General features: G+C 34.9%; 3 protein-coding genes and 1 pseudogene across 3 annotated transcripts in view; 2 read left to right on the top strand and 2 right to left on the bottom strand.

Moving 5' to 3' along the window:
• Nucleotides 1–31,152: 31,152 nt before the first annotated feature.
• On the bottom strand, nucleotides 31,153–98,551 carry LOC106130894 (headcase protein). The gene is made up of 5 exons (XM_013329834.2): nucleotides 97,799–98,551; nucleotides 69,828–69,924; nucleotides 34,154–34,342; nucleotides 31,713–31,901; nucleotides 31,153–31,474 (listed from the first exon to the last, which is right to left on the bottom strand). Exons 1-5 carry the CDS (start codon nucleotides 98,386–98,388, stop codon nucleotides 31,304–31,306), a joined length of 1,236 nt encoding a protein of 411 aa, XP_013185288.2. The 5' UTR covers nucleotides 98,389–98,551; the 3' UTR covers nucleotides 31,153–31,303.
• Nucleotides 47,874–49,315, top strand: LOC132902507 (uncharacterized; annotated as a pseudogene).
• On the top strand, nucleotides 86,179–87,199 carry LOC132902526 (uncharacterized). Its single transcript, XM_060947944.1, has one exon. It carries the CDS (start codon nucleotides 86,203–86,205, stop codon nucleotides 87,130–87,132), a length of 930 nt encoding a protein of 309 aa, XP_060803927.1. The 5' UTR covers nucleotides 86,179–86,202; the 3' UTR covers nucleotides 87,133–87,199.
• Nucleotides 98,552–143,014: 44,463 nt separating the features above from the next.
• Nucleotides 143,015–144,179, bottom strand: part of LOC106130863 (phenoloxidase-activating enzyme 1) — an 8,291-nt gene continuing 7,126 nt past the window's right edge. The window contains exons 6-7 of the mRNA XM_013329794.2: nucleotides 144,042–144,131; nucleotides 143,015–143,500 (exon numbers count right to left, since the gene is read on the bottom strand). Coding sequence (XP_013185248.2) covers nucleotides 143,187–143,500; nucleotides 144,042–144,131 — 404 coding nt within the window. The 3' untranslated portion in view covers nucleotides 143,015–143,186. The remainder of the gene's footprint in view (nucleotides 143,501–144,041; nucleotides 144,132–144,179) is intronic.

The raw sequence follows: 144,179 nt of genomic DNA, 5'->3' as shown, positions 1-144,179 counted from the left end.
TATATTATGTCTCTACCCGTCTGGGAAAGAGATGTGTGTATACATGTAAGGTACATTTTTATCAGCTAAACATGATGCTTTAAAATACAAAAATTTTGATTTAAAACTTTCTCCAATCGGGCATACACTTCCAGTTAGTTTTGGTGCTTCGTTGATACAAATATACTAACAGACATGTCTAATTCATAATACCTACCCCTTTTTATCTGTAGACAGAGCTAACAGTCTTGAAAAGACTTATAGGCTACGTTCAGCTGTTGTTTGGTTAAATGAAAGAATTGAGATTCTAATAGTGACAGGTTGATAGCAATAAATATAATAGCAATGAGAAGAATCCCAAGTAAATTAAGCTATCCCTTAGTCACCTTTTAAGATATCAATGGGAAAAAGATGGAGTGGTCCTATTCGTGCACCACACGGCATAATTAATAACACCAAAATTTATAGTAATTCCCCTTTTTGACGGCCTCTGTGGCGCAGCTGTAGTGCGCTTGTCTGTGTCACCGGAGGTCCCGGGTTCGAATCCCGGCCAGGGCATGATGAGAAACGAACTTTCTCTGATTGGCCTGGGTCTTGGATGTTTATCTATATACGTATTTATTATAAAATATAGTATCGTTGAGTTAGTATCTCGTAACACAAGTTTCGAACTTACATCGAGGCTAACTCAATCTGTGTAATTTGTCCCGTATATATATTTTTCATAGTAAGTTAAACGTACAGCGACGCGCTAACCGACCAAATCCAAGAGCGATCATTACCTGAACATTTCCCCATTAGAGTAAGTCCCTTGTCCGAGCTGGGATCAGTTTTATCGCAGTCGTCTAAACGATCAACTATTGTTAGTCGTTATTATGATAGTTGTTCGAGAACTTTGCTAAATCGATTAGGGAAGTTATGTATCACTCGATTATGCGATTTATGACTTAAGTTTCTTGTCCTTAATATTTTTTGGCGAAGTGTGAATGAAGTTGTGTTTTATCTTCGTGTGTATGATAGTCAAAAGTTAGGTACTTATATCATACGATACTTTGTTCACATATCACGTTTTAATCCTGTACGGGGCAGACAGAGCCAAAGGTTTTGAGGAGACTCAAAGATATCGTTCGGTAAGATGGCTTAACCTTAGGTAAAAATTCAAAAGACGAGATACGGACTAATTACCTCTTGCAATAAGATTTTATACAATAATAATGTATGTAGTTTTTAATTGTTATTAAGCTTATTGTTTAATGTTTATTAAAGTAATGTACCTATGTTTAGTTAAATGTATTAAATAAGTTTGGTTATTCACATTTCTGCACACGCCAAACTGCTCAATATTAATTATCAATTCAATATTCATCTCTCCTCTTGCGGGTCTACTGGAAGAGATTTCTATTGAAATAAGTAGCACTTTTGTACTACAATTTCTGTTTTAATGCTCCCGTATGTCTTTGTGTACATAAATAAATAAAAACTAAGTGAATAGTACTAGTTTCTAGTGTTGTTTATTGAACGATAACAAGCAAAGTCTCTAGAAACAACTTTCCAATCATTATCATCATTAATTACTTACAAACTAAAAAATCAAAGGTACCCAGCCAGACAGCCTTTTGAAAATTCAACTCCTATTTTCCTAACATTTTCTTAGATAATATAATTTCCCGCCATACTTTAAGTGCATTAGTGCCAGCAGATGGCGCGACAACCGGCTAATGACGCCGACACAGGCATTAAATTATTTTTACGACCACCCCTAGACGATGTACCCAAGATACACATACATACATACACAATTGTAACCACACTAGCTGTGCCCGCGACTTCGTCCGCGTGGAATAGTTATTGTGGTTATCATTGAAGCCCTCAAGGATGAATAATTTTTCCTGATTTTTTTCACATTACCATTATTTCTTCACTGTTTATAGTTGCAGCGGGATGTTATATAGCTTCCTTCCTTGATAAATGGTCTATTCAACACAATAACAACATTTCAATTCGAACCAGTAGTTCCTGAGATTAGCGCGTTCAAAAAAACAAACTCTTCAGCTTTATAATATCCTACTACTATTATAAAGGCGAAAGTTTGTATAGATGTATGGATGTTTGTTACTCTTTCACGCAAAAACTACTGAACCGATTACCATGAAATGACTTCGTCCGCATGGAAACCCTATCAATCCCGCGGGAACTCTGGGATAAAAAGTAGCCTATGTGTTATTCTGGGTCTTCAGCTACCTACATACCAAATTTCATGGTAATCGGTTCAGTAGTTTTTGCGTGAAAGAGTAACAAACATCCATACAAACTTTCGCCTTTATAATAGTAGTAGGATAACAAAGAACAGGGCACTGGCTGAATGGTTCACTGACATAATTATTGTAACGCACGTCCCATATCTAAGGTTCTGAAATGGAATTTGAGACGAATGATTTTATATTTGGCGCGTTATTCCTGTTTTAGTCTAGGGGTGCACTCAGAGAGGATTTCTCGAAATTCAAACGAGAGCAGGAATTAACGAGCTTCTTTTAAAAGTGAACAAAGCCGCGGGTGTAGTGTAGTCCACACTATAACCACATAACATATGATATTTCATTACAATAGAACGCATACCTTCGAGATGCAATGTTCTGAAAATGGCGAGCGTTAATGCATTTTAGAAATGTAAGGACTTCGGATTATGCTACGTATGAGCGAAATAATCTTCAATGACACTGCGATATTTAATGAAAATTCCTGAAATATTACTTAGAGCGTTTACTTAGCAAACAATTTTATTAAAAAGTTTATGCTTATAATCAATATTAAATATATAAAGTGCCGTGTGGTTTCTGGCATTATATGCAGTAGGACTACTCCATCTCTTTCACATGGATGTCGTAGAAAGGAACTAAGGTAAAAGACAAAAATTTATCTAGTGTCAATAGTTTTGTAGCAAAGAAAAAACAGTGCGTACCAGCTGTTTATCTTCTCTGGAATAAACGTAGGATTCTTCTTTTAGGCGATTGGCAATAAACCTGTCTCTATTTCAATCTCAATTCGATACTATCAGCTCTGCCTACCCCATAAGAGAGTTAAGCGTAATATTTGTATTTACGTATTAGTATATTTGAAGTGTGAATGGGACTGTTGGTGTGGGAAGGCCTAGACGAACGTACCTTGATCAAATCGGAGACGTCCTAGCAAAATGTCTGGTCAAGAGTACCCGAAACCGACGAGCTTGCATGAAGAGAGTTATGAATATGGATGAAGCGAAAGAAGTAGGTAGTCTCTGATTTTGTATGTACGTATGTATGTAATACCTAGTATCAGCAAGTATTAGTAACAGTAGCATACTGTCGCGTTTACGATTTACGCTCATACGACGCTGTTAAGGTGTTTACTGCAGTCTAGACGCGAATGTTTACGACTCCCGACCGCTGGCGAAAGCGGTGCGATTGCGTTTTGTAAGCGCCTTTTTCATAATATTTTGGGTTTTCTGTACAAATAAATCGACATAATTATGTGGGCTTCCTCTTTTGCGTTTACAAACATACACAAAATCACGTTTTTATTCCTTACGGGGAAGACAAAACTAACAGTCCCGCAAAGTCTGAAAGGCTTAATAAAGGTATTACTGGTATTGTTATGGTTTTACTAGTTATGTTTAATTGGCCAAGAGAAATTTGTCTGGACTTTTTCTTTTGAATAAAATTAATAAAGTATGAGTAGGTATATGAGCCCAATTTTCGAGTAAAATGATTATAAAACTACCAAACCTAATTGTAAATCTTCTCCCTTCTTTTGAGCCTAGCTTTTAACCAGATTTAGACCTCCTTCAATTCCCACCACTTTTTCCAATTCTGTTACCAGCTAATCTCTTCTTTACCCATTTCGACCTCAACACAAGGCGCTTTCATTCTCAAAGTCTTAACTCTTTATTGTTAGCACCATGACCATTTGATGACAACTGTGCGTGGGTGTCAGATGTCGTCTGGTATGGGGTATATTATCCTACGCACGATGCGTCTGGTCGCTATCGATAACGCACTAAATTAGTTGCACGATGCGTTTCGATAATATCTTCCAATTAACACATACAATGCGAATGGGGGATGTTCATGCGGTTGTACATAACGCGGTATATTAATTCATTATAGTCCATTATAGTAATAATTTTTCATTATTTACCTTCGTATAGTGAAACATCATGATCGGAACCTGTTCGTTATTACGACGAATTCAATCGAAGTGCTATAATAATCTTTAAAATTTTGTATAATTCATCCTCTTTCCATCTCGTTCTCATGAATGTCGTAAAAGACGACTAAGGGGAAGGCTCATAAACTTGGGATTCTTCATGTAGGCGATGGGCTAGCAACCTGTCACTATTTGAATCTCAATTCTATCATTAAGCCAAACAGCTGAACGGCCTAACAGTATTTTCAAGAATGTTGGCTCTGTCTACCCCGCAAAGGATATAGACGTGATTATATCTATGTATGTGATTTGTATAACTTTCTCAGCGGGTCCACCATTTTGAGAACATTATGGGATCGAAGGCATTTCTCTACTATGCCTTCTGGCTGCAGGGCGCGTCTGTGTTGGGAAACCAGCGTGGAAAGTACCCAATGTCCTTCTTCATATTTCACAACATATATATTCAAATTACATTCTGTTCTGTATTACTCACCACATACTCTTGGATAGGTAGACAGTATTTACATCCCCTAATGTTATTCGCCGATTCTACTGTACAATAAAGTTTAAATAAATAAACCACCACTAATAATAAAGAGAAAGTTTTTTTCTTGTATGTTTGTAACGAATAAACTATAAAACTACTGGACGGATTTTCACGAAATTTTGCACAGAAACACACCTTGGGGAGTAACATTTTTAATGGAATTTCCCACGGGTGCGACGCCCCGCGCAAAAGCTAGTGAATAAATAAACTCAATCCCAACCATTTTCCGGCATCCCGCCAAAACAATGAATAGAATTTAGACTACAACATCTGTAATTAGACGGCGCAAGTTGTTGTTATTGCAATAGTACAGCTGTTATAGCGTATAATGGTCGTCTTATAGCGGCTGTGCGCTTGGCGACACCGCTTATTCCACTAATTGTACTTTTATTGGTACTTGTATGGTCTCTATTGTATTGTTTTTCCATAGATTTGTCCTGTAAGACCCTTATTTTCTTCAGTCCTATACAATATCCTAAGATTATATCAAGTCACAGACGTAAGCTCCAGTTCTTGTCGTAATGGCGATTACTTTTCGAAACTAATAGAATTCTTAGTTAAATTGAGAATGGCAAATTTCTCTAAGTAATTCAAGGAGAAACGTACTAACTCTTCTTGCGATGACAAAAACAGCATGTTACTTTTTGTACTATTTTGGCAAACACATGCGCAAACAGGTATTGGTTTTTGTGGAAAAGTCTCTATATACTTAGGTACATTTCAGGACACATGTGCCCGATACTCTGAATATTTTTTGCTGACACTAAGCCTAGTCCGGCTGGCTGCACCTTTTTGTGTTTCAGTTCCGGGTCATAGCGTGCTGAAAATTCACGACAGCATTGAAAATTCTTTTTGTTTTGGCTTGTTTAGGTTGTTTCAGCTACACAAGATTTGTGACACGAGAGAGATAATGTAATACTCGTAGGTACCAACTAATATTATAAATGTGAAAGTAAGATTATTTGTTTTTGTCTCTTCACAGATAAACCACTGAACCAATCTGCATGAGATTTTGTATACATACGATTAAATGTTAGAGTACAAAGGACGTAGGGAATTTTTCATCCCAGTAAAAACTATAGTTCCCGTTTAATTTGCAAAAAACCTGTATTCTTTTGTAGGTTCGCGCGCGTTTTTATTTTAAATTTAGGTATATTTAAAATTTAAAGTGTTTTGAATGTTTACTAAAAAACAAGGAACATCCGAAGGATTTCAGAATGTAAGATTAACGCGACTATTGGAATCAATAAATATAGCAAACCTTATTAATATGTATGATAAAAAAAATTCAGAGCACACAGAGCAACTAAATTTCAGTAGGTAGTACAGAGAGTGAACAAAAAAGGCGGGAAAATAAACACCAGTGACAGTTGAATGGCAATGATGCCAACAGTGAAAATACAAGTGTTACCAGTTATATTAATTAAATTTGCAAAAACTATTATATTCTATTAACAAATAATACAGGTATTAAACGCTAAGGTACTTTACTATAACTAATATTATGTTCATGTACTGAACAGCGAACATTCCACAAATTCCGAAGATGGACGATGACAGACAGGAAAGAACAAATGTTATTACTTAACTGCGCCTGTGCACATGCACATTATATCATGTCTTTATTCCTTACAAATCCAATAGATAGGTACCTACAAGGCTCAAAGGATGACAGGCTGCCAACCTAACGACTAAAATAAGTGTCCCAAGTTTTTAGATTGACTTTTACAATCTGCGCAGGAAGAGAAGTAACTGATACATTCTATGTTTTTCTACGCCACCAGATCGATCTAGTAATTTTCACATGCCTACTATGAATTTGCACGGGTAGCATTTTTAAATATAAAATTTCCTCAAAAAACCCACTTTCCTGCAGGAATAAATGCCGTCCACATTTTTTCGATATTAGCGCTGACACACGCATAGAAAAAATTGGGGAAATTTATAATACGTAGTGATTATAGTTACTGATATACAGTGTACAAAATGTCAAGAGACAATACATAAGTCTCTTCTCTTTCAATAAAACAAAATCCAGCACATAATTATTAATTGTGCTAACGCTTCTACATAATTTCTTTACAATGGAGGCTCAGAATGGACGCAATAAAACAAAACCCAATCACTCACGAAAACGTTTTACGAGTAATTTAACGTCGAAAACGTGTAGTTATACATAACACGTCAGTTACAAATGACCAAAAAACAATAGTTCATTGTTACTTGATATCTAACCATGTGGATATTACACTAAACTAACAAAAAATATTTCATAAGAGTGATGAAAACCGTCAAAATTACAACAATCCAATTAGTTTTTCCTCTACTCTATTGTTTAAATCTTAATTATCTTAATTTGTAATTGAAAACCATTAATACAGTCCAAAAAGGATTTCAAATCACACAAATTGAGTTAGCCTCGAAGTAAGTTCGAGATTTTTGTTACGAAATAATAACTTAACGATACCATGTATTTTATTTATTATAAATAATATACTTAGTATCGTTAAGTTACATAAAAATATAAACATTTAAGACCCAGGCCAATCAGAAAAAGTTCGTCTCCATCATGCCCTGGCCCTGGTGTGTCACAGACAAGCGCACTACCACTGCGCCACAGAGGCCGTCACTGTCACATTTTTTGTGCAAAAAATAATTTCGGGCGTAACTAAGTTTTCATTTATATGTGAAATAAAAACATTATCTCAGTATCATATTAATTATACTACATAGCTATTCTATTCTATATTCACATTCCTCAAATAGCATAAACGATGTATCATAAATTCAAATTACAAGTGATCATAAAAATAACTATGTAATAAATATTTAAAATATGACATATAAACAACATACTATTTCATGATGTGTATCAGTGGGTTTCGACGTATTCAAATTATAATAATGGCCGCCGTTTTATGGGACCTTGAACCTGTAATACCGAGAACTATACACATATACTCTATTATTATGTTAGTATTGTTTTAGACAGAATAATTCACGCTATGAACTGTATGTAATGTATTAGGGTTAGGTATCTCGATAAATATAAAAATGATTAAATTTAAATACATTGTAGATGTTGGTCTGATATGTGTAAAAAATTTGTCAAGCAATAATTGGTGAGTATGTAAGAAAATCCTACTAAAACTAATAGGTATTATACATTCAAAATGTACCTACTCTGATGTTTAAGTATTTTTCTAATTTCTATTAAACAGAAAATATATAGATTTGTGCCGTGTGGTTCCCGGCACCAATAAGTGCCGTGTGGTTCCCGGCACCAATAAGTGCCGTGTGGTTCCCGGCACCAATAAAAAAAAAGAATAGGACCACTCCATCTCTTTCCCATGGATGTCGTAAAAGGCGACTAAGGGATAGGCTTACAAACTTGGGATTCTTTTTTAGGCGATAGGCTAGCAACCTGTCACTATTTGAATCTCAATTCTATCATTAAGCCAAATAGCTGAACGTGGCCTTTCAGTCTTTTCAAGACTGTTGGCTCTGTCTACCCCGTAAGGGATATAGACGTGATGTTATGTATGTATGTATGTTGTTTTTATATCTATTCATACTGTATTAAAATGAGATAAAGACTCTTTGTCTATGCTATTTAAATGAAATTTCCTTAGAATAAAGCCAACTAAACATAGGCTACTTTTAATGAAAATTTTCACGAGAATGGGAAAAACGGGAATTTCAGTTCCACAATTGATCTGCGAGAAACAAAACTAGTTTGAAATAAATGTACCTGTCTTTTAATAGTTTATTTTGTACGGAACCTTCGCAACAATTAATCAACAACAATATTCATAGTTACAACATCTGTCAGAATTCAGAATAAGTTAAATTAAGGCGGTGCATTATCGCGATTGTAAATTATCGTTTATGATGCGCCGGCGGCGTCTGCCAAGTTTTTATCGGTTCCTCCACACGTGAGGTTAGGTTTAACGTTCAACTTGTTAAATTAAGGAAATCAAAGCTCGAGTTAACGATGGTAACTTTATCACGTCCGACGGACATGACATCGAGAATGTAAAAGGTATCGTGAAAAAAGAAACGCGACAAAATATCTACATGCTTTTTTTATTGCATAGGTGTAGATTTGTTCCAGTTGTTTTAAATGCATGTAGACGTTTCGATTTGTTTTTGTCGTAAAATGATTAGTTTGCATGGTAGTACGGAGTTATGTATTGATACTTTATTTTTCCTCTTTTATTTTCAATATTGCATAATATGTATATTGAAATAAAAAAATATATTGTTATTGGCAATAGGAATAGACAAACTTCCGAAATTCATACTATTCCATATTAATATTATTTATAAACGTGATAGTGTGTTTGTTTGTCCGTGTTTTACATCAAAACTTCAGAACCGATTTCCGTGAAATTTTGCATAAATATAGTGTGGAGTACGAATAAGGACTTAGGTACTTATCAACTTATCACGTGGGTAAAGCCGCAGGTGAAAGCTAGTTTTATTACGAGAATGTACTCGTAAATGTATGTTTTTGGAGACCGTTTATAAGTTGTTGTAAGCGGCTTGTTCAAGGTGTCACATAAAATTATTTTTTCTAATAACAACACGTTTTTTTAAATATTTTTTATTACTAAACATTAAGTTTATCGATATCGACAAAGCATTAAAGGTGTGAGTATATGTGTGTAACTATCCATATAATCGCGTATGTATCCCTTGCGGGGTAGACAGAGCCAGCGGCATTAGCCTTGTTTGGCTGAATAATTGAATTGAGATTCAAAAAGTGACAGATTGCTAGCCCATCGCCAATAAGAAGAATCCCAAGTTTATAAGCATATCCATTAATCGCCTTTTACGATGGGAAAGAGATGGAGTGGTCCTATTCCTTTTTATATTGGTGCCGGGAACCACACGGCGAATATGTATGTTACTGTAGCTACAAATACATTGCATCTACGAATATCTTCTACGGTCACAGTCAAAAATACGAGCAATATTCGTGCAGAAAATAAAAGCATTAAAAAGTGCACTTACTGTAATTGACATGTAAGTTAGCCGGTCTGTCCATTCAGGCCGGGCCTATAAGAACTAATTCGTCTACGGTCCGAAAGCCGCCATTAGAATGATTGCGAACCAGTCTCGGCTAGTACGCTTCGCAGATTGAATTTTATATGAGTCTACATAGGTACTATTGATCTATTCATCTATCTGTATCATAAGTTTTACTTACAAATAATATATATTTGATACATACATACATACATATTGTCACGTCTATATCCCTTGCGGGGTAGACAGAGCCAACAGTCTTGAAAAGACTGAATGGCCACGTTCAGCTATTTGGCTTTATGATAGAATTGAGATTCAAATAGTGACAGGTTGCTAGCCCATCGCCTAAAAAAAAGAATCCCATTTTTGTAAGCCTATCCCTTAGTCGCCTTTTACGACATCCATGGGAAAGAGATGGAGTGGTCCTATTCTTTTTTTCATTGGTGCCGGGAACCACACGGCACATATACATATATATTTGATATGTGTTTTAATCTTTCTTCGGCAATAAAGAGGTATGTATTTAATTTTCTATTCATTTATTATGTCAATCGTTACATTTATGGAGATCAGACGGAACCGTTTTCGGGTAGAACTCTGACACACTCGATTTAGTATCGTAGTAATAAGCGCACCCTGGGTTCTACTCTACAGAGGTTAGAATACATCTGGGAATAACGCCAATTACGAAAATGATGAGCTTCGGTCAATATTCAAACATAAGATGCTCCTAACACAGTATGATTATATCCCAAAGGTATGCGTCTAGGTATGGGTCTTTCCTTACCAAGATGGGCGATGTCCACCAACTACTCAAATCAAATAATCTTTTTCTGAGTATGCCTTAAGAATGGCAAATTATATTTGTATTGGTGTCCTCTTACGTTTTGGCGCAGTCGGATTTTTGCGTATAAATCAAAAGCACATCCTGACAGAAAAATAACTTTTTCTAATTGGTATGTAGATTATCTATTAAAGGATATTTTTTAAATAAAATATAATAACCTTCTTTAGCGATACCAAGAAATATTATGTGATTATTCTAGTATCTTCTCCTATTATCAGCATATCGGGAGTTTTATAATTAATTCCACTTTTATTTATAACAAGCTAAATTGTCTCATACCCACAGCATTTATGATGACATAAAACGAACAGAATAAAATTACATTGCACAACCTTATCTGCATTGAATCTGCAAACATTGAATAATTCATCATGATTATTTGCTATATAAAATGTAATTGATGCATTACGATGTCAATCGCTATTTATAGAATGACTTTGTGTAGGCGTGTGTTGTACATGGTTATGATTTGCATTTTTATCTGTTTACATGTAAATATCTTGTACCGCATCTAAGAAAGCATTCTTAGAAACATTTTTAGGGTTTATGCTGTGCTTTGCAGGTAAGAGGCTTCCGTAGAACAACTGCAACCTATATAAGGACTAGTTTTACAATCTTAAAGAGAGAGTGCCGTGTGGTTCCCGGCACCAATACAAAAAATAACCACTCCATCTCTTTCCCATGGATGTCGTAAAAGGCGACTAAGGGATAGGCTTACAAACTTGGGATTCTTTTTTTAGGCGATGGGCTAGCAACCTGTCACTATTTGAATCTCAATTATATCATTAAGCCAAATAGCTGAACGTGGCCATTCAGTCTTTTTAAGACTGTTGGCTCTGTCTACCCTGCAAGGGATATAGACGTGACCATATGTATGTATGTATGTTGAGAGAGAGTGTGTTTAGATATAGACGCGAGATCCAGCAGGCAGCCGCCTGAGGATAGCGAGCTACTTGGTGAGAGCTGAAGTAGTCCAAAGGCGAAGGGCTCCCGTGCTGTGAAGAGGGACGCAGGGGAGACCGCAGTGGCAAGGCGTCACAACATTACTTCAGTAACTTTTTCTTCTAGGTAAGTATTGTAAGGTATGTACTCGATACCTTATTACCTAGGTCCTTACTTATACTATATTTTTTATCCGTGGCCACGAGGCTCATATCACAAATCCTGGACAGTACTTTTCTCCGGGTAAGATACCCTATGGCTTTATTGATGATAGCTGACAATCTTTTTAAAGCCATCGAGTAAAAAGAAACAGGGCCGTTAGAAAATAATTGACAATACTATAAGTTTTGCCGCGGATTTTTAATTACATATGAGATTTTCGGAAATATAACATAGTTAAGGATCAAGACATTGTTTTCTATCATTTCTCTATTACCAGAACTTAGAGTACTTTGAGGAGCATTTATAACAATAAAAAAGTAAAGTAAGATTATATAAAATTAATTTATCATACAAATTTTATAAGAAAGGAAGTTAAAATTGATGCATGACGGGATATACCTACCTATAGAAGACTTAAATTACTTAGACTAGTTAACAATATTTTCAAATGAAATTTAATAACTAGGTTTTCTCTAAAATTTTATGGTTCGTTCATGTTGCACATTTCAATTTAGCACGAACATTAAATTCGCAGGATTTATGTCTCCCCTAAGGTTACTTTTGAAATTTAAAATTTTATCACAAAACTTTAATTTCTCAACCCTCAAACAGTGGTGTTTAATAGTTAGTTCGATAAGATTTATCTGTTTGTCTGTTAGTTACATGCTTACAACATACATTTATATCTAAACATATAATCACGTCTTTATCTCTTCCAGGATGGACAAAGGCAACAATCTCGATAAGATTGAAAGGTCATAAGATTATATTACAGACAAATTGCTAGCACATCACCTAAAAGTAGGATCCCAAGTTTATTAATCTATACCTTAGTCGCCTTTTAGGCCATCCATAGGCAAGAGATGGAGTGGTCCTATTTTAAAGTGATGGAAACTACACGGCACAGAAATCTAAATAAAAAATATTCTCTCATTGAGTATTTTTTATTTAGATTTTGATAAGTGACACGAATTTGTGAGATATTTTTCTCCACGCAATTCAAGTCGCCCACATTCGTTTCTTGGTTTTCCCTAAAATAGATATTTATATGAATTTTATACTCGGATACTTTACCAAGCCTCTTATATTTGGGTTCTTCAAAACTCTGTTATTTTTTTTCAAGTTCAGTTCTTTTGATAAAATCTTTGTGCCAACTGCTTATCTTACGCGGTAGATTAAAAACTATTTTAAGCCAAATATCTACACATGGTCATGGAGTCCTTGCAGTTTGTCTATTGCTTCTATTTACCTTCTAAGAGTATATGCATGATACTAGTACAATTATAACAAAAAATACTTTCAATTTCTCAAATCGAATTAAACTTTACTTAAGAGTGGGATTCTATTTAAAAAAATACCTTAAGCGTCGGGCGTTAGTGCTTAACCCCATGGTAGACTGTTAGATAATGCTATTAGCATTTAGTCCGCCTATTGTACTTTACAAATTATAATTGTTACAATAAAGAATAAATAAGATTGTTCGGAATATTAATCAATAACATTCTTTATACCTAGGAGATACTATATGTAAAGGTGCGTCAAAATTACTGCGATTTATTACAAAAACTCAGTGCCTTCAAAGCATATATAAAAGAAATCCTTCGCAATAATATTCGATAGCATTCAAATTTAAGTAGAAGTCAGGAGTCGACAACCTTCTCAAAATATTTTATTTCACAGAGTCGTTTTCACTTTACGTGGCTTTAAATGCGAGTGAAAATTGAAAAAGTTTATGTTACTACCGTTTTTAGATTTCACAAAGGAACGACGGTGTAATTGAAAACGCTCGCTGTTGATAAGGTTCCGCGCACAAACCTCCTTGGGTAATTAGTGTTTCAGTTTTTCTTTACCTGCTTGAAATTGATTATGAGAATTTCGCAAAATGTTTTGCTTTAGATCAAAGACTGGAAACATGTTTCACTTTTTAGGTGTGGTTTAGATATATTGGACCCAATTTATTTTGCTGTAATCTTACGTAAAAGTTAGATATTGGTACAAACAAAGTTACATTTATAGTCAACATTTAGTTTTTCTTCAAAACCAACGAAATGACTTGGTTATATACTGCTGATAAAACTAAATGAAATGTTGTCTTACAAAAGTAATTCTGCAAGCCGGGTTTGGTATATAACATCAATGCACGTTACATTAAAAATTAAAGTATTCCACCTCCATAATTAACCACAATAAAAAAATTAAAATACAAATATTTAAAAAAAATATGAGAGCAGGTAGTGACTATAAATTTTCACGGATTTATAACCATTCAGGTCCTACCCTGAATGGTTATAAATCCGTAAATGGTTATAAATAACTTAAAGTACATCCTTAATACCTATATTAAGGATGTACTTTAAGTTATTCTTGTAAAGTTAAAATAATGAAAATTATACAAAGCTATAAATACACACATATTCCAGTGCACGTACACTTAGCGTAAAGATGGTGAAGATAATGCCGCCATTATACGAGTATGATTTTAGTGGCGTTGCCTCAGGCAGAAGAGTGTGAATTTTATGGAGGATATAAGAAAATATATATATTGTGTACGTATCGTTTTGAGTAATAATATAAAAATAGTGATATAAGGAAAAAATAAATTGTATGTTTATCGTGGATAGGAATAGCGTGATAATGAAATGCAGAGAGTGATGAATGTAAACGAAAAAAGAATTATGCAGGAATAGTAGACTGAATGATTTTCTGCATACTCCTCTAAGAATTAGACATCTATGTAATTAGCATTAGGAACATTAATTAATTCTAAAATACCATCGTCATTCCCAGTAGGTAATCACATTTGTTTCTTATTTTTAACCAAGAAGCAGGAAAAAGTGAGGTATTACACCAAGCGATTGCTGCCTCCTACCTGTGCTGGTAGGAAATCCTTAACCAAAGTGCTTATCCTTTTAGGGTAAATAGATCAAACAATCACAATACTCAACGGCCAGCTTAAGCTGATTCAAACTATGTAATTATGACACTAAGATTAAAATTAAAATAAGAATTTAGTGTTCTTTCTTAGTAAATAAATTAAACCTCTTTATATACCATATCTTTCTCACTCTGTCTCTATTTGAATCTCAATTCCATCATTAAGCCATACAGCTGAACGTGGCTCCGTCTATCCCGCAAGGGATATAATGGTGATTATATGTATATATGTACAAAAATGTCTCCTTCATAAGCTTCTGAACTCTAAGTCGCAGACGCAACCAAATCGTAAAAATGAAATATGGCTGCCGCGAACGCTGAATGTAAGAAGCGCATCTTCCGTGCGAGCGATAAATCTTAAAGTTTCCTTTCATTATTGGTATCGACACTTTCAGTAGCGACAGTTATAAAAACTGGCCAAGTTGCCTGTTTAACAAGCTTCTGATGTTACACATCATTGAATGCGGTAGCTACGTATTTCATATGTTGTTTTTTGAGTATTTATTTTACCTTATTGGACAGGCTACCCTGACTAAGGGACTAAGCATTTTTCCGTTACAGCAACCATGATGAGAGGTTCATGGAGGTCAGCCGCCTCGTATTATCTAAACTTGGTTGTGGTTCAGGAAATACCTGGTTATTTACTCTACCATGATGGTAAATCTGAAGACATAATAATGAGATAATGATATTAAAAACAAAATATTTCAAACAATGAAGACAAAAGAACATCTATTTGCTTCACGTAAATATCTCTATTCAGATTGCAAATTCCTTTGCAAAAGCATTTCCTTCTTCGTAAATTAATTAAGCCAAATGCCTGATGAGTAAAATAAACGTAATTAAAACTTTCCGAATCGACTCGCAGCAGATTTCTTTTTTAATTTGTCCCTGACTTGCCTAATTTTACGAACGACGGGGGTCTGACGTGCCCCACGCCTGACCCTTTGTAGGAAAAAATTAAAAGATTTACAAAAGGATATTGTTTGCAGGGTTTACGTTGACTAATTTGTTAGTACACAATCTACTTTTTCTTTAATATTAGATAAAATAGTATATTAAAGTATTAAAATTTTCAATACGTGAAAAAACTGAATGATTATTCAAAGCGCTGCACATTCGCACCTCGGATCGAGTTCATACGGGTAACTTAAACAGTATGTAATAAAATCTCTGTCCAATCCGCAAACATTACGCCAACGCCTAAAGAACTTCTTACCAATAAATCCAGAAGGATTCAACCTCATGTCAACTTCTATTCTACTATAAATATAATATACTATTTGTAGGGATATAATATTAAATAAATAACTCAAACAGGTTATTTTTTCAAAATCTAACGTCGTCGAACTTGATCGAAATGTATATCGTGTAAAACATAACTAAATAGGAACTAAGCTAGAATCTATTTTAAAAATACATTAAGTAAGCATATTTTTTAACTTCAAATAATACTTACGTTTGTTCTTGAAATAAATAAGTTATTTCATTGGCCGTAAAAGATAAGTTCAAATATTGTGTACATATTTCGCGAAATGCGACAAGGCCGGTTTAGACATGTTCAGACATGAAAAGCAATATGTATTTGACTTTCTAAGAGACTTTGAAATTAAAGTAGGTAGGTACTTTAAGAAGTTATTAGATTCCGAGAGTATTTTATTACTAAAGATCGCAAGAAAACTATATTGACAAAATAAAGACGTGATGTTGACACGAAGAAGATGAAAAAAGTAAATTAAAATAAGATTTTGTACGTATTAAGTCTTCGTGAGTAGGTACTTATCACCAGCCCAAAATTAACTGATTTCAAATAAATTTTAATTTTTGAAGCGGTCGGTTTTCTATAAAAACAAACATGTATTTATTAGTTAAATATTTTGGCAAACTTGGGATTCTTCTTATAGGCGATGGGCTAGCAACCTGTCTCTATTTGAATCTCAATTCTATCATCAAGCCAAAAAGCTGAAGGTGGCCTTTCAGTCTTTTCAAGACTGTTGGCCCTGACTACCTCGCAAGAGATATAGACATGACTATATGTATATTTATGTAAAATTTTGGCAGATCATAAAATAATGTATGAATAGTAAGAAGTAAGTAGGTAGTAGTACGTTTATACTCGTACGTATAAAACCATAATTAATCATTTGCGGTCTAGCTCATTACTCATACCTAAAGCATATGACTATGAGTACATCTCAAACCAAGGCAATAATGACTGAGAATATAGTTTCTGTTTTTTGAAATTAGTTCTCAAAAATCTCTTTTCCACGGACGTCGTAAAAGGCGACTAAGGTATAGGTTTATAAACTTGGAATTCTTCTTTTAGGCGACGGAGTTTTCTTCTACCATTAAGCCTAAAAGTTGAAAGTGGTACAGTCTACCCCGCAAGGCATATAGACGTGATTATACCTATATGTATGTGTGTACTGTACATCCAACCATTCTTCAATAAAACCCGCGCATTACCAAGAAAATGGTTATTTACTACTCCTTAGGTACATCTCATACCCCATGCATCCCAAGGTAGATTACCAATTTACGAGGGCACCATTTCCACCGCTCAGTGGCTTTACGATTCATTACATTCGCTGACCAAGACGTGACAATCAAGGAGGCGTGCATAGTGCATAAATTTTTTTATAGGCAAATATAAAGTTCGGGGCAAGATGGGGGTGATTGCAAAACGATGGGACCCATTTTATTGCATGTTACGCGTAATAAACACGCACGATGCGGCTTCTAGATAATTTAACGCGTTTTCATTTTAGATTAATCGTGTTTCGGTGTTTATTATCTTGGTGATAGTAAAATGAGGCTATGGTTGTGAGGTTTTCCTGTTGCCAAATATAATTGGGAGTATGAGATAATGAGGTTTTATAAGAATTAAATAGGAGAACAGATTCATATGATTAATATCGATAATTTGTATTGACATATCGTCATGTTCTACCGTAAGGCAATGGCGTCTATACTTTAAACTTGATATATTCAAATCATTGTGTCGTTCTGTAAGGTAAGACTAAAAATGCTAGCAATTAATATAAAATACCTACTAAAAAAAGTTTTTATTAACATCGCACGTCATCAACAAAAATGTTATACCATTTATTCTTTATAAAGGCTGCCAAAATAATTTTTTGGTTGAGGCTTGGCCCATTTGAGAAATATAAAAAAATTTTTTTCGCTGATTTAGCTAACCTCACGGCATCTGTGTTAAAAATTTCAGATACCTATGATAAAGAAATAACTAACTCCAAAAATATACTAGGTATTACCTATGAGGTACTTTGCCGTGTGGTTCCCTCGACCAATACAAAAAAGAATAGGACCACTCCATCTCTTTTCCATGGATGTCGTAAAAGGCGACTAAGGGATAGGCTTACAAACTTGAAATTCTTTTATAGGCGATAGGCTAGCAACCTGTCACTATTTGAATCTCAATTCTATCATTAAGCCAAATAGCTGAACATGGCCATTCAGTCTTTTCAAGACTGGTGGCTCTGTCTACCCCGCAAGGGATATAGACGTGACCATATGTATGTATGTATGTAGGTACTTTTCAAAAATCGAGTAAATGTACTCGTAAATATTAAGTACAACAATTTTTCTCACACAAAATAGAAACGTGGTTTTATAGCAAATATTTTCGTTTAACGGTTAGTTTGCCAAACGGACATACAATTTATAGACTTCATTTACTGCGTCTACTTAGCGTTCAATTTTCTTAGACACTTAAAATAACAATAGTTTGTGTAAATAAAAAAGGCACGAATCCAATCTAGTTAGCAAACAGTGGGGGAGGCGCGGGGAGAGTGGACAAGTGTAAAACGGACAGAATTACTCACGCATGCGACTTGCAATAAAAAGTTTATGACCCCTGGACTTGGAGATAGCCCCCTGAGTCCACGGTCTGCACTTTACCACCGGCCTCTTTATGCTTTTCAAATTTCTATAAACTCATCTTTATTATTTATACAATGTGTTACAAAATACCCTTTACGACTCACGTGATCCGTGCTAAGAAAGTAAAATACATATATTTTTGCTGAAAATGTGATAGGTATGTTTTATATTTTGGTCAGATGTGTCGTAAACTTGTGTGGAGGTAAATCTATCAGGGTCAAGTACCTAAAGTATAGAAACTTTTATATTTACATACATAACACATGAATAAATTTTTACCCACAATTAGGAAAGTATAATTAACGTATACAGAATGATTTTTTATTCCTCAAGGAAATTTTCATGATATATGTTGGGTACGATGATTTTTTATAACTGCCTCTGCTAAGGCCGATAAACTAATTTATAAGGGAGAGTATTTTTTTACCTCAAATCTCGGTGTAAATTATACTTGAAACGCTGTGTTGTAAATTTGCCAAAGGTTTAGTGCTATTATATGTTTTGTCTTTTAAGGTTTTAATACTATTGTTTTTGTGATTTGAATGTTCAGGATTTTGAACATAACCCTTTAAATACAAACACCTGTTTTTGAGAACAAAACGGCCGGAGCGTTCAACTAAAGTTATTAAGTAGATAAATCTTAGACATAAACCCATTACAAACTCCTAAATACCCAAAACTTACGATCACATCCTAAATGTATTGATAGTTACGCGACTTACCTTTGGAAGTATATCACGGCAGCCATGATGAAGTTAAAACCCAGTGTCCATTAGCATATTAGCGGACCGGCGTTTATCAAGCTGACCAGGCCAGGGGTCGCCAAATTGCATTAACACACACACAGGAACACAAAATTTACGCAACATGGATAGTCAACGGTAAAACCATACTCAACGGCCACAACCAGCATTAACGACATAAATACGCAAACGAATCACGATAATTTTCAACGGCTTAGTTGTAGTTTAAAAGTAATTCGTGTGAGACAGATAGCTGATGCTCTCAATGTGAGGGAAAACATCGTGAAGAAACCTGCACATTCAAGCTGGATGTGGATGCAATACGGGTTAGGTTTACCTGCAAAGGTTGCGTTGGTCAGATGGGAGTCGCTTCGTGTAAAACCCTGACTCACCCAGGATCCATGGCCAAAGGCATACTCCGGGCTCCTCTCCAGAGAGGTGAGAATTCAGCTGGGACTAAAGCCAGGGGGAAGAAGAAGAGGATAGTAGATATTCTTTTAATCTCTAAATAAGTCGTCGTCTCGTCATTTAATCTTGATGGCAATAAGAAGCTTGACTCTCACATCAAATTTACATTATTTAATAAAATATGAAGTAGTATACTTAGTAAATAACACAAAGCGAAGTAAGATGCGTCAATGATATTCACGGCATTCTAATTTGCAAGCCCAAAGTACGACTTTATGTTTAAATTTTAAAAAAAAATTAAGACTGCAATAAGGCTTAGAACAAGTTTTAAAACAAAAGTATTAGGTACTTTCTCATGGGCCAGATGAAGTATTATTCCTTATCGCAAACTACCAAATAGCAAAGCATATTTCACTCAGCCTCTGGGAAAATCCTTTAATTCCGTTTCCTCGAGCGAAAACGCATGTTAGCTTTCAAGAAGGCACTGTTATCTCTAAATTAGTAACGGTGAGGATTAGGTGAATTTGAATCGACTACTTACAGTTGGCAGGAGCTTAATCCTTTTAAGGGTGTGTAAGATATAGCTATTTAGGTTTATTTCCCCTTGTAACTTTTATGTGGTCCCCGTTTTGATGGTATAGTTTGGAACCGGAAGATAGAATTGTATTGTCTCATTGAACGTGGCTCTTCAATCTTTTCAACTAAGTTGGCTCTGTCTACCCCGTACTGTCAAACTATTTTTGCTTTAGTCTTCTTCTATGATTCTTTTGCTAGACCTATACCTGGGTCACCTGTAGGTACAAAAGTAGCAAATACAACGGGAACAAACATAGGGTAGCCATTATTTGCTTTGTCGAAAGGTTGATATTTATTAACCAAGCCCAAGCGAAGGCAGCCATAATACTCACATTAAGAAGACGAAGTAGGTATTTCCGATAATGTGCCGGGTTTCAGTAGATAGAACACTTAAACCACAATTTTGGCGTTACTAATTATAATAAATCAATTAAATAACAGAAAAGCTTGTAATGTGCTTTCGGATTACCTCTAGTAGGTACCTAGTAGGATTGATCATTTTTAAGGGCCTTTTTTCATTTTTAATGGTAAGAAATTTTAAGGGCCAAGAACTTGCCAAATCTACAGGATAACCCGGAAGTGATAAAAGCTTTTGACGAACGCAGTTGTTTGGATTCTCCTCTAAGAAACAAAGGTCCACGGGTCAATCCTGAGTCAGATTAGGATGAGAAAAGAACTTTTTGATTGGGCTTGGTCTTGGATGTTATCTATTTGTGGCGACATCACTAATGTCACACGCGAACTGTCAATCCTAGTGAAGAAAATTACGCGAACAGTTAATAGCAAAGAAAAGTCTAAATCGCGATTGCAAAGATTTCACTGATTGAAGCATAAATACAACCTCCGAATTAACATCGTCGGATTCACAGTTCCCCAGGCATCACACCTAACCTGGCGGAAGATCTTCCTTTTGGTGGCGCTCGAGTTGAATCATTGCTCCCGCTCCATAGTTAAATATCTATTCTAAAATATAGTAATCCAGGATCCATGGTCAAAGGCATACCCGGGCAATACAATAGAGAGGACTCTAGAGTGGTGAGGATGCAACAAGGAAAGCCAGGATAAAGGAGTGGGTCTTTGTGGGTGGTTCGTTTGGTTGAAGACAGCCATGAAGTCACTCTCTTTCTGTCTTATTATGCTCGTCAGTTGTATCGGTTGCATACGTTTCTAGGGTCATTTTTCGAGTGCTTATTAAGTAAAATAAAATATGACCTTAGTAGGTATACCTAATAGTGTAGCATCCAGTCTTCGAGAATGTTGGCACTGTTTATCCCCTAGACGTGATCTTATTTCATATGTATGTACATTGTAAAAGTAGGTTATCTCACCAACTACTTTAGACTTAACCTCTATTTATTTACCTGTATCAAATAGCAGGTACCCATCACCGCTAATCTTCCGACAATTAAATGTAGAAGACTTATCATATCTATTTTTGCCCACATTTGCGTAAAAAAAAATATAAAAACCTCTATGTATTAAAAAAGTTTTAAATTATGACCGTTGCTACTCTCTTATGGTTCTGTACCTTCATTATATTGTCATGTTTACGGTAGTAAGTAGTAATGACAATGGCGTACAATGATTTATGTATCATTGTACTGAACAATAATAATTAAAGTATGGGAGTGCCGTGACGGTTCAGTAGCTCTAAGGGCCATTTCGATGTTACGATTTCGTATCCAGTTTAGTCGATTTAGGTGAGTTATGACAGCAAATCATCCATGTTTTCCATAGGTATAGATATTTAATAAGCTTTTGCCGGAGCTTCGTACATAGGTACATACATATAATTCTTGCAGGGTAGACAGAGCTAACAGATTTCAAAGCCTGATAGGCCACCTTCAGCTGTTAATATTCAAATAGTGACAGGTTGCTAGTTCATAGCCTAAAAGAAAAATCCCAAGTTTGTAAGCCTATCCCTTTTACGACATCCATGGGAAAGAGATGGACGGTCCTATTCGTCGTTCGTTAGTTAGAAACGTGATTATTTTTATGAATGTACTCGTTACTTTTTTTAGAAGTTTAATAAAAGGATTTTTGTAAGTACTTAATATCTAAGTGCAAAACAAAGGGAAAAATAAAAGACGTTGTTAAGTTTTTAATTTATAATGGTTTCATTGTATTTATCGTAGGTATAGTGTCATTTGAAATATTTTCATTGCTAATTTGCATTCCAATTGGATAATGTGTAGTAGGCAATTACTTAGTATAAATAAAAAAACTTAGTGAAAAAAACTTACTGCTCAAAAATGAGCAGTTAAAACACTGAATTTTGAATGAAAATGCAATAATTAGTAAAGAAAATATGGAAATAAAGGTTATTAAATTGTGCATAACTAAAATAAGGTAGATTATTAAAATTATCCTAATTACAAACTTAAGTTACAAGCTGCTAAACATAATTGTAATATTGTGCAAGCACAAATAAAATGGTTATGGAAAAATGTATTTTAACTATTTATTTATGTATAATAAAACACCACTATTCTAGACTTATAGTGGTTGAAAATTTGGTTATTTCATGAAGTGATTCGTAAACTTAAATTAATGATTACTTAAATGAATTTTATTATGCTGAGGCGGTTTGCAAATGTCTAAACACATGTTAAAAGAGGTAATATTTCAAATTCCATTTACGAATACTTCAAGATCACCGTCAAGTCACGCGACACTTTTTGGCCTTTGTGTAGAATAGAATCATTTCCACCGCTGCGCTTGCGCCGAACGAACGTTCGCTAAAATAATTTCCATTCAATAACAGTCAAACAAAATTGGACTAAACAACAAGGAATTTGTACTTTGGGAGATGTGATATAGAGAATCGACTAGGTCCTCATCAAAATGAATATTAAATACTTAATAAACATTGTATCCATAATATATCATATAAGCAATATAAAACGTAACATAATCGGAAATACTAGACAATAATATAATTCTGCTAAATAACTGAAATAATTCAGGACCACCGCTTGTTCTGTAGGGGATCATTATATTTTATGAGTCGATTATAGACGTAGTGAGCCGTCGACACGACTAGAAACCGGCTTTCGATACATCACACATCGAAACAATATCCTGTCAGCTACAGAACCGACGGTATTATCGTCTAACAATATATTATTAATCGAATAAAAACTTCGCTAAGATTTTATACCGAAATGTATCTAGCGTCGTTTCAAAATGATATGCTTGCGAACAGCTACACTTTGGTTTAACAGGACCCGCTGCCCGCTCATCGCCCTTAAAAAAATTCTTCTCAAAACCCACTACACACTCCACTATTGAAAAGTGTTGGCCGCTTGTTCGGTAATTCTGCGATTATCGATATCATATTAATAATAAATGTCACAACATCAAGCCGGTTTAAAAAACACTAAGCCTACTAAATCTACTACCTGCGAAAACTCTTTTAAAGAGTAAACTTACATGCTAGATTCGTAAAATAACACATGCCAGCATGCGCTGGCGCAATATCAGGATCAGTATAAAATATAACATTTTTTTTTTTTTCACTCCTTAGTTTTATTACAATTTTCTGAAACAACCTTATAGCTAGTCATGCTTTACCAACGTACAAAATAGACAATACAACGCTCACTATCGTTACAAATTAATAGCTTTCTCAATAATTTTTAAATCGATACCAAATTGTTTCCTTTTTAACCAGAATATCTTACGTAAGCTATATATTTGTGCCAATTCCTTACGCATCGACAATTAATGTACAAAAATATACGTTCAGACGTATTGTTTACGAATAATATCAATTTTAATGTGGTATTATTAGCTCATCCTTAATTAAAACAACTTATAATTAATTCAAGCACTTAACTCTTACTTAAAATTAATCAATTGGCGTTTTCAATCTGAGCTTCTTCTCATCGTTCCATACTTTAGACATTCCTTATTCCAGAAAAATTGTAAGTAAACAAAAAGAGATCATTATACGAAACAATAAAATCACCAAACATTAGTTTTGCATAGTTAACTTTTACTGCATAACAAACGAGGGATTTACAAAATAGATGAGTCATTCAATCCAAACATACATTTGATTTATCTATATTGAAAAAAAATGCCTTGTGAGATATTCACGTCAGTCTGTTTAAATTTTGATATCCAATTTTTATGGTATTGGATCGAACACTTCTCGTTTCACAAGAAATGATCGTAAACAATGAATTGGCGGAGAAATTTTGTAAATTTTCCGAATGAGAAGGTGATGGTAACATATAAAGCATTTGATCCAGTAGAAAATGCATAGAAGACTTCCTAGCCTAGATATACAATGACCTTGTAGTAAAACGTCTGATGTCAAGAAGGAATCTTGCGCATGACAAGTTTGAAGCTAAGTTCGTATAAATACGACTAATTCAAGATTTCTCCTTAAAACGACGCTTTTGGTCTTAAAAGTATCTATTATCGCTGTGATACACGTAACGAGATTGACTCGTGTCTTACAAAAATACTACATCTAATTTTTCCAGTAAAAAAGTATATTACTTGTCGTTAAATTACGCATTATACATATTAATAGAAAAGTGTTATCACTAAATTATTTTTACGAAAGTACAAAAGTTAATACAAATTATGACACTCATACCCTGATGCACCCCGCGCGTTACGTAGTAGAACGTTAGCCCTAATTGCCACGCAATTACTTAATTATTATCTTTAACCAATTCGTAAGTTTATCACCGATTTGATCCTTACATCTTGTTGGCGTCACGACCGAATGCTTAACGTGTTTTATCGAGTGCAGTATGTACTACGCTTTCACGAATTCTGTTACTAAATATCACTTAACGCAATTCCATCGCATTTTCACTAAATTCTTTGCTTGTAAGGCCAGAGGTGATGCGAATCAGTTTAACCGATCTCAGTCAAAATTGATAGCTTGGAGATTAAATTCTGCTAGCGATATCAGCATTAAGTGTAAATTTTGGCGAAATTGAGTTAAATATTAATCAAGAATCAGCGGAGCGCAAACTCTGGATCAGTGTTTGGCTTAACGTTTGCAAACGAAAGATCACTTGAGAGCTAGGATGAGAAATTTAATTTTGATATCAATACAGTAAATTGTAGACAGCTCTCCTACGAACTGAAAAGAAATAATCAGATAAATATGGTCCGCAAGATCACAATATACAAAATGCGATGGAACACGGCGTTACCCTAACTACGTTATTCAAAAGACAAATATGAACTTACTACATTAGTGTAGAAAACATCGAGTATCAAAATATAATCAACACGTTGATTTGCAACTTTCACTAACCAATTACAGCCGTATACTAGTTCAGCCAATGCGTTTGAAAAATTTTGAGCCGCTTATTGGACGCTGGATCATTTTGGATATTGAATGTCACTTACCTGCTTTTGTAAATCAAGGTAATGAAAGCAATGGAATGTAATTTGGATAGTAGGTTTTGAGTTTTGTATTCAGAGAATCAATTCTGGTAGATCACATTTCTAAGGACCAGAATGATGCCACTGTTAATAAAAGTATTAAGGAGTTAATGAGGTGCATAGAAGAGCAATTATTGGACACAAAAATCCGAATTGAAGCCCTACTTGTACTTGCTTTCGAAATATATGACAATGAATCTAAGTTCAAAAGGAATTATTTTTAAAATTCATACATGAAATACGAAAATTAAGACTTTTTTTCAGCTAAAATCACTTGATTGGCCAAGTTTAGGTCACAGACCCATAGATAATTTTAATTACGATGAAATAACATAACATTGTTTCATTACCTTAATTCGTACCAATGACGTCGATTTTATGCACAAAACAGTTAGAATTTTTTATATTTTCCCTCATAATGGTGGACTAAGCCGGCAGTGATAACGGCAGTCGCCATAAGCGTACTAACTCGTAACTAGACAATATCACTGATTTACATTACATTAATAACGTTGTTCCAAGAACAACAACATGACCAGAATGTACACGTTTCAACAACTCGCTTGGCACGAGGCTACAACTACCAATAAGTATGAAATTAATGCAATGTCTAAATTAATGTTTAATGTGATCACATACACTCATCCCATTCACACGTTATAGTTAAAAGAAAATCCTAACACCTAATTAATAACTACACATGGAAAATGATTTCAATTTTAACCTACATGCGAAACATGATACCTACAGACAAAGGAATATTATGCCGACCGATAGATCTACTTAAACTGTGCTTCTTACTCTAAAGCATTCCATAAAATACTTGTAAATTAATCAAATTCAAAAAAGTAATACAAGATATAGCTTTTATAATTAGTAACAATTTTCCTTTCTAAATTTTTAAATAACAGAAAACAAAATTAATTTACGAAATGAATGGATATCCACGTACAGCGATACAATTGCGGTATGTGAGTAGAGCAACTATTTCGTAAAGATTATCTAGATGTGTGTTATTTTATATGTATTTGATTTACTTTATAAAATTTGCAAAAGTAACAAATCGTTTCTTTGTACTTTTAAGCAATTCACTAAATCACACTTCAAAATTCAACATGGAGAAATTTGCATGTCGATGTCTAAATAAATTGTCATTACTTACAAAATGTAACAAATGTTTGCAAATAAACTAAGAAGTTGGCAACGGTCGTGTAATTATTTTAACTGAACAAGTAACCAAGTGAATAAAATATGAAGGATTAAACATATCCCGATAATAATAGTTTGGATAAAGGCGTTTCCTCCTACATAGCTCCAATGCGCTATTTTTAATAACTGATTGATTTGTCCGATATTCAAGACACATTCCCTTTGAACAACGCCTTGAAATAGGGAAGAACTAAAACCACGTGGTATATTTTCTAGATCTACATACAACCTTGAAGCGTTTGGTACATATTTTATATTGACAAACTCGAAATAATTTAATAGTAAAATCTGAATCAAACAATTAAAAGACGGTAGAATAAATTAAAAAAAAATTATGATTTCGAGATTTACACTAACTAAAATGCAAATATTTCAACTTTGGTTTGTCAAGCAACTAGAGTATAATGCATTTTTTTTCATATTTATATATTATTTTATCGATATAATACATTCTGAAACCATCTATACCATGTAAAGTGTTGTACTCTGCAACGAAAATTTTATTTAAATACGGGATAAAATTTTCAGATCGGCGTTTTCATCTTAATATAATTTGCTACATTTGTTTCTAGAGAGGTAATGTTAAATATTGAAATCTATAGAATAAATAAACGGCCTTACTGTTATAGGAGACTTCCATATATAGTTGATCTGTTATAATTCCCAAACAGTTTTATATTATGATTTTTGTACCGGAAAGTACGACCTGCTAATGATCTCGTAAATGTACTATGATATTACATCTAAGTAGATGCTTTGTATTGACTATTAAAATGTCTTTATAATTTGTGTAGTTTTTACTAGATTCCCGCAATGCAATGGCCCTTCACTTACATTTGTACATGGTCACCATCAGATGATCTGGTTCAATTTAATATTTTTCTAAATATACCAACAACAGCTCGTCTTAATTTTCTTTTTTTTTTTCAAATATTTTCTCGGTACATTAATTGAATGTACATTAAACTTTTTAAATATAATTATTATATATCCGAACGAGCAAACTTCGATAAAATTAAAATTGTATAACATATGAAGGTCCATTGCACTACGGTTTCGCTTTAAAAATAATTAGGGATTCTTTGTGATATTGTTGAAATTATGTACTATCGATTTGTGGCTAATCTAGATATATGCAATCTGATTATAGGTACATATTAAGCATCTGCGTGTAGAATAAAGGGCATATTTACAAATAATTTGACACGCTACATGTCACATTCTTATATTAAAAGCTGAGGAGACTAATTAAAAATATTTTAGAGGTATTACAACCATACAAGCGACTGGTAACTACATTCTACATACATAGTTTCTATGCAAATGGTGGCCTATATATTGTTATGTTAGTATAAACAGTATTAAATCGAGACAACAATGGCTGTAATGTTCCATTATTGTCCTGGTATGGGAATCGCCCTGCGACCCTGAGCCATAACAACAAATATATTGCCGATAACATTCTCAGATTTAAACGAGACTCGCAAAATTGTGCTCTTTGACTTCTTAATGGTATTTTGTTATAGTTGTCTTTATGTAATACAATTCGATAGACGTGTATGTACAGTCGACGGCAGAGAAACATGACCCTCTGTATATACAAATCAACACCATAGGAGGTCATGTTCCTCTGCATATGGCTGTACTGTGAGACAAAGTAAATCGTAGTATTGAAGTTAATTTCTCACACTGAAATTTAAACATGGAAAAATAAATGAGAGCAACATAGAATCTAAATCTGTGCACAGACGAAAAGAGGAATAAAATCAAGATTGCAATAATAAAAAGTTATAGGCTCAAAGTCTGGGCGCAGTTACTAGTAGGAAATAGTTAACTGAAGACGTAGTTACCAAATTCGCTCTCCAATCAAACCGTGCCTTATGAGGAGATGAGACAATGAGGCGAGTGATGCGGATGACAACGATGATGATGATGTTGACAACAAACACTAGACCGATTTCCATGAACTTTGAAATATATTTTTTATTAACAAAATCATATTATGATGTAATTTGTAATCCAGTTTCTGTATATATTCTCTCTTTCTTGGTAAACCTCAAAGTGAGAGACGGAAGACATGCCTTGATACGATCGTGAATAAATTCGAAGTTGTACACATTTTTTTATGGATAACGGACTAAGTGTTTGTAATCGAAGAACTTCACCACAGATAGAAGCTGATAGAAATACAATCTTCTTAATAATGACGATGATAAATGACCATCTACTTACTACGCAACAAATGTGTTATACAAGAAAGATAAGGGATTCGCATCAAGTGTTTAAAATCATTTCTATATGAATCACATAGAAACAAGTGACAACACTATCGTCGAATCCCCGCCTAATTTAGTAAGGTAAATGGCAGTATCGATTTTAAGAAGAATGCAAAAAATTTCATTTATAAAAAGTGTAAGTCTTTATAAGAATTATTGCCTAAAACGTTCAGCGAATCAGTGCCTGATATTAACCGTTAATTTAAAAACGTTCCAATTCGAATTACAAAAAAGGCATTCGATTTTCATAATACGGTCGGATTTGTCAGACCAACTGGATAATATTTTATGATGAGTATGAAATCTGGATTTCGAAATTAAGGAACGTTCATTAGACCTACATTATAATGATGCTGAGTTAGAAAGCTTCAATTCCCTAACTGGTCTACTCTTGTGGATGTTTTCGAATCTGTGGCCTTAGCAAACACGCCCTGTGCAGTGTGCATACATTTCGATGATAGAGCTATTATTCGGATTCAAAGTTCAGTAGATCTGACAAAACGGCCATTTCTAAACATCTTTCGCGTAAACCTATTTCAGGCCATATGTTTCTATCACGTTGTTCCTCATATGTCACAAGTCCTAACGATCCCGTTTTTGATCCGCACCACTTTATTATCACTAAACACGCACTAGAACTAAGATTTATCACTTGTAATCACTTTGCGAGTAATAAGTATCAAATGTATAAAAAACCTTATCTAAAACGTTAACATTAACCAGTTATGAGTAAATGTGCACATCACTTATAGTACGCTTATTTATGTTGAAGCGCTATTCACTTACAAATAAATAGACATTCATGATAATTATAAGAAAACCCTTAACCTAAACTACGAAGTACGCCGAAAGTTCTGAAGAGTTTAACAAAAAACAAAAACAAAAAAGAAATAGCTCTCGTCTTTTTGAAAATGCAATAAACATTGTCTCAATGATTAGAGGTTCATTTAAAGAGATATAATTTTCACTCAAAAATAACTAAATAGCAATATTTTATCTGATATGGCACGATTCCAAAAACAATATAGTTAGAATTTTTTTAATTTATTCAATTTTCTCCACTAATCACTGAGATAAGAATAAAATAAGATAATAATAAAAAAAAACAATTCACGATACACAATCCTACAATAACTATAATAGATATAGACAGGCTAATCATATTATTGGTGACACAGCAATAACTTACGATTAAAATCCTCTACCATCGTTATTGTTTAAATTAAAAGTAGAGTTAAAATGATAAAGAATAAACTAACATGGCGTCTTTCGTTGAATCGCTACCGTCAAAGAGCCATTTGGTGGGAGAAAATAAAATGATCGCAATAAACCTACGAAAATATTGTATAACACTTAAGTTAGCTTTAAAATTTTGCTAAAATAAAACATAACTAATAAACTAAATTGAACTAAACAACACACCGCTCAATAGTCCCTATTAGATAGGGCTACATCATTATCACTGAAATGTAGGTAATAATTTAAACCGCCGTCTCCTAAAGGGTACTACAGAATTCAATCGAAAAAACAAAAATGCAATTTCTGGCGTCACTTTTACTAATCGTTATTTCCGATAAAAACAACATCTAATCAACAAAGTGCAGAATAAAATTAAAATAAAATCAATAGTATGATTTAAACCGACACATAAAATTATTTGCAATAATACCAACTTAATTTAACAGAAATTATTCCTAGCGTCACTGACACAATTGTTCGAGTCCATCACTGATTACGCGATTTGGTTTAAGTAGTCGATGAAGTCGTTCGAGAACAGCTGAAGGGAGGGTTCGGCGAGGGGCGCGCGGCGGAGGCTGCCGCAGCCGCCGAGGGCCGGGCGCTCGAGCGACACGGGCTTGGGCCGAAGAGTGGCTAGGTACCGGTCGGCTAGAGACTCACCGAGGCTCATGGCTAGAGTCTCCGGGCTGAGGCCGAGTAAGGAGAGAGACTCGGTGATGCTGGCGAGGGTCGGAGCGAGGTACTTAGCGGGTTCTTCAGCTGGGGGTTCAGGCGCGCGCGAAGCCATACTCGTATTGACGACTGGCCGGAGGGCCGGCGGGGAGGCGCGGCGCGGGGGGGACGGTGCGGGATTCCACGTATCAGCGGTAGCAGGGGGGGTGCCGGGGGAGGTCCCCGGCACCGCCGACTGTTATGGCCACTGCTGGAAGAGCGGGTAGGCCCGTTTTGTGTAGCAGTAGCCGAGGGGCTTGACGAAGTGGGAGTCCAGCGCGCGGCAGTGCGGGCACGTCAGCGGGTGAGAGTAGTCCGAGTAGTTCAGCCGCTGTTGCGGGTGGAGCAGCGGCTTGTAGCAGCTGTTGCACTGTAGACGAAATTATCAAAATTAGTTTTAGATGACAACTGGAATTTAATATGAACATTCCGGTAATACCTATTTATTTGACCTGTGATTAAACCTCTTGGCGAGCACCACAAAATTCACTAATTAGGATTAGGACGCCAGCACGGGTTATAAATTCCCATTCATAAGAAAGTCGCTAAAATACCCTAATAGATATCCTGATATGATGACTACCTGTAAAGTACAGCTAAACATTTACCTTCAATCGTTCAGCGCAACAGGGCGTGGCCATGAAGATGTCATAGGAGTACATGGTGCCAAGGACCAAGGACGAGCCATCCCACTTCTGGCCACAGAACCGGCAGCGGATGGTGCGTTCTGGGTCGCAGCGCTCCAGGCAGCCCATGCACACGCAGGTTAAATACTGCGTACGCCCTTCTACCTTCACCTATGAAAAGATGAAATAAAATTAAGAATTGTAACGTGGGAAAAATAGGTTTTGTTAATTTTGATTATTTTTAACACTCATTTTTGTATTATCGCCTCTAATTTTGTTTTCATCATCATGTTTAGCTCTATGTTATTTTGAAGGAATTTTTCTACTATCAGTGTCCCAAGTCAGAGATTTTTAAAAGAATTTTATGGCACAAATAAGTCTTTCAAAGGTCTTTTCTTTAAAGTTCATTCCTACCAATGTCCTAAATCACAGCCTTATGTTAGCCAGATCAATATCAATTTTATTTCAAAGAGTTCCAATTGCAAATTGAAAGCCTTTCATATCTCTCGACTATCACGCACCTCACCGAGGTACTATAAAATGCTACTGAATAAAGCTCTATCCCATTCATCACAACCTCGCAACAAAAAAGCAAGTGGCAAAAACTCACTTCACACATAAACCAAACGTGCAACTGAAAAAAGTCAGTTCTCAAACAAGTCATCCTGACCCTTTTAGGCGACACTTCATGCCGTAAAGTGGGAATCCTTTAGGGCGCATGCTAATTCAAACGTTATACAAACATCGTATCCGTCGCCATGTTTCTCTTTAACGTTTTAAACAAACAGTGTCAGAAGTCCCGAGTTATGTGTACACAAACAGAGAGCAAGGAAACGCAAACTTATTCTTAAAGAAAAATACGAGAATATGTTATTCGTTGGAAAGTGAATACATTTAGATGGATAAACTTAATATTTCTGCTTTAAATGTTCTCGTCATTAGTGTTAATGTAAATGCTCGAAGCAAATATTTTTTTACAGTAAACTACTAACTACAATTTACTTAGTGATAAATTTTAGAATTATTTAATCCAATCAGCATTTTTGAAGTTAATAATCTGACTAAGAAGATTATTACATTTTTCATAAGTATTTTTAGTTTCCCTTGTCCTGTCACCTTTTTACCAGTTCATAAAACTAATTGCACCCAATAAATTAACTTGTTCCCCCACCCACGGTCTATACAAACTTTCCACAGAACAACGAACTTCAAGAACATATTCATGAAGCTTCACCTCTTATTGTTTGTACTCACTTAAGGAGCGTTTGTTATTTCGTAGACTTGAACAAACTTGGCGGAATCTTATTTAAGTTTACAGATATAAACTTGTGATTCAGATATTTTAAAACAAAGGAGCTATTGGCAGACTGTCTGGTTGTACATTGAAATAAAGTTTTGTTTAAAGAATATAAACATGTTTGGTAAACGAGAATGGATTTGAATTGTTTTTTACAATACTCAGTTTTGATCTGCGCTATAATTTGATTAAAAATAAAATTTGCCAACGTATCGTATGGTTTCAGGTAGGTATATTAGAAAAAAAATTATTTATTTTCTTTCTCTGAACATAGGCAGGTCAAAAAGTCTTGGGAAGAATTTCTATTAGGAATACTCACAGAATACAGAAATCACTTTTTGTATTCTATGGAAATAAATACTCTATGATACATACATACATATAATTACGTTTATATCCCTTGCGGGGTAGACAGAGCCAACAGTCTTATAAAGACTGAAAGGCCACGGCGACGTTTAATTGTACGGCTTGGTGATGGAATTGAGATTCAAATGATTAAAGGTATATATGACCTAAAGAATTTTTTGTTTTCGATAAAATATTAGTTTGCACTATCGAAACCGGTGGTAGATTTAAACTTAGTTTAAAAGCACTCTGTTTTTAAAACAAAAAAAAAATAGTGTCATGAACAATAACTTTTTTGTTTTAAAAATACATTGATGTTATCGTCTCTAATAATCTTGTAAGATATCGTGATTGCCAAAGTTTAACGAAACACGAACCACTCCAATTCACAGTTTGTGGCAGCCATTATTATCAAACTTTTTTATCAGTTCACCTTTAAGCTAAATTTTCCAAGAATTTCAGTCATGTACTTCAGGTATTCGCAAGTTTCGAAAGTTAATTATATATTTTTTTAACCATTAACTGAAGTAGATGAAACTTTTTGATTGGATCACGCGATTTCATTTTTATTTATTTCTCTAAACTTAAAATTTTATTTGGATTTTGTTATTAACTATAAGGTCAAAAATATCACAATAGGTTTTTAAACTAAATAATAGTTTTTTTTTTATAGCGGCAAAAGAAGAAAGAATTCTCTCAATACAGTAAATGTATTCAAACAGAAGCTCAAGTTTAAAGCTAAGAACTTAACAATCTAGCATATCTCTTTTTTAACACATACCTCAACAGCGCTGCTGGTATGCTGAATGGGGCTCAAGAAAAAGGTGCCATCAACCAAGGGATACCGGTCGAAGACATGGAGCGTCTCCTTGCACAGGGCACAGGAGACCCTGGGCTTGTGCTGGCCGGCGAGCGTTGACAGGATGAACAGCCTCGTCTCGTCGTTGCCATGATTACCCTCGTCTTCGATCTGTTAGAAGAAAATATTTATATTAACGTCGTTATAATCTGGTTTGTTATCCCCACTCTTCTCTTTGTAAGTGATCACCTATTGCGAGAATGCTCGAATACTTCCTTCTTCGAAGGAACTCCTTTCCTACCGAAGGCTACGGGTAACCCGTCAATTTGTAAGTATAAAAAAATATGCACAATATGTTGTTAATTCTGATGAATATAGTAAAGTCTCAGATTGATACGTATTAGCTTCTGTTTGCAATATGTTGGGTAAGTAAAGCAAGGTTTTTTTTTAGTGGTAAATACATATACTTTTGCATATTATTATAACTCAAAGATAGCTAGTATCCACTATCCATGAAAATGAAAAGCAGACCAAGTATAAGCCGTACTTACGACTAACTTTCTAACAAAGACCCTAAATCGTAGTCATTGTAAAACCACTCTCGCAATTTCAATATTTCATATCCCATTTACATATTGCGATTAATGCATCTACCCACACGTACTTTCTCGCAATAACTTCAAAATAATATAATCACAGAAGTTTCACGACATTATTTTGCTTATGAATTAGATTATTTTATGTATATGTTTTTACTGCTTAAAAATTATAATGATTATACTGTAAAGGAGTAACAATAACATCAAAAATAAAAGTTTTTGTCAACGATTATAATTCATATGATATTTTAATATGTAATGATTCTTTGACTAAGAAGTAGATATTGACTTATTAATTAAACATGATTGCAAGGAACATAACACAAATGTAATTAGGTAAGTACATTTTTTTTTGTAAACACCAGCCACTCAAATTGATAATCATCGAACTGTCAAGTACAAATGAATTCGATACATCTAGGATTTCGTTATGTCATGAGGCAAGTAAATGACTGCATAAAGTTGAATAATGAAAGGGAAGGCAATTACTGAGTATAAGGAGACGAAGTCAAACAAAAGGAATCGATTGGGCGAATTTTGTTCACGTCCGCGCAATTTTAGGGTTGATAATGAAAGTTTGATGAGTTCGCGCTGTAGTCAATTAAACGGGTGTTATTTTCAATGTATGTGTATTCAAATGTGATAAGACTTCCATTTAATGGAGAGAATATTACTTTTGACGCAAGACATATACGTGTTTGACAATATGGTAACAAGGAAATAATCCAATCTCAAATATAATTGGAGTACTAAGTAAATAGGCTATTTTGTTCACCACAAAAACACTATGGAATTTGCGGTAAACACGAGAGAAGCTGCGGCCAGAAACTAGTAACATTATTATAGTAATTGGTTCGATTTCTCTCTTACAACCATTTCACTGGCATATATGATTAATGATGTTGAATGTCTTTATGACAAACAATATTCAATGAAGGTATTAAATCCTTCTTTGTTCCTCTTTTGGCAATAGACTCTAGCTATTGTGTTACTCATCGCATTATGAAACGAATTGATGTTGCTTACTAAAATGCGGTCCGCATATGTAAGGAACTTGCATACCGATGTGCATATATTGATGTTAAGCATTCCTATCTATTATTAGAGTGACGTCGTGACACCAGGAACACATAAAACGTAACCGGCGAGAGCGTTGACCTAACAAACTCGGTATGATTTGCAGTTTGCTTGCTGTATAGTGCAGTTTGCCAAGTCGGCGGGAGGGGGCGGGCCATCCGGCATAGCAAACACTATCTTCACAACTAAAACATCTATTCCTTACATACACACATATAATCACGTCTATATCCCTTGCGGGGTCTACAGTCCCCCACAGAGCCAACAGTCTTGAAAAGTATATAAGCCTATCCCTTAGTCGCCTTTTACGAAATCCATAGGAACGAGATGGAGTGGTCCTATCATGTTGGTGCCGAGAACCACATGGCACCTTTTATAACTTACAACCTGAACATTTCGCTCATATAAGTGCCCGTTTTGCGAATAACAATCGCTCTAGACTTGAAAGTGATAAATATGTGGCCGACGGAGCGTCAGCAGCTCACATGATTGATTCTGCTCAACGACAGATGCTGTGCCGCAACCGAATGATTGATAACTATAAATAGTGAAACACTTTGCTGAATCAAGTGAAAAATGACGGCGCACAGCTAATGAAATGACAATGAATTACAGTGTTAATTAAAACAGCGCTAGTCTCCTCGCCTTAGGACTAATGAGTGACAATTAAATTGTTAAGTGTCGCGCTCACGAAAGTTTAGTGAGGTTGCAGGTTGCGGGCGACGAACTCGATAACAAAATATAGAGAGCATAGAAGTGTGTAGATATTGCCAAATACGTCTTGAAAAAAAAACATCTATCTATCTATATATTAGATTGCTTTCGAGTTGTACAACGTTTCATTGTAACGTTCTGTTATATTGGAGGCCGTTCTCAGACTTATCAAACTAAAATGCTACACTTCCAAATTCTCATTACTTTATGTCACCGGCTGCAAACTTGCACAATTTACTTGTACGTTCAGATTGATGAGCACTCCAACTCGGACTATTTATTTACTCAATCCGATCACGCTTTGTCTCGCAATTGTCGCCTTTAACAGTTGTCTGATGACGCTGTGAGGCTGTAAACTGACACATAACTCTTGATACTGCAACGAACCTCTTAAAGTGGATATACGTAGAAAACAATTTTTATGATTCTTCACAAATACCATGATATGCCAATGAACCTTTAAAAATAGGTATATACATTTATTTTGACGTTTCACTATTTACAATAAATAGTTATTTTGCCCGCGTCATTTTAAAGATGCCGTTAGATCCTGTCCCTGTGAGAATTGCGATAAATACCCTAACTGAACATACCCACTTGCTAAGTATTTAGCTCTGACATGTTCGTTGTGAAAATGAAAAAGTCCTATACCTATTAATAAAATAAAAAAAAAATAAGTAATTTTCGTAAATGCCAAAATACGCTCCATTTCACCGCAGTCGCAGATGTAGGAACACACTGAAGCGGATTTCAGTCTGCACTAGAGTCTATTAACAGGCAGACTGGGCTATTTAACTGACTCAGACGATCGCAGTTTCCTCTAATTACGTCGGTTGAATTTACATAGTGCGGGGTAACTTGGCAGCCGGTAAACTCTTGTCTCAATGGTGTCGAACGAAACGTTCGTACCTACAAATCGCTTCCGCTAAAATCTTCGGAGTTAAATGAAGAACTGTAAATGAAACGTTGAAATTGAAGCGGTGATTATAACGTGTGTTTGTTCGTTGCTCAAATAACGAAAGCGAAGAGAGCTCTTTTCGATAACAGTTGTTAAAATAATGAGAGTACAGAAATTATAGTGGAGAAATATTTTAACAATTTTGGTCGAATTTTTATTATTTGTTACTGATCCTGAAAATACAATTCATCTTTGTAACATAACGTGTAGCAACGATTTCGTAATATTTCAATCCTGTTTTTCCTTTTCCCTTTTTATTGTAGAAAATGGCACTTTGTTTCCGAAATTCCAAATGATCTTGTTTTAATCATAAATATTTTATATAAAGATATATATTGTTCCTTCGTAAAAGTATATTTTATTGGCATTTATCATTTGCGAAGAATTTTAGTACATGTTAACTGCATGTAATTAATGATCTAAACAAAAAGCTCGCTATTTTTTTATTAGGGCCATTAATTTAAAAGCGTTATTTCTGTTTCAACTTTTAATTTTCGACCGAGTAGAATAAAGAGTACTTGAAACGAAGTACTGTGCGGCGTCCCGGACGAATGTACACACATTAAAACTTCCCGAGCTGAGGTGACGAGATTCATTATAGAGCTATATGGGGAGCCGCCCCAATCGACAAGTGTGCTTTTGCAGACATTCATTAAAAACACTGAACAAATATCCATTAATAAAGGGAAAAGAACATGTACCGATCAAATCATTTTGGAGAAATGCATACATAGTACATACATATAGTCACGTCTATATCCCTTACGGGGTAGACAGAGCCCCGAGAAGACTGAATGGCCACGAAATGTGGTGAAGAAATTGCTCGAATACGAGTAATAAAGGATAAGAAAGAAAAATAGATAAACATTATGTATCAATATTTTAAAAGCTAGACAATTTTAACAATATAATCATGTTGTAGTAATCTATTGTCCTTTGTTTCTTCAGTACACTGAGCGTTTTGTAAAAAATAACAGACATGGTTGAATAATGAGCATAAATCTGAATTGCGCCCGGGGGTGGCTTATTTTTAATTAGCCAAATGAAACTTTTCCTATTATATTTCCCGTCGTCTGTACTAGCCATGAAGATAAAATAAAAAGGACACAGAATTTATGAATGCTTCAAAGAAGTTATCGAGATATTTTTCGTGAAAAAAAATCTTTCTCAATTCATCAGATTAAAATTCTTTAGCAGGAAAAAAATTACAACTCAGTTTTAATTGTAATTATTAATTGTTTACTACTACAAATTATTGAAAAGGTTTGATTGTAAATTTGTAAAATTTTGTGATTATTCTAATTTCGCTCTTTTTCAACTCATCCGTAATGTTTTATCCCAAAATCCGACATTATGTTTATATTTTATGAATGTTATACTACGAAGTGTACTTCCGCATTCTCATTATTTTATACCGGCACTCGCCACAGACTACTACCAACATTATGCTATAACTAGAGATAAAAATTAAAAGCGAAGCACTTAAGTGGTCTGAAAGGCTAACAGAAATGGAAACCCGGAGCAAATCCAATTAACTTCAACAAGATATTCAATACTAGATCCAATATCCTTTAAATAGTTTATTGAAATATTAATCAGGGTATTGGGTTTAGGTATCCAATTTCTGAAGAGATGTTAGTATACTACAGACTTTACATAAATTGTTAGACTGACATTTTCTTTGTTTTATAACCAAGCTAACTTTAACCAAAGTAACAGGCGGCCTTTGAATTTTTTTAAAGAATTGTAACTGTACCAAATTCTGAAAAAAGAAAATATATTTCGAGAGTCTCGTCTAGAATAAAATCTGTTCAACTTAGCGTACCTACAGGTAAAGTTAAGATCAAAGGATGAAAAACAACTTTACGACATGTTTGCTTGACGTCAATAACTTTGACGACATTATTCCTTCTGGCACCAACGGCAAAGATATCACAGTAAAAAAAATCTTTCCACTAATTTATTTTGTTATTACCGTGCAAGTTACTAACTATTAGATTTACTACTTATACCTATATATCTTACTCTTGCTACAGTTGCACCCTTGAAATATCTCAATTTATTGCAATCGAGCGAAGTAAACTAAGAATATGGACCAAATTACATCAAGAATAAAGGAAACATACCAACTTAAGTACCAATATTTCAGCTTGCCATCTCAAACAATAAGTCTGCGGTGGATGGTATATTTGCAGTGCTCAATACATTTATCCTGACGGTTGCGTGGTTGGGTAGTTCCTGTGTTTACCATTGTCTGGAACTTCCACGCTAATACAGCCCTTTGTATCAGAAAATGCATTCTACAAATGCAATTGAATGGCTCTCCCGCAATCTTATCATATTTTCTGCTCAGCAATTTTCATAGATTTAGAAAGTTTGGAACTAAGAAAAATATCGTTACTTGCGCAGCGAAATTGCGGGTTTATGTCATCACGGCCATTACTCTCGAGTTCTCATCAGTATTCGACTGTCAAAGGACCCGGTGGTTTATGTAAATCTCCAGCATTTATTACTCTCGCAAATGTCGATACAGCTCTCGGGAATTGTAGCGTGCAATTTGTTAATCTTCACAAAGGGATATCTGTAAAAGGATTCAGACGGTATTGAAAATGCCCCGCGTACCTTGAGAATTTGCAAGGGATGCTTGAAATATTCGTATGCATATTCAGAGTGATGGGTGTGAAGACCTCTCAAAAATCCGATGTCTCGCTTGCGCGTGAATTAGTAACGCGTACAGAAAATTCCATATTTCGCGTCGCATACTTTCATACCTATTGAGTTAAGGCATTTCACGCCTTTCAATTTCACGTAAAAATCCAGAATGAATTCTCGAAATATTCTTTTATTTCTACATTCAACTTTATACACATTTGAAACCAAAAATGTAAAAATTTTGACGTGACATGATTCAAGACCTAAATAATAAGCCTAACTTTGTACATATCGCGCTATATCGCAAAACTGAACGTAAAGCTAAAACACGTATTGATTTCACCAGCAGAGTTATTTAAAACACAAATATTTGCTTAAGTTAAGAAATCAAAACAAAAATCAATGAACCTCAACATTGGTTTGTAAAGCAGTTTATGTTTTGTACTGCACTAAAGCATTGAAAGGGGACCATTCAAAAGTTGTAACTAGTAATCATATCTTGAAGCAAGACGTGTAAACTATGCAACAAAGTCGTTACTGGTTTATTGCCGGTTGCACGTCTCTACGGAGAATAAAGCAGAATTTATACAAATGCATCTTAAAAATGGTCGGGTGCAAATGTTCAGGGTTTTTGATGCGTTTTTGATGAGAGTGTTGACGACAGACGTCTTTATTGTAACTGTTTATATTTTTATGTCAAATAAATTGTTTTATTAGCGTGATCGTTTAAAGACTAACTAATAAATAAAATAGTAAATTAATGCTTGAATGGTTAGGTCTTGGATGCTCTGTTCATATTTTTTCAGTGCAGTTTCCATACTCGTGACAATATTTTTCGATTGTTTATTTTTAACCCATTGAATTGAATATAATTTTTATTAAGCTATTTATGTAACGTGGTCATGTTCATATTAAGAAATAATACGTTTTCTTTAGAATGGACATTTTAAAGCTACATCGTCAAGAGAACCTATTTAAAATGTATTCTCTTTTAATTACGTTTGATGTACTGATAAAGAAGTGGTAATGTTAAAGCTTTTTCGCTAGGCGAGACGCTACATGGAAAACTACTTATCCTGACTTGGTATTGTCGTTACTTAGGTAGTTAGTATTGTTATGTCAGGACCATTATATGAGGTTCTTTTAGTTCACGGTTCGGCAATAAAACTCAATGCCATTTTTACTAATTCCCGCATTTGTAAAAAAATTACCTAAGTACTTATCTAGATTGTTTTTTTTTAAGAATGCAAAAATATAATTTATTAAAAAAAATAGATTTCAATACACGAAACATTTAAAATAAAAAATAAAAGTGGCAAGCAATTATTAAATTACTACCAGGTACCTGATACGTACTATCTCAATGCCGACATTGCACCAGGGCCAAATAAATTTAAGTTCACTGGTTCCATTACTTTATGCATACGCTAGTGTGTTCTAATATTTATCTCTCCTCTCGCGGGTCTACTGAAGAAAATGTCTCTTGAAATAAGCAATGCCTTCGTACTTTTTTCTATTTAATTTTTTTATCGTAAATGTACCTACTTAAATTAAACTTTAAGTGCTATAGAAAAAGTGACAAATTATTTTAATTTATATAGTTTGCCAATAGTTGTTAAACGTACCTACCTAAGTACATCATTAATAACAATCTTTAACAATTTGTACATTTATAAACCTAACAGACTTTTTTATTTTGAAGTACAGTGGTAACGAATTACTTTAAATATACTAGGATAATAATAATGAAAAACAATCAAAATCGTTGAACACAATAGTAAGTTAAAAAAATATTTTAAAACATTTCTTAAAAAAAACTTACAAAAAATATTCTTCATTTCGGTGTCGAGGCGACTAAATCTGGTTAGAGCGTCCGTTCTGGACATTAATAATTCTGTGGTATTAGATGAGAAACATAGCCTACATGTGAGTATTACAAACATTTTTAAGACCTAGCATATACGTAATAGAATTATCGACGGTTTCAGAGCATTTCGCGAGTATCCTATACTTACTATAGATGCAATAATTGGCATTAATTAGTAATATGAGAATTTAATTATTGAGCCATCACTAACATATATGTACATACGTATTCCTGGAATGATGTTGTAATTTTGCCGTGTTGTTTTCGGAGAGGAAAGGAATAATAGAACACATTTAAATTTTTTAATAATATTTTTTTATTTTAAATAATAATTTTGCTGACAACTCACCTACTCGTATGGTATTGCACAGATTGCACATGCGCGCATGTCAATTGCAAACTCATTCGGCACTGCAAACATGAACACATTTGGTTTGCACACCCACTATTTATTTAGTATAGCCAGTGAATACACTAGTTCTCGAATAATATATGATGTTTTAAGTGTGCAGTCTGGTCTGGGTACTGTACATTTGAAATATTTTTGCGCCATTTTGGCAATGTTTGCGGGCATTGGATTTGACTGAATAATAGTGGGATAGTCCATTTTCTACGACGGCTTTTTTCTATTTTTAGTATTTTTCTGTTAAAATATATAGTTTTCCATGCTAGTGACTGTAACATTTATTAATTAATAGTAAAATATTGCCACTGAGTACTTACGAATGAATTAAAATGACTTTGAAAAACCGCAAAAAACGTGATATCTTTTTCTAAAGGTTAAATCAAAATGATACTGGCAATAAAGCGCGCATAATAGCATTCTCACTTTAAAATTGATAATATTTAGTCAATACTTATTTTAAATTATAAAAAATTAAATTAAGAACACCGGTTTAACTCGATGCAACTGATTGGTCGAAGAGTCCATAATGAAATCGAGATTATATACTGTCAACAGTGTTGATAACCGGGTGTGTTGGTGACACGTGACTCGACAGCTGAACCAACACCTTGTTGACAAGTTGAGTGGACACAGTCGCGAAGACAGATGATTTTATAAAATTCAGTTTAAAAATATATTTTTTTATCGAAATATAATATACCGACTGTTAAAATAAATAGATTAAAAATGCAAACAATAAATATGTTTTTGTTAACAATTCAAAGAAAAATCTAAAATTAGTCACTCTACACAGACGCCTAACTGAGATAGGTTTTATGACTAAATATTTTTTACTGCGTAAAACAAACAATGCGCTAAAAGCATTATCGAAGTGTGAATATTTTCATTTAAGTTTTATGTATGAAACGTTAAAATTTGAGAAACACTGTAATTAATGAACAAAACTAAAATCAAAGTGTCATAACTTTGTGTGTGCAGGAAAATATTCAAAGACAGGGACGGATTAAGGAATGTGAAGATCCCTAAGCAAATCCTGGGGAGATATTTCAAGTAATAAATAAAACAAACGAGGGACTAATATTTACAATAGCATTACCCTTTTAGGTAATCCGGCTCTGTAACTTGGAAGCACTAATTAAAATGCATCCATTATTTGTACTTTATTTTTCCTACATAGTGCGATAGCCTTTGACCTAAAGAGATTAATTAATCAGTACTTATTTTGTTTCACATGTACTTACAGTAATTTCTTGCATTACTTGTTTTGAAATAACATTTTTGCTTCCTCAAAATAGTAAAATTTTATGAATAAGACTAAAAGTTAATTATTTTTATAACGTGCCTTTTTCCAGTTTATTTGTAGTAGACGTTCTAAACTGTACCTTAAGTAACTTAGTATGTGATACTGATAGGTATTTGTAGTTAATAAATATGATATCATAAATGAATAAATCTATAACAATTGCTCCCTTGGGGCTATCAGACGACTGTATAACACGAGCTCGTAACGATCACACAATAATCGTAAACTCTGCTTTATAACGCATAAATCTATCAGAAAATTGTCTATTTGTAGATAATTTAATTATTGTTATCGACTCTTGGTTCTGTATGCAAATAGGAATTTATTTTAAGTCCTGTAAGAGTGAAGATATTTAAAAAATCGTCGTCAAATGCAAATAACAATCAAATCAGCTGATAAGAATCTTTTGGCTGTAGTCCCGAATGTATCCTCACCACTCTGGAGAGGAGCCCGGAGGAAGCCCTGACCATGGATTCTGGATTGGGTAAGTCAGGAACGAAGCACCTCCCATCTGATCTCCGCAATCTTTGCAGGGGAAAATAACCCATATTATAAGAATAAGCAATGTTAAAAGTAATAGCTCAGCGCAGTGCTGACTTCACGACACAACGTTTTTATTTCATTTAATTAAAAAGGTGAGCGAAATGGTATTTACATTCAAATACATAAAGCTCATTTCTAATACCAATATAAGGTAAATAAATACAATGAAATTTCCAAATTTATCTCGTTGTTGCTATACACACAAATAAATATTTAGTTGAAATTTACTATCGTGCAGGTCGACAAAGTGTCGCTATTCGTATTTCCTTCAATGTACCATATAATTCTATCCGACTTGTTTACTCTCAACAATTAGGTTTAGTGTTCGAACGCACACATCGCGTGCCCCTGGCACTTAGAACGTACATTCAATGATACCGCATTAGTCAATAGACGACTATAGGCAGTGATGACACAGCTCGATGTCTGAATTAACTAGAAGACGCCAATTACATTACAATTTGAATGCAAGTGAAGATTTATTTTTAAATGGTAACCTTACAGTTTAACATGTTCTTGCTGATGATATATTTAAACCAGAGACATCGATCACGCCTCTTGTTCCAGAGAAATAGGCTTATAGGCAGAGACCAATCCATTCACATGCCATGATCATACCATACTTCTTTTGCTTCATTCACGTTCATCATACTTTGCATGCAGGCTTGTCAGAATACCATGAATTCATTCTGAAGTCACATATCACTTTCTGAATTTTGTTAATTTTAATATCTCCACACGCAAGCAAAGCCGAAGCCTATAACTAGTTCTAACGTAATATAATTAAAGTAGTAATGAGAACCATTGAATGGAACACATTAACATTTCAGTCAATGAGTTACAACACTTAATGGCATGGTGTTGGAGTGCTAACGACATGCCGTATTCGATTCCCGAGCTAGCTAATATTTGTTTTGAGTCTGAGTGCTGTCTGTCTATGCTTTTTCACCGGCTTATTGCATGCTTTTAGCTTCGTTTTATATGTCGTTACGTTTTCCATCGCGTTGGTACTTTCCCGTTCAGGGAATTTGAGATATACTTGATATATTTTTTGGTTTTTATCCATAGTGTGCCATAAGTGGTTTTGTGTAGACATTATACATTGCATATTCGCCACAATAAACATTCACAGAGTGACGAGTGGATATTTAAAAAATTAAAAATAAACTGCTTACCCGTCTAGGATTTTATATAACTACATATATGTAGTTGCATGAAATTTAAGATAATTACGAATGTTTTTTTTTTTAATTTATTGTGGCACAAATAGTCAAAAATACAGATAGTATTACAAAAACATTAAGCAATATAGATTTCCTAAGATATCTTTCTAGCAAAAGCGAAATAAATGGCTTAAGAGCTACTAAAGATTGACTGACCTTGCAATTTACTTGATAAGCTAGTATTTTCTATAAAAAACAACGGCGCTATCAGTGACAGGCGTTATCAATATACGTATCATTTGGCATGCACAGATAACCCTGCATTTCATACTCGTACATGATAACATTACTTATATCTTTATTTAGAGTGGTCTTCAACAAGGCCATCGGTTTTATTTTTCTCTTCTGTTCCGAAACATAACAAAATATATAGGTACATACATACATACATAAAATCACGCCTCTTTCCCGGAGGGGTAGGCAGAGACTACCTCTTTCCACTTGCCACGATCTCTGCATATTTCCTTTGCTTCATCCACATTCATAACTCTCTTCATGCAAGCTCGGCGGTTTCGGGTACTTTTGACAATATATAGGTACCTACATAAAATCTCGCTATTTCCCCGGAAGGACTACAGACGTCGACGCGACGTCGTAATCACGTTTATATCCTTTGCGGGGTAGCCAATAGTCTTGAAAAGAATGATAGGTCATGTTCAGCTGTTTGGCTTAATAGATAGAGTTGAATGAAGTTGAGAGAATAAATACTATCTCCCTATATTCTCTCACTTTATTACCCTTATCTATGTTTTACAAAGTTGCAAACATGGGCTTCGCTTTTATCGCGAGGACAATATGACAAAGTGTAATTTAATAAATAAAAACGGTAATGATAAATTAAATATTTAACTTATCACTTGCTGTGTTTATCGTTAGATTTATTTAAAAAAAAAAACATTGTCATGAATCATAAATAATCTGAAGATTATATTTTATCGTTAAAATTTTCACAGGTTTGGTTTGATATATAGAATAACAGTTTTGGTTTAATACAGATTACTTTTAAATATATGTGCGTTGACCATAAAATTGAGTAAAGTAATATAGAGAAGTGGCTAGTACTAGTGAATTTATACTCACAACTCATTGTTATCACCACCATGAGTAAGAGTTTTATATTTCATCTAAATTCTGAGTTATATTTGACAGCTTGACGATTGCGCACGAGTTACAATACGAAAACACACAATTTCTTTAATTTCAATACAGATTACTTTTAACGATATGTCTATTTTATATGTTGTTTAATTTTTATTGTAGACTTGACACACGGTCACAATTTTCGTCTCAAATAAGCTCATTAAAGTTGTTATTCTACCCTCGTTTAACTTTTAAGGTTACTAGTCCAAATCTCCAGAACTCCGGTACCCAAATGTTAAACCAGTGACCGGAGACTATCTTAAAATCAAAACAACGAATTACATTCCGTAGTGAAAGGTCGATGGCGGGTTCATTGGGATCCAGTGTTATTTGCAACATCAAGACAATATTTCGCATTAAAATTAAGACAATATATTTAATCTTTGGGTAGCAGAAATTTATTGCTTCATTCTCTTGTAATTGAACAGTGGAATTCAACCTATTTGCATATTAGGTTAACAACCACAGTCTGGCTATGTCTGGCTTATAAGTTGGCAGATTAGAACTTAACTCAGTGTGAAACATGTCCAAGAGAATACCTATTTTCTAGGCAACTGTATGGAGGTTTTGAATGGCACCAATCTTTGTAGCATTTTGATATTTTTTTTTGTTGGTATGAAATATAGTATTTGTAACTATGGTTTAGTCTCTACTAGTACGTGTTCAATTTAAATTATGTTTCCTTCCACGCCTTTGGTATATTTTTGATCGCATTTGCAATTTGCAATGTAGGCTCCAAAGCCCGGGTGCACATATTATGTTGCTTTTGGCATTTAAGTAGATATGAAAAAGTATATAACATATCTTGATCAAATTAAGGACGTCCTGGTGAAGGGTCAGGTCAAAAGTGCCCGAAACCGCCGAGCTTGCATGAAGAGAGTTATGAATGTGGATGAAGCAAAGGAAGTATGCAGGGATCGTGGCAAGTGGAAAGAGGTAGTCTCTGCCTACCCCTCCGGGAAAGAGGCGTGAGTTTATGTAGGTATGTATGTATGTATGAAAAAGTAATTCCCAATGAGTATTTTTTTTATTTTATAGTCACTTCTCGTTAAAACAAAGAGCTTTCAAATTAAGTGTTTTTTTCTTATAACCAAATATACAATGTTGTAAAAAATTACGTGTTGTTAAACTGGCTGCACTTTTACTTTTGCGACAGACGTAAACAAAAATGTTTGTATTGTACATTATGTTCGTTGTTGTCTCGTCCTCGATGATGAACAGATTACTAATGTAGTATCGGTCTTGTACTCACTAGCGCCACACAATTTTAAAGCTTGATTGAAAAACTGAACGCATCCCTCTGTGTGCTTCCTCTTCCGGTATCTATGGCCTTATGTCATTCGGTTTTTTGTGTCAAAAACGGCGTCACATATTTCCTCATTTTTTATAAGTTTTTCAGTGTATTGTTGAAAAATGTCACAAAAAAGGTCCTCGGAGGAAGAAAGGAACCATCTTTTAAAGAAAATTCGGAAATTAGAAAGAAAAATTATCCGACTCCCCGAATCGGATTGTGAAGGTGAGGTTATAACCAAATTTTTTCTCTTCCACAACACAGAATCTCAGGATATCTGTAAACATACATTGTTTTTTACACTGGGCCTAGGGCATTCTGCGGGAATGTACATGGCTGTCAAGTATAAAACAATGATAAAACCTAAGGGTGTTCTGTGGGAACACATGTGGTTTTCATACGAAAAGCACCTAGGACATTCTGTGGGAATGTACATGGCGCGACTTAATGCAGTATATAAACAAGTTTTTTCGTCATTACAGACGATGTGGAGATAGATGAATGTCAATCTTATAACAAAGAAAACATGCCTACCCCACTACCTGAGGATGAGTTTGTAGAAAATCCATGTGAAGAAAATCTAGACCAGGAAGATTCTAACCTAGATGAGGAGATCCTCAATGTGTTGGGAGTGGCACCTGCTCCATTACCTAAAAAAGAAATCCTACATAAGGAAGTGGCTGACCGTTGGACAAAAATCCTTAGCAGAGGATTAGATAAAGAGGAAAGGGAGCCACTTCACAAGGACAATATTGAGTTCCAGAACGTACCAAAGATGATTAGCACCTAAATTAAATAAAGAAGTGGCTGCCGCCATGAACGAAGGTGCTCGGAAAAGAGACCAGGTCATTGAAAACCGTCAAAAACAAATATCGACGGCATTATCCTGCATTGGCCAGGCCTTGCAGATGGCCCTACAGAACATTCAAGAGAATAAGATCTCCATAATCAAGAAAATGAATGATGCCGGGCGATTGCTGTGTGATTCTCTTTTCCTGGATTCCAGAGGACGTCGGACCTTAGTCTTGTCAACTATTAACAAGGATCTCAAAGATTCTTTGTTAGAAACCGAAGCGGGAGAATTCCTATTTGGAGAAAATTTAACAGAAAAAATAAAGACAGCCAAAGCTGTACAAAAATCAGGAAAGGACCTAAAAAGTGATGACAAGAAGAAACCTTTTGTCAAACAAAATGAAAATAAAGACAAGACAAATAATAATAAAACTTTAAACTGGCGGGGCCCTCCTCGAGCAGGAATACAGCAGAGATCCCAGAGGTCAGGAGGGCAGCCTTACCACCGGTACAACAAACATCAGTCTGCGGTGAAGAAAGAAGATCAAACAACAATGAGGCGAGGGAGGAAATAGATGTTAAGGTAGGAAGAATCTGTTATTATTTACAAAATTGGAAACAAATAACAAGTGACCCCACCATATTGGATTGGGTTAAGGGATATAAAATCCCATTCAGGGAAATACCTCATCAGAGGTCCATTCCCTTGAATAACAACTTTTCTGATTCTGAAAAATCACAACTATATTCAGAAATAAACAAGTTGTTATGTGTGAAAGCCATAGAGGTATGTTCACCTGTAGACAACCAATTTTGTTCATCCATTTTTATTATTAAAAAACCTAATGGATCATACAGATTTATATTAAATCTTAAAAAATTAAATACCTTTGTTAACTGTGATCATTTTAAGTTAGAAGACTACAGAACAGTTTGTAAACTGATACACAAAAATGATTACTTAGTATCCTTAGATCTAAAAGACGCTTATTATATGATTAACATGCATAATAGCAGTAAAAAATATTTAAGATTCTATTTTGAGGGAAAATACTACCAGTTTAATGTATTACCTTTTGGTCTTTGCACAGCCCCACTAACTTTCACAAAAATCATGAAACCAGTGACCTCTTATCTACGTCAAAAGGGCTACCTGTCAGTAGTGTACCTCGATGATTATTTATGCATTGACAGTAACTACACCAAATGTTTTAACAATATGACTTGTACCATAGAACTGCTATCTAAATTAGGTTTTATTATTAACAGAGAAAAATGTGAATTTATTCCAAGACAGACATGTAAATTCTTAGGCTTTATTTTTAACACATTAGATATGTCTATCAGTATCTCCAAAGAAAAGAGACAAAATTGTTTAAAGTTAATAACGGAATTATATTCAAAAAATAGTATTACAATTAGATTCTTAGCTCAAGTTATTGGGAAATTAATATCAGTATGTCCTGCTATCAAGTATGGTTTATTATATACTAAAGAATTAGAGAGAACAAAATTTCTATCTCTTCTTAAAAACAATGATAATTTCGAATCAAAGACCTCATTAACTGAGCGGTGTAAAGATGATTTGAGATGGTGGTCCAGAATAATCATGAAATCAACCAACAATATAAGAAAAAATAATTATCAGTTAGAAATATTTAGCGATGCATCCAGGACTGGATGGGGAGCTTCTTGTGGTGCTAAACAAACTGGAGGAACATGGACTGAACAAGAATTAAAACTTCATATCAATTCCCTGGAATTGTTGGCAGCCTTTTTCGCATTAAAGTGTTTTGCTTCACATGTTACAAACAGTAATCTTCTTCTTAGAATTGATAACATCACTGCGGTTTCATACATCAATAGATATGGTGGTATCCAGTATCCTCATTTACATAAACTCTCAAAACAAATTTGGCAATGGTGTGAATTAAGAAATATACACATTTTTGCAACATACATTAATACAAAAGACAACATAATTGCAGATTTTGAGTCGCGAAAACAATTAGCCAACACTGAATGGGAATTGAATGAAATATATTATAATAAAATAGTCTCTGTATTAAGAAAACCAACTATGGATTTGTTCGCAAGTAGAACGAATGCGAAATGTGAATGTTTCATATCATGGCACCCGGACCCTGAAGCATTTGCTATCGACGCATTCACACTATGTTGGTCTAAATTCCATTTTTATGCATTTCCACCTTTTTCTATGGTTCTTAAAACCTTAGAAAAAATTATCACAGATAAAGCAAAAGGAATCCACATCCTCTGTACAAGAACCTCAGCTTGATGGCAGGTGTCTTATCAGGCAAGCTTTCCTAAAATTAGGAATCAACAATGATGCAGCAGAAATCATGTTGGCTTCTATTTCCACAAATACTTTGAAACAATATCAGTCATGCATACTGGCATGGGCCAGGTACTCAAAAGAAAAAGGTATTTCATTAACAGAACCATCTATTTCTGATATTATTATATACCTTACTAAAAAATTCAATGAAGGCTTGTCATATGGTAGTTTGAATTCACATAGGTCTGCCTTATCATTAATAATGGGCTCACAATTGGGATCTGATGAAAAAATTAAAAGACTTTTTAAAGGTTTCTTTAGGTTGAGACCTAGTGCCCCAAAATATAGTATTACATGGGATGTATCCATAGTTTTAAAATTTATTGAGGAGAAATATATAGAGGATAATAATTTAGAATTAGTAACTAAAAAGACTGCAACATTGTTAATTCTTGCCACAGGCCAAAGAGTTCAAACGATCTCATTAATTGATATAAATAATATAGTAATTAAGGAAGATTGTATAACAATCAAAATTGACAAATTAATCAAAACATCAGCACCTAATAAGTGCCAACCTTTTCTTACTTTACCCTTCTTTAATGATAGGGTAAACATCTGTCCTGCTAGAACTCTAATTAACTACTTGGATATTACTAAGAATTTAAGAACAACAAATATGTTATTTATTTCTTTCAGAAAACCATATAAAAGCGTTTCTACCAGCACAATCAGCCGTTGGATCAAAAAATGTATGGAAGAATGTGGTATAGATATCTCCACATTCTCAACGCACAGTACACGTCATGCCACGACTTCTGCGGCGTTTAAGAGAGGCGTCAACATTGACGAGATTAGGCGAACGGCTGGTTGGTCTGGAGAATCGGCTATTTTTGGAAAATTTTATAATCGTCCTATAATTAATAACTCAGAATTTGCTGAGAGTATATCTTTAAAATAAGTGATTAATTAATAATTAAAATCATGTATCTGTTTTTTGTCAATTATAGAAAGAAAATAATAAATATTTCTTTTCCAGTTACAAAGATTTATTGGTTTAATTTTACAACTTCTGTCTTTGAACATCTACATTAGTAATCTGTTCATCATCGAGGACGAGACAACAACGAACATAATTAATAGTCAAACGAACTTACCTGTACGTGAAGTTCGACTGTAATTATGTGAAGTTGTTGTCTCGTCCGAAGATGATGAGTCCCTCCCAACCCATTAGATCCTAAACAATTAGATTAATTGTATTGCCCTGTTATCAGCTGTAAAATTAATTCTTCGAACTAGAATGACATAAGGCCATAGATACCGGAAGAGGAAGCACACAGAGGGATGCGTTCAGTTTTTCAATCAAGCTTTAAAATTGTGTGGCGCTAGTGAGTACAAGACCGATACTACATTAGTAATCTGTTCATCATCTTCGGACGAGACAACAACTTCACATAATTACAGTCGAACTTCACGTACAGGTAAGTTCGTTTGACTATTAATTATGGCTGTCTTGTTTGACGGGTCGCGACTTCGAACATAAGTTTTCATTTCGATTTTATTGTTTATTTACGAGTCGTTTATTTATCATGTTTCATTTCAGGACGTAGATTTTTGACATCATGTACAGTATTTTAATTTTGTAATTTTGTTAAAGTGATATTTCCATTATTTACTTATACCACTAGCATGGAATCAAAAAGATATTGTGTGATAAAATTTTAATACCTTCACTTAGTGAATTTTTTTTTGTTTGAGCCAATTAACCAACGTTTCACTTTTCAAAAATACTATCTTATCTATGTATTACACAGTATTACGATGTATTCATCACATATTATTACGGTTATTAATGTTTTTAGTATCACTTTTATGAGTATACTTTAGCGTTACAATGATTGTCTACTGACAATATTTTGAAGAACTCGTTTAGATCATTCATCTAAACAAGCCTATGAGATTTAATGTGATTGAACAATTATTTTTAATAAATTGGGTTAAATCACACAGATAGAACAAGCCATTTCAGCTCAACGAAAAACAATATAAAAAATAACACTTTCCATCTTGACCACACCCTTATTCCCATACATCTAAAACGAGTTACACTAAGCCGTGCTAGTTTTGTGCTTTATTGCAAAATATGACTATCACACTGCCTTTAAGTAAGCGTTCTGTCTGTTCTGCGGTTTCTTTAGCCATATTTGATGACTGCACAAACGTTATCATTGTTGTGTTCATTTCACAATAGCCGTAAGTCTATAATATGCGAGACCGCCGCGTGCGATAAGCCACGGCTACTTATTAGGGCTTACAGTAAAAACTTAGACCTTTAGGTTTTTTGTTTTTTTTTTTGCTTAAATTTAACTTCTCAGGCTGTGATGGCGTTCAATGTTTTTATTAGAGTTTTACTTGTGAAAAAGTGGGAGCGAACGTTCGGGCAGAACTGCCACAAAATAAAACCCGCAGCTCTGACGGTGTTGAGTTGATACAACTTGGACAAACGCAACGAAAAATATGAGCTTTCTTACAGGTACTTATATCAAACCATTTCGACAAAATTATTATTTTTTTTTGGTTCTAACTCTACCCCGGAGTACCTATTTGGTATGCCAATACTACACAGCCTACTTTGGCACGGGACAGCGATAGTTTTTTATATACCGTTGCACATGCCACGCAATGCAGATTTCTTTCGCTGCTTCAACTGCATTCATCACTGCCTTCATAAAACTTCGCCAGTCTGGGATAATCTTAACTTCATCATTAACTTTTTCTATTTATTCATTGATGATTGTTGTACTTTTCTAACCAATATTTCGTGCCAGCCCTACATACAGAGGCCACAGAGGATAACGACCGCTCCAAGGCGAACGTATCAGCAATAATAATAAACATGCACTACGCACGGCCCTTACATAACACACTATTGACTAGCCTAGACCGGCCATATGTCAACTGGTGAACAGCCTCAACATAATCATTGTAGCTATTTTCTTTCAGTCCTATTAACATTCGCATAAAAATGTCTAGTAACTTCGCACGTGCAAGTCTCGTGTTTACCTATGAGTTTAAAGCACCGACTTTTTTGACTCCCCGGGATGTATGGAATTATGGATCAGTCAGTATTTTTTTTTATAGAGATACTATCAAAACGCTGCATTCCAAGCAATCGTATTCCAAGCAGTTTCCCCTCAGACTGAACTTAGCCAGAACAAATGTCATGAGTGTGAACTTCTTAAAATTAATTTAAAATGTTGAAAATATTGATGAACGGACATTGCAAAAGTACCTTCGTAAAAACCCGAGGCAAGTATAAAAAGTAAGCAGCAAGAGGCGTAATATATTTAACTTTTCTCTTTTCTCTTCATTCTTCTTTCTTATTCTTCAGTTGGCAAACACAGGCCGCCATTACGTGTTTATGAAACTATGTAATCAATTAAACCACTTTATACGATACAATTTAATTAATAATAGGACACATCAATTCACACTATCAAATACTTTAACTAATCAGCCAGGTGATGCATTGGTTCGGGGAACTCATTGATAACATTGTCTATGTACACGTTTGTTTGTTTATACAGTTATCATGCGGTAATAGATTAATGAAAACCATTGACTAGTTTATCTAATAGATTCGAGTATTAGTTATATAAGTTAGAGCAATGACTGATATAACGCGTCTTACTAACTAAAATATGTCGGTAGGTAGTCAGCGTTATTAAGTTAAACAATAACTCATTTTGACAGCTGAAAAGTATTTTTTCTCACGGAGGAATTAATTAGTTATTGGTCTGAGATTTGTGTTTGTAGTACCTACGATTACTACTCCTATTAGTTTTTTGATCTTTTGTCCTTTTCTTTCTGAACAAAAATGTTCTGTTCCGTTCTGTCAAAAGAGTCGTTTTTATCTCAAAGACTGAGTTATTTTTATTATACGTGTGTTAAAGGCTACAGTCAAGAGTTAATCTGTTTCTACTTTTAATTAAATGGCATCCAATCCAGTTCCAAGCAATATAATATGGATAAACACTAAAATTGTAAATATCTAGACCGGATTTACAACTTGTAAAGCGGTACAATTGAATAGGTCCATTAGAGATTAGTATTCTACAAGCATATGTATAAGGATATCAGGTTTTGTGTTATTATGCATAGGATGCTTACGTAAGTTTCTTCTGTTAATACTGAATTAACAGATAAGTAAGTTCAAGTGTATTTGTCTATTATTTTTATTAATTCGCTTTTTTTTTAATTCAATTTTTTTTTTACTCTAGACAATATACATTTGTCCACGGTTTAGATTGAAAATGTATTATATATATTTGTAAATTGACGTCTTGCTGTAGTGTTACGGTATTTTCACTGATTTTACTCTTGCGCTTTGGAAACGATAGTGGATTTAATTAAACAACAATGCCGCGGGCCACGGGCAACAGCTAGTTTAGTTATAAGTTGTGTTTTCGTCATAAAGCTATGGCTAGTATTATTATTTTGAAATGAAATCTATTTCTATGTTTCCCGTAGGTTTGCCTTCCACGGCAGGGTTACAAGGTAAACGTTTTAAACTAACGTCAAAGGACGCATCCATGCATCACGAAAATTAGCTAAGAATAATTCTCGCCTAGCTTCGGCTAATAAATCGAGGAGGGCCCGGGCGCCCGGTTATCCGGTTAATTCCCCGGATTAGGATCGCAGAACCGGCGTAAACGTGGAAATATATCATTCGGTCTACACTACACCTTTAAAGTAATCTAATACGAGTATATGAAAGGTGAAGGTACCGTAGGTACTTAGTTTTGAATGAACGTACGTACATACACATACATGCATACATATAGTCACATCTACATATATCCCTTGCAAGGTAGGCAGAGCCAACAGTCTTGAAAAGACTGAAATTCGGAATCAAATAGTGACAGGTTGCAATCCCATAGCCTACAAGTAGAAGTTTATAAGCCTATCCCTTAGTCGTCTTACGACATCCATGGGAAGATAAAGAGTGGTCCCATTCTAAAGTGCCATGAACCACACGTACCGTACGTAAATCTGACAAAACTGACTCTGCTCAAGTTGGTTAAAATGATGTATGCATGCATTTTTGTTAAAACCTGGCTTACCCAATCCAAAACATGATCAACGGCGTACATTGGACTCTTCTGTAAAGAAGTGCTTATGTAACTGGGATTATCTTCATGTGGGAGAAAATAAATTTAGATTTCTCAAATCTTTTCACAGCATGCAAAGTATCTTGATATTATTCTCTTCAGCAGCTTTGAATCAGACAGAGAATGCAATGAAGAATTCGCTCCAATGAGAGATTTATCAGCACCCGCTACAAATAATACAAATCAACCTGTTCAATATTGAAATCAGGACCTAATTAAATTATGCAACCATTAAAATAACGATTGCATGATTCGATACATGAATCTCAATTAAAATCCGAAACTGGATCCTAAATCCTTTGGCGTGCATTCAAACCAATTCATTTGCATATCAATGTAATAAAGATTTGTTATAAGACCAATTATCTCTCAAATTTGAAGGTAAACCGCTTTTAATTTTTTTGGATAATGTTTAAAATATATGTGTTAAAGCTGAATTGCGTATTATTATATGCCTTATTTGAAGTTTTTACGTAAATATCTTCACATAGATTCTTCTACTTCAAACTGTGTCAGCTAAAATTTGTACATCGAAAAAGTGGTGTTATTTCAAATGTAATTTAATGCAATAAAGCATAAAACACAAAGTTACTGTGAAATATCATGAGTCTATTCTAAAGTAACATTAAAGTTCTTGATAAGATTAAGTAAATTTGAATTTTTTCCGTCCGTGCTTGCACAGTCGTCGAGAGCACTTTCAGTGTTTAAGTCAGTCCCGTTTTATCCCGCCTCCTTCGGGATGTTGGAGGATTTGGCGCATTTACAGAAGGGGCAAAAACGCGGGAAAATGAACTAAAACTTGTGGATCCCTTTAACCCTAGTGCGAGATTTCCGGCCCGGATAACGTCTCAGTTTTGTCTGACAAGCTTTTAAAGTACGTGTTCGATAGAATTGATAATGGAATCTTGTTTTTACGCTTACACGAAATGTTTTTAAAATCTTTTGTTAAAGATGATTTTTCAGAAACGCATTTGACTAGGACTGACTAGACTACTAACCTAACAACATTGTTTAATTTAACCTTAGAAAGCAAATAATAATCAATTTTACGAGGACAAGTATAATAAAAGGTCTATGACCTATAAGTAATTCATAGAATGGGCGAGTGAACGTGAGCTACGGTCCTCGGCCCGATAAGGCAGGTGCGTTACATAAGTAGGCGACTGCAACTGCACTTTAGAACTTGCCAAATAACCCAAACAATTGCACAGACGTCCAATCCCGACTTGCGAAAGTCAATCATTGATAGAAAACAAATCCCTAAAGGTCAGAGCAAAGGGCGAGCGTTACGCCATTACAGGTGCAGCAATCCAGACAAATTCATAATGATATTGCCCATTACAGTAACGATAACACTAGATATAGCCATTACACGTCCCTAGGGATTGGGAAAGCGCGCAATTTAAAACATAAATTAGATAGTGTCTAAATACGAGAGGACTCTGGGAGGCAACCGACTACCGGGTGGTTAGGGACGATGAATAACTAAGCGATAAGGATGGTGGAGTCGCGATATCGGGAGGTGGAAAGAGACAAAATGATGCACGGGTGCAACCAGGCAGTGTGCACACAGACATCGATCGATTAGCGGGACTCGCCGCCCGCTGCGCCACAGCCAATCTATCGACCTTTACGTTCCTATTTTAAATTTATAACTGTCCAATTGTTACCCATAACCAGCCAAATACATTAATTACTTCAATTGGGCTCGCAATTTGCAGCGGCAAATTCATTGCTTCTACGTATGCCGTGTTAAGCGCGTTAATCGAAATTAGCAACGACATCTTTATCATCATTATTAAACTTCGTATACTCCGAAAACAGAACCAACCGGGAGTCGCTACTGATTATGTGTCAGATTTCAATACCCCGTACTGTAGTGTAAAAACGAACAACTAAATAATGACTAATATTTAGTTTCATTGAAATTTTTCAAAAGAAAACGTACGTGAGCCAGTAGCACTCAGTCCCAGGTGTTGAATCACTTGACTCCCAGATCACGTGCCGGCGACCGGTGATCACTTATTTAACTTGGTGCTGTGATTCTATAGAAATGCATTGGAGCAGAGCAGACATCGCCATTTTTTATTTATGAATTTTTCTAGTGCCCGTAATGGAATAATTTCCGTCTGATCAGTATTCAACGGAACATCTCGGTGTGTCCTCAGCTTGCTGCTTCGTCGGTTTTCCCTTCCCACAGATTAGGAATTGATTGAATTTGAAATTATTTCATCGGGATCAATTGCTTTGAGCAGATTAAAGATTCTAATAAAAGATAGATAAGAATTGTTTCTAAATAAAAGAAATGAAAAATAATCTACGTCAATATGGTATGTTCGTTCCTTATCCGCGCCCGGCGCGTAATCCTATCCTTTCTTAGCGAGCTTTTAAAGAAATTGGCTGTGATACTGTGACTTACGAGTTTCTACAATTTGTAACAGACCATTGAATTTTCTGAATGACGGTGCAGTAATGTTTAATACATTTAACTCACAAAAACACGTCTAGGGTACCGACTTGAGCAATAAAGGAAGTTCATGTCAGAAAATAAACAAAGAGAAAGAAAATATTCATTAAAACAATTCACATAAAATATGTTCTAAATTAGCAAAAGCCGCAATCTCGTGTGCCATGTTCGCTTTCCAAAAGTTATTACTCGTGCCTTATCAAAAAAGAAAGCTATCAGCACTGCACGGACAAGATAATATACCACAGGAAGTGCAGTAAGTAGCAGAACTTGTACGCCCAGGAAATGAGTGCACGTCTATAGTAAAAGGGACAATTGATAAGAAAGCAGAAATAACGCTACATAATACTTCCATGTTCGTTCAATATACTCAAGTTCGTATATAACACAACATTTCAGCGATAAAAATAACAACTGATAGCTGGAATTGTAAATAAAATAAATGTTATCGCATTGTTTGCTAAATTGTAGAAATTCTATAGTTACAAGTCTGGACAAGTGATTGTAGCTACGGCTCCTAGAACAAAGCTTTGGCTAACTCAACAATGTGTTTAGTTTTGAGATTAGAGCAATCCTGCCCGACACCTAACACGGATTTTAGATAACATTCAAACTCGGAGCGCTTTGAATATAAATGGGATTTTAGAATGCGTCTTGTGGCTCTCGTGCATAATTACTAGTTGAGCAAAGATAAATCGATTCTCAGATCGAGTTGTCGTGGAAGGGTAGATGGATTGCGTGAGGGCCCGGCCGGCACCCTCACTTCCAGCTGTTTGCGTCTATTACGATTTCAATGTCAAGTCCGATCAATACGGCCGGGGAAGTAAAATTTCGGGCGTTTTCGGCCCATTCCGGGTACGATCGCGGGCATACTAACCTACCGTAATAAGGGGTGCGTGCTCTCTAGACGATCAATAGACGCCGAGTAAGGTCTTGGCTCGTTTTATAAATAGTCTTGAACTTCACCTCGGCGCGGGTTTTGCCGGAGAAAGCATGTTCGTGTCGCGTTCCTTCCGAGCCCAAAGTTTATTAAATATGAATGGACAAAGTTCAAAGGCGGATAAAAATGAATACGAGAAGTGAAATTATGTAAGCTAGGTTCATATATCTAGTACGTATAAGTATAAAAAAATACTGAACATAAAACAATTCACAAGTAGGTACTAAGAAATGTGCTTTCTTCAATTTATTCTCAAGACAGAGAATATGCACAGATACAATGGTCCACATCAAAGATGATAAGCCGAGCTGGGATGAAGCGAGGTGTCTCGTTATTTAAATGAGATGCACCAACCCCGACGGGAGAAAGTTTGAATATCTCAATATAACGTGACAATCGGCAGCTGATGTTGATATTTCACTAACTTTCCATGTAAATAGCCCTTCGCCGGGACGTTGGAGGCAATGGCTTGGAAACTCCAGGCAAAATGTCAATTGGAAAAACAACTGCGGTGGATTTCTTTACCTAGACTTTAGCACTCGAGCCAATATCCAGCTTTATAGCTCATCAGCATGCATACTTGCAATTGGAACTAGGAATATGCAGGGATTTAAAATTCAAATTGACGGTGGGATTTAAAAATGATGCGAACGCATAATAAAGGAATTAATTAAGAGAGCACTAACTGAAACCGAGACAGAGTATTATGGTATGAGCAAACTTGCTACTTTTTGCAAATAAATATACCTACGTAATATGTTGAAATATACAAATGTCAAAAACTGTGCGAAAAAAATAGTTAGAACATATTCAATCTACTGAAGAAAAAAAAACTAATTGCTTTGAATCTTTTTGAAAACAACAACAAATAGAAGCCAGGAGTAGTTATTGTACATAATATTTGTCTTACTTCTATCACTATAAATTTATAATATGAAACGATAGTTATAAAAGTAGAATGTTTGCTTCGACTCATAAAGGGAGGGAAAACGGTTAATATTAAAGGACGAAAACGACCGCTTCATTACAGAGAATACTGGCAATAACAATATGGCTAATGGCTCTCGTGCGATTTGCTCGACTGAAAAATTTCAACTAACAAATCCCTTACTAGAATGAATATTGGAGTTAATTTGTATATCTGGCTTGGGTATTTACATAATTTATTCTATTTTCAATAGTTTATAATGGGATCGAGTCAATTATGTGGCATTGTTGAGTAATGCTAGAGATAATGACAGGTACATAAGTGTGTTAATTGCCTACTGTTTGTGGCGTCTTAGTCGCCTGTTATACCTACGGTTGTGTGATACGTGTGGGTTGGGCACGTACGCAGTTTGTTTCTTTTATATCAGCTTGGCTAAGGTTAGGATAATGTTGATAAAATGCCGCCCTGCGTTACTTGTGTGCTCCGATCTTACGTGTTCTTTATTCTTTTTCCCAAACTTCAGGGTTTGTTATCCCCTTCTTTTGTTTGTGTAAGTTTTGTGGAATGATTACAATCCCTAAATTTTGTACTTATCCTCCATAGTATTTTTACGGGTATATTGAAAAAAATTGTTTTCGTTTTATTGAGCCATCCTTTATCCTCATCTAAAGATATAATTTTCAAATGTAATGAAAATAGCGATCGTTTTACATGAATACACTATAAATTGTGTTCAGCTAATCTAGTAACTACAATAATTAGAGGTCCATTTAATAAGAGAACCGAATGCGTGACCAGTTCTAAGGCAGTCTGTACATGGATACTGCCTACAATTTCTTACTATATCTAAAGATGAAATTTTGTAGTTACCACAATAACAAAATTATTTCTATTTTAATTTTATTAATATGCCAAAATGTTATTATACCTAATTGTTAAATATTGTTGACAGCAACAGTTGTAAGCAAAAGACATTGATCATACTTATTAGTAAGTACTAGTCATTCAGTTCTAGCTTATCAAAATCATAAATTTCTAAATTTTTAAGATTACAACTGTAGCGCAGCTTGTAAATAGAAGTTCCTTCTAATGCCACAGCAACAAGATACAAAAATACTACATAAAGAAAATGCTATACCCAATGAAACTACTTACTAATGTTCGCTCGGCCTAAACTGAAACTGGCTTATCTCTGTTATAATTTGTAGAAGTAATGCGTGGACCACACCTAGCAATTACCGAGTGTGATTACGAGTATCGCTTATTATAGGAGGTCGGATAAGGAAACTGATGGGTCTTCTTATGAATTGTATAAGTATTAATAATAATATTGGAGTATTTGGAGTTAAAGGAGAATTAATAAAGAATATACTTAGTTTTTTGTGCTCTCTACGTGAAACGGTCTCTTTCTTTTATATATTTCTGAAATATAATATCAACTATAACATGTACAATTCGAAAGATTACCCAAACAAATTTCATTCATAACATTATTAACACTACAAATCACAATGCACGACGCCTGCGCCCGCGCCACGGATTTGCAACTATGTACGTGCACTGTATGAGTGTATGTAGGGCGTGCGCGTGCGTCGACCCCGCGTTCGACTTCAGGGTTGCATTGAGTATATTCTAAATAGATTTGTTTGTTGCTTTAAAACATGGGATTTTTTTTAGACTATGGGCCAGCAACGTGTCACTATTTCAATCTTCATTCCATCAAATAGTTATTTTACAGGTATATCGAGGGCTGAGGTCAAAATTTGTCGAATTACGTAAAACAGTTGAAATACCATGGTCAAAATCTGATACGCCAAGAGTTATATTTATTTACTAATAACTATAGAATAATTTTCCACTTCATTCGATAATTTTAAATATTATTGCATCCAATATTTTCTTGCTAGATTTTAACAAACAGGTCGACAAAATCATGAAAGAATAACAATCAATATTCATAAAAAAAAATTTAACTTACAAAAAGGTGGTTAAAATGTACTAAAGCAGTCAAATTGAGTGCTATGTTGCATCTAACGGCTTTGTGATCTATGTGCTAGTCACCGTACTATGCACGTTAACATTATATAACATTATGATTGTTAAACGACTGAAGGTTTCATTCAGTTAGGTATACATAATATTGAAATATATGTCATAGATATATAATAAATAGCTTGTGCGTAGGGCTTTGATGCCGTAGGCATTTCTAGATAAAGTTAACCTTTGTAGGTAACACAAGGTTTTTTCTGTCTCTATGCAAAATATTATTAAAATCGGCCCGATAGTTTTGTGTGAAAATATTACCAAAATATATACAACACAAATGTTTCCTTTCATCTTTGTAAGTATACATTAATAAAATCATAAAATATAGAAAGTTTGTTTTATCTGCAAGAAACCTACTTTAATTCCGATATATGGATAATAAGCAAACACATGTTTTCAAAACATCATTCGTTATCAAGATAATAATAGCCGAGATCAACGCCCGGCCTGTTTTTGTATCCAATAATAATGAACAACTAGGTAGATTTAAAGATATAACCAGATTTTGGCAAATAATATACTTATCACTTCTCTATATCTATAATATACGAAAGAAAAGGTGTCTAGCATCACTATCAACGATCAACCGAAAGTACTGTAATCATTTTGCTAAAGTTAGACATACACATGAGGTTTGGCAAGTAATACTGACCAAAATGTGTTAAAATTATAGTAATCATGCTTTTAAAAAAGAAAAAGGAATTTGTTTAATAACTTTAAGCTGTAAAACCTAATAACAGATGATGAGAAAAACTTAAAAATTTCCCCAAAATTCAGACTTTCTCAGAATTCTTAAACAACACGGGGGGTTGTTGCCATGTTTAGTTAGAAAATATGGGAGGTGAACAACTAATAGGCGTGTGTCGAGAGAGTCATTCATCTATCAACGCAACGACGTTGATTTGAGAGCCCATGAGCCAAGTCGGTGCGTGGGCGCATCGGCGGCGCCGCGCTCTGCGCCGGAGTGTAGGCAGTTATTATGCACCGCGATAGGTTAACTTTCGACGGCACTCATCCTGTTTACTACTTCTATTGTTACCTCGAGTATGCATTTTATTTCTAATTGCCTTACCCAATTAGGAAGAACAAAACATAACAAAACCATTATACAATGTGCGTAACAATTTATCGGTTCTTATTATAAAAAAAGAACAACAGGCGTAGCAGTATGTCCATATCGACAAGGATATAGACCATTTTTCAATATAAAATGAACAAATTCTCCAATTATATTCCCCAAATATACGCAAACGAGGCATTAACTTATCAAGATCGAATGCAACGCATATAGTACGACACAAAAACTGGATGCCAAACCCGCGCCTTGTAAGGCTTTAGTCCTGCAAATGGCGACTTGCGTTATCTCCGTAAAAACTTGATCAGAAGTACACGAAACGCATTGGCTAGTGGTCGCAGGTTGCTGGCCAAAGTTCGCACGCTTGTTTTCCATTTATGGGCCGCAGTAGCCATTCGGACAGTGTCGAAAGCCGAAACCAAAGAAAACACGATAGATCTTGCTTCATACGTAGCAGCTTCGCGAATTCTGAACGATTAAAGGGCTTCATTATACTTAAATAGCAATTATCAATTCGAGACATCTATGTAATGGAGTAATTACGCTAGAATTCTTACGAAACGACTGGTATCTGCTCTGGCTAGAAGCACTGTGTACGTCGTGTCGCCCTATCATTCTACAACTTTTTGCTGCGAAGGAAAGTTGTACCGCAAGACCTATCCAGCCCTATTGTATCTATTAACCGGCTACTTTCTCATTTCTTGCCATTTACGGTCCGCTGAGAAAATCGAGATGCATTTGTAGCAACAGAGGATTATGAAGAAGCGGAATGACAGCGTAACTTTATAGTGATCACGATCCAACTAAATTAAAGCTAGTATTAATAATATTGCAGAAGAATTTCAAACAATTTTAATAACGTTAAAGTCGCAAAACTTTTATTAATATCAGATACTATCAGCAAACCCATCTCTATAGAAATACCTGTCTATAAGGAAACACGAGCTAGAATCGTGTCTGACATTTTCTCACAAAGAATTCTAAAGTTTCAACTGCATGTAACGATCGAAGAGGGTTTTATTTTGTCAAAGAACTGAGGATGGGAGGTAGGAAGGCGATAACATTTACGGGAGCCGTGCTCGAACAAGACGATTCAAAAGAAAAACACTGTGCTAATCCACATGGGAAGCCTTGGGCGCTGTATCGGGTTGCGCACTCGGGTTTTGTTACACGGGCGACCGCGGTCATCTCCGCACTTGGAATGACGCAGTTCAATTCCATGTAAATATTGACCAACTGCCATTTAGCATCTAAAAATAGATGTTTAAGGAGTCCACAGACGTATAAAACAAATCTCTTTATGAAGTTGTTAAGCTCGTTAGCCGCTGTCTGGTTCGTGATCGCAACATGTGTGCTATGTGCAAATCGCCACGAATTCATAAACCCGCCTTGATAGATTGGCCACTAAAAACACGAATATGTTTCGTTTAGTATTTTCATAGTAATAATTTGTTTAACAAATGTTATGCTTAAAACAACCAAGATGTAAAAAGTCATACGTTTACAGTTTCACCTAGTAACAATTCAGGACGAATTTTTTTTGTAGGTACCAAATTTTCAGCAACAATGATCAGTCACTCTTTTGTTCTACAAATTGACTGCCGCTGTTATATTTAAATAATATCAATTAACAAACTACTCTCTAAAAGAAAAAAAAAACAAAGCTCATTCATAAATTTTCATGGCCCACCGATTAGGCCTTCCACACGAGTCGACCAGTTCATGCAATCAATACGACGGTAGATATCTGCCACCATAAATAGAAGAAGTGGCCGATATAATGAGCCAACTTCGCGAAACGTGCTCGCTTGAAACTATCAATCATGCTTACAACACTAGGTTTCACCTCTAGATATTATAGATACATATAATCACGTCTTTATCTCTTACGAGGTAGTCGGAGCCAAAAGTCAGTCAGCAGGCTTAATGATTGAATCGAAATACGAATATCAACAGGTTGCTAGCTCATCGCCTAAATTTTTATTAGCCTTTCCCTTGATTGACTTTTACAATCTGCACGAGGGGAGAAGCAGCCCCTACACATAATGTTTTCCCCTACCAAGCCAACACGGAAGCTTCCACTAGATGATGTGCGGCTATTCCTTTTGTCGTCTCTTATGTCATCAATAGAGAAGAAAAAGGAGTGGTCCTATTTTTAAGTGCCGGAAACCACACAGCACTCCACCTCTAGTTACCTATTAGATTGTAAAAGGAGGTCCAACGATATTTATTTCATACAGCAGCGATTGAATTTTATAGCCTTGTTTCAGAACGCTCGTAATTTATAGAAATCTACGAGTACGATCTTGTTTACACCGTTATAGATAGTGGTTCATGTGACACACGATTCTTGAAACTTATCCTGAGACCATATTTATATATTTTTACTGTATAGTTAGACTATTTATTTTCAGATTCTAAATTTGAAATTATCATTCATTTAACAATTTAGGGAGCAATGATATGAATCATTGCTTTGCTTACTCTATCTAGTTTTATATCTTTATGACTTTCAGCTACATAGATTAAGTTTTGATTTAACGATCACTAATACTTTTACTTATAATGAGAATAATGGATATTTTATAATATCGGCGTATGTTATTGGTACCTACATACATACATAAAATCACGCATTTTTCCAGGAGTGGTAGGCAGAGACTACACCTTCCCACTTGCCACGATCCCTGCATACTTCCTTCGCTTCATCTACATTCATAACTCTCTTCATGCAAGCTCGGCGGTTTCGGATACTCTTGACCTGACCCTTCGCTAGGACATCCCTAATTTGATCAAGACGTTGCGTATTATTGTGTCTTCAAACATGAGACAATGAATAAAATACATACATACATACATATCATCACGACTATATCCCTTACGGGGTAGACAGAGCCAACAGTCTTGAAAAGACTGAAAGGCCACGTTCAGCTATTTAGCTTAATGATAGAATTGAGATTCAAATAGTGACAGGTTGCTAGCCTGTCGCCTAAAAAAGAATCCCAAATTTGTAAGCCTATCCCTTAGTCGCCTTTTACGACATCAATGGGAAAGAGATGGAGTGGTCCTATTCTTTTTTTTTTTTATTGGTGCCGGGAACCACACGGGACCGGATAAAATGAATAAAATGTAACGATGATAACAAACTACATGTTGTTTTCACGTAAACTGATATTTTTTTCCTCACGACAACAGTTTCAATTCACGTAATACATTTCACGGAAGTCTTTCTAAGCCCTTTTTAACAAACAGTTCTCTCAAGTTACAAATGATCTTGCAATACATTGATATTAATGCAATACAGCACAAACGTAAGTAAAAAAATACAACTGACAACTTAACAGATGACTTCTAGTACCTACCTAACAAAGTATTAAATCAATATAATATTAACACATACCACGCATCATTGACAAAGTTCAAATTTTCATTATGAAGGTCAAGGATAAATTACCTTTTTAATATACAGTTTATAAGTATCAATATCTATCTACATGCTTGCGTAGGTATTTCAGCAAAATGTTAAAACACGAAGTATCTGGGCGCCAAACACATACATATAGTAAGCAGCTGAGAAAATAAAAAACAGTTTAAGTATCTTAAAACATTTGTTTTAGGTACAGTACATTACATGATATTCATTATGAAGCCAACTTTATTAGGACATTAAATAATCTCTATTCCATCATTAAGCCATACAGCTGGACATGGCCTTTTCATCTTTTCAATAATGTTGGCTCTGTCTACTGCGCAAGGGATATAGACGTGATTATATGTATGTAAAAGAAGCGGTGTACGGCAACATACCGAAGCACATAGCAACCGATAAAAATGGTAGAAAACAATTATTCAATCGTCGAGATCGCAACTCGACAACCTAGTCTCGTTACGAGGTGCCACAGTAAATCAATCAGTAGGTCACGTTTGTCAGCCTTTTAAACTAGGTATGGTTAGGTGTTTAAAGTATTAAAGGTGCTTTAAATAACAAACATTAAAAATATATGTGCATAATAAAAAATGTCCTTTTTAAATACCAATTTGTAAAATTATTTTATAGGCCTATTTTCGCATATCTGGTAGATTATATTTTGTATTTTATACACTACGGATACGAAATGTGTAAAAAAAATTGACACGGTTAAAATAAGAATAACTCCTAAAACAAATTACATGAAGTTTTCATTTTTTTTTGTGCTAATACTATGAATACGAAAAAGAAACTAAAATTGTTCACTCACAAAGTTTTCCTATTGTCTGTAATGTATTGCGAAGCTGCAGTACCTACTAATAAATAACAAACAAACTTAGGGTAAAAATAGATGTCGGCACGGCAGGGCAGGGGAATGACCGTTGCTTGACACACAACTGGCTCAAGGACTGCGGAGATTAGATACTGGCAACGCATAACAAACAACGACAAATTGCAAAATAATTCATGTGTGAGTGAGTGTGGCTAGCGTTCTGGGATTGATGGAAACTGCAAAGTTGTACTTTTTATTCTCTTTGTGTTGCATTGACGGACAGGACGCGAAATACGTGACTAACAGGCATAGACAAATCAACGCGCGTACCATAGACGCAAATGGACATAAAATAATACAAAAATTCAGGCAGGTTGTAGGTTCAAATTAAGTTTATCACTAATATTGCTTGAATAACTAAAAATGCATCTTGTTATCTTGCTACCATTTTCAAGCGAACTAGAAGACAAATCGTTTAATATCTCAGATTTAAAGCGTCATATCGATGTTATGAAACATTACAGATCTTTATTTGACATCTGTGGAAACAGTTTCAAATTTGTGTATTTGTTTTTCGTGACTACCGAACGGAACATGTAGTTCAAAATATTCTGTACGTCATGTAATTAGTACAACAAATTATATATTGTCAATCCCTTCATGACCATCAATATATCGGGATTCTACTATAGGTAGTTATTCCACACACGCTTTTGTCTCACGATGATTTAAAAAATTGAGGAGCATCCATTTAAATACACAAGCTCCACAATGAAGGATAAACTGTGTAAATATTGAATAATGCAATACAAATAGTCTGACAATATTCCAAACATGTGGTGCAATGTTCACTGTTTTAATTTTACAGATAAGTTAAGCTTCTACTTATTCATCTGTTGTTTTTCCTAAGATTTCATTTTTATGTTGTATCTTTGAGTGTTCGCTTTCTTTCTGGGATATGCAGTTCCAGTAGTAACGATTTTCAGAGTACCGATTAACGATACTCTTTCGGTGAGAACATTTAATCACACTACTCACCTTTTTTTATTTTAGACGGTGTAGTTTGAAACTAAAATCAAGTTGTTCAGTACTGTTTGATTCGAATAAAGAATAAAAATTACTGATAAAATCATTACTCTTCCTTTCTGATTTATCGGTAAGAAGGTCAAATAACACAATTGTCAATATTATTTTCCGACTGAATTTACACAGAATGGCATTGCCGTTCCATGTTATACGTGAAGATTGAATAAATACTCAAATAACGTGTATTCAAAGATTTAACAAAGACGTCAGATTTTAAAAAAAATCGTACTTGAAAATTTGCTACATAAATATCTGTAAGTTAAGAATACAATGTTTAAATGTAATTTTGGTAGTAAACCCTTCTGTTGCGTGCTAAGTCTCATAATAAAGTATATCTGTTATACTTACTTGAATAACGAAAAAGTTGCAAAATAAAAACTTTGTACGTATAAAATCACAGCAGCAAGTACAGACGATATTGATCAAAGGTTGTCTCAGAAAGCACCCTCGCGCGATTAAATTACGAAAAAAGTTACGTTTAGTGGAAATACGTAGCCGGCGCCGACCGTGACAGGGTTTTATCGCGAGAAGTGTCGGCCATGTTTTTACGGTGGCGACAACAAAAGCAAACTTTCACCTTTGCAAACGCTTGGCAATAAAAATATTTTACTGCTACCCTCTCGCTGTCCTGTGTCGTCACGCTGGCGAGTTTCAGGACAGACGGGAGTGTCCTTTTTAGGTTGTTTTTATTTTACGGGAAATTATGAGTGCGTCGCAACATGCGCTGTTTTTTTTTCGGAGTTATTATTTCTACTCACATTCCGCTAACTCACAGCCATAGATAGGATAGTTCGATTGAATCTTATATGAAACTCTGAACGTTTTCCAAATCACTTACCTTTATCTGATACGAGTTGACTTTATGCTTTGGCAGAAGATTGAAGGTAGAAAAGTCCAGTCTTCTCGAAAATATTCCATTGGCACCGGCTCCAGCCCTGTAACAATGAAAATATTGAAAAATTATTTACTTTCCATAAATTATACAATGTGATTATGACGCTTAATATTGATAAATAAAATAAATAAATGATTAAAAAGAAAGAAAATTTCTGGGCATTATAAAATAGAAAAAAGGCAAAAGAAAACAGGGGTAGATTTAGCCAAGCATTTGCATTTGCTTATCTGGTAAAAAACGAACTGGCTACACCTATAGCCTATAAGTCTGCGTGATCGTGACAAAGCCGCATAATGTGATTACGACCTGTTCCAATACCAGCATTACAAGCACGAAATGTCAGTCCGTTCGCAAATTGAAATACGTAAATTGGATTTTGATTCATTACTCTACCCTTGACGAGAACGCCAGACTGGCCGCGCGGGCGGCGTCGAACGGGTTAACTGTCAAATAGTGAATTTGAAAAAAGAATGGAAGATTTAAATGTTCCGATTCCCAGCCGAGTTTAATCGCTTTTTCTCTCTCGACTGATCGCTCATCGGATTGATATTATGAGCTTTTTCTATTTTTTGTCTTGCTTACTTTATTCTACCTTGAAGCTCCTTTAAATAAAAGTCTGACATTCTGTGGCGGCAGCCATTTTGGAATTACAATAACGAAGTACTGTATAGTCATTAGAACTAGAAGTGCGTACCAAAATTTGGGTCAATTGTAAACAGGAAACGGGTCAAACAAAGATCCAAACATAAATGAACAGGGCAGCATAAATAGCACCATTAAAAAAGATTATCGAGTTACTCCTCTAATAATCACGTAGCAAAATTTGGTATCTAATCTATGCATTTAATTAATATTAACTCTAGCGATGTTATCAAATTTTGCAATGATACTCGTATTTGCCAGCGAGATATTTTCAAGGTTGAGTACGAGTTCATTATGTAACACGAAAACAAATGACGCATCGCTATTACGAATTAGCACAAAATACAAACGAAAGATCGAATGCAAAATATTTTTTGCCTATCGACGGCGCCACAGTCGAATGCAAAATAACCTGACGACATAGACTTTAAAACAAAAGCACTGGATAGAATATTTCAACTCTTGAAGCCGGTTCTAGTGTACGAAATTTTATTAAAATATACCTAGACTTCATCGCCTTTCCGGGGATTTCGTAATCGAATAAGGGATTACTCACTTTTACTTAGTGCAACGACCATGATTATTTTATACCTAAAAATCCTCTACTGACATGTTCACAAAGCTTAGGTGTGTGTCCGTTCATGCATTTAATAACTTGAATTAGCAAATCCTGATAGTTTTAATTTTTCTGTGCTCGTTTAATTCGGATAATATGTACGAACGAAAAGGGTAAAGGTAAAGGGTCAGGTCAAGAGTACCCGAAACCGCAGAGCTTACATGAAGAGAGTTATGAATGTGAATGAAGCGAAGGAGGTGTGCAGAGATCGTGGCAAGTGGAAAGAGCTCTGCCTACCCCTCCAGGAAAGAGGCGTAATTTTATGTATGTATGTATGTACGAACGAAAACCAAAACTCTTTATTGCACCACAAAACATGTGCCAACGTGTGTGTTTATGCTAGTCGAATCGATGAGTCAATAGAAGTCTGTGTCGGAAGGTGTGGCGAAAAAACTTGTTATTCATTGCCAAGGCCAACCGAATTAGATACCGGCTATATCGCGGTGGGATTGTGTCAACAGCGCAGGCGGCGTGTTTACTTTGACATTGCGAGATAACCGCCATTCTTGCCCGCGGATTCATCCGCGTTATTATTTACTAGCTGCGCTCCCGTGTGAATTCGAGATAGATATTACTTATTTTGTTAATTCAGGTTATATTCTACTCATGTACCCAATTTAATCAAAATCCGTCTAGTAGATTTTGCGTGAACGAGTGACAAACACACAACCACATATACTTTCGCGCTTAAAATATAAATAGGATTATTTCTCCTTCCTAACCTTGCAGGATGCAGGCAATGATGTTGATCCGCCATTTTCAAGCATTTGCCATGTTAAATTCAGTATGACAAATTGAGCTTTATAAAGTAGTCTTAGCTTATGGAAGACCTAATTTCGTTTTGATCAGTCGTGTAAAAAAACAGAAACTTAAATTCATACTCAGTGTAAATACCGTTTTATGAGACAAGTTTGACTATATGTAGTCAACAAACCAAACATGTTTAAGACTTTTTATAAATGCAATAAAAAGGCAATATGAAATACTTGAAAATATGAAGTAAAACAAGTTTACGAAATGTTTAATCAAATAAATTACAATCTGTGATTAAATTTGCATGCTTAACTTGATTTTTCTTCGCATACCTACTCGTTAAAAACTACGATTTCCTGATCACAAAATGTAATTTAGTGTTTTTGTATTTCATCAAAATAAAATAAATTTGTACTTTTTCTATAGCCATTTTCGACCGCTAGTTTGTAGGCCTCTTTCAGTTTCTTCCATCTCTTTCTATCCACTTTATACATTTTCGCTTAATTCAGTATGAATTATATCGTGGTACCTAAACAAATAACAAGGTGATACTGGTTAACCTCACAAAAAAGAATAGAGCGTGTGAGCATGAATAAATTTGAAAGAATACTTATCCCTTTTTAAAAAGTTTGTGGAAAAGCAGCGCACGCGCATATAGTTCGAATTATTCAAGCAACGGAAGTGCGCTCGACTTATATAGGTAACCTTGAGCACACAATGGGTTATTTTAATTTCATCAACAAAAACTTAACACTGGCCCAATGAGTGACATAAGCGGTTGCGCGTCTGCGCGTGTAATTTAAGGCCCTGCATTTTGTGTTTTTTTTTTTTTTATTTTGATAATCTTTCTCTCTTATCGTGACTCCAGTCACATTCTAAGCTGCTAAGTATACTGAGATCTTTGCTTAACCTCTCTCTGACAAAGAATTCACGAAAAGATAGAAAAAAGGGGGAGATAAAAAATATGCCTTATCAACATTGCAGAATAGCCAAACTCATCTTTTCAATATACATTTTTCCCTGTACATGTTCCTTATAATGGTCAAGACATTTAAACTTTTTTTTTATTTAATTTGTTAATGACATGCAAGTTCGAGGAGATCTCCCTGGTTTGCATAACTGGTATAACATACATAATAATATGAACTGAATATTGTAATTGCTTAAGCAAGGTCATTATATATGTCAGCAATGAGACACAAGAAATTAGAAATGTTATTCAAATGTACTCAAACTGTAAAGCCTTATGATACGAAAATAACGTGAAATTGACTCAACACATTTGCAAAAACAAATCATATAATTTTTTTCAGGTGTTTATCTAACCTTATTCAAGTATCTTCTTTATTTTTATTTAATACTCAACGCGTTCTCATAAGTTTACAAGCCGTATTATCTTGTCTCGTACAGAGCTTGTTTACAATACAAACATTGTTCGTTTTAAATAGCGAATGCAATATGGCGGACTTGGCCTTGGCACTTGAATAAAAATAACATGTTTTTGTCGAGTTGATTTTATATCAGAGCCGGCGGACGTGCGTTTGAGTGCATCCGTACGTAACCGTATTAATTTTTTTTTCAACTGATATTGATTGCTCAAGTTTAGTGGCCAGTGATGGCATTTAGCCGTAATTTTTTTAATTTCCATTGCTTAAATACATTCCAGTAGAGGTTGAAATTACCGATTAATTTCTTTATTCAAATAGCTACTAGTAAATAAGTTGACAGGTAACAATATTTTTTATAAAAAGTCATATTATTTGTTTAACAATAGCATAGATGACACATACATACATATGGTCACGTCTATATCCCTTGCGTGGTAGACAGAGCCAACAGTCTTGAAAAGACTGAATGGCCACGTTCAGCTATTTGGCTTAATGATAGAATTGAGATTCAACTAGTGACAGGTTGCTAGCCCATCGCCTAAAAAAGAATCCCAAGTTTGTAAGCCTATCCCTTAGTCGCCTTTTACGACATCCATGGTAAAGAGATGGAGTGGTCCTATTCTTTTTTGTATTAGTACCGGGAACCACACGGTAGATGACACATATGTATTTAAAAGAATATTTTTCGTACTCATACTCTGTATGTTCATGTCATTACATGTTATAGTAATCATAATCGAGACTTATAACCTTTTGCCTCTGACTGGTCAATTTGCGATAAGTAGGGAGATAATATTTTTTGTGCAGTAAAACTTGTTTTTGTTATTATAGTTGCATAATTATTATATCAATAAAAACAATATCGATTACCCATATTTCTAATTATATCTAACCAATGATAAACTTTAGCTTAGGTTCTCCTGTTAACAAGAGGTCAGACGGAAGTCACTATCCGCAGCGGTGGGTATTTAGACATGTCTTATATCCTCTCTTTTTCTCTATATTTAAACATAGAGTTTTAGAGGGAGAACATGGTCACAGGTGGACTCTTAGGCTCATCTCAAGCAGGACCCTGCCGGTACATCAATAGAACGATAATAATGGAAAGCAATCACAAAAATCCATTTAATAAAATTGTAACTGACCAATGTCTGTACTTGAAAGTTATTGGCAAAAAAACTATATCTATATTAGATCATCAAAAGCCAAAATTGTATTTTTTTAACTTTTCTGCCTGTCTGTATGTTTGTACCCCCAAAACGCAAAATAATTACTCCGATTTGAGTGCGGTTTTTTTAGATATCTTACGCTTGGTCCAACTGAGAGAAAAATCGTATATTTACTGGTATGTTTAAAAAAAAATCCCCACACCGCTCTTAGTAGCAATACTCGTATAGGGAGTCACGAGATTTCATTTAAACTTTTACGGCGAAGGAAGTCGCGGCCAAAAGCTTGCACTTACTAAACAATATAAGGGTAACATTACACCTACAGAAGCTATTGATTCAGTTGAACTGAACATCTATTGTAATTTGAAAGTAGACACCGTATGCCCTAGACCGGTTTCAGACTTTCTCATGGATGGGCTTTCGGACCACGCTGCCAGACCGGCTCGACTCTTGGAACTAGAACCACTGAATATATTTCCAAATGGTTTTTTTTTGTTTAAAGATTATAAACTAATATAAAGAAAGAGATTGATAGTTTCTTGTAATATTTTTTAGTCGCCGTTCTTCATCAAGTAAGTAGGTCCAGTTATTTGTATGAGTTTTACATCGCTTTTCGCATCGCCAGAACTTTCTGGAACACAAACCCTAAATCACTAAACAGGTATTGTAACCCCTTCACAGTGATTCTTATATCTACAATTCTACATACTCTCAATAATATATCCATAAATAGCACTGAAGCTAAATCAAAAACTAATTTAAGAAAAAAATATTATAACAAAAATTATTTCCCGCCAAAAACTCCATAAAAAAATCACAAATTGGCGGGAACAGCATCTCTTTTTTTTAGTTCTTTTCTGTGGCCGGTAGGTATCCCGAACAGTACCATAATTATCGTATTTTTGTCAGTAAAATAAAATTTAAAAATAAATAATAAGACTTTTAAACGTACCTAATATTTTCGAAGGAAAACAAACCATTCTTATTAACATAAATTTGAATAAAAATTAAACAAGATTTCAACGTGCTATTCGTCATTGTTATTGCCAAATATTTAAAAACTATTAGCTCTTTATAAAAATCGTTTGAATGTCCGCTACGTTTAGAGTGTATGAACTCTATGGACTAATTAATAAACAAAATATTTGCTTGCACAGAATAAAGCTTATTAAAAAGTTTATTATATTATTAAAACTACTCCATATAAATCACAGAAAAGGAAGTCAGGTCTATTTGCAGTCGCGTCATTGAAACAGCGTTAATTAACCAAATACTAATTTGAATTTATAGATGAGCAAATGTATATCAAAGTCAGCACTAAAATGTAAATCAGCTGTAAATGAGTTATGGTAATCTTTTTTATTGTGTTGTGATTGTGTCTCTAACTAACTTATGTACACTTATGTTCGTCATATTTATTTTCCATTAACAGGACTTATTGGTACCTAAAAAAAGTCTACAATCACTGAAATATAACACTAAAATTTAGCACTATCTAGGAGCTTTTTAAACCCAGCAGAGCTGTAAAAATACACGTGAAATTCAAAAACAAAATTCAAAAACAATTCCTACTTTACAATTTCAAGTGAATTAAAATTCAAAGTCGAATGTAGACTTCTAGGTCAAACCTTGGATATGCGGAAACCGAAATAAAACAAAAATACAGTGCGAGCGAGACAAACTAAGTCTACTGCATCGTGGATGTAAACAACCAAAGACCTTGGCCTCGAAGAATGGGCCCCTCCAAATTGGATTACCTAATCGAGCCGCCGCCGGCGACTGCGCACGATTTTTGCTGTAAATAAATGCGAGTGGATAGCGGAACAAAATGCGCACAGAAGTACAATCATACATACATATATACATACATATGGCCACGTCTATATCCCTTGCGGGGTAGACAGAGCCAACAGTATTGAAAAGACTGAATGGCCACGTTCAGCTATTTGGCTTAATGATAGAATTGAGATCATCAAATAGTGACACGTGAGCCCATCGCCTAAAAAAGAATCCCAAGTTTGTAAGCCTATAACTTGGTCGCCTTTTACGACATCCATGGGAAAGAGATGGAGTGGTATGGTGGTGGGAGTGGATTCAGCAACTAATGAGATCTCTCTCTCTTGAATCAATCGCAAGTAGCTCAAAGTGTCTCATCTGTTCACATTTTAACGTGTTCACTGACACATAATCTCATAAAAGGAATTCGTTGTAAAAACATGCATGCTGTAAAAACGGGCCGTATTATATCAATTTCATAATATTAGAACTTGATGAGTTATTATGTATGTGTTTTTAGTTTAGGTAGTTCATTCTTTTTTTTTTTTTTTTGATGATTAGTAGGAATTTATGTAAGGTCTTTTTATACATTCAAATCGTTTTATGGACTGCGGTAACCACTTACCAAAAGGTTGGCAATATACCTGATAGACTTATTTGATTTGTAAAAGTGATGAAACTTTTTAATGCACACTAAAATAATACTACAGCGCCGTGTGGTTCCCGGTATCAATAAAAACAAAGAATAGGACCACTTCATCTTGTTTCCATAGATGAACTAAGGGATAGGCTTTTAAACTTGGGATTCTTCTTTTAGGCAATGGGCTAGCAGCCTGTCACTATTTGAATCTCAATTCTATCATTTATATAAAATAATACTGTAGTAGGTACGGAATAAAATTAGTGATAAAAAATGTTCATCTCTTCAAGAGATATCTTCCAGACAAGATTATAGGAGGTAGAAAATAAACAAATTGAAGCAATTGATAAATTGTTATATATAGACGCGGGCCAAACAACGAGTAATAAAAATAATTAGGCAATTAGAACAATTGAGAGCGGGGGCGTGGCAGGCGAAGTCTGACAGTTTTCATTGTATGTAAAGTGTGGATTGTTCACCCGTGAACAGGCCAGGTCAAGTTCTGGATTTGATGACTCATCAAAATCATTGAAGACCAGACCGGTTGCAGTCCAGTCGCGTTTATACATATTATTTGGATGAATTCTATGCTGTTATGCATTAGGCACAATCTTGAACAATCTTATTGATCGTCAATTTCGCAATACTGTTCAAATTTCTTTTAACAGTTTTTTTTTTTATATGTGTGTGTCTGTGTAATGCTTGTTACGTGTATCTTACTTATTTTTTGCAAATAATTACATTGTTTCAAACAACACTAACATAGCCAATAACAAAGTAATAAAAAATTGTTTTTTCGTGTTTGTTATTTTCGCTTCGATCTTGTTGAAGTGAATTTAAAAATGGCCACTTATTGGCCAACATAAAAATATAAGTAAACCGGTTGATTTTATATAATTGTGATTTGTTGTTTTGTCCTTGAAATACCTATAGAATATGCAAGGCTCTGATTATGTATAGACCTGTTTTATGGTGGTCGCATTCAATTCATATTTTGTGCTTCACTAGGTACTATTTTTAAATGATATACCAGATTCATAAGTAATTTGGAGAATTTTTTGTAGTAAATAAGCTAAGGCAAGTTTTAAAACATACTTATTTATTTTATATTTCACTGTTTATCCATTTGGTGATATGTAACTATTGACATGATAGAAGATGTAGTGCTTACTAAAACTGTTTTTTTTTTTTCAATTATATCTTTAATCCGAATAGATCAGTAGATATTAAATAAATATTGTCTGAAAGTACGGATATAAATAGGTTGGCAGTAGTCTATTTATTAAAATATCAAAGGTAAGTTGGCGGTTTTTGTATGTTTTTTGTAATACCATTTAACGACTACGTTCTAATGATTGGTTTACACTGAAGTTTTTACCGAACTGATTTATATATTATTTCGATATGATAATTATAACTAAAAATGAGTCACGTTTTAGTTTGGCCCTGATATTTAGTTTTATTTCATAGTTAGATTTTTTGTTGTAAATTATAATTGTGGGTTGAATCTTTTTCATCGTCTTCTCATCCAATAAGGAGAGGAGTTTCTCAATTGGCAGCGATTTCATAAAGTTATATTTTTATTACCATCTTTAGGCAGACAAGTTAAGCATAATACGTAATTAACAGTTAAACGTACAAGAAGATTTGGTTTTATCTTCAGTTGGCTTCTTAATCAGAAGTTCATCTCCAAAAACCTTCTTACCTTTTCGTCGCGTTCTCAGAGATCTATGTATATAAATTCGTTGATGAACATAAATATTAATATAAAAAAAAATTGAGTAAGAGACAACGAGAAATCTTTTCCTAATTTGCCGGAAACTAAACTGCCAATTACATTACACGGAGATGAACAAACAGGTTTAATTCACACAAACAATTTGCAAACATTATCATCACATAATATCATAAATAGCAAGATTCTCATTACACATATTACATAACTGTTTTGTAAAACCACTGTGTTGATTATGCAAATGTAGGAATTAATTGACTAACTCATTACGGTTTTATTTTCATGTACATAAAGTTGATTCTGAATGTCTGTGGTCAGAATATTTGTAATTAGGTAAGGCTGAGAAAAAATAAAATGAAGCATTTAAACATAAGGCGTGTTTTTATATTTAAAGCATATATAATGTCTCAAAATCCCTATATAATAATATTCGTTATAATATATTATATTTAATATATTTATAATAAATTATACGTAAGTAAAACTAAAACACTGGTTTTTGAAATGGAGAAAGAAATGACAGCATGTAATATTTTGATTGGAGGAGAAAGAGTGGAGCAAGTGAAAGAGTTTGTATATCTAGGATCAAAGTTTACATCAGATGGCAAGTATGATAGTGATATTGAAAGGAGAGTGAACGCGGGGAACATGGTGAATGGAGCTTTGCATGCCTTTATGAGCAGTCAGAAACTATCCAAAAAGGCTCGACTGGCTGTGCACAGGGGCGTGTTGGTCCCGACATTAATGTATGGGAGTGAAAGTTGGGTATGGCAAAAGAAGCATGAAAGCAGAATAAATGCAGTGGAAATGAGAGCGTTAAGGAGTATGATGGGTGTGAAATTGAGTGACAGGATAAGGAACAGCGTGATAAGGGAATGTTGTGATGTGAAAGAAGATGTAGTTACAGGAATAGAAAAGGGTATGTTAAGATGGTTCGGTCATGTGGAGAGGATGAATGAAAGCAGGTTGACTAAGCAGATATACAAGGAGAGTGTGGAGGGAAGGGTCGGAGTGGGAAGACCTAGACGAACGTATCTTGATCAAATTAAGGACGTCCTGGTAAAGGGTCAGGTCAAAAGTACCCGAAACCGCCGAGCTTGTATGAAGAGAGTTATGAATGTGGACGAAGCGAAAGAAGTATGCAGAGATCGTGGCAAGTGGAAAGAGGTAGTCTCTGCCTACCCCTCCGGGAAAGAGGCGTGATTTTATGTATGTATGTATGTATAATAAATTATAATATTTGGCATAAAGTAAAAAACAAATCGTTAAGCAGTAATATACGGTTTTTTCTGGCAATTGGCACAGGAGAAGCCCCACGCAAATGCTAGTCGAATACAATTTAACACTAACAGTAATACTAACCTGAAAGAAGATATTATACTTACATATAATGTATGTAGCAACTTATATAGGCTAACACATTGTAAAACTTACAAATTCATATATAGAATCCGATTGTCTCAGGCTCAAGTCACGCAACAAACCGACAACAATGTCTTCATTGACACCGGCAGTATTGTTAGTAAGTACATAAATAAAATGTAAAACTCTATTTTATGGCACGCGAAGACGTCAACTTGGTCGCTCGATACTTGTAATGCAAGAGTGCACTGCTGTGTTATCGCCAAGTCCAATTAATTGAACAAATCGATTTAGATTTGGTGATACGTCAAGTCAAAATAGCTCTAAACCGAAGACCTGCTTGTTTAGATGATTAAGTTCCACTTCATGGCATGCAAGGATTGCGGTAACTTTAAAGATGTTTTCATGTTCACCCCTCCGGGCCAGAGGCATGATAATATGTATGTAATAACGTTAAAACGAAAAAAGAAATTATTACAACAGTGTGTTTTATTCAATGGCTGCAACGATTGAACCAATAACTAGTTAAACAATATTTGACCCGAGCCTCGATGGCTCTGAGCACGACCCGACTACGACAGACGAGGATTAAAAGATAACAGATATTTACAAAAGCTGCTCATAGTAAAGTGCTTTCCAAGACGCCATTTCAACATCCCCGAGGCTGAATCTAATTCTAAAGGAACAAGATTGCCGCGGCAGTAAAACACAATGCAGACAGAATTTCAAATGCAATCAAAACCATAGGCAAACAAAGGGATATTTACATTATTATTTATTGTCTACGCTGCACAGGCCACACTTGATATGATATCAAGTTAACAAGTCAACGCTGTGCAGACGTCATTTCCAGCCTATTGCGTACAGTGATAATTTGTTAGAGATACATCGTAGACTTGTTCATGCACTTGGCTTTAAGGATCAGCAACAGCCCCCGGGCTATGCAGTAAATCAGACCAACCAAGAACCTTAACTTGAAAAGTTATGTTTTACGCGCTATGAAAGTGATTAAACTATTCTATTTTTGTATATTAAGATGTGGATTAAAATACACATTGAGATATTGTTGTTATTTCATATTTGCAAAAATATAATACAATGTACGTATTCACTTTGTTGTCAGTAGTTTAACAGTAGAATTGACCTTTTTGAAGGGACAATGCACGCGATAGGTGCTCGCTTTGAGCTCATTGAACTACTGAACTTTGCTTACGGTTGCCGATTGCCACACCGCTCACATTCCCGAAGTAATGACATCCATTCTCTCGTACACTGTCAATTATCACTATTTAGTTCAATATTTGAATACAATGATTCGCTGGATTTAGGCAGCAACTTCCGAGTGATTAAACGTCCTAGTACTTTCACAATGAACTAGCTTTGTTAACCAAATGTAATGTCAGGAACAATGATAGTATTATTTGCATTTTAGAACAATTGTGTTCCAGCGCGAGCGCAGTCAACGAAAGTGACGTACGCTCAGCAACATCGCGCCATCGTGTTATATTTAGCTGGAACATAAAGCTTCGCTTACAAATTTAATTGCATCGTCGATCGCCCGCCGCGAGACGCAAATAGCATTTCGTCCCTGAACCTAAACGAACTTTCTCCCGTTCGATGCAGCGTAAACGTCGAGAAAATATTTGTTAGTTTGCTTCAAACAGCGCAGACTTGCCTGGATTCGAGTGCTCACTACACCGTGAGTAATGTACTTGCAAGATGCATTTTGCCGTCTCTCACGGGATTCGACTTTCCTTTTGATAATGTAAAATATATTCTGAATCACCGATGTTTGCAATTTATTAAAGCTAGTATAAAGTTCTTCGGAACTGACGCGTACATATTATAGTGCCGGTCAGCACCGTCTGGCGAGCACAGAACTTCCAAGAGTAATTTTGAGAATTAATGGCTAAATTATGCATAGTTCGCTCTAAATTGTCGCTGCTGCGCCGCTCGACTGCGTAATGAACCGCACTGACCATGTACGTAGGGCGATCATAAAATACAGCATTTAATAAAATCTTTATGGCATCGAAAGCGAGATTGGAAAGGTATATATTACCAGCAATATTCACAAATCAATTGACTGGTGTAATTTGAAAGTGTCGTGTCACTGTTGACTAGCTCTATGCTATTATCGAGAGGCTGTGAATGCCATTCGGGCTGCAATACGCATTGTAATGTTGCATCGATCATTTAAGTCTGTGTATGCTTTGAAACGGCATGAGGGGAGCGTATGCTTGTGTTGAGCTGCGGCACACTGGTGCGTGCCCACACGCTTGCGCTTATTCACCATACAATGCATACAATGCACACGTAAATACATCTTCACCCGACTCCACTGTGCATAATCACGAAAATTTGCAAGTAAAATTACGAGACACGGCACTTTTTAAGCTTCGCAATTGTAAAACAGCATTGTCTCGGCTAAGCGGCGATTTGTATACTGTAGGACCAAAATTTGACGCAAGGTCGAGCAGTCGAGGTACAATGGGGAATGATGACGTTTACGAAGTTGGATAAAGAAGGGTTCGGGTTTCATTTGGATGCAATTTATGCAGGCATGCGCCGTTGCGTCGATCACGCCCTAAAAACAGAACTAACGAGCCGCGGCCAGTGGCGACGGCATGGGAACGGAAATCATCGGTTCTTGGCAACGGGAAACACAGACAGACTTCAGACAATAATTTGTGACCACTTAGAGACAATATAAGGGCTTAATTGACCAAAGAAAATAACTTGTCATTATTTATTTGCAGAACGTAGTAATTTATACAGATAAGTTCTAGTTACCTAGAGTTGACAAGTGAAATTAAGACCGAGCAAGGGTTAAATTTAATGGGTTTAATTTCATAGGCTATAAGTTTATTTACGACGGAATATAATTTCTATATTAATATATTTTTAACCAGTCTTACTTATCTAATATCAAAATAATAAACATGTATTCATCTCATCTTAACGTTTTCTAGGTTGCTTAGTTCCTAAGTTGTTTCAAATATAATTTATGTGATAAATACTTCTCAACTTTATAAATCATTCATTCTCAATTGTTTATATCATCGTAAATCTTTTGAAATACGTAACTTCCATTTTAGTTGTAGAGCAATTAATGTACTTGATAAATCACTCGCTTTGAAATCGCTCTCCTAAACGTGAAATTGTATACAATCATTTAATTGTTTCAATTAACTTCATTTTTGCAACTGTAAGTTAATAAAGTACAATTCACAGTATGTAGAAAAAAATTTATAACGCAATTTTTTGGCAAAACGTGTCATTTCAAATGCCTAACTAAAAACACATTTTACACCAACTTTTGCCAGACAATGACAATCAAAGGAGCAACCTAAATTGAAAAACACCACACCCAGCCGTGTAGCAGCGACACTTACTTGTTCAAGGCCATTGATTGAATGAATTCAAGACGTTATCCAAATCGGCGATACCCTTCAGAGGCCTCCCCTCATACAAACTTCACGCACCACTTATGTCTGAGTCATAGCTCCAAACATCAGGGGGCCGCATTCATTGGTTAAAAAACTAAGTAAGCCAAGGTCAGCTTTTATTATTATTATCAAAACATTGGTTGTTAAAAGTCTCATTTGGGTGTGCACAGGGAAGGGAACTTGGCGCGAGAACATCGCCGTACACTTTTTTTTTTTTCAAATTCATACATTTCTCTAATTAGTAATAGACGTATGGACTCAAAATTTCTTGATAAAAAGTATTTCATGTCAGTACTTTATGTTGGCATTATAGTAACATAGCCTAATTATATTTACATTTTTTTACCATTCAAATTGTTACTGTGTGGTCCAAATCAACAGGATAAAGTAATGAAAATGACGTTCAAATTTTACTCTACGCAGCTAAATACCGGTTGTGTGAAGTGCCGATCCACGCCTATGTGGTCAGAACAAAATTAAGTACAGAAAGGCATTTAAAAAAAAAACTACAAAAAATAACAGTCTTCAACAACAAGCTGAACGTTTCTGATATAATATAAGTCTTTCAGTCACTAACAAAAGAAGTGAATTTCGGAAAATCTACTTTTCCATAAGAACATACATACCAAAGTTCAGATTCCTACGCCCAATAGTTAAGCTGTACGCTGCCAGTAGTCAACAAGAGAACGCAAGAGCATAAAAATATTGGTTTTTTTTTATAATTTACCAAACTATTATAGAAATTAAAGAGATTTCATTCACATTTTATTACTTTTATCTTTCAAAAGTTTCATCAGATAGTTTCTTTTGCATGATCAAAGTGAACCTTCTGTGTGTACACCTGTGCTATGTGTTACGTGGCTGAACATAACAAAACAACTATGGCTGGTGGGCTCGTCTCAAGGCCACTACGTGACCAGACTGCTTTTTGTCGGCAAAAAACGCGATAACAATAACTTCCCGCAAAATTAATCATTAAGATAAAAAAAAAATATGTGGCTGTTATCTCGGAGTAGGTTTTGTTTAAATCTTTTTTAATTATTTTGAAATTGATCCCTCAGATCTGTTCTGAAGTAGGCGCAGGCGCATTTTTCTTTTGAACTGATGATTTTGAAATTAATATGAGTTAAGTATAGTTCTTTAATAAGTACTTGTTTGTTTTTTTTTACTGAATAACAACCTTTTTGCGTAAATAGGCAACAGAAGTGATAAAATTTACAGATTAAGCTTATAATTTATGATAAAAAATTATACCTTTACATAATTGAATTAAAAATTACCTTTTTAAAAGTTATTATAATTAAAAAAAACGAAAAACATTTTACTTGGTATATTTTTAAAACGTGGGACAGAGAGAGAGAAAGAAAAGTAGAGACAAAGCCTTTTACCGCTTTTAAAGTGTTCATAATTCAAACAGGCGAGGCGTCAGCTATAAGAATATGTAACTAATATTTTTAAAATTCATATCAGGCCGGCTGGATCAGTCTAATGTGACTGCACAATGAGCAAACGGCGGCTAGATCGGCCGCGGAATGCAAATAGCCTTATTTCAAATAGTAATTTCCTTTATCAAGTTTGTTAGCACGTACCTAGCTTCTAGATCTTGGAAATTGGATGGGACTGAGGACCAATTGGACGCGAAATTAGTTGGTAATTTTCACGGTCTCTATTTTTTAAAAAGTTATTATTTTAAGCTCTTATTTTTGGCGAATTTACGAAACAATTTAAGAATAAAATACGTAGCTTTAACCGAAAATATCAGCCAAGCTGAAGCAAAGCTTAAAATGGCCCGATCCATTTTTTATACAGGATAAGTTTAATATTTTCAATTCTTATAGTCAAATATATTTTGTCATGTCACATCACACGATAATATAATATAACGACACTTATGCACGCATACGTTAGTCGATGTTCATAATTTTTGAGACGCCTACTTATATATTTTTAAAGAAATATATATATGTTCAATTCATTAATGATGACCGCCCCACCTACCCACTGTTCCATATTTGTAACAATGAGTCGCGCCGCCGAACAAATTGATGCGTTTACGCATGTAAATTACCACATTATTTCTATTATCTGTTAGGTAGACGAAAGACGATTGTTTTTTGTTTATCTTTGATAGTACTTTCACAATTTAACACTACCAACTAATATTTTGCAAGCGTTAAAAATAATGCACGATGCACTAAGTGCATTTCAAACGGTGTGTTCTTAAAGTAACTATGTACCTACTTAGTTATTTTCCGCTCGTAATAATATTGTTTTGTAATGCAACATTGTTAAACACGTAGTAAACGTCATGTCACTGACCTACACGAACACAACTATGTTTAACACTATTGTTGTTACATTATATGAGAAGATAAGGTAATATATATCAAGAATGGCAAAATTGAGAATATGAATCTAAGTAAATGTCTTCAGACAAAGCTAGAGTCGAAAATATATTTAATAATTAAAAGAAAAAAAAAATAGAGTTTCCTGGTAAGTATTGGAAACACTAGCTGTACAATGCTAGCCAAATTTACTGAGCAAAGTGATGAAACTGATCTACTTAGTTGTGAGAAATAAAATTAAGCTTACCTAGAGTAACTAGTAAGTTACTATAACAATGTATATTTTTAAAAGAAAATAAAACAAAAAAATTGGTACCTAAAGAAAGAGTTACAATAGCGAATACTATCTTCAAACATAAGTAACAGTCATAACAGTCATCACTCGTTAGCGTTTGAGAACGCACGCGCTGGTTTGTTATTATTTGTAAATTCGATTTGTCACGATGTTTGCGTGCGCAAGCTGTAAGCTCAAACATACGGATGGACCAGTTTGCAGTGCTTGTAGGTTGCAGTATGATTTTGGTTGTGCCGGCATCTCGGAGAATGGCTATAGGAAATTGGGTGAGCGGAAAAATGTTTGGCGATGTCCTACATGCAAGTCTGGCTCGTCACCTTCGCTTACTTCAACCTCCCCTATGCCTACGCAGTTAGACAGAATCCAGGAACAGCTTAATCAGATTGCTTTCCAACTTGTACCTTTGAAAACTCTTATAGAAGACGTGAAAATTATAAAAACGGAAGTTTCCGATTTGAAAGTATCTGTTGAAATGGCGCACGATACTATGGAAAACCTCACGAAGACAGTCGCGGACTTGGATGCCAGAGTATCACACGTTGAAAGGATAGCTGACTTGGTTCCTGCCTTACAGGATGAGATTATCAAATTAAATCAGGATATTGAGGATAGGGACCAGTGGGCACGTGCCAATAATGTGGAGATTCGTGGGATTCCTCTAAAAAAGAATGAAAACCTCTACGAGTTTGCTCAAAGAATCGGTGAATTATGCGACTACCCTGTTAGGAGGGAGGATATAAACTATATAGCAAGAATACCAACTAGAATTGCAGGTGCGGAGAAATCAATTGTAATTGCCTTCAATAATCGGTACATCAAAGAGAATCTGGTGGCGTCTGCACGAAAATGTAAACAGCTGACGCTTTCCAACCTGGGCTTTGCTGCGTCGGGGCCGGTTTATGTTAATGATCATCTCACTTTGAAGAACAAAACCCTATTAAACAAAGCAAGAACACTAGCCCGTGAAAAGGATTTTCGCTACATCTGGGTGAAGCACTCGAAAATAATGGCCCGGAAGTCAGATACATCGCCTATTTTCCTTATAAAGAACGAAAAAGATCTAACGAAAATAATATAAGTTATTACTTTCCAATAAAAATCTCATTGTTTATTGTCCTCCAATATTCATTTTTCTACACCAAACTATACACAAATTATCATTCATTTTTCTACTCTCTATTATATGTAAACAGTTTGAGAACCGCGCTTGCATTCCAATCATTTAGCTGTGCCGATTTGCTTATCGGTTGGTTATTGCTTGGGGGTAGGCTGACATTGTGCACGACCGTCATACGCTTGTATTTATTTTTTTGCATACCACTGCCTTACGATAACAATGTACCGTTATGTATTACGAAATTGCGTCGGCCCGTAGTTTTCTCAGTTATCATACATAATATAATGCAGTTTAATATCCTGATATTGTATTTTCAATTATTTCGTTGGTCAATAAATATAAGAAATATTAAATTTATATATACTAGTATTTTTAAAATATATGCCTACAATTTATGTTTTCTCAGTTATAAGGTTTCACTTGAGTTTTTATATATTATTATCACATCATGTGCTCTAATGAGTTAAATGTATTTTATCAGAATACGCGGGGGCTACGTACAAAGACACATTTTTTTAAAAGAAATCTCCTTCAAAATTCTTTTGATATTATTTCCTTGACGGAAACCTGGTTGATGGATGAGATAGGCAGTAGCGAGCTGTTTGATAAACGGTATGTTGTTTTTAGGCGCGATAGGAATTATAAAAGGACAGGGCAACAATACGGTGGTGGAGTTCTTCTTGCGGTTCATCGTGATTTAGCGGCTGTTGAACGGCCTGAATGGCATTCATCAGCCGAAGATGTATGGGTTACCATAACCTCTAACACTAAAAACCAAAATAGGATCTTTAATAAATTACACGTGTGTACAGTTTATCTGTGTAAGGAAAATTTTGGTAATTCTTTTAATTTACAATTGAGAAACTTCTCCGAGAAAATTTCTTCTATTTACAACTCGTGCCCTAATGACTCATTTTTAATTATGGGTGACTTTAACTTGCCTAATGTAGATTGGCGTGGCGATTGCTGCAGCCTGCAACCAAGTGGGATAACGGGTGAAGAACAATTTATATTTTTTAACACATTAGTGGAATGCAACTTTAAACAATTTAATTTCATTAAAAATAGCACCAATAATCGCATTCTCGACTACGTATTGTGTAGCATGGAAAGGATAAATATTACTTCATCTGCCAACGATCCTCTAGTACCAGAAGATCCCCATCATAAATCACTAGAAATTTATATAAACTTCTCACGTGATGGTATGCTTAAAAGTAAACCGAGATGTAAGTACTCCTTTGACAAAGCTAATTTTGACGTCATAAATTCATCGCTTGATGAAATGGATTGGGATTCGATTTTGTACAATAACACCCTAGAAGAGGCAGTAGATGTTTTTTACAAATATTTATATTACATTAGAGATAAATACGTACCACGAAAAATGTTGATATCACGCCTGTTTCCTTCTTGGTACACTTCACCTCTAAATAAATTGCTTAAGGAAAAATTTAAATATTTCAAGAAATACAAAGTATATGGAAATACAGCTGACCGTGATACATACCATTTATTAAGAGAAAGAGGTAAAAGGTTAGAGCAAGAATGTTATGATAATTATTTAAAACAAACAGAAGAAGCGCTAATCAATCAACCTAAATTATTTTGGTCATTTATAAAATCAAATAAGAATTGTTCTAATTCACTTCCTTCAGCATTACATTACGAGGATAATACCGCTTATACCGGTGAAGATGTATCCAATCTCTTTGCTGATTATTTCTCTTCTACCTTCCTCTCGAGTCCATCCAATACCAGTGTTAATAATTCTAACCCGCATGGTAAAGAAGATCTTCCATCTCATGGATTTTCTGTATGCGATATTGAAATTAATCCCGACACACTTTTCAAACTATTGAAATCTTTAGACGTTAACAAAGGGGCAGGACCGGATCACATTGATTCAAAATTCATTAAAGGTTGTGCGAGTGCCCTAATTCGACCACTGACAATCCTCTTTACTAGATCAATCGAAGAAGGCTTAGTGCCTAGAATATGGAAACGCGCTTTCATCACGCCTATTCACAAGAGTGGTAGCAAAAGTGACATAAAGAATTACAGACAGATTTCTAAATTATGTATTTTTATGAAAATATTTGAAAAACTGGTACACACTCAAGTTTATAATGTGTTATCATCATTATTCATTGAAGAGCAACACGGTTTCCTAAAACAACGGTCCACCACAACTAATCTTCTTAATTTTATTGATTTTGTTTCTTTAAGTATGGATGGTGGAGGCCAGGTTGATGCTATATTTACGGACTATAGTAAAGCTTTTGACCGCATTGACCATACAAAGTTACTACAAAAACTTCTTTTTGCGGGAATTCATGGCAACCTATTTAGATGGTTCACTTCATACATTGAAAATCGTTCTCAGGCTGTAACTGTTAATGGTTTCACGTCTACCTGGCGAAGCATACCATCAGGAGTCCCTCAGGGCTCTTTATTAGGGCCACTACTTTTTAACATTTTCATTAATGACATTAAAACCTGTTTTATTAATTCACACATACTTCTATACGCTGATGACATGAAAATCTATAAACAAATTGATAACATATTTGATTGTGAGCTATTACAGGAAGATCTCAGTAGATTAGACGATTATTGTGCAATCAATAGATTAGATTTAAATGTTAACAAATGTCTCAGTATATCTTTTACGAGAAAGATTAAACCTATTGATTTCAAGTATGATTTGAAAGGTCAAGAGTTAAAAAAAGTGGAAGAAATTCGTGACTTGGGTATTATTCACGACTCAAAAATGACTTATGAAAATCATATTAATCATATAGTTAAAAAATCTAATAAAGCACTAGGATTCTTGAAAAGAACCTGCTCCCAATTTAAGAATATCAAAGTATTTAAAATTCTATATTGTGCGTTAGTACGTAGCTCCCTTGAGTATTGCTCGCAGGTTTGGAACCCTAAATATAATATTTATGTGGATAGGCTTGAAACAATTCAGAAAAAATTCCTAAATTATGTGCAGTTTAAGACAAATTATTATGATTCAAATTATGATAATATATGTCGTAGGCATCACACCCTCCCTCTTGACATTAGACGTGGGATTGCTGATATTTCTGTGTTGGTTAAAATTGCTCAAAGTTCATTCGATACCCCTAGTTTGCTGGCGAAAATACAAATAAGATCAAGTAATAGGTCTACTCGAGTCCCTTCACTGCTTGCTATTCCTTCCAGTTTGACCAACTATAGGCAAAACTCTTTTTTTATTAGATCAGCTAAGGAGTTGAACAGGCTGGTTGTCTCCTCGGAGCTCGACCTTTTCAATTCAACACCCACCCGTTTTAAAAATTTTGTTACCAAATCTTGGTTTGACGGTTCTCATTCTGTCAATAATTAATATATATATAATAAGGTGCTATCTGGTACCTTCCATATTTCTTTCGTTTAAATTATATTTTTTTTTTTTTTTGTAATTTTATGTGTTAAAATTTCCAGTATTTTGATAAACTTATGCGAAAACATGTAAATGGTCTAAAGTAACTAAGTAAGATTTTGTACAAGATATATGACTGTATGTTTTCCAAATAAAATAAAATAAAATAAAATAAATAACAGTCTGCACATGATTTAGTCAATGCAAGGAACCATTCTGAAATTATAAAGAGGCAAACCTCACTTAATTACATCCAATGCGTTTGTAAAGAAATTAAGATCAAAAGAGATAATCTCTTAGTATCTGTGCAACCATCCCGTCGCGTCGTCTCATTTTAACTAGGACTTCCATGAAAAATAATTGAAAGTACAATAACATATGTCAACATATATGTTGTATCTAGTCGAATTGAAATCGTACATATATAAAGACTAGACTGGAATAAAAAAATATGCAATAAACAGCGTAGGTAAAACTGATTCTGGTATAACTGACGTAGTGCATTATGCATTTGACTTAGAAGCAAAAGAGTATAAAAGGCGTTATTTTGTTATAGTTCTTATGCTCCTGCGCATTAATACCAACGAGGTTTGCCACGTGCTTGGTATCTACGAGGTAATCAGTGTAGGTGCCAGTGTTTTATAGTCGGTTGATTGAAACGTGGGCGGTAAAGTGACGTCTTCATTCATTTAACTTGACCTATAAATTGGAGACGAAAAATAACCTCGCCTTTTATGCTTGCATTGTAAAGAAACCCGTTCTTAGTAGGAGTTCCTCGATTTTAAATACGTTTTAACGAACATGTGTTTTGTATGTTGGAAACTTATATTCGTGCTAATATCGGCATACATTTTGCAAATTGAAAAATTGATTGCGCGATTTGAAACAGCTTTTTGATCATTAGATAATCAGTCAAGCGTTGAACCATGCTTTCATACTGTCTAATAATATGACTAATAAACCGTAAAATCTGACTGTCTTTGAATCGATTTTTGTGAAATTTGGAATGGTACCTAAATTCTAAGTTGAGGGCAAGGTGATTTTAAGCAAACAAAGCCGCGAGAAACTCATTGTATTGATAGAAATGTAATTTTTTATTTACCCCCAACAAAAACATCAACAGTCCTCGATCATATTTATCTAAATACCTCAAGATTAGATTACCACCTAGTTTTACGAGGTGCATTTATCGTCCACAAGTATTTCGGTATCTCTCGTATCTCAGTAAGTAGATAAAACTTGTTTATTTTAAACTCATGTTTATACTGCATTGGAATTATATAACATACTATTTTAATTTAAAGGCTTTCGCTCGGGACTTCACTTTCATGGGAATGAAGATTTATCTCTGTTCCAAATTTCATGAGTTTTTAATCTATTCGTAAATAAGAAAAAAAATTTAGTATGGATATGTATGAGTATGACTTCAGTATATTTTTTTAGAATAACTAACACCAACGCCATCCTGAGAATGATAGCGGACAGGATGGACTGTCCATATGCACGTACATCGACCATTTTATTTTTTTATTTTTGTTACTAGCGTCACGATCAACATGTCTTAACTAGTCCGGGATTGCGGTCCTCTGGCCAAATTACAGTTGGACGACTGTTTAAACCTTAGTTAATATGTTATATGGTTTTAGTACAACCAGCTTAAACTTCGAGTCTCTTGACTATTGTCTCCTCTCTGCCAAGTAAGTGATCAAAATTTCGTATGTAATTTTTTCTCATATCGTCTCCCTCCGCTGCAATACTTCGACCACCGGTCTGCTCAAAGTACACATGGTATTTGATTAAAAAATAACCAAAAATGTCAGTCGTTATAAAGAATACAATGCAATTTGACCACTATAAAGGCAGCTGCAATTTGGGAAAGCGCACTTTTGCCGGGTTGCCGACGGGAAACGGAAACCAGATGTGCAACGAAGCGCAGTTAATGCATGGCACCGCCGAAATTGCATTTTTAGGGCCACACCAATTTGGGTATGTTACTGCGAATCGGCTTTAAGAGGGGATACTGCGGTCGCAATTTAAGTTTTTTTTTTTTATTTTACAAAAATTTTATTTCGTGCGTTTCACCGATTCGTTTTGGAGCGAATAAATCATATAAAATTGTCAGACTGACTTTAAAAAAAAATTGGCAAAAAAAAAGTTAATTTGGTAATTTTTTTTTTCAAGAAAATTGTTGGTTGAAATTAAGAAGTTTTAAAATGTCATAGTTATAAAAGTGAAATTGTTATTGCATTCAATATATGTTTTCTTATTCAAATACCTATTGATTAATTTAATGAAGCTATAAAAATATCACATTTCATTATTTTTGTCATCGTAAAAAGTTCTCTTCCTCTTAACAAGTAAACCGTATTGGCAGTTGTTTTAAAATGAAAATAGTAACTCGAAGCGTTGTGTTCGCAGAAATGGACGTAACTCACCATACAGCGCACCTGTTTCTGAAATACTGCCCCCTATTTTTGTGTTCCCATCTTTTTCCTGAGGCTTCGTTCGCTTAAAAGTAGAGTATTTCGTTTTATTTCGTTGTTGTTGCAAAATTAACGGAAACAGCCCTATTTTTTGTAATAAAATCCTTCTCAATGTTTGTCTCGTTATCGTCGTATTTTAGTCATTCAGCCCGCAGCATTACCCTGGACCACTGACCAGGACAATATACATACATATAATCACGTCTGTATCCATTAAGGGGTAGACAGAGCCAGTAGTCGTGAAGTTTGGTAATTACAGCACACAAAGAGATCCGATCCAAACGATTCCCCTAATAGTTCCAGTTTGGATTGCGACATCAATGGGCATAGAGAAATTTTAAAGTTTCAGATATCACCATTTTACTTTTTTTTTTCTAGCAACTTATTTTTTTTTAAATCGACAGAAGGCGGATGTTTTTGTGGCGGGATGCTACATTGTATGATAATGTTTACGCCCGTATCATTTGGAATGTCCTTGTAAGAATTTAATTTTGGTGGTTTTTAAATAATTAAGTGCTCTTTGGTCTAAAACTTTGTTGTTACCATTTATGACAATAAAAACTATCCAAAATGATACCTAGGTAAGAAATAAATTAAAAAAAATGGAGCAATATTATCCTTTTCGGTTACATGACCAAAAAATATATGTGCGTGTTTTATACGTTGGGGCTGTTCTTATAGATTTTAAGAAGAAAATTTTACTTTATGATGGCGAAGGAATTATTAAACGAGGCTGTTTTACAAAAGATTTTCGTTAATACTTAGTAAGACTTCTCTGAATTTACTTGGATCACAAGATAAACTATCTTGTTTTGTCACAACAGAACAAGACTGCTTTTTGTCAAAATTTACATAAAAACTAGACAGTTGAGCCGCGTAACCTCGGTTCGATCTAAGCTAGATCTGACACCACGCTTGGTAAAAATCGTGCGCAGTTTTTCGTCAAGGCCACATTGTCATTGTGTGAAACCGGGAAGTGTATAAGTATATACCAAATGACAATACTTGGTGACGTGTGGTTCCCGGCACCAATGAAAAAAATAATAAGTTCATCTCGTTCCAATTTATGTCGTAAAAGGCGACTAAGGGATAGGCTTATAAACTTGGGATTTTTCTTTTAAGCAATAATCTAGCAACCTGTCACTATTTCAATCTCAATTCTATCATTAAGCCAAACAGCTGAACGTGGCCTTTTCAATACTTTTGGATCAGGGTACCCCGCAAAGAATGTAGACGTGGCTATATGTATATATATTGTCCTGGTCAGGGGTCGACCCCAGGCTCCTCTCCCGAGGACTTAACCGGGACTAACGCCAGGAGGATTTGATTACCTAAAAGTCATTGAAAAGACGCAAAGTCACGCAATAAAATAAGCAAGCAGATTTTTAAATTTTTAAAGTGAATTTGTGAAATTAGGGAAGAATGAGAGAGAATCTTCGTCATCTCCCATCCTTGTCTCGTCCAATTATGAAATATTTTGCAATATTTTTTATCACTTTAAATATTAGTCACGTGCCTTTTAGTCATCATGTCTTTATTAGACTTAATATAACACTGCGTAATTTAACCTATAAAATTTTTATACCTAGGTCTAAATTAGGTTTAATAAAATAGGTATTTTTATTTGTTACTTAAACTTATTAAAAAATTCTGGTGGATTTCTATAAAATTTTGCAGTATATAGACTAGAGCTTCAGTAAAAGTTGTATGTCAATTCTGGAAATTTTCACAACGGCGTAGAGGTATTAATAAATCGCAATTTTTTTAATTTATTAATTCTAGGATACGAACATATTATTGTCACGTCTATATTCCTTTGCCTTTGGGGGGTAGACAGAGCTGTTTTGAAATTATTATAAATGAAATAAATTGGCATGAACGGTAATTATATAACTACCTATTTATTTACAGAGCATAATCCACAAATTTTTATATTAAGTATACTTAAAGAAAATATGTTTCTTTTGTTTTGTTTGTAAGGAACAAACTCAAAAGTTCTGAACCGAGTTTTGGTGATAAGCATTTAGACAAAAAAAGCCTGCAGGCAAAAGAAAGGAAACTTTTTTCCAAAAATCTCGCGGAACCGAATCCCAGCGCAAAAACTACGCACGAGTAATTATTTAAAACAAGTAGACAAATATGTCGCGTTTATAATAACAAGTTCATATAAATTTATTTACAAAACAGTATCTATTATTAGTAACACCGTAGTCATGAGTTATGGCGCCTGACTGACTCATTATTGCAATGTGCATGTAGGCTTAATGTAAACAATTTTACATTTAACAAGTTGGCTACGCATATGTAGCTTAAGAAGACATTTAAATAAAAATATTAAAATTTTTTCTGAGAAAAAAAAATTATATAAAGTATGTATAACATATTTTTTTTTTCTTTGTTAAACACGTCTTCTTAAATACATTTGCAATATTACTCTGCAGTTTATAAGTAGGTAGGTACTCTATTATATCTATTTATTTATTTTAATAGTATATTTATGTGCATCGAGGAAAAAAAATAAGAATAAAACTTAAAATAAAAAGAAATTCAGTACAGGGGCACTACTTATTTCTAGAGAAATTTCTTCCAGCAAACCCACGACAGGAAAGTGTAAAGAAAGTCATTGGCTTGTGTAGGTACATAAAAATTAAGATATAAACTTACATAAACTTACTAATATTAATTAACCTTAAACATTTTATCATAAAATAGCAAACATCAAATAAATAAACATACATGTACTACAATATAAATGAATAGTGAATGCGTCACGACACAACGACAGGTAGTGTTCTTTCACTCCCCTCTTAAAACATCCATATTCAATAGCGATAATACTCTATAATATCATAGCAATATCGCGACAAATAGTAATTGCCTGTGCTTTTTCCCAACTTACTTAATTATTACTTACTGGCTGTGCCCGCGACTCCGTCCGCGTGGAATAGTTACTTTGGGCATCATTGAAGCCCTCAAAGGTGAATAATATTCCCCGTTTTTTTTTTCACATTTTCCATTATCTATTCGCTCCTGATAGTTGCAGCGTGATGTAATATAGTCTAAAGCCCTCCTCGATAAATGGTCTATTAAACACAAAAATTTTTTTACGAACCAGTAGTTCCTGAGATAGGCGCGTTCAAACAAACGCTTTAGCTTAATAATTAATTAGTATAGATGCCAGTTTTCACCAACGATTCCAAGTTTTAAGTGTGACATAAAACACTTTAAGGTGAAAAATCTGACTCAAAACATAAGTACGTAATATTACAACACCAGTCAAATAATTGGGTATTTAAAAAATATCTGATAATAGCAGGCTAGCGCGATGCAGATGCATAAAAGCATCATCTGCAATGCAGAACCAAATAATTCAATACATTCAATACATTTTAATAAAACATGAATAATAAATACATTTCAATAAATTAATAAATTGCGCGTTAATGAAATTGCTCAATTGTCTCCATGATATTAATTATTCGCGGTTAAAAAATATGAATTATTGTGTATTAAGCAACGGTTATTGAATATTGACATGACGTAATAACTGGTAGGTATATCCTCAGGAGAAGACAGAGCCAACGGTCTCAAAAAGACTGAAAGGTCACGTTCAGGTGTTCATGGCTGAATGATGGAATTGAGATTCAAATAGTGATTGGGCCTGGTTACAATTGCATTAGTAGGATTTTGATGTAAATGATATATGTATATATAATCACGTCTATATCTTGCGGGGTAGACAGAGCCAACAGTCTCAATAAAACTGAAAAAAATGAGTTTTTAATTTAATAGTGACAGGTTGGTAGCCCAACGTCTAAAAGAAGAATCCCAAGCCTATCCCTTAGTCGCCTTTTACGACATCCATGGGAGAGAGATGTAGTGGTCCTATTCTTTTTTCTGTTGGTACCGGCAACTCAACTGCATACACAGCATTGTGAATGAATCTACTACAAAAATAAACAGGTTTTTGTCTATGATAAAGAGTTCCTGTCCCAACTTATGAAAACCTATAACAGCACTAAAGTAACTTAAGAAAGTTGTCATTAGCATTTAAATAATAAATAAAAGATAATAAAAGACAAGCCGCATATTTCACTTTTTTTTTAAACTGACCCGTAATTAATACCTACCCAATGACTTAAATATTTAATAGCTATAGGTTAGCCTACTATTTTTTACATCTTAAATATTCTGTCTACTGAATGTCCTGCAATGGTGCCTACCTATCTAAATTAAATAGACAAGAACCGGTTCCACAGCTACCCTATCTAAATTCAATAGGACCTGTTTGCTAGTCGTGCTTGGCCGTTTTTTAATGGCCACTCTAAGCTTGCTGTCAGTTAGCTGATAAGTTAATTCTTATGAAAATTACGGTCTATTTTTAGGCGAACGATACGAATAGGCAAGTATGCACTTTTATCAATACTCAAGTTTTTAAAAGGATTGCATAAAACATAGCTACCTACCTACTAGGTAGGTATTTTATTTTTGATATAAACTATCTTACGAAAAATTCAACACCTTTACCGTTCAGGAAGCACCTGTTAGTTTTGTTAACTTTTATGTAAAGCAACTGCATTTTGTTTAAAATAAGAATGTGTAGTCATAGGTACCTGCAATACAACAAATTTTACTTACCCGTTAGGTCACATTCTGCGAAAAGATTTTTCCTATCTCTTGTAAGACAATAACAAAATTATGCAAGTAGATTCTTATAAGTAAAAATCCTTACCTGATTCTATCGGACACGATCTCCGGCTTGGAGTTTCTCTTAGCTGGTGTGACGGCGTGCGATGGTGCGTGGGTAGGGCTGGCGGAGGGCTCGGACGGAGCGGAAGGCGGCGAGCAAGACCCCGAGCTTGACAGACTGAACGCCCTGGTGCGGCCGTCCGGCACTACCGGCGTGCGGCCCGACCTCGCCCGGCGACGCCTCTTCTTCTCCTCGTCAGCTCTCACGGCAGCCCCCGGAGGTGCCCAGTCGAGATCTTTCTTCAAATGCCCTCGTCCGCAACGACAACCGCAAGCTTTGAACGCCAAATCGTAGCCCTTCTTCGTCCACAAATTCTGATGCCTCTGCCTCTCTGACCACGAACGTGCTCGGCCGCATGACTTCAGATAAGCGAGGACGCCTCCTTCCCATTGCTCGAAGCACTCGCGGTGCATGTACCGGCCGGAGGCGCACGTGTCGTTGTTGCATAGCACGCGGACCGCATCTTCTATGCGCACCGATTCCCTAGGCCGAAGGCACTCTCCGGGAACGCAGCATCCGCGGACATCGTCTGCTTCCCGTTCGCCGGTGGCGCCTTGCCGCCGCGGTGCCATGCCGCGATCGACTTGAACGAAATCGAACGTTAGTGGAGAGCGCGTCACACAAGACACATGCTCGCCGGAGCGCGCGCGGCCGACTAATAACCGCGATCAACGAAAGCGAAATTTCAAGAGCGCAGCGTCGCGCCGCGCCGCCGCGCCATCGCCTGCACGGCACGCGGGCCGGCGGGGCTGACCTTGCGGCGCGCGGGGCGCGGGGGTGCAAGCGAGGGGCGGGGCGATGCTGCTGCCGCGGCGGTGGGGAGAAAGTGCCCAGCGAATTTTCACTTTCGCGCGGTAGCGGCAGCGACAGCGGTAGCGAAATGGTATTGAATGACCAGCGGAGTGACCAATGGTCAGACAGCACTATGATATTATAGGCATGAGCGTGGAGTGGCCCGCAGATTTAAATTTGAGTTTATACAGAATACCTACGCCTAAAAAAGGGGTGCCATCCGATCAGGATTCGATGGAGTCCAGGAGCGGAAATGTTTCTTAAATTATTAAAGGAATGAAAGTCAAAACATGTCATTCTTATAGAAGAAAATAAAACCACACCCATTCGCACCGTGTAATTAGAATAAAGTAGCAAACAAATCACCGTTTAGCTATCATAGTAAATCATTATAAATTGCATACAGTGATACTATCAGACTACAGATCGGGGTAATTTGTCTTCGCCTTAGGACTAGTTAGCTAAATAAATGAATCTAGTCTATAATTCAGAGTTAGACAGGCACTTATGTAGGTACACTTCAATTTTGTCTCTCTCTGGGTTCACTATTGGGAAAGATCCCAATAGTGAACCCAGTTGGGTTGGTTCAGTTCCTTTAAATTTACCAGAAACTATGGCATTTTTAGCTGGTGGCTCAAAGGTGTGTTGTGTTTTTTGATAAATCCAACAACATTTTATAATTACTTAACAACTGTTTCTTCACCAATTTATCAAACTTATCAGAAGGACAATATAAGGTTTCCCTTTTCTCGGAAATAAGTTACTAGTACAAAATTAAAAAAAATATATGTTTGATGATATCAGTCAAAGTGTAGTTAGTTTAATTAGTTATTAATCTAACTACACTTTGTTGTATTCAGTCATCAAAGAAAGGGCTAGTTATTTATATTAGACTGTTGCACAAAATTTGAAGACTGTATAAAAATGGTTAAACCTAATTCATTATCCAACACCAGTTCACCTGAATTGCATACTGAACATGAGTACCTATTTTAATTTCACCACTAAGCATTGATATCCACAAATAAAGTCTTCCGAGATCAAGAAATTTAATATTCCAGAAGCAAATGAGGAAACTATTGAGTTATTACAGCAATAGAATTAATTATAAGAAGACCTTGCAATTGTGTTAAAAGTCAACGACCCTAAGTAAGTACGTAATCGTTTATCTTATTTAATCTTGAGGCAGAAGGTTACCAATTATTATGCAGTGTCGTGGTCACGCAAATCCTAACAACTGAGATGTTATTTCAATACCATAAGTAAACAATACTCAACAATAAAAAAAAACTATGAAGTTTTTAGGAAGTAAGTTACATTTATTGCCTTTTTATTATAGGACAATATCACCAAATATTGCATCCAAAATTTACAAAAAGAATCAGTGTCAGACTAAAATTGACCATACAAATCCAATAAATCGTTACATAGTTTGTAATATGTTACGTACATTACGTGATGCCTTTTATTAACGCCGAGTTTTTAAGAAAAATCTATATAAGTAGGCAAGTACTTAGTTAGTAAATAATTCTTTATGACGTACATTCACTGGGGAGTAATTTTTATACATGATCAAAATGAAAATAATAAAATTATTTTTAATTAAAGAACGCCTAGTGTTGACTTAAATTATGAAAATGAATTCTTCATTAACGTTAATTAGTGTGTACAGTGCTGTCTGAAATGATTTTTGACAAATTAATGTCAATGTAGCTTTAAAGCACTTATTGAAATAAGGGAATCTTTAGAGTACCTACAGTCTTGAACAAAATTGGCGTGTGGTTCCCGGCACAAGGGCTCATAAACTTGGGATTCTTCATTTATTCGATGGGCTCGCCATCTGTCACTATTTGAATCATCAAGCCATCAAGCCAACAAGCTGAACGTTACCTATCAGTCTTCCAAAACTGTTGGCTACGTCGTGACTATATGTATCTCAGCATTGAATGACCGACTTAGAAGAAAGAAGATGTCATTCTAATGTCATTTTTAAGTGCAATCAAATCTGGACACCTTGTTATAGAGCTTCGAAACTGTATTACGACCTACTTATGTGGCGTCATCCAAATATCAATAAAAATCACATAAAGCTGAAAGACGACATTCTCTTTTCTATTGTAAACTAGCTGGGCCCGCGCTTTTGTCCGCGTGGAATAGTTACTTTGGGCATCATTGAAACCCTCAAGGATGAATAATTTTCCCCGCTTTTTTTTTCACATTTTCCATTATTTCTTTGCTCCTTATAGTTGCAGCATGATGTTTTATAGTCTTAAGCCTTCCTCGATAAATGGTCTATTCAACGCAAAAATATTTTTTTAATTCGAACCAGTAGTTCCTGAGATTAGCGCGTTCAAACAAACAGACAAACAAACTATTCAGCTTTATAATATTAGTATAGATTTAACAATAAATATAAATTCTTTTTCACACATTAACCATGAAACGAATTCGTAATGGATATAATGCATTCACGATTATAATACACCAATGGCCATTCAGAGGTCACACGTAAACTTGATTTGACAAAAGGGATGCATCTGAATCAGAAACAGGTCACAGTTAAGAACGAGTATACTATTGGGTCTGACCGGGTTTGAATCGGCGTTCAGGAGTTTAATTTACACATATTATATTAATTTACAATGTTCAATTTCATTATTAAGCTATACCTACGGTTAAATGAGGCCTTTTAATCTTTTCGAGACTGTTGGCTCCGTCTACCCGTAAGGGATAAAGACGTGATTATATTAGAAATGTACCTTGTGGTTCCCGGCACCAATACAAAAAAGAATAAGTCCACTCCATCTCTTTCCCATGGATGTCGTAAAAGGCGACTAAGGACTACTCCTTAGTCGCCTTTTACGACATCCATATATAAGCCTACGCTTATAAACTTGGGATTCTTCTTTTAGGCTTAGAATTGAGATTCAAATAGTGACAATAATTGCTAGCCCGTCTAGCAATTATTGTCACTATTTGAATCTCAATTCTATCTTAAAGCTAAATAGCTGAACGTGGCCATTCAGTCTTTTCAAGACTGTTGGCTCTGTCTACCCCGCAAGGGATATAGACGTGATTATATGTATGTATGAGTTTGCGTGCACCACCTTAGGCCTCATCTTGCTTACCGCCAGGCTGATTTAGGTGAAACACATTCAAATATTATATTAAGAAAAACGTCAGCACCGAAAAGTACTAGCCTTCGCCAATGAGTTAGTTATCTATCGAAGAGTGCAAGATAAATATATTAACTGCTATATGGCGACATAAGACATAACCCGGCTTGGATTATGTTTGCACATTTATTTTGCATGTATGTATGTGCAGGTTACCTAACATACTACTTTCCTTTTGCCGAAGGGCATCCTTTATATTCAAACTTATGTGCGTAACTCAGAGAAGAGTCTTTGTTACCGACCAGTTAGTACTTATCTACCTTTAAAGTTGCAGTCACCAAAATGAATAGAAAGTCAAAATTCAATAAAAAAATAACCGATGGCTTTTTCTTCTTTATATGTATAAAGAAGAAAAGGGATATAGACGTGATCATATGTACATACATACATATGATCACGTCTATATCCCTTATGGGATAGACAGAGAAGACAGCCTTGAAAAGACTGAATGGCCACGTTTAGCTTTTTGGCTTAATGATAGAATTGAGATTCAAATAGTGACAGGTTGCTAGCTCATCGCTTAAAAAAGAATCCCAAGTTTGTAAGCCTATCCCTTAGTCGCCTTTTACGACATCCATGGGAAAGAGATGGACTGGTCCTATTCTTTTTTGTATTGGTGCCGGGAACCACACGGCACTTTCACTTCTTTATACATTCTTTATAAATTACTGTAGAGGTATAATGAATGAAGTTACAGAAAATTATAGCTTTTGTTAATACCTGTTAATCATTAGCTTTTGTACTTTAACATTATTTTTGGTTTGGTTATATATATAGTCACGTCTATATCCCTTGCGAGGTAAACAGAGACAAGTCTCTTAATAAAGGCCACGTTCAGCTGAATGGCATCATGATGGGATTGAAATTCGAACAGGTTGCTAGCCCATCGTCGTTTATAAGACTATCCCTTGGCCGCCTTTTACGACATTTATGGGAAAGATATGGGGTGGTACTTTTCTGAAGTCCTGGAAACCACAAGGCTATCTGGTTATTGCATTCGAATAATTTCTATTCCTACACTTGAACTGTAAGTAATAATTACTTGCCTTTTGAAATACCACCGGTACCCCACTGGTATTTCACTTATAAATGTATGTTTATATCTTTCTTTAACACTGCGTTACGCGTAAACTCAGTGCCCTCGAAGGGTCCACTAGCCACACGTGTTCCTTTGAGTCCCCCCATATAATGCGATGCACTATCACCTGGTTAGAAATTGGGTCACACGTTGTTGGTAGCTCCTTTATTCCCTCTGAAGCCCTCCAGCCTTGGACCGGTTGCTCAAGTTGGATTCCTATTGGTTCCAACAAAATGAGATATTACTTTGCGAAAGCGATTTTTAGAATCGTTTGGCATTTATTTTTATATACTTATGCACATGCTGATAGTTTGTAGTGTTCGAGAGAAATCGATCAGGATTTTTCTTATCATTTAAAATAGGTAGTTCTGCTGACTTGGCTATTTTTATAGTATACAAAAGTTGTGACAATAATATAGTATAGTTTTTTTTTTTTAATTTATTACGCAAAGAATAACTAATTATGACATTGTAACACAAAGTATTTAATTTAGCAAAGAAAATTAATAATTAAATCTTCGTGTTAACGTTTTTAAAAAAAAACTACATGACATTTCAAATATATCCTAACGACATTGTAAACAAATAAGAAATTGTCGCGCAAGCTCAAAAAAATAGCTTCTTTTAAGCTTATCGTATATTGTAAGCATTTCATAACATAATACTGAACGTTCTTACAAAACAAATACGGGGGACGAGTCCAAGGTGTCAAGGGGAACAGCCCCTTGAAGAAAAGCGATTCTGTTATCCGTATTTAATGGCTATCCCCTATCGACACACGTGCGCATGTGAATACACTGCTATGAATGAGTTCTGTTCCACCTCCTTTGGTTCTCATGAGTTAAATTAAATACGCAGTTTTTTTTTGTAAGTACTCTATGAAACTTGGTTCCTTTTGTGTAATACTACGCATTTGATTTTGGAATTTTTGTTTTCGGACCCTCTTTTGGGGAGTTCCCTACGAAGAGTTCAAGGTGTTAGTTTGTTTACTTCCTCTGACGCCATTACCAGTAATAATAACGAGGTAATGGTATTAAAACAGAAGATTCCAAAGACTGAAGTGGACATCAATGATTGGGAAAGTGGCAAATAATGATAAGGTTAGTTATTACCTTAAAAAATTATAGACCAATAAACCTAGGAATTGTACGCTGTTTCTATTACCGGGATCTATTTAAACAATTACTACCAATTACCTATTTGATTTCCTGTCCCATTGAATTGATTACATGGGACTTTGTAAAATAGAGGGCATGTTTATGTATTCTTTTTATGCTTTCATCTCAGCACTCTTAGTGGAAATGCTGATTTAATTTAAGCGCTGCATATTTTATTTGGAGGTTGCAAAGGTACAAAAATAAACTGTGTTACAATGTTACATGATAAATGATTTTATTTCATGACCAAAACCACTGGCGATGTTTTACCATTACCATCCTTACGATTATTCATGGGCTGCCGATGGCTAATTAATTATGATTGAGTTATTGTTTTTTGTCCATACCTAAAGTCCATGTATGTATGTATGACATTTGAAAATAACTGATGCATTAAATTGTTCTACGATGATGTGTAAATTTTAGTAATAGCATTTCTTATTGATTGCGAAGAAGAAAATGTTTTTTTAACTAAGTATAGGTCAAAGCTTTAAATAAACTTCTAGATAATTTCTAGTGTTTATTGAAGGAAGAATGAAAACGAAAAATCTATCCGAATATTAAGGTATCTTAGGATAGGAAATTGGCAGAATGCAAACACCATGCAGCATGTATCACTTACATGCTCCTTCCACTTCACAATCTAAAATTACTACAACAAAAAATTTTTTTTTGTTCCAATTAATTGATTGCATTTGTATCATGGATACTCTTCCACGAACTTAGAACTTAAAAGACGGTACATATGAATGACAGAAACTGGTCAATAAACAAAAAAAAAAAACAGAATCTTTAGATTCTTATAAAGTCTATCATTCCATTAAAAACCATATGCATTCTGGAAAAGAATCTCGAGAGACCTGGTCGATGACACGGGGGGTGGCTTATATCCAGCAGTGAACATTATTGGCTGGAAAAGAATAAAGACCAACCTCGTACTACTTTTGCACCGATTGTGTCTTTATATTTAATGACGAGCCCAGGGCACGCCTATGAATATTATTCTGTATTGGGTAAATGGAAAAGTGAAATTTGATAATTAGAGATGCCGAAGTCAGTACAAAATGGTATGTTACGAAAAAACCTTTGACCGATATGTACCTTTGTATATCACAAAAGCAAAGTATTTTTTTTTTGCAGAACCAGTTTGCCTTACACGGAACCCTAATTCCCTTTTTATTTGACCCACATCCAAAGCATAATTGACTGAATAAATTATTTAATTATTACTTTTATAGGTCACCGCATAATATGAGCAGGTGATGCTAAATGCACCTGCAAGGGGTTCTTCAAGGTCTCGACAAATGCGCTTTTTAAGTGTCAGGATGTGTAGTACCTACATACCTACATTTATAAGTGGTAATTCTAGTTTTGTAAAGGCCAGTTGTTTTGTTTTCATTCCCTGGACTTAAAGAGGGGTGTTATAAAATTAATATTTTAATGCAAACGTTTCTGAATCAATTTATGTTTGTTGCGAAATTAAGTTTGACAGAAATAGTAAAAAAATATAAATATAGGAATTTTAAATGTAGCCAATGTTAGACATTCCAATAATTTTCAAGATGAGAAAGATTTTGTTATCAGTATGTTTGAGTTGAGTTAACTTAGAACAACAAAAATAATACTGTTAATGAAATGGGTATAACATGTTCCTATATTATTAAACGAGCAATATTTGTATATGTACCTATATATATGTCAATCATCTAGGCACTAAAAGTAGATATGTCATATTGTATTTAAAACTAAAGGAATAATAAGTCATCGTCTGGCCACGCATGTACCTAGTTGTAAAGCTATTAAATAAGATAAAAACGTTATGGTGAATACCACCAGTTTGCCACAACGCATTTAGCAGTACTTATCACTTTTATAGTCTGGATGTTATACCAAATTCCGTGATCAACATAAAGTTTACAACTGACCAAAATACAGCACATCATTTGAATAATGACAGGTGTTCGTGCAAAAATTATATTGCTCGTCTCACCTGCTATGCTCCCCTTGTTCTTTAGTGTCTGGTGTTGAAGACGATTTCATTAAGAAAATTAATAAATATTTCCTTTGATACAAATGTCCACACAAACAAATTTATTAACTTAAAGTTAAAAAAAGTATTTCACTGCACTAGTAATCTGGAGATTTTTTTTTGTTTCTGTATAGTATAGGATAGGCTTTTATTGAAACATAGTTGTTGTATTTTTCACTTAATTAAACATACTTAACTTCTGATAGATAGTAAACACAAAGCATTGTCGAATATAATTGTTTTACAAAGCATAGGTACGGATGAAAAGAAAAAAAAATTGACACAAGAACGAATAAAATTGATAACAATACAATCACTTTTACATTATTTATAACGCACAATCAATAGTCACACTTTTCTATTAATATCTGTATTGTTTTGCGAGACTTCGCGAAATCCGAAACGGCTTAGGTAAATATCCGCGGACTACAACGGCTGTAGACTTCAGTTGTAACAAAAAGATCAACTACCTACCCAAAACTTACTAGTTTACAACTTATACCAACCTATAGACAAATTGCAGACTACTTATGTGTATTGACGGTAGTTGAATATTTTATTTGTAACTAAGTACCTATTATTTATTTATTTACTAATTGATTTACATAGAAAACATCGAGAATGATAAACACAAGAAACAAAATTACATAGGTTCTGCTTATTTCAAAAGAAATTTCTTCCAGCAGACCCGAGATAGGATATACTCATATTTAAGCTGTTTCATCCAAATCTTTTCTTCTAATACGATAGTCTTGTTTGCACTTTTGCATTGCCTAAATTATAAGTATGTAAGACTTTGCACCAGTCCACAAGACTTCAACATCTTGCTTTCAAATGACAGATCCTTGATTTGCAAACATTAAGACCAAACAGGTAAACTAATCGAACTCACTAGCCTGGACGCAAATACACGAATTTCTCTATTGAATATCCATACTGCTCAATATAAACATACAAGTGGCCATACGAAGAACCGGTGTACCTTGATATCACAAAGGGACCCTCGGCGATCCGACGACTAACCTTGGGTTATTTTTAACCAAGTCTGCATTCGAATCCAGTCGAACAACTCTTCCGAGTATTACATAATGCGAAATTGCACTTTTCTTTTTGTAGCTCGTTGTTTTTTTTCGTCCTTTGAGCTGGGCGTATGGCTTTGTTTCAACGTTTTAAAAAACAATGACAGTATAGAAATTATGCTCATGTTTTTTTTTTGTGTTTGTGACGTGACCTTGGGTTTTTCGCTTCTTCAATATATGCTTATTATTAATAAATACTATAAATCCAAATTAATAGCTATTTTTGTGGGTGATAGCGTACGTCTGAGAATATGTATGTTTATTGAGAATTCTTATAGGGATCAAACCAACCACTATTTATCTCATAGCTCATTTAAAGGTTTTATTAAAATTTATTCAGAAGAGTAATATAATTTGACATAAAATCCTCAGCTGCTTTGTCTGTTTACCTTCTACGATTGCCACTTAACTTCTTTCTGGTTATAGTTCCCCGAATCATAAAAGGAAGGGGGCAATGAAGGGATAGTCAGGATGTTCGCGTTATTTATGATCTGGAATAATGACGTTTTAACCGCACAGCTGCTTTTTCTGCGCATTTTCGGCAAACTAACCTAGTTTTTTTTTTCATACGTACATACATATAATCACGTCTTTATACTTTACGGGGTAGGCATAGCTACTTGAGATATTTCTCTTGACGATAGGCTAGCAACCTGTCACTATTTGAATCTTAATTCCGCCGTTAATGAACGTGGTCTTTTTGAGTCTATTGTTTTTATTTTATTATTGCCTTTTTTTAAACTTTTGGCTCTGTCTAACCCGTGAGGGACGTACTATTCCATCTGAGTTCCTCTCCAACGTTTCTTTTCACGCTTACACCTCATATTGTGTACTATTATCAAGGCATGCATTCCCCCTCTATATTGTTTGTTCAAAAGAAATTGGAGACTGCAAAAAAACTTCAAAATACCAGACCAGAGACCTGTTTAACTCGTTTTGCCTTTGTTCGTTTTTTAAAACTGGTGGGACGAGAATTCTGTTTTTGTTTCCAAAATTTGATAACTGTCCATTATGATTATGTAATATGTTGTGCCTTGTAAGGGATTCATAATTGTTTATTAGGTACAAAATTTTTTTTTTTAAATATTAAGGTTAAGTCTGCAGTCTATTTTCCATCTTAATATAGATATAAAAAGAGGGCACTAATCGACGAACATATCAAGGCACAGACTATACGTAGGTTCTTTATGTACCAAATCTACGATATAATTTCGTATAATAACCGCAGGATTCTATACTAATATTATAAAGCTGAAAAGTTTGTTTGTTTGAACGTGCTAATCTGAGGAACTACTGGTTCGAATTGAAAAATTATTTTTGTGTTGAATAGACAATTTATCGAGGAAGGCTTAAGGCTATATATAATATCACGTTGTAGATTTAGGAGCAAAGAAGTAATGGAAAATGTAAAAAAAACTGGAAAAATTATTCATCCTTGAGGGTTTCAATGATGTCTCAAATAACTATTCCACGCGGACGAAGTCGCGGGCACAGCTAGTGAATAATAACGAGAATCTTCATCATCGCGGGTGTAGCCGCGGGCAATTCCTGTTTTGTTCATAGTATAATCGATCTGAAATATTATTTCCAATACCAGATTATATCTCCGACCATAAATATTTACTCTTCATGACATAATGTGATATTTGAACTTGATTTTGTTACATTAATTTATTTCTTTTTTCCCGCGTAGTCTAAGGTCAAAGGGTTTTTTATTTTAGGAAATGTTAAGCAGAAAAACAGTACGAGTACCTTAATATGAATGATATTGTTCATACTGTCAAAGTACATACATATTGTCACGTCTTTTATCGGAGTTGTAGGCAGAGTCAACTTAATTCTCCTTTCCGGATTCCCACATATTTCTCTTTTTTTCATCTTAATTAATATCTTTTCCATAACTCAATAATAGGTTTTACCTATCTCAATATCAATGACTCAGACTCAGTAGTTAAGTTCTGTTTTCTTTTTAAAACACATACATGTGTATACATACATATCAGGGTCGACAGAGACTACATTCTTCCAATTGCCACGACTTCTTTCCCACCACATTCTTAACTCTCTTCATGCAAACTCGGCGGTTTCGGGTACTCTTAACCTGACCTTTTTTGCCAAGACGTCCATAATTTGATCAAGGTACGTTCTATGTACCCATTACTCAATCAATATTCATTTTTACACAACAGAAGCCAACCACAGGACATTGAACTCGAAACTACCTTTGTCTATTTCTTGTTCAACAATTCCTAAACGAACGATTTATAGTCTTCGCATCAAATTCCAAATATCCAAACTTAATCTTAACTTTTGAAACCGAACATAAAGAATGCCATACGATATGCCAATTAAAGCAGTTTTGTTAAACAAACGTTGAAAACTATGCTTTGAATCCCTCCAATGTTATATCGATTCGATAAAATGCCGATGTTTTTCTATACAGCACGTTTCGGAGAACTCTGTTAGCTAAAGTTTCAACGCTCTATTGCATAACCCGCGTCCACACTCTGAACTGAAATACCATAGTAAAAGTAACACAGTAATATAATTTGAGCCTTTTGGCAACGGTGCGGTTACCAGTTAAGTATAATTAAATTTTACTTTCTTTATCTTATTGAACATTTTTTTTATCATGATAGAAATCGGCATGTTTTAAGTACAAATAAATATTTTGTTCTATTTGTGTAACATTCAATTTGGAATAACAAATTGAATAATAAATAATGTATAAATATTACTAAATACAGGACATATTCAGTTAGCCCCGAACTAAGTTTCCGAGATTTGTTTTACGAGATACTAATTCGACGATACTATATTTTATAGTAAATACTTGTATAGATAAACATCTAAGACCCAAGCCAATCAGAGAAAGTTCCCTGGCCGGGATTCAAACCTTCGGTGTCACAGACAAGCGCACTACCGCTGTGCTGAGAGGCTGTCTTGCGCTTACTAAAGATAACATGTTTGGCCTACGGTAATCATATTCCTTTGGATTCCTTTTTTCTACAAATAAGAATAATTTAACAGATAACTGTATATAAGAAAAAAGTTAACCTTCTATTAATATTTTGCTCAAAGTTGTATGGGATATTGACCTGACCTTATTAAATTTCAAGGAAATTTTGTTAAGCCGAGATAATGAGATCTTTTGTGTTCAAACATAAACAAATTAATTAAAGTGATATCAATTAAATAAAGTTTTGTTTACTTTTTTGGCTTCTTTGTTAAAATAATGAGTCAATATTATAAAAAGCGGTCTTTAGGATCTCAGTTGGATCTGTTCCCTTGGTATCCTGGAAAATCTAATTGATCAATTGGAATTTAGGTTGATTTAAGGAATATTGCACAGAATTTTAAATAAAAAGTGCGGTGTGGATCCCGGCTTCAATAAAATAAAAGAATAGGACCACTCCATCTCCTTCCCATGGATGTCGTAAAAGGCGACTAAGGGATAGACTTAAAAACTTGAGATTCTTCTTTTAGGCGATGGGCTAGCAACCTGTCACCATTTGAATCTCAATTCTATCATTAAGCCAAACAGCTGAACGTGGCCTATCAGTCTTTTCAAGACTGTTGTCTGTCTGTCTTCCTCGCACTGGCGACGGTGACGTTACAGCTGAAAGTTCTAACACCATACCTTTTCATATTGCATTTCAATTCTGAGCCTTGTTTAGTTTCAAATAGATTGTATATTGTATAGATTGTATTGTATATTTAATCTGTAGAGTTTCAAGTGCACTGTGCCACTTCTTTTGTTTGTATTAATTCTAATTTCTATGGAATTGTGTCATTCGTCACTTGTTTGATTTGCCAGTTATTACGAAAATCTCAATATATTTCAGGGCCTTCATACAAATATTACTTATAAGTACACTTGAGTTATTTTTGTAACACACATAATCAAACAATTTTCGGCCAGCTGAGTATTATCAAAGTTTACAATTTCTCACGCCCACAAGCCACATGTTTCTCAATCGCGTATTTTGTTCTTATTTGACACCATTGCCTGTCATTTGAGACTATAAATTGGAGCAATGCTTATATTAACTTGCGCTGGCTTTAGTCTATAAAACTTGATTTGTTTATATTCTTTTATTAGCTTTTATGTTCAATGTATCTGTTCAAAGAAGGCATTGAAATCATGACTTTTTGGTACCGCTACAGTGCTAGTTAAATAATATTGTCATTTTACAATGATCATCATAATTATGATCACCAAACGCTGGTAAGTATATTAATATTTTGATTGTCTTAAGGACGTTAACGCTTATGTACAGCTACATAATATGTTTGTATATTTCATAACGTCACATAACCATTGACACGCAGTCATCGTCGGAGTGTAATTATTATTTAAACCCATAGAAGTCTATTGTTCATTATAAATCTGTTCCAATGACTCCACCTCAACCTCTTTTACTGCTTTGTTTTTATAATGTACTCCTTTAGTGAACAATATAGCATTTACTTACTTGCTTACTCTTGGTAATATTCCTGCTATTGTTACATCTTACCACCAAGTCGGATGATTTCTTATCATTAGTACCTACTTAGCCATATGTTGAGCTTTTCAACATTATACATAAATTATACGGGTCGTTTGCCTGGTTTCCCTAAAATCAATAGGTGTATCTTTCAAATTTATACTTTGGTTCTATAAGTAACTACATAACGGCAATACCAAACGCAAATAAACCCATTTTTACAGCGCTACCGCCGTGCAAAATTGTAAAGCTACAGGACGTATCCGAGCCGTAATAAAAGGAAGTGATTAAAAAGAAATAATATTTTTTTATTAAAAAGAAACTTCTATTGAAGCTGTCATAATCTGTGCCGGAGAGAGAAATATAACGTCAGTAAAAATTATAAGGGCCCGCATCGTAAACACGGCATTTGAATAGAAAAGTTACATATCAAAAATTTTCACTGAGCCGAATTTTACGAGACCTCGTAAATGTGTACTTAAAAAGAGTGAATAAAGGGATCCGCTTGTGTTTAACTCCCGAGGACGAGGGGAGAAATAATCAGTTTGTGAACATATCGCTTTTATGTCAAATCCAGTTATAAGCATGTATTAAATAGATTCATAAAAAAAAAAACGAGTGCGCCATTCAAGGAAGTAATTTCGTCCGTTTTTATTATTGAAATTGAATACTTCCATGCTCAAGATGATCTTTTATGGCAGAACGAATTACTTTTCTATTGTCTGCTCTGAATTGAATAAAAAATATACCTACGTTTCTTTCCACTGAGTATTCTGTTCACCTTAAAATATCACACCGACCTGTTGTGAATTCATATTTTGTATTTTTATATTAACCACAAAAAAATGGACCTAATGTTTCAACATCTGGAATCATTTAGAGATGAGAAACAGAAATGTAAAACCAAAAAAGAAGTCCTCTAGAAGTTTTCCTTCCAAAGAATTATATTAATTTTATGGTTTTTTATGAGATATTAGTACATTTTTATGTCATAGAATATTTCTTTATACAAGTACATATAAAGAAAACTTAGTTTACACATTTAATCACGCCTGTTTCCCGGTAGGTCTGACAGCGACTTTATCTTTTCACCTCCCACGATCTCTGCATACTTCTTTCGCTTCATCCACATTCATAATTCTCTTCATGCAAGCTCGGCGGCAAAACAAAAAATATTTCTAATATATAAATTTTTCTATTTAAGTAATGAATGATACGTTACAAACTTGATACTTCATTAAGTAATCTGATAAGATTAGTCGTCGTGGCTTCACAAGATAATAAGAGAATAATAAGATTAGAAATGCACTCAACAATCTAAGATACAAGTGACACAACAAAGAACCACGAAGGCTCTCTTTTTTTACTATTTTAATAAGTCACAAAAACCTTAATACTTGTAGATCAGAAGATTTAGTTCGAAGACATAATAGGTACTCCATTCATAAAGTTAGGGTACCGGTGTATACGTTTTCAGTGACAATAGTGAAGGTACTAAGGCGGAAAAGGATCATCCTTTAGATGTGACATCAAAAAGTCTGAAAAGAACCAATATTCCCGTGGCCTTTTCAAATTAGGATGTATGGATAAGGATGGAAATGTGTCAACAAATACGGTGGAACTTTTTGAAGAGAAACCGCCCAATGAAAGTGAATCATTTTTTTGATGTGGGTATTGTACATTAGGTACCTAATGATAATATTTAGAGATTCGTTGTAATGTAAATTATTTAGTCATTCATACATACATATAATCACGTCTATATCCCTTGCGGGGTAGACAGAGCGGACAGTCTTGAAAAGACTGATAGGCCTGATAGATAGATGCATATAGTGACAGGACAGGTTGCTAGCCCAGCGCTTGCAAGAAGAATCCCAAGTTTATAAGCCTAGCCTTAAGTTGCCTTTTACGTTTCAGTCTTGAGAGACTGTTGGTTCTGTCTACCTCGCAAGGGATTATATGTAAGTACTTGCAGCCCAAATATGTTTTTTTTACCATAATAAGTTGTGCAATCCTGTGAAAATAACGTTGCAACAAAATATTTAGAACCTACAACAACTGAAAAAGAAAAGTCACATAGCATTTTGTACTCGCGTGCTTAACACTAATTAAATGTCTTCATTCTACTTTGTGGTACGTGATTCGTCTGGTCTGAGTGAAAAATGTGCTTTGCCACTATTTTGTTTTATTACCTAACCGTTTTACTGCCATTTTGCTTGTAAAAGTCTGATACAGGCGTTTTCTTGTCTTTAAATAAAGATATTTATATAATTATGCCGTGTGGTTCCCGGCACTACCTAATTTAGGAAATCACTCTAGCCCCTACGGCTTTTCCGCTTTAAAATCTATAACCGTCCCGTTTTAACGTCATAATAAAAAGCGAAACAGCGACAGCTTTTCGCGCGATAAAAACAGCGTTGCGTCTGCCATGCTACAGGTGCTGCCACACAGATTACATTGATATAATCATGTCTTTATCTCTTACGGGGTAGACAGGGCCATCAGTGACGATAAACTGAAAGGCCACATTCAACTTTGGCAATTAACGATGAATTGAGGTCCAAATAGTAATATTTTGCAAGCTCACCGTCAAAAAAAAGCAAGAAAGGGATATAGACGTGATTATATGAATGAATGAATGACTAGTTAAAAGAGTTTCATGTGATACTCGTATCAGCAGCAGTGTTTATATTAATGTCATTTCACAAAAATCTATTTGTTACAGAAGTAGACTTCGCGGCATGTAGTCACGTTTTTAAATTAATACCAAATAATAAATCTAAACACTAGAAACGTGATCATAAAGGAACGTTCACATTGTTATTTTTGATTAACGCGAAGAAGATATGAATGTCTTGGATTAACATTGCTATGTAAGTCAATGGGCTTCAAACTAAGAAGATCTGAGAAAGGTGAGGCGAGGTGAGGCGAGCGTGATCCTGAAGCATAACAGCAAAGGGTGCTAATGGAAAACCGTCTTTTCAAAGATCGGCTTTGGTACATAGATATACCTATTAAGTACACAAAAATGTCAGCCACCTATTATAAAATATTGAGTGATCTCAAAAAAACTATTAAAAACAGCAAAACATTTAAAAAGTCCTGAAACTGACTCACGAAATCAATTAGATAAAAAAAAATTGTCCTCATTACAGCTTTTCAAAATTTATATGGCACGACAAAAACTTAAGTTCTTACTAGACTCAATTTGGTATAGTAAGTAGTACCTCATTTGTATTGAACATACATAAAATCACGCCTCTTTCCCGGAGGGGTAGGCAGAGACAACATCTTTCCACATTCATAACTCTCTTCATACAAGCTCGGCGTATTCGGGTACTCTTGTACTGAACAAATTAAAAAAAAAATTAAACCGCGCTATACGAAAGATTTTGGAACTTTCGCGTTGAACACATCTTTACAACGTGTAAATTAGTAACACCTCGCCCGCGGGGGGCGCCACCGGAGCTATTCCTGACACTGACACCACCCCGATCCTGAGCTATTGTCAGAGACAGTGTTGCTCGATTATAATTACTGCGTTATATTCTAACGGTGGAAGGGCCGGGACGCATTTTATGGACAATTTTGTTAACTGCAAGTTAATACTAACGAATAATACTTACAAGACAAATTGCACAGGTTGAGTTAACCTCGAAGTAAGTTCGCGACTAATGTAACGCAAAACTCATTCTGCTTATTTTGATAAAAATGTCTAAGACCCAGGTCAATCAAAGTTCGTTTCTCCGATTTTTAATTTGGATGGGATTCAAAGCCTTGTTCAAAGACAAGCACACTACCGCTGCACCACAGATGAGATTAATCTGTTTGAATACAATCTACATACATACATATAATCACGTCTATATCCCTTGCGGGGTAGACAGAGCCAACAGTCTTGAAAAGGCTGCATTCAGCTATTTGGGTTTACGATAGAATTGAGATTCAAATAGCGATGGGCTAGCAACCTGTCACAGGTTGCTAGCCCATCGCCTAAAAGAAGGATCCCAAGTTTATAAGCCTATCCCTTAGTCGCCTTTTACGTCATCCATGGGAAAGATATGGAGTGGTCCTATTCTTTGACACGGTACCAATCGAATATAATCTCCATTATTTATAAAAAATAAAAAACAAACAAGGAACAGCAGACTAAATGACCTAATTGAGGGTTACATTAATTAAGCCAGCCATTAAAAGTAACGTAAGAGCCAATAAATCATAACCGTTTGTTCGCCATATGCTGTAATCTGAGAGCAGATCTTTTGGCCATAAAATTGGATGTCATTTGAGTGGACGTTATTACTATGAACAATACTGCCGTATAAGAATATATATTAAAATGATAATTATTGCGTTGAATAAGCCAAAAAAAAAGTGCCGAAAAAGTAAACGAAAAACCTACAGAAAAAAATAATATTTCTAAACTTTAGTTATTAGTATTATTTTAATAAGTTTTGAAAACATGTTAACTATCTTAATTTATTTTATTTCTTTCACAAATATACTATACATACATACATTTAAGCACGTCTATATCCCTTGTGGGATAGAGAGAGACAATCTTAAAAATACTGATATGCCACTGAATAGTGACAGGTTGCTAGCCCATCGCCTAAAAGAAGAATCACAAGTTGATAAGACTATCTGTCTACGTTGTATGGTATTACTACCAAACTTGTTATAATACCCACCTAGTAGCCATTGATTGTGTGTTCGTCTGTCATTGTCGTATTGTACTTCGTCCAATCACCTAGGTAAGATAATCCAACCCAGGTCCTGAAGAGAGCTACCTAATAATTTAATCATGTAAACACATAGGTTTTTACAAGATCCGACTTTGCAGGGGAATCTAATTCATATGAGATCATGAAAAAACTGCACTAAACGAATGTGTAAATTCCCTTAAAGTCGCCTTTTACGATATCTATAGAAACGAGATGGAGTGGTTCCATTCTGAAGTGCCTGAAACCACACGGCTATTAAAACATGTCAATTTTAACTTATGTATCAATCAAGAGCAATCTGTACATTATTACCATATGAAAATATTTGTGGGATCAACATTTGTTTCTTAAATGAAACCGACACTGCTCTCACGATGGTATTTATCATCAGTCTGTGCAAACATACTGGACAGGGTTGGCAATCATACTGATGAACAATGGTTCTTTTAATGTGATTTTATAGCCTTTTTAGTTGCATAGTGTTAATATTTATCAATTTAGTTCAAGTGCTCCTCATTTTGCCCCTTTAAAAGTTTAATAAGTAATATAGATTGACCACCATTACGTAGATAGGGCATATAGTTTCTGGCAAAAAAAAATCACTGAAAAGACACCAAAAACAAAACTATCGCGAGCTGACTTTACCAGAATTTCAAGTTTCATGCCGAACAACTGAAAACCCGGCGATGCGAAGAAGTCTAATTTTTCGAAGGGCAACCTTTAAGAAAAACTTCTACCTAAAGGATGATAACTTTAAATGGTACCTAATGACAACCCTACTAGAAATCCATTTCATCACTTCGCACATCCGAACATCTTGGCCAATGACGCAACTAAAACAAAGACTCACATTTTACATGAGGTTTCCATTTCATCGGTTTCAACATATATAAAATACATAATTTCTGATAATAACTACTTTATCCACTGAATGGGTAATCAATACTGTACACCCTAGGCCTGATCAACTCAAGATTACCCTACGCCTACGACCCTGCAATAAAAGGATGATGAAATCTGAAAAGAGGAATGATATCATTATCTTGGCCGTGTGGTTCCCGGCACCAATACAAAAAAGAATAGGACCACTCCATCTCTTTCCCATGGATGTCGTAAAAGGCGACTAAGGGATAGGCTTACAAACTTGAGATTCTTTTTTTAGGCGATAGGCTAGCAACTTGTCACTATTCGAATCTCAATTCTATCTTAAAGCCAAATAGCTGAACGTGGCCTATCAGTCCGCTCAGGACTGTTGGCTCTGTCTACCCCGCAAGGGATATAGACGTGATTATATGTATGTATGTATGTATGTATCATTATCTTCCTCGCATTAGTCTCATTTGCAATTCCTCCTTTATGAAGAGTAGCCTGAAGCAAGAACATGATCCTAGAGTGGCTAAGTCAGGTTAACACGAAGCGATCTCCGCAACCTATACGAACATTTTATGTAACAACCTCACATCACTCTTACCATCCTGGTGGCGGGCTGTCTCTGAGATACAGATCGATGACATCTTGTTCAAAGATGGACTGTACCGTGGTGTTCCGTTTTACGGGAGATTATTAATCTATGTACCTTCTGTGTGATTTTTGGCTCAAATGAATACACCATCAAAATTTAACAAAGTAGTTGCTTCAGGCAATTTCTCTTAATGTCTGTAAAATAATAATTCTTGGAATCAGAGCGACAAATCGCTGTTCTAGCACCCATTTCGTCATCCAAAACTCCCAACTTTGGTAATGACGCAACAGAACAAAGGCACACGAATATTTCTCTCCTCGGATTTGTTCGCCACGGTTGTCAGGAGTCGAGATTTACACCATATCTGTCAGGGGAACACAAAGGGGGCTCAGTTGAGAGCATGATGTCATTGGTGGGCGACGAACTTCTAATTAGTATATTTAGAGTCGAAGTAGACGTGATAATTTTGGGTAAAGATTTTGTTGGCTTAATTCTGCGATTTGGTAACAATTTTTTATTGGATAGTTGGGTGCGTTTGACCTCAAAGCTTCTGCTTGATGGTAGCATACGCTGGAACTTGTTAGCACGCTCAAATTTTAATAATGGCTATAACTATTATTACTTTAAATACTTAATGGCCAATTTGAGTGAATGTGGAGGTGGCTTAGGTACATATTCATCAAGTATTGATAATCGTGAAAAAAAAAAACCACTATCGAAGAAGACAAGACTTTTATCTAATTGTGATATGCCAATGATATAAACGCTATTTGGATTCATTTTTAAAATTCTACATACATACATTTAGCAAGTATAATTTTTTTTTGAAAAGGTAGTTTATTTATTACTTAAATAGCTTGGAATATCAACCATTTTTGTAATCAATCAAGAGATGAAAATATTTAAAACTAAATAACGGAATTCCCGTTTTCCCTTACGGTTTCTTTGACAATATGCAAACTTTAAAAATATAAATTAAAAATTTGCACGTCTGCTTTGAACCAAAGCTCTAGGATCAAATTCAAAGAAAAAACAAGAATTATGTATGTCAGCCAATGTTTATGGGCCGTTCGCGACCAATCGGCGACTCTTTGTTTCCAACATACTGGTTTAGAGCCAGTAAAATTAGAGGTTAGTCGTGGTCATAACTCAACATTTTATAGTACTACGCCTGATTTTTTAAATTTCTCCTCCTATTGTGTTCAGAAGTAGTCTAGCTTCCTGGAATTTTAAATTAAATGAGATTTCGAGGAAACAATTTTGTTTTAAAATCAATTTAAGATTAGGTCAAAGAAAATAATATGTAAATGTTTACGGGACGACAGATCCTTGCCTTGTTCTTTATATTTAGGTTCTCTTGTTAGATTCACTTCTAACGGTACGTATTCGTTCCCATCTGTACTTTTTTATGTATGGATGTTATAAAGAGAGACCGGTTTTCTGTTTTGTGACGATTAAACTTAAAAATACAGGATCGATTTAAAATTTGGCACAGAGTCTCCAATGTTTTTCCGGAAATTCCCACGAAGCGAAGCCCTAGGCGAAATAAATTTTGTACAATATTAATATCTTATAATACCGCCGACGTAACATAAAAAATTGGTTATTTGATATTTTCAAGTTCAGTGATTACTATCTTAATCGCTTTATTTTACAAAACGTGACACGGCTACATACTTTGTTCAACTATGTTTGAAATATTGTTTATTTTTTATGATATCTACTTATAACTTCAGCTTTGGCTAAAATATGTATTTTTGCAATTATTTTTTACGGATTCTTCTTTTAGTTTCGATTGTTGTCTATTTTTTGACTCATTATTTGTCACAAATATATAGTTCGGTTAGTTTTAATTACTTTGCAGATTAAAGGTATTCTTCAGCAGATTTTAAACTTACCTTGTTCTTAATAAATTCAAACTTGATTCTGTGGTCAACTTGTTAAAAGATATCTATATAAGTAACTCGTTTAAAGGTATACAAATTTAATTGATAAAATGACTTTTATTCGCACCAGAACATCAGGAAATTTTCATACGAGTGTTCCTACCTTAAACTCCAAAAGTAACTCATCAGTCCAATAAATTCTTCATTTTTTTTTATTTCACCAAAGACTGTATTTGCTATGAAAATAATTTTACTTTTTGTGAATTAGGTACACAGAATGCGTGATGATTTAATAATATTTTTATAGCAAGATGACCTCCACATGAAACCAAATTGTTAGACGTGACAAAGTGATACAATAATATTGTAGTTTATAATACTGACTTCTTTAGAAATAGACGAAAGCATGATTTTAAATACATGAATACATTGTATTTTATAAAAAAATACTTTGATTATAAAATTATGATACTCTCTTAAGCTTTTAAGTCCTTTACTCTATATACAACGTACGGGATAACGAGTGAATGAGTGCCTACGAAGTGAGTTAAATCTTCGTTAAACTTTGAATTTTAATATTATTTCTAATCTTAGATTATCTAACTAGTAGATTTCTTATAGGGTTAATTTTCAGGCAAATAAGGGATTCAAAAATCAAAATTTCAAATTTATATTTGTTTTTTCGTGGGTCATTTCAACATTACTCAATAATTGTTATTTCTTTTCGTTGAACAACATTGGTTGACGTCGAATAAATTACTCAAAAACTAAGTTTTCTGCTGTTTCCAAAGCGTCAGTGCAAAAGAAGCAGTAACGAACTACACTGCAGCATTATCCTCAATACAGACGAGATTGTTTTACTTGTCTGTGTCATAGTAGGTCCCGGGTTCGAATCCCGGCCAGGGCATGATGAGAAATTTTCTCTGATTGGCCTGGGTCTTAGATGTTTATCTACATATATAAATATTTATTATAAAATATAGTAACGTTGAGTTAGTAACTCGCAACACAAGTCTCGAACTCACTTCGAGGCTAACTCAATCTGTGTTAGTTTCTCCCTACATATACTCGTATGTGTATCACAGCTGTATGAACACGTATTATTTTTAAATTATTAGTAACTAGAGGCCGCCCGCGACTTCGTCCGCATGGAAACCCTATCAATCCCGCGGGAACTCTGGGATAAAAAGTAGCCTATGTGTTATTCTGGGTCTTCAGCTACCTACATACCAAATTTCATGGTAATCGGTTCAGTAGTTTTTGCGTGAAAGAGTAACAAACATCCATACATCCATACAAACTTTCGCCTTTATAATAGTAGTAGGAAGTAGGATAAATTGTCAGTTCCTACTGCAGCAATCATTACCAAACTTTTGTCGTCTATTTTCATAGGTGGTCTGTGTTTATTATCTAGTTTTATCTCCCATCTGAGATCGTGAAGGAAAATCCATGGTCTTAACATTGTATTTCTTTATCAGATTGTGAGCAACCAAAATCGTGTTGCTTGTATTAAAAACTTACATTTGAAGCTTAAATTAAAATGTGCCACTGCATTTAGATACGGCGATAGAACTGTTGACATGTTTGATAAATCATCTCGTACAATTTGAGTTTTGGTCACGATTCAATTGAACTTGGTGTCAGATGTTTAGAAACAAGGATGGTGCGTGTTACTTTAAAATAGGGCTTTATGACTTTCTTTCGGATGTCGTAAGAGGCGAATAAGGGACGAAGCAAGAAGAAGGGGAAGCACTTTTATTTAGTTGTTGGTCCTCTGTTCCTTGGGTCACGGGTTGTAAAGGATTATTTATCCAATACCAAATCATGGTCAAACCCTAGGTGACGCAACTTGGTAAGCGCCAAGATTGGTTTTGATCTACCCTTTGAGTCAAAGTTGCGAGAACAAATAGTTATACTCTGTGACCTCGTTAAATCAGCAGGTTTACGACCTGGCTTTTAAATATAAATTGCTAATAATACAAAACATATATTGTGCTGTGTGGTTTCCGGTATTTTAGAATAGAACCACTCAATATCTTTTCCATGGATGTCGTAAAAGGCGACTAGGGTATAGGCTTATAAACTTGGGATTCCACTTGTTTCACTATTTGAATCTCAATTCCATCATGTAAATTCATGATTTATTTAACTTGGAAAAAAAAACTGAAAAATAGCTTAGCTGTGCCCGTCACCGAGTGTCTATTCTATTATTAATGCTATGCCTGCGCACAAATATTCTGAAATACTCAATCTTTTAAATTATAAATTGAATTTCTTAAATAATGTAATGAAATATCAAGAATTGGCAGACGTATAAGACTAGTCTGATATTCGAAATCAAATATAGAGGTAAATAAAATCAGAGGCGGGCTCGCCGAACTTCAAGTTTGAACAATTGGGGATGGGTATTAAATGGAGTGCTATCTCGTAGAGCATTGGCCCTGAACCGTACCTAATCAAATTAACTATCAATTTAGAATCGTTTAGTTGAAAATTCTATTTGCTTACACTTCAATGGAATGAGATAAATGTTTTGACATGGCAGTAATTTTGATTATCACTTGGTATGTTTTATCTGTGTAGTTAATATTTTTACATATTTTTTGTTACATAAATAGAATCATGTGTATATCCTTTGCGGGGTAGATAGAGTCAACAGTCTTGTAATTAGTGATAGGCCAAGTTTAGCTGTTTGGCTGATATTTATATAGTGACAGCCAATCGCCTAAAAGAAGAATCCCAAGTTTATAAGCTTATTCCTTAGTCGCTTTTAACGACATCCATGTTAAAAAATAAGGAGTTATCCTATTTTTCTTAATTTGTCTTCGTTCACGGCTTCAAGCCGGGAACCACACGGCACTTATTTTATACATTTTTTCTTATTTTAAATATATGTATATATATATATATCACATCTTTGCCCCTTACGAAGATAGTCACGAGACGAACAAATAAACATACACACAAACAGTTTAAACTGAGTACCACCTTTTTTTAAAAAGGCGGTTAAAAACTCATTTTCTCTTTCTCAAAGGTGATTCTTATAACTAGTAGGTATATTTGGATAATAATCATATGATGAGTTCGACTATTACTACTTTATTGGAGTGGATAAGTTAGGATTTCATTACCTCCGGCTGACCTCCGCAACCTTTCAAACACCTACCTACTGTAAGTCTTTATTCCTTACGGGGTAGACAGAACATACATATATACATATAAGCACGTCTTTATCCCTTGCGGGGTAGACAGAGCTAACAGTCTTGAAAAGACTGATAGACCACGTTCAGCTATTTGGCTTTAAGAAAGAATTGAGATTCAAATAGTGACAGGTTACTAGCCCATCGCTTAATAGAATAATCCCAAGTTTAAACGTCTATCCCTTAGTCGCCTTTTACGACATCCATGGGAAAGAGATGGAGTGGTCCTATTCTTTTCTATTGGTGCCGGGAACCACACGGCACGGGGTGACGGAACCAATAAATAATAGAAGACATAGGCCATGTTTAGCATAAGAATCTGAGGTTTATAAGCCTTATAACCTTCTTCCTCCTGGCTTTAGTCCATGTTGCATCCTCACCACTCTGGAGAGGAGCCGGGGGTAAGCCCTTGACCATAGATTCGGGATTGGGTGAGTCAGGTCCTTACACGAAGCGACTCTCGTCTGACTTCCGAAATCTTTGCAGGGGAACCTAACCTGTATTGGATCATATGGTAACACATCCAGATGCCTGAATGTGCAGGTTTCCTCATTATGATTTACCTCACCGCACCTAGATACCGTTATAAGCGTTAGAACTTACGTATATCATAGTCGATCATCGTTAATTTTAGACGAATATTTGAATTTGTGCCGTGTGTTTCCGGCACCAATACAAAAAAAATAGGACCACTCCATCTCTTTCCCATGGATGTCGTAAAAGGCGACTAAGGGATAGGCTTACAACTTGGGATTCTTCTATTAGGCGATGGGCTAGCAACCTGTCACTATTTGAATATCAATTCTATCATTAAGCCAAATAGCTGAACGTGGCCATTCAGTCTTTTCATGACTGTTGGCTCTGTCTACCCCGCAAGGGATATAGACGTGACCATATGTATGTATGTATTTGAATGTAATGTCTATTGATTACTAAGTCTATGTGAGGCCTCGCAACTTTTTCTTTTACTTTTCTAACAAGTTTCTCAAAGTACAACGTTTGTCAGTCGGAATGGATGAGAAATCTGTAGTTGCAAAACTTTTATACGTGTTCCTTGCTCGGTCTATACTAGTTACTTTTAATGTTAGACGAGTTCTAGTTATAAATAAGATATCTCTTAGTATAGCCTGTTGCATTGTATGCTGAAAAAAATGTTTATAATAATTGTAGTGTATAAAAGAGAATTACAGAAAACATACCTGGTATAATAATAACTTTTGTAAAAAGAGAACCGCATCCAATCGATATTCTCCTCTTTCGAAGTCGGCTAAAACCTTGTTCTAAGTGTAACAAACACTTGTCCGAAAACCGCATCAGAATCGGTTCAACGAAACGCGATAAAATCGCGATCAAACATACATGCATACAGGTCAAACTGAGAACCATCTTTTTTTGAAGGCGGTTAAAAACAATAATACACAAAGGCGGATTCTTAGGTTACTAAAACCAATTCTTTTGTTATACATATATAGAAATTTATGTTACCTCTTTTTTAGGTGTCTGTGAATTAATATTTATAATTAAGCCAAAAAGCAAATGAAGCAGACACAGACATTGAATACAGAAACTGAAGTAGGAATACATGGGATCCGTGTAGACGAAATCCATAATTTTTCTGATATTGAATGATGTTCGAGACTAGTTTTAAAATCATATTCCCTGCCTAGCCTGCAAAATCTGATGGTGCAGTGAGTGACGCACCTATTTGTCTTTTCTTATAGTAAATGAAGGATTTAAATTCTAAATTTAAAAAAAAATGAAAGTGTAGATTGTTGGAAATAAACGATGTTGCGTCAACATAAAATTAACACATTTGAGTAATATAGATCGACCCTGGCCGCAATTTTTTCCGGAAGTATATGTCTTGCATATTCCTTTCCTTCTCTCTGCATATTATTCCTTGATTTAGGTATACAAACTCTCTCATACAAGATCGTCGGTTTATTTTCCAAAATTCTACATTTTGATTTTGTTCAGACATTCATATCATGAAATTAAGAATTATTGTATCGGCCTTTCAAGTAAACAACAGAAAAATGCGGCAAGTTTTCAGTAAATTTAAAAAAATCAAAATGAAACTCACACGACGCATGGGTGCGAGAGACTCGGCTTTTCGGCCAATTTTGCAAAATAGGTTCGTATGTAGAGCTGGCTTCGTGGTCTTTGAGTTTCATTTTCATTTTTTTGGGGATTACCTTTGACTTTCACAGGCTCAAAACATACCACTACTACGTATATTAAAAATATTATGATTCTACGAGTCTTTTACCTATCTTCACAATGTGATTTTTTTTGCCTTAAATCTGAGTTTTCGTAAGTGCTATCGGTATACATTTTTGATGATTAACATGTCTGTATTATGCAAACATACATACACATTATCCCGCCTATATTCCTTGCCACGCCCGACAGACCCAACAGTCTTGAAAATACAAGCTACATTCAGCTGTATGGCTTAATGATGGAATCGAGATTTAAATAGTGACAGGTTGCCAGCCCATCGCCTAAAATAAGAATCCCAAATTTATTTACCTATCCCTTAGTCGCCATTTACGACAGCATGGGAAACAGTTGGAAGTCCTATTCTAAAGAGTCGAAAACCAGACGGGTCATTTAGTAGCTATATCAAAGATATCCGTTTAATCTTTATTTTCCCTCAGAAATCATCACTATGTGCAATAAAGAGAATTTATTCATTCATTCATTCAGATCATTGACATTAAAAAGGTTAGGTGTGCTTAAAATGCCTTTCAATATGTCTGATTGGTAACATAACTCACGCTGCGGTTTCAGAAAACTCTGATAATAATCTATTAATCACTCTTAGAAGCCTTTAATCTATATGATTGCACGTGTTTCAAAGACCGCATCAATGGAAATGATAGCTTAGTATTGGAAACTCTGAAGAAAACTATTTTTAACCTTATCCGAACCTAAATAGGGTCTAACTTAGTTTAATATAATTTATGTGAATGATAATAACGCCTGTGGCTTTTTTAAATAAAATGTTTTAAACGTAATTTTTGATATTTCATTGAGATCGGCGATTTGAGTGCTTTCTATTAATTAATAGTGGAAACTGCTTTATTCTTTGCGGGGTAGACAGAGCCAACGGTCTCGAAAAGACTGAAATGCCTCGTTTAGCGGTATAGTATCCTAATAATGGTATGATATTGATAACATGCAATGCCTGTGACACCGGAGGTTCAGGTTTCGAATCCCGACCAGTGCATGACGAGAAAAGAACTTTTTCTGATTAGCCTGGGTCTTTGATTATTATCTATATAAGTATTTATTATTAAATAAACTATAATCGAGTATCTCGTAACACAAGTTCCGAACCTATTTCGAGGCTAACTCAATCTGTATAATTTGTCCCGTTCATAAGTATTTACCTATTATTTATAATGTAAGTACATTTTGTTCAAAAGATGTAAGGAAAATAAATCTAACAAATCTGTAGGTACTTAGCATAAATCGATATGATTATTATTTTTATATAATTATTAATTTGATAATTATTACATTATTTGTGTCACCTTTATTTACAAAACAATTATGTTAACTTTTCATTGATAAATTAAAAAAAAGAAATACTACCGTGAAAAGAAAACAACTTTGCAATATCAATCGCATTAATTAATTTTTAATAGCTCGCACGTTAAAACTCGTTGTAATGACTACTATTAATCCATTTCCCTTTTTTTGGGAAATTGCATAATAGATGTGTAATAGGATTTAACCCGAAAAGAGGGTGTGACTGATTCGTAGAAATAAAGATTTTTAACTGGAAGTGGCTTTTTAACATGAAACCAAAAATGAAAACGAAATGTGATGACTTTGTCCTTTTTTAAAAAAGTAACGTAATGTATTCGCTCTATTTTTTGTTATGTTTTTTTTTTAAATTAAATGATTGATTTACAAATAAGATATTATTTGCATTAAAATTCGTACATGACATGCCACAATGAAGAAAATAACAGTCTATTTTGTTATATTGGATTAGCTAGGATACATAGTAGTATAAAAAGTAAAGTTTTATAAATATAATACATACCTAGTGTATAAAAATCTATACTTATACTTTTATTGCATAGATGTAAAGTTTTTTACTTTGATTATTTGTAGGGGTTCTTCTTGGGAAATACAGAACCAATTAAAACTATATTATCTTCGAGCGAAGCCATGGGGGGGTCTATAAAATGTCACTTTTGGTTTCTCCGCAAGTGACATTTCCAGTTATGTACTTTATTTCTATGGGCTGACCCGATGACTCACTTTCCTAGTGGGGAGAGCTGTACAACCCTCCTTAGTCCCTGAGATGACATCATCGACGCTGGTGCGCAATTGCTTGTACTTATGGTTTAGGCGTTCTGATACGGAATATACAAATTTAATGTACGGACATTTATTAATGAGTGAATTCTTTGAATAATAGGCTCTATTTGAATAACCACTCCATAACTTTGCAATGGATGTTGCAAAAGGCGACTAAGAGATATTTAGGCTTGTAAACTTAGAGTTCCTATTGTAGAAGATGAGCTCTTCGAGACTGTTGGCTCTGTGTACCCAGCATGGGATATAGACGTGATTATATGTATATTTGTAACTGGGAACATTGTGTGTGTGTGAGCAGCTCGATTTAGCCTACATATTAATTACGCCTGTATTTTTACGGGGTAATCAAAGATGACAGTCTCGAAAAAACCTGAAAGGCCACTATTAAAGAATTGAGATTCCAATAGTGAGAGGTTCTGGCCCATTCAAAATTTAATGTTATAAATGTACCTATTTAATATTTATAAAAAAGGATAGCTTTTCTTTTGCGATCACAGAATCTACTGCATGTAAGTTAAATTAAAGTTGAATTTTTGTGTTACTTTATTACGCGTAATATTATTTAAACAATATACGTATTAGTGCAAAATAACATGTTTCAAAAGATAAATTCTGACCCAGTTACTACATTAAAATTACATACCTAGTCAATGTTATTACACTAAAACAAATGTCAAAACACAATAATAACATGAAGCCGTCTATCCAAAAAGCTCATTCGCTGTTAAATCCTAATAACCGTATAACGATTAAACGTTAATGTAAATTGCAAACAAGATATCTGTACAAACATTCCGTTTTGATCCCGCGTCTAACCAGAATTAAATTATTATTGCAATTGTAAACTGTTATGACTGACAATTAAAACTAACCACAGCGAACGATTAGTTTCTTGCTGTCACTATTACATTTGCACCATTGAATGATGAAATTTAAATTCAAACTTTTATTTGCATAATATGAGTACAAGGTCTTAAATTTATATGTATACCAGATCTTCATATTTACCCTTTAAAATTCCTAAAAAATCAAATTATTAGGTATACAAAATATGTTCTACTTACATTATTAATAATAATAAATATCTATCACCCCTTAGGGATATAGACGTGACATACATATGTATGTATGTAGTATTAATTAGATAACTTGTGAAAAGATTTTTAGATGTTTTCGTATTTAGTTACGTAAGTTTATTGTGTAACACACAACTGTTTATTAGTCTTAGTGTTAATTCGAGTTACATCCTCACCTCTGTGTGGAGGAGTTGAAGCAACTGTTTCGACTAATCGGGTTATAATTGTGATTTTATTACAATCACTTGATTGTAGCTGTTCAAATACCTACAGATTTACAAACCATGCATTTTCTTAAAAAATCCATTTTTTTTAAAGCTGCCTTTTGAGGGTCTAATCAACAAGAACCAATGAAAACTCTCTATTTCAAAATACAATACATTTCTTTATGGCTAATATGTATGGTAACGTAAACTTGATATTAGAATAGTACCCCCATGGTCTTAATTCTTATGTCATGCGCAAGGGCGTTAGGGGAATTCGTACATTATATTTTAGAGTGTGTATTATAACGTTTTAGAATGCAAATGTCGGAAATATAACCTAAATAGACTTTTAAAGTTGCCGAAAGGGTACTGTGGTAATAAAAAATGTTAATGTGTTGTAAAATAACGCTCATCGAAAATCCAATTCTTTTACGCATCTGATCTGAAATACAGTGTACTGTCAAGCACAGATTTTTTAATACGTACGTTCAGAAGACAATATAAAAAAGTAAAAAATGTGACAGCAATTTTTCTAACTTCGAAAAATATGTGTGTCTGAATTAAAATGAGTTAATTTAAAAGAATCATCTATCCCGTTGGATTTGGACTTATTCCAAAAAAAAAAAAAAAATTAATGGCTGAATTTTAACAATTTATACAATACGAGCTTTTATTGGGTAGTTTTTCTTAAATGTTCATAATTTTAATGACATTAAAAATTGGCTACGAGCTTCGTCGAATTTCTAAAGAAGTTATTTACGAACTAGTAGAAAGAAATAATTAAAACACTCAAATGCACATTTCAATTAATTTTCCAGCTGCTAATCTTTAAGCAAAAAGCTTATTTCACAACTACGTATGCCCATAGATTTATCTGCGTGACTGTACCACCTACGTTAGGTGCCTAATGCGTATTTTTCAAATGGATTCCTAAGTGCCCCAAAACTTTGATGGCCAAATCTAAGTGTTTCAGTTTACTGAGGCGTCAAATAAAGGGGTGGTTTTAACATTTTTACTTTTATGGAGAACTCGTAAAATTGTGCATTTGAATTGTGTTATAGCAATAGACAATACTCGTATATAGACAAGGTGACGAAAAATGGGATACAGAAAAAATGTGCGAAAAAAAAAAATTGGAACTGGGAGTTGTGTATGGCAGATATACATATATATATATTCATTTTATTATCCAAGTAAAAACTATATTCATAATGCTACAATCTACGTAAATAATACGTTATCTATGATAGAAATGAGCCCAAACGCTTATGTTGAGGTTTCAGAATCGATAACTTTCAATAATATAATAATAATAATAATTTGTTTATTTCAGACTTTTCAATCCATTTGTTAGTAACAATGTTCTTAGCCTAGTGTTAGTAATACACACATAAAACAAACACAAAACAAAAACAGAAGTAGTGCCATTCACTGTCGCTCAATCCCATTTGAGATTGAGCAACAGTGACTGACATACGCACAGTCCAGCCTGCTTGCAACCATGCTCAGGATGCTGTTGGCACTCGCACGCACTCTGCGCACCAGGGATGCGCATCTTTTACGCATTGTTGCATAGAAACAGTCCACGCGGTTTTCTGCGAACATCCCTGATGCACTACCGCGTCTTGGGAGCCCCATCAGCATCCTGAAGGCATTATTATACTGGACTCGGAGGGCACTGTATGATTTTTTGCTATAGTGGGCCCACAGGCTGCAGGTGTAAAATGACGTGCAATAAGCTCTGAAAAGTGTAATCTTAACTTTTGACGAACATCTAGCAAACCTGCGAGCCACCATGTTAGCCCTCATTGCCAGCGCCCTCCGCTCCCTCTCAATGTCGTCATCGTCCCTGAGGTCAGAGGTCAATAGATGCCCTAGATATTTAAATTTGTAAACCCTTTGCATTTTAACCCCATTGATTTGGATTGCCGGGTACTGATCTTTGTTTCTCCCTCTGGTCTCAAAGACCATGACTTCACATTTAGCGGCATTATACTTCAGTCCGTGAATTTCAGCATATGCTTCACAAATTGCCACTAGCTTTCGAAGACCACATATTGACGCACTCAGCAGCACCATGTCATCGGCGTAGCTTATATTATTGACATTAACTCCGTCTATGTGACAGCCGAGACGGGCGCTACTGAGCGCGACGATCAGGTCATTGATGTAAAGGTTGAAGAGCGTCGGCGAGGACAGCCCCCCTTGTCTCACCCCACACTCCAACCCGTACGACTCAGACATGGTTCCCGCCCATCTAACTCCATTGACCTGATGTCCATACCAGAACTTAAAGATGTTAATGAGCTCCGACGGTAAATTTGCTTTTTCAAGCTTCTGCCACAGGACATCGTATGACACCAGGTCAAAAGCTTTAGACAGGTCAAGAAAACTTGCATGGACTGACGTGTTGCGGGCCTTATAATATCTGACAACATGCTTCACACACAATACTGCACTTTCAGTGGAAAGTCCTGGTCGGAAACCGAACTGATTGTCATGTGGCAGTATATATTTATTTAGTTGTGTGTTCAGCATGCCGTCAAAAACCTTCGAGACAACTGTAGCCAGCGAGATAGGCCTATAATTATTTTTATCTGACAGGTTGCCAGTTTTATTTTTTAATATAGGTATCACTACTGTTTTGATCATGGATGCAGGTAAATATGAATGACTAAGACACAAGTTGAATAGCACTGACAGTAGTCTCGGCAGGTGTGGACCCGCATGCTGCAGGTGCTCAACGCTGAGACCATCATGACCAGGCGATTTACCTCTTGTCATGGAATTAATAACTACTTCTATTTCCTTAGCATCACATCTAATATACAATTCCTTTCCGGTCTCAACATTGAGCATTACTTTGGATGGGCCCAGTGGGGATTTAACAGTAAAATGATCCCTGAAGAGATCGGCTATCTGTTTGGGGTCACTCACACCACCGACACACACAGGAATGGCTGGCTTGACATTTAAATTATTTGTAGCCTTCCAAAATGATTTAAAATCTTTTTTGGTGTGATATGAGGCCAAAATATCCATTTTAACCTGCTCTGCGTTATTTTGACACCACTTAAGACGGTTCTTAAAAACTTTTCTAGCTAAACACATCTCATCCTAACTAATATTATAAATGCGAAAGTAAGTTTGTTTGTTTGTTTGTTTGTTTTCTTTTCACGCGATATCTACACAACCAATCTTCTTGAAATTTCGCATATATATAGTTCAGAGTATGGAGAAGGACATAGGGTACCTTTCATTCTGAAAACAACTATCGTTCCCGTGGGATTAGTGAAAAACCTATGCACCCTTACGTAGATGGCGCTAATTACGTAGATGGCGCTAAATGCGCGGAGTGAATTTAGAATCAATCTTCTTGAAATTTCGCATATATATAGTTCAGAGTATGGAGAAGGACATATGATACCTTTCGTTCTGGAAAAAAACTATCGTTCCCGTGGGATTAGTAAAAAACCTATTCACTCTTACGTAGATGGCGCTAATTACGTAGATGGCGCTAAATGCGCGGAGTGAATTTAGAATCAATCTTCTTGAAATTTCGCATATATATAGTTCAGAGTATGGAGACGGTCATATGATACCTTTCGTTCTGGAAAAAACTATCGTTCCCGTGGAATTTGCGAAAACCTGTGCTCTCTTACATAGGTGGCGCTAAATGCGCGGAGTGAATTTTGAATCAATGGAGATACAAGATGGCAGTATGATAGATTATGACTTGGAGACGTCTGCAAAGAAAGGAATTTCAAAAAATCTTTCACAATGGTGAAATAGGGGTTGCAAGTCGTCGTTTTTGAAGTAAGCGCCATAAAATATTGGATTTACATTAGTGGTTATTAAAAAGTAAAAGTAAAAAAATATATAAAACAAACAAATATTTTTTTATAACTTCGGGACATAATCACTAGATGGCGCCTGCGTGTATTTTAAATCGCGCTATGAATACCGAACGTATGTCAGATCCCGCCTCACGTACGCGGCCCCGGCGTGGTACGCATGCTGCTCTGAGACCAACAGGAGAAGACTCAGAGCACAAGAAAACCAAAGTCTCAGAGCAGTCGTCGGAGCCCCGCGCTACGTGAGGAACTCGACGATCCTCAGGGACCTGAAGTGGGAGAGCCTATACGACTTCGTGGCCCAGCTGGCCACGAAGATGTTCGAGAGGGCGGACGCGTCCTCACACAACCACCTGCGCGGCATCGCGCCGCTCCGGACCGTCGGGTGAAACCCTCCCCTCGCTGCCTTCGATGGGAACTCCCAGTGAAGACGTAAAGACCCAGGCCGCCACGGCCGCCCCATCGACCTGCCTACAGTCGCAGGCAGCGATGATTGAAGAGGGCCAAAAGCCCTGACCAATCACTCCGACTCCCCTTAGGGAGTATGGGAAGACCCGATGTCGTTTTGTCGCGCAAGTTAACTAGCAATTTGGTTTTGTTTACTTATTTATTAATTTGTTCGTTCATTTCATTGATTGTTTCATTTGAATAACTAGCTTCGCTTTGCTTGCTAAATCTATACTAATATTATAAAGCTGAAGAGTTTGTTTATTTGTTTGTTTGAACGCGCTAATCTCAGGAACTACTGGTTCGAATTGAAAAATTATTTTTGCGTTGAATAGACCATTTATCGAGGAAGGCTATAGGCTATAAAACATCACGCTGCAACTATAAGAAGCGAAGAAATAATGGAAAATGTGAAAAAAAAAGGGGATAATTATTCATCCTTTTTTCGTTGCGTGCGCTGCGAAAACGGTTCAAGATACCAAAAATATATGTAAGAAAGAATTATTTCTCTTAAAATAATCTAAAAAAATGTCTGCGACAGTACATGTCCATCTTTTAAGATAACTCACTAGAACAAGGATAGGAAGACAGACAGGTGTGGCTTGCGAGGTACCTACCATGCCGCGCGGCTCAGATATTTTATATTTTACGTTATGGTTATTCTACTTAATGCCGCAAAGACTATAATTTCTGTGGGATCGAAAGACCTATGGTCTTTTGTAGGTGGCGTTAAAATTGTGCGGGCTGAACGGCTTTTTCTCAATAGGTGGCGCTTTTTAAAAATATGGGTTTCAGATATTCTCATAATTTTTAATTACGCGAAATTACGGCAAAAGCATGTAGAACAGACAATATACATATAGTTATGAGTTCCAGTCTTGGTCACTGACTACGCGAATTAGTTACAGCGGGATTTTCACGCGATGCTACAACCATGAATGTAGTTTTAAAAAGGTTCTTCGCAAGGAGGAATACTCTTTCTGTCTATCCCTATTGGATAATTCGCATATTTGATATTTATATGGATATCAGTGTATTATGATCAGCGTTATTTTTACCATGTGTTATGTTACCCATCTATTTATTTAACTATCTGACATACCAATAAAAAATTAATGACCTTATAAGCAAAGGAAAATTTAAATTGCTTATGTATTTAACAACAACAGGTGTGGAAAAGATTTGATTGGGTGTTTTATAATTTTGGATAAAAAAAACAGTACGTCAAAAATAAGTTTGTTCAAAAATACATTTATGATAACACTTTTTACAGCATACAACGGAGAATAACCACGACAGACTCTTCCACGCGTACGAAGTCGCGGGCAACAGCTAGTTGAAAATAAAGCCAGTCCTGGGTTTTCCATACCAGCACCACAGATGAAATTTATGTTTGGCTTCCCTATGCGCCTCACTGACATGCCTATTCCAACCAATAACTGTCCCTTTTCTATGTTTATTTGGTTTACATTTTTTACTAGCCACAGAAGCCTCTCTCAATGTATTTATTATGTTTTCATACAGTCTGTCAATAATATTTTTGTGTCCTAAATTACTACAAGTCCAATCACTACAATTTTGGAGCTCTAGGGGTAAACCAAGACTTTCGAGCTGAGTATGACAGTGATTATAATATACTCTAGTTTGTTCAATGTTTCTATCGCCCCATACTACCTCATTATGTATGACTTTTAAATTACATTTCTTTGACATGACTGTGCATAGGTTACATTCGATGATCATTGGAAAGTGATCCGACCACAGTACATCATGTTGTATATCTACTCTACGCACAGAAGGTGCGGCAGCTTTTGATACTATGCAGTGGTCAAGCCACCTTCTTGACCCGTTAGCCTCACTTATAAAAGTAAAACAATCACGTGAGTCCTGTAACATATTCAAATCAATACAAGTCCAAATCTGTTCCTCACAAAGCAATAACATTTCATTAAAAAATTTTTCACCAGGATGCGCATTTATGTCACCCAGTATGTATACATATTCAATACAACTAGCGTCTACTATTGCACTTACCGCTGCGAAGGTGTCCGTAAATTCCACTAAGTTATCTGTTTCGTCGGTAGGCATGTACACATTCACCACTAATATCGAGCTCGTATTGAACACTATTTTTATCGCACATATACGCGGGTTCGTACACTGAATCACTTCGACATTGGGAAACATATTTTGCCGCCACAAGATTGCAACGCCACCGTAGTTCCTCCCACGCAATATTCTCGTTGTGTCCATCGCCGATGTTCCCGTACAGCAAAATTCATTGTCGATGCTATTCAAGAATGGGAGATCACTAGGCAAAAGCCAGGTTTCCTGCAAAGCTATAATGTCACAGGTCTTACATAGGTCCCGAATACCATCTATTGATCTTTTGACATTTTTACAATTAAATGTAACAAATTTACATGTGTCATTTTTGTCGCTATCCATAATTTTGTTTTGTATGGCCGTTGGCGGAACCATGTACGCCAGTCGTGGCTTTACGACTAAAATTTACAAAACGCCTAAATATTATTCCTTGTGGCCATAGTTTTTCATCCAAAAATGTCGGTAGTTTGGATTGGGGCACGAAGAACTTATAAGCAATATCCACAGAATTAGATAAATTCGGTTTACACAAGCCTGTCTCAGACGTTGGCGAATGGTTTATTTGCTTCGTTTCTTCAATCCTTTTTATTCTTTCTATTGCCTTAAAAAATGTTTGTTTAGATCTATCAACGTAAAAAGACACAGGTTATACGTATACTAGAGATAGCATAAAAAGATAGGAATCGTCTCATAGTAATGGACTTAACAAAAGGAATTTATTGAAATATCTTGAAGGAAAATGTTATTTATTTAAAAACTCGCAGCAAAATGAATGAATTTTGATAACATTTGGCATGCTTATAGTTGTTAGCAGGTTACATCCTCAGCTTTTTGGAGGAGAAGCCCGAATGCGCCTTTTGACCAAGGATTCTGGATAGTTTTTACCCATTTTAAAGAGACTTCCGTCTGACCGCAGTGTTCGCAGGGGAACCTTACCCATATTGGGCCATGGTGACACATCTAGTTGTGCAAGTTTTTTCAAAGACAATTTATGGCAATAAATATTAATTAATTAAAATTATTGAAAATTCGCGGCACGCGCGATAGGGTCTGCTAAAAGTAGGGAATTCTTTTGGTACTATTATTGGTGATACGATATTGTTATTTCCCATTTTAAATAAAAAAATTGAGATAAGTCGCTTTTGTACAATATTTCATTACCATGTATTCTAATAAAAGGCTCTATATACTCGTATAAACAAACAAGAATCTAGTTACTCAAATATTCCCGCTTTATCGCACATGTTTTACAACTTCGTGTCTCCAAATCTCTCGAAATGACCTTATTAATTCTCCTTTATGTGTGCACACCAACCTAAACCGATTTACGTTGAATTTTACAACAACGCCTTTCTTTATGCCTCTATAAAGTAACTATATTGTTTGCCAGCCCGCCCTCTACGGTGTATGGCTTTTTAATTGTATTCTGCACCTGATGCCATGTAATCTCAATTTGGAAGCCTTTTGTTGATGTGTTTAAGTGGAATATAAGAAAGTCAGTTTTCGGATATATCTGTAATTATTATAAGACAAAACAATAAGGATTACACAAATAATAAGACGAAAAATCGTGGTTAACCAAGACCGGCTGACACCTTTTTAAATATTTGAGACTTTTTACGGAGTTTGATTTATTTTATTTTGTTTAACTAACTTATTTAAATCATATACTTTTCAAATTAATAAAAAGGTAGGTCCCATTAGCTGTTAAGTATAAAAAATTTGATGTATTATAATTAAGAGTTTTTCCATACGTCATTTTATTGAGACGCCTCGCTCGCTTCATTCATTGGACAAAATAATTTTATGTAGTTAAATTATTATTTGAGAATTGTAAACTGAATTTCTCAAAAATAATTCAGAATAGATAAGAGATGAGTTATTACACTTTTATCTACATACTTTCACTATTCTAAGTTACATTTCAGAAATTCTAATTTCACGTTTAGAAATACATAGCTATATAATAACAAGCTGTAATATCGAATTGTGTTTATCTTCAAGCCTGGAGCACCGAGTCATCAAACTCCAATAACCAGGATGCGCCTTTGATGTCCCGATATTAAATAAACTTGCCCACTTCAGTGTCCCTGTAGGGATAATTTCGTGTCGGACTACATTTAAGAGGTAATATCAGTCTATGAAGCGATAGATGGTAAAATAATTTGTCGGTAGGAACCTACCGGCCAGTAATGATATGTTTAAAAGTAAAACATTTTCTAATAATAAATTTAATTGATTTTAATATTTCTATAGTGGGATGCTACTGGGAAAGGTGAGAAAGAGAGAAAGAGAAGAGAATATATTGCTGTTTGATTTGTCTCTTGCATGCTAGGGTCTCATTTCTATGTCTAGTTTTAGGGTTTATTTTGAATATAAAAGAAAATTTCTTAAAAAAATATTTTAAGGTTTTTAATGAAGAAATTTAAATAGTTTTCTTTGAAATTTCAATCGAAGTGAGGTCTTATAGGTGGAAAGTTAAATAAACATAGATATTTACCACTCTGAAGAACTTCATAAATCTTAAAAGATTACCAGTATTCTTAAAAAAAGAACTTTCAAAACTCCATACTAGAAACGAACACGATTTTTCATCGATAAATAAATTTCTATCGATAAAATAAGTTAATTTAGTTGCGTTGGCTGCATCTACAATCATTACCGAGCCATTTGCGGGGCCAATCTAGTTAACGTCTGTTGGTACTTATAAGGTTGTGGGGCGAAGTTGTTAGGCGCTGACGGTAAATAAATGATTCTTATTTCCTATCGCCCCGGCGAGCGGGAATAGGGATGTCAGTAAAAAATATTTCAAATTTTATAAGAACTTTTTCTTATGTTTTTATAGGTACGATGTATGAAAGTAATTGGAAAGAACTGACATACTGTGCCGACCCTATGAAGAAAGTGGGAAAAGGTAAAGACAAAGAAGAAGATGTATAAAAAAGGAGTGTGCTGGCCCCTGCTTCTTCCCGTATATCGTAAATGTCAGTAAAGTTTTTAATAAGCTAAAATATATAATAATGGGTACGGGCTAGCAACCTGATTCTCTCGGTTGTTGACCTTGCCTGGGCAGGAATACGGGGCTTGTCTGTGACCACGATTCAAGATTATTTACTTTCCACCCCGATTAATTACTTTCAAGACTCTTGTCTGAAAATCTTGATCCCGCTGAGGGGGTGTAAAGAAGAATTTAAGCTAGAATCAGTTAAGAGCATCGTTTAGCTTTCAAAGTCATTTACAACATGGCCATTATTGGTATATACCTAATAATTTAGGTATCGTATAATATTATTAAGTTTCTACAAGTGAATAAAACATATCGATGTGTTATCATTTACTTCATAAACAGTTTATACTAGTGTCAAAATATTAATGTAAACTTGTCTTGGAGAGTCTTAGTGTAGTTAAAGTTACGCTAACTTTGTTGAAAATGGCAACCCTAAAATTTAAAGTAAAACATTTGAGAAAATATTCGCCAAATAAATATAAAGTTTTTCGTTTTAAAGCGAATGTGTAAGTGAATCAACTTTGCTTTTATTCGAAAACTTTATGGGGGAACTGATGCAAGACGTGACGCAAACATCGACGCGTGCGCAAAAGTCAATAAGCATGGTCATAACATCATCATACTGGACTTAGGCCCCCCACTAAAATTTAAAATCAAAATAAATATTTTATTTAGAAAATAGGCCTTCGCAGGTACTTTTTAATGTTATTTTACATTTCAATACATTCAATTTAAGTTATATACAATACTAGGTGTGCCCGCAACTTCGTCCGTGTGGAATAGTTTTCCCCGATTTCAATTTCATTTATTCCATTATTTTTTTGCTTCTCATAGTTGCAGCGTGATGTTATATAGCCTAAAGCCTTCGCCGATAAACGGTCTATTCAACGCAAAAAAAGATTCTATTCGAACCAGTACTTCCTGAGATTAGCGCGTTCAAACAAACAAACTCTTCAGCTTTATAATATTAAGTATAGATATTAGTATTGTCAAAAAGTTATAAGCTACAAACTACCTAAGCACTGAATCCCCTTGAGGCTAGCGTCCATTTCAAGGAAAAAAACAGAACGCAAAATCAAAATGGACACCCTCCCCAAAAGCGTGATGGTTCGCTAAAACAAATTGATCACTGATAAGAGAAGTTACACCAGCTGAAGAAACTCTTTCAGTATTGGCCTGGCCTACTCGCTAGAAGGTTCCATTTTGACTCATAAAAACTGGTAGCATCCATCATCTGGTATGAACCTCTGTGGGTTCTAATACTTTTCTTCCCGTGACATAAGTACGTACAAATACAATTGAAACGTGCGAAATGGAAATTATTTTATATGACAATCACGCTCTTCAAATCATCATTAATTTGTCCCCGGCAATTGATTGAGCATATCGCCCCAATGATTCGACAAACAAGGCTGTAGCTCATCGGTCGTTACACTTGCACACTGAGTATATAATTCACTGGAGGGTGCGCTACATTTTTACCCCCGACGTGAATAGAATGTATTACAAAGCTACCGCCCATAGGTAGAGGATGTAACCGGAACCTAAACTATGATGAAGAAGTTAAATAAGAATGTATTAAAGAAGCCAGATTTCGGCATGAAAGATTGATTGAATAACCAAGTTCTTTACGTAATTCGATTACCTGCCCCATAATATGACCGTATCGCTGTCCCGTTTTACGTCATGATAAAAAGCAAGACAGCGATAGTTTTTCGCGCTTTAAAAACGGTGTCGCGCGTACCATGCTCGTTGAAGCTGATCTTTTATTTAATATCGTGAGGAAACATGTTATGATATTGGGTATCTACTTATTTTTCAATTGACACTGAATGATTGACTGTCATATCAACGCAAAAGGTCTAGTGACTTACATTTTCGAGAGATTTTTCTCCTCTTAGGCGTGTGGAGTCGCGGGTCTATTACTCTTTATTATACTTTATTCTATAAAGCAGGCAAGCTCTACTTGAAATTAGTAATATTTTTATAATTTTTTATTTGAGTGGAAAGGTTTAATCCCAGTAATTCTATCTTGTGTTTCATATCAACGTGTAATTAATTATATACTTTGAAAGTTTATATATGTTAGTATAATTTTTATCTTCAATATCATGACTCCACTATTATATTATTTACTCTAGACTTGACAAATGTGTGATGTCGATAGGCTGACTGCTTTCATTTGTATCAATGAACGACCAACTGAAAAAAAGCTTTTAGCGAGAGACAAGATTGGATAATTTAGGGCTGAATTGGGAGATTAAAAGTAAAAGTATACGCTGTTTACATTTTTTTTATAAGTTTGGTCGTAGCTTTTTTTAAATTTACAAAAACCTAAGTGTTTCTTTGGATAGAGCCTGTAAAAATGAGCTGTATTTAATTCAGATTTGTTTCTCAAACTTACTTTTATTGCAGGATTATGTACTAAATTAAAAATAAATTATACCATATATGTGGTAAATTGACTTCAGATCAAGATGTCACATACGGCTAATTTTATTTCTATTTATTTAGCTGCTTTCTAATTTGGATGACACAAAAAAGTTTGCCAATTTTCAAAATCTTGTAACCATTAAAAATGTAAGTACTGAATTCGATAAATAAACACATTTCACATTTTTCATTTCATCCTAAATTCACACTAGTATTTCATCGCAAATACCTAAAAATCATAGAATTATCGCGCATAGAGGTGATAAATCAGAGATCACGGGATCGCAAATAATAGAAGTGTCATACGCTAACGCCGGCCACTCGAGTCGCCTATAAATATTGCTGAGCTATCATCGATAACGCTCATGACACCTTTGTAGATCCGGTTAGAGTTTCAATATTTTAAAAATGTTTTTCTCTATCTTTTGTTTCTGAACGGACAAATAGATGATGGCCGAGGCTTATGAAAAAAAATTGTAATTTTTAATTAAAAAGTAAAGTATTTATTAGGTCTTCTTAAAAGTTCTTATTTGGAGAATGTCAATGAAAATGTACGTGAGTAGTTTCATGGTTTTTTTCAACTCTGATTCTTTTATAACATTTTTGTGTTTAGAAGTTTCAGAGTTACCTTAAAGAGGAAGAAAGAAGGAAACAGAGGGTATGATCACTGCTTCGGATGGTGCCTAGTACAAAGGGTTTCCATAGCCATCCAAAAACGCAGATAGTGTGATGGGTACTTTGAGCCTTTTTTGGGGGTTATTATTAAAAATTTGAGGGTGGCATATTAAACTAATAATAGAAAATTAAAGGAAACGAAAATTATTATTGCCTTGTGTAGAATTGCTAATATCTGTAGCAGCGATTTGTTTAATAAAAAATTATTCATTCAGTTTTCAAACAAACTGATGTGAAGTACTTACCTTACTGACTATTTAATGACTTCCCCTTTGTCGTTTAAACAGTAAAGGATGTTTTTATCGTTTACCGGCTTGAAAAACGGAACTGAATCCTATAAAATACCTTTATTACAAAGATAAAAGCAATTTGAAAGTATTTTGAAAGAGAATGAAAGTAGTTAAGGATTGACAATTACGAATTTTGAGTTAATTGTTATTCGTTTTATTATGCAATTACAAAAAATTAACGTGTATTGTAAAAACGGGTAGACAGAGCCCAGTACAGTCTTGGAAAGACTGAAAGGCCACGTTCAGCTTTATGATGGAATTGAGATTCAATACCTATCCCTTAGTCGCTAGATAAAGAGTGTTCTATTGTGCCAGAAACCAAACGGCGTATGGTTGTGTTATAGTTATGTTTTTATAAAAAAATGTCATAACTTTACTTAGATTTAGAATATATTTACATGTGTTTGAGCCATCAGACGTAAAACAAGTTTACAGATTATTAGAGTGGTATTTTTTAAGATAAAATTATAATTTATTAAAAGGTAAAAAATGTCTACTTAGGTAGATAAATAAGATTTTACTGAGGAATCGCATTTATGACTGCAAAGAAATTAACTACTATTATAAGCATTTCGAATTAAATCTATATTGTTTATTGTTAAGTAAAAATTTTAAACTAATGTTGGTAAATCCTTTTACCTCGTTTACACGATGTAGGTTGCAACTGGCCACTTCCAAAAAAAAAATTGTTTTTAATTCACTTGGAATTCTTTAGTTATTTAAATAAATTGGATGCTTTGTACAAATATTAGATTAATTTAAGTGTATGTTTTTACGTTCAAATCAAAGTGCAGTTTCAATTCATCAATAGTTCATTTAACTATTTTTCAACGAGTGCTTGAAGAAACGTTTGTATTTACCTCTAAAAGGAAAGTAGATCTCAATTTGGTCTAAAAACCACGTGAACGCGAGCCGTTAGGATTTAAGACGTAATATGTATGTTTGTTTATATTTGAAAACATTAATTAATTATAATTATAATTTGTGTCTCAGTTGACGTCATATGTTTACTTTGAGATAGCGATGTACGGTTAAGGTCATTATGTGGTTTGATCGATGTGTCGAGTTATTTCTATAAATTATAAATATACTGGCGTTATTACGAGGCAATGTTATTGTTGTCTGCATAAAATATGTTTTGTTTTTAGCACTCTGCAGCGAAATAAGTACTAAAATTTTGTATTGCCGTGTGGTTCCGCGGCACCAGTAGAATAAAAGAATAGGACCACTCTCATGGATGTTGTAAAAGGCGACTAAGGAATAGGCTTAAGAAGTAGAGCTAGCAAACTGTCACTATTTGAATCTCAATTCTATCATTGAGCCAAAAAGCTGAACGTGGCCTAACAGTATTTTCAAGACTGTTGGCTCTGTCTATGTAGACCTGATTATATTTTTCTATGTATGTACTAAAATATAGTAAATACATATTGTATATTTGTTGTTTGTAGCAGACAATAAGAAATTTTGATTTTCAGATAACTCAAACATTTATACCTAAATATTCAAAAATGTTTAGGCAACCTTTTTCACTTTATTTGTGGAATCAAAATACCTATTGCTTATTTATAAGCTCATAGCAGTCAATCTGTTTGCTAAAGTTACTTTAGATTCAACATTAGATTATTTTGAATGGTTTATACAAAAATAAATAAAATTATTTTTAAACTTTCAATTATTTATTTTGCATCTTCTGAAATATTTAACACAATTTTTTTTGTAACTTCAACATTTTCTTAAGTAGCATTTACATATTGATTCAACTTGTACCTTTTTGCAAAGAAACCAATATCACAATTTTTCTTCACTCACAAGAAGAATAAAACGATATTTATTACGTTACAATAAATAAATGTAAAGTCTAGCGTCCACTAAACATTAGTCGAGACCAACTTCTCCTTTATCCAATTACTATAAGCGGCTACCGAAGTGTAGACTCCTGGCCATCCTTCTCTCCCGCAGCCGTATCCAAAAGACACTATTCCTACTGCCTCCCACACCCCCTGGGGCTTCCTTCTCATCAGAGGACCCCCAGAGTCACCCCTGCATGCGTCTTCGGCGAATGAACCACCAGCGCAAATCTGCTTTTCAATCAGATCAGCACCAAGTGTTTTGTATTTCTCCGCGCACCTGCCTTTGTTGAATGTGGGTAAACTGAGTTTCAGTTTCACTGGACTGCTTTTACCTGTGACCATTATATTATTGTTATTTTAACGTGCTTATTAGCTTTATTCTATATCTTATTTCTGTTGGTACCTCTAAAACGAATGGCAGTAAGCTAATTTTGTCATAGAGATAAAATTTGTATAATAATTAGGCAAGTGAAAGTGTGTCTATAAATCCTATCTTTTCATTATTTATCTACCCAATCAAGCTTAATGAAATTTTGCACACATATATTTAAGTACTAAAAATGAGATAGTGTACTTTTTTAACCGAAAAGAAAACTGCTTTCACGATAATCGCGTAAATGCCAGTATTATAATAGAGTGCTTTACTGGTGTTCCACTACTCTCTTTTTTGGACAAGGCCAAAAAAATAGGTACATATTGAAAAAATACAATTGAATTAAATTGAAAATAGAGTGCACACTACATGCTGCATAAAGTTTGCAAACATTCATTCACCTTTCACCAACTAAACACAATACACCTAATCAAATAACAGTAACCAGCAATTCCAGGCAATTCCAGGGAATAACAGGAGCTGTCTAAATCAATACGAACCGTTTAAGGTTTTTCCCCAGCCCGCCACGTACACGTCACTGCCGTCGGCTATGCGCTCGTTGCCAACTAGGCAGATGGGTTGGACGTAGTCTAAAAAAAAAATCGAATTTGAAAAAAAAAAATTGTTTCCTCAGTAAC

The sequence above is a fragment of the Amyelois transitella genome, chromosome 14, assembly GCF_032362555.1.
Source record: "Amyelois transitella isolate CPQ chromosome 14, ilAmyTran1.1, whole genome shotgun sequence".
NCBI classification, from domain to species: Eukaryota; Metazoa; Arthropoda; class Insecta; order Lepidoptera; family Pyralidae; genus Amyelois; species Amyelois transitella.
The sequence above is the reverse complement of the archived record's forward strand: the minus strand, read 5'-3'. Positions and strand labels throughout refer to the sequence as shown.

Bases quoted from the DNA above. Each gene is read 5' to 3' on its own strand.
- LOC132902526 (XM_060947944.1), top strand. From the start codon at position 86,203: ATGTTTGCGTGCGCAAGCTGTAAGCTCAAACATACGGATGGACCAGTT.
- LOC106130894 (XM_013329834.2), bottom strand. From the start codon at position 98,388: ATGGCACCGCGGCGGCAAGGCGCCACCGGCGAACGGGAAGCAGACGAT. The intron at 69,925-97,798 runs GTAAGGATTTTT...TCATTGTTACAG, and splicing joins ATCGTGTCCGATAGAATCAG to GGCTGGAGCCGGTGCCAATG. The intron at 34,343-69,827 runs GTAAGTGATTTG...TTCTTCTAACAG, and splicing joins TCAACTCGTATCAGATAAAG to ATCGAAGACGAGGGTAATCA.